We start from the raw sequence: 144,179 nt of genomic DNA on the forward strand, positions 1-144,179 counted from the left end.
CCTGCACAGGGTGGGGGGTAGAGGAGATTCAGCATCCCACCCCCTTTCTTGTTAAAGACCCCCATTCTATGTGACTAGGGCAGACGCATGAATGACGGCACTTTTGCTCTATTTTGGCACATGGAACTCATGACTTGGTCACATCCACAGCATATATTTGAAGCACATGGATTCCTACACCGTGATATGTCATATAGCATCTGTGCAAGTAATGAATATTCAGTAAACAGTGATGTTGTACGATCTGTGTGCAAATGAAAATGAGTGCTAAGTAGACAGGTTAAAGGAAAGATCCCAGAGTCGTTTACCCATCACAGAGCTACAATTTCCAGCACCCTTAATCAACTACAGTTCACAGGATTCTTTGGGGGAAGACATGAGGTTTAAATGCACTTTAAATGTGCGCTGTGGATGCGAGTGCACGCTGAAATTTGAAGTGCTGTAGTACAGTGTTTCCCAACCACTGTTCCGCGGCACACTAGTGTGCCGCGAGATGTTGCCTGGTGTGCCGCGGGAAAAATTAAAAAATTCGAAGATTTTTTTTTAAAGTCAAATTTTCGATTGGGGCGCCGTCACTAGATGACCCCTGGGGTTCCCTCCCTCCCTCCCGCTCTGCGCCTCCCTCCTCCTCCTGCTCCGGGGAGGCCCTTCCTGGCTCTTGGCCAAGGCTTGGCGGCTGCCACTCACTCACTCGCTTGCCCACCCGTCCCTCCATCCCTGCACCCGGCCTCTCCCCCTCCGTCCCCGGCGCGGGGGCTGCCGGGATCCGTAGTCCCCTCGCCCTTGGGCTCCGCGCCCGCGTGGGGTGCACGAACTACGTTTCCCAGCGTGGCCTGGCGGGCCGGGCGTTTTGTTTGAAGCGCTCTTCTCCCGGCCATGGAATGAGCGCAGCGGTGGCGGCCGGGCGGGCAGGGGCTCTTCCGCGCAGACCCCGCGCAGCCTGCCTGCGCCCCCGCGGAGATCGGGCGGCAGGATGGAGCCCGGGGATCCCCGCGAAGGCGGAGCGGCGGAGGCGGAGGCTGCCCCCCAGGTAGGGCTGCGTCGGGGTTTTTTTATTTTTGCAATGCTGCATCCACGCCGGAGGGGACGCATCGGACCGCGGGGAGACCCCTTGGCGGGCATGCAAGGCAATGCATGCGTGCAGGCGTTGCATGGAGTGCAGTGCAATGCAATGGCAACGCGGCGCCCTGCATGCATGCATGCAACTTCCACCGGCGCTCCGGACCTGGCAGGTGAGGGAGGTCCCCAGTGGGCGGCAGAGAGAGCCGGGAGGGTGAAGGGGAGCCGGGGGGGAGCAGCGCTGCTCCCCGAGCCAAGCCCGGGGGGAAACTTCGGCGTCGTTGCGCCAGGTGTTGGAAGCGGAGGCTGGCGGGGGCCCCTCACCTGCAAAACCTGGTCGCCTCTCATATATTTTGTGCATTGCATTCATCGCCCGCTTTCTCCTCCAAGGAGCTCCCAGGGGCGCGCGTGGTTCTCCCCGTGTTATCCTCGCAACAACAGCCCTGCGAGGTGGGTCAGGCGAGTGGCCCAAGGGAGCACCCAGGGATTGTCCTGGCCAGGTGGGGTGATTTGAACCCTGCTCTCTGCCCGGTCTTCGTCCTCATTTAGCCCCCACATGTGCATGACTGTGCATGACTGAGGTTTTTCCCCCTCGTCTTGGCTATGGTGTGAGTCTGTGCTGTTAATTAATGGGGTTCTGCCTTCGGAGAAGATGAGCCAGCCCTCAAGGAGGTGATTATGTAATTTGCTAACAATTCATGTCCCTCCTGGCGTGACGCTGCGCGCTGACGTCACGGGGCTGTAATGGTGGTGTGCCTCGAGATTTTTTTCATGAAACAAGTGTGCCTTTGCCCAAAAAAGGTTGGGAAACACTGCTGTAGTAATTGAGGAGTTAGACGTGAGAATTAGCACACAAGAAATATAAATTCACTTCTGAGCATCAAAGGCATTAAATGCACATTCTGGCTGAGAGGGGCACAGATGTTAGGGTGGGCGTTTCCAACCTGACATGGCACCAGGGCTGTTCGAGGGAAGGGAAGGAACTGGAGTTTGCCATGCACATAGAAATGGTTGCCAATAAACCACAGGACTTACTCCAGGTAGAAGAAGGGTGTCCGTTGCATAGGACCCTCTGGTGGCTACCCCACCACCACCATTGGTGGGCCTTGGCAGGCATATCTGGAGGTGTTAGCCATTGGCATCACGCACCTTCAACAACTTAGAGCCACCATTTTTATTTCCCACAAAACCCTCGATACAGTGGCTTTCAGGGGCACTGGGTGGAATGCAAATGGCAACCAGCTCCCAGTCCAGCTGCCTACAAACACATGAAGAAACCTGCTCAGATCAAATCAAAAACCTATCTAATTCAGCACACTGTTCTCACAATGGCCAACCAGCTGGCTGTGGGAATCTCAAAAGTAAGACCTGAGTACAAGAGCTCTCTCTCCACTAGGGATTCCCATGAACTGGTATTCAGATGCACACTGCCTTTGACAGTGCAGGCTGCCTGGTACTGCTCACCTGCCACATTAAGCATCATTGCAGCAGGGAGTCTTGACAGCTAAGAACACTGTGTGCCAGAATCAGGCCTGGTGGCATGGATACATGGTCAGGTGCTGCAAACAAACCATAGACGCACTGCAGACAGGTCCCAGCCATAGCTGCCAACTTACAGATTTGAAAATAAGGGACCAGCAGCCTCGAATGTAAGGGATCAGCAGCCAAAATAAGGGATTTTCCAAGCACAGGTAGGCTCAACTTCTGAGCCCCTCCAAGCCAAAGGCAGAAAGCCCAGCCAGCAGCCAAACAAAGCCTCAAGTGGTGGTTCCCACAGTGCAGCAACCCAGCAAAGGGGATGCAGCAAGGAAAGCCACCATTACCTCTCCGCTGGGAAGCACTGAGCAAAGGCAAGTCCCCAGGCAACCAGGCCAATTTGATCGGCCAAGGCATGCAAGCTCAACCCCCCAGTCATTCTTAGACTCCTTATTGGGTGAGCAACGCAGCCAAGCAACACAATTGGAGCCTCCCTCCTCCCTGGCCGGCAGGGAGGGAGGGAGAGGAGCTGCTTCCTTTGAAACCCGGGAAATTTAAGGGACATCATCAATAAGGGACAGCAGCAGGACACAGCGCTGGGATACGGGACTTTCCTGCCAAATAAGGGACAGTTGACAGCCATGCTCCCAGCTGAGCAGATATCTACGCGCAGTTCAGGCTTCCCAGCACTGTCTTGTCTAACCTTTAGTTTGTACCCCATCAGGGGAAGCGTCATGTTGCTGCTGCTTCACTCTCATACAGCACCTTGCGCATTCTGGACTTTAAATAAATGTGAGGAAGCTGTTCTGAAACGGGGAAGTTAGCGAGCGTAAAATACAGCTTCCGTGGAAAAAGTGAAGCAATACTTTGCCTTTGGGAGGCATTCATGCTCTCTCAAAGTGTCTTGTTTCCCCCAGCTCTCTTGTTTCCCAGCTGTCCCTCCCTAGCACAATTTCAGTTTTAAAGGCCATTATTTTCCCTGCAGGGTTTCCCCCACCTTCTGCAGTCAGGATGACAAACAGCAACCAGATACCACCTGACTATGAGGCCACGAAAAGGCAGGCTTCCATCACAGAAAGCACAAATGTTCAAAACCACCAACCAACTGCAAAATCCTGGCTGGGAAAGAGGAAACTGCTTCTGCCTTTAACTGTCCTTGGTTTTTAATGCTAGCTAATGAAAGGGTCCACTGAGTTTTCTTGGCAGGGATACTGGAGTGGCTTGCCGGTTCCTGCTCCAGGTGGATCACGTTTGGTCAAAACTCTCCACTATGACCTGTCCATCTTGGGTGGCCCTGCACGGCATAGCTCATAGCTTCTCTGAGTTATTCAAGCCCCTTCGCCATGGCAAGGCAGGGAGAGCTGGACCATAAAGAAGGCTGATCGCCAAAGAATTGATGCTTTTGAATTATGGTGCTGGAAGAGACTCTTGAGAGTCCCATGGACTGCAAGAAGATCAAACCTCTCCATTCTGAAGGAAATCAGCTCTGAGTGCTCACTGGAAGGACAGATCCTGAAGCTGAGGCTCCAATACTTTGGCCAGCTCATGAGAAGAGAAGACTCCCTGGAAAAGACCCTGATGTTGGGAAAGATGGAGGGCACAAGGAGAAGGGGATCACAGAGGACGAGATGGTTGGACAGTGTCCTCGAAGCTACGAACATGAGTCTGACCAAACTGCGGGAGGCAGTGGAAGACAGGAGTGCCTGGCACACTCTGGTCCATGGGGTCACGAAGAGTTGGAAACAACTAAACAACAACAATGAAAGAGTACTACTTAACCCTCAGCCCTACAGCTCTACACCAGGAATGCCAAATCTCAGGTGCGGGGCCACATGCAGCCCTCCATGCCTCTCTATGTGGCCCTTGAAATCCTCCCAGGCCATGACCCTTTCTGATCCTTCTTTCACACCTCAGGCATTTTGGCCTGCGGAACTCCCTCCTTGGGGAAATCCAGCTGGCTTCATCCTTTCTTGCCATCTTTAGATATTTGCTTATTCTCCAAGGCTTTCTATGAATAGAGCTTTAGGCTTCATCCATGCTTCCCTTTGTGCGGTGTTTCCAGGCACAGGTCCGAAATTTAAAGCTCCATGTTTTTCAAAAAGGGGAAAAGAGAGGACCCAAATAATTACCGCCCAGTCAGTCTGACATCAATACAGTGGTGCCCCGCAAGACGAATGCCTCGCAAGACGAAAAACCCGCTAGCCAAAATGTTTTCTGTTTTTCAATGCGCTTCGCAAGACGAATTTCCCTATGGGCTTGCTTCGCAAGACGAAAACGTCGTGCGAGTCTTGTGATTTTTTTTGCTCCCCCCCCTTTTCCTAAGCCGCTAAGCCACTAATAGCCTTTTAGCCGCTAATCCGCTAAGCCTTTAATAGCCGCTAAACCGCTAATAGCGCTAATCTGCTAATCCGCTAATAGGGTTACTTCGCAAGACGAAAAAACCGCTAGACGAAGAGAATCGCGGAACGGTTTATTATCGTCTTGCGAGGCACCACTGTACCAGGGAAGACTCTGGAGCAGATCATTAAGCAAACAGTCTGTGAGCACCTAGAAAGGAATGCTGTGATCACCAATAGTCAGCATGGATTTCTGAAAAATAAGTCATGTCAGACTAACCTGATCTCATTTTTTGACAGAATTACAAGCCTGGTAGATGAAGGGAACGCAGTGGATGTAGCCTACCTTGATTTCAGCAAGGCATTTGACAAGGTGCCCCATGATATTCTTGTAAAGAAGCTGGTAAAATGCGGTCTTGACTATGCTACCACTCAGTGGATTTGTAACTGGCTGACTGACCAAACCCAAAGGGTGCTCATCAATAGTTCCTCTTCATCCTGGAGAAGAGTGACTAGTGGGGTGCCACGGGGTTCTGTCTTGGGCCCGGTCTTATTCAACATCTTTATCAACGACTTGGATGATGGACTCAAGGGCATCCTGATCAAATTTGCAGATGACACCAAACTGGGAGGGGTGGCTAACACCCCAGAGGACAGGATCACACTTCAAAACGACCTTGACAGATTAGAGAACTGGGCAAAAACAAACAAGATGAACTTTAACAGGGAGAAATGTAAAGTATTGCACTTGGGCAAAAAAAATGAGAGGCACAAATACAAAATGGGTGACACCTGGCTTGAGAGCAGTACATGTGAAAAGGATCTAGGAGTCTTGGTTGACCACAAACTTGACATGAGCCAACAGTGTGACGCGGCAGCTAAAAAAGCCAATGCAATTCTGGGTTGCATCAATAGGAGTATAGCATCTAGATCAAGGGAAGTAACAGTGCCACTGTATTTTGCTCTGGTCAGACCTCACCTGGAGTACTGTGTCCAGTTCTGGGCACCACAGTTCAAGAAGGACACTGACAAACTGGAACGTGTCCAGAGGAGGGCAACCAAAATGGTCAAAGGCCTGGAAACGATGCCTTATGAGGAACGGCTAAGGGAGCTGGGCATGTTTAGCCTGGAGAAGAGGAGGTTAAGGGGTGATATGATAGCCATGTTCAAATCTATAAATGGATGTCACATAGAGGAGGGAGAAAGGTTGTTTTCTGCTGCTCCAGAGAAGCGGACACGGAGCAATGGATCCAAACTACAAGAAAGAAGATTCCACCTAAACATTAGGAAGAACTTCCTGACAGTAAGAGCTGTTCGACAGTGGAATTTGCTGCCAAGGAGTGTGGTGGAGTCTCCTTTTTTGGAGGTCTTTAAGCAGAGGCTTGACAACCATATATCAGGAGTGCTCTGATGGTGTTTCCTGCTTGGCAGGGGGTTGGACTCGATGGCCCTTGTGGTCTCTTCCAACTCTATGATTCTATGAGCGTTTTTGTTTGTCTGTTAGTTTTGGTTTGTTGTCCCAGTGCTTTCCCTGGGAGAACCTGGTTTTTACCACTGAATCAGAGCAACCAGCAACTGGGTTTTCTGCAGACTGAGGTTTGCTCCAAGTCAAAACACAGGTTTTCCAGGGGGAAGTGCTGAGACAAATAACAACATGCTCAGATGTGGAGCTTAAAAGCACAGACCTGTGCCTAGAAAATGCAGCACAAAAGGAAGTCTGGATGATGATGATATATTTATACCCTGCCCATCTGGCTGGGTTTCCCCAGCCACTCTGGGCGGCTCCCAACAGAATATTAAAAACACTATAAAAAATCAAACATTAAAAACTTCCCTAAACAGGGAATGAGCCCTTGCCATCTCTGCTCTGACTTGTGTATACTGTTTTAAAACCTTTCTCCTGATCTAAATATCTCTGGTGAGCCTTTAATTATTGTTATAGATAAGGGGGGGATCCCCCTAAACCATAGGAATGAATAAATATTAGGATTTTGATTAACTGGGATATGGATTAAAGTGCAGAACTGTGCCATACAGGGAATTCAGGAGGCTCCTGAGCTGGCTTATGTAAACCAGCCTGGCCAAGCTAGGGCCATTAAGGGAACAATTCCTGGGCCATTGAGGAGAGGAATCTTTTGGCCTGGGGGTTGAGATGTTACCAAGGTGATAGATGGAGCGCATGTTTGAGGGGACAGGAAAAGGCAGTTGGGAAGCAAGGGGTTTTCTGGGAAGAAGGGGTGAGACTCATCTTGGCCAGTGAGAGGGAATGTTGCCTGCAATGCCATGGGCCATGCTGTAAGCTCTGGTCATAAGTGTACCAACCAAGCATGTACATAGATCAGCACAGGAAGACCAACCTGGAACCATTTTTGATTCCCAAACTGTCCCAATGTTTTCTCTGCAAGGTCAAAGGAAAATGGAAAAGCCTCCCCATTGTCTTTTCCTTCACAAATCCTGTCTTAAGGGTATGTCTGTGTTTGAATAGGGTGAGCCTGTGACCTGACTCAGGAACTGAGTATTTATCATTACTAAGTATTTATCATTACAAAAGACTGGCCAGGCTCCCCAGGGTATACAATCAAGTAAGCAGGCAATCCAATCAAGTTACCCTTAAACAGGTAACCTGTCAGACGAGACAAACAAGTCACTCAGATCTCTGTTTTAGACCACCTTTTCTGTGATGTAGGTATGATGTATGGTGGTGGTGGTCTTGAGCTACACCCTTGAGCTCCAGGGCAGGGAATTTAAAATGTCTATATAAGGCCTTGCATGCCATTGTTCTGGGTTCCTCCTCCTTTCCTGCATGTGAGGGGAGCCCCCTGTTGCAACAGATCAATAAAGATCAGGCTTACTAGCTGCTTTGCTTCTCAGTATTCTCTGCTTGGCCTCTGTTATTTTCTCCTACCAATAGGGAACCTACATAAGGATTCTATATAGGCTCTTGGATACCCCATAAGGGGGAATAGGGCAGATTTTTGTTTACAACAACTCCCTCCATGCAGACTGAAAGTGTAAATAGGTGAATAAACCATATTTCTTAAAGCACGACAGTCTCCGCAGTGTACAGTATGTGCCTGGGACCCCATGGGCTGTTGCCACCGCTTGGCAGACAGAGGGACAGGCCCCTGGCTTTTGTAGCATTATTATTTCCTGTTGTTTTTACTCTCTTTTAAGCCAGCTTGGAAAGATACTAGCTTGAAAGGAGGGGTGTATATGAATAAAATACTAAATAATGCATATGTTTCTCAACAAGACAGATAGCACCACACACACACACACACTATAAATAGCATAAAAAATTACTCCATTTTGCCTAAGTCTTTCATAGGTGCTGTGTGTCCACATATACAACATTGCCACCCTACTCTGTTGGGTTTCCGACCCACCCACCCATGGCAGCCACCTCACAGTTGGCTTCTCGTCTGTATTCCATCTGGCTTTGAGAAATACAGCACCTCGTGGACCTGTCAGGATGGAGCCCTCTGCCAGCTCAGTCAGACGGGTGGCTTTGCCAAAGGAGCCGAAGAGAATCAATGAGATTTCCAGAGCCCGTGCAAGTCTGCCTTACGCACAGATTGGAACTCCCCATCCAGAGGGCAAAATGCCACGGTGTCTTGTGCCATTTCCCTGGAAAGGAAAACAGCTTGTCTAGCACGGCTGCTACGCAGCATCTGGGCGGGGGGGGGGAGGGCGGAATAGAGAGGGAGAGATGGTCTATGTCTGTGCTCTGTGTAGCTTGAGATGAAGCACAACCAGCAAAGCTGCTCCTTTTATATTGTCCAGGTCCGGAACACCCAAGTCCTCCAGCAAACACATGCATACGTTGTTTGCAGTTTTCCATTTTTAGCAGAAAGCTTGAGCTGTTAATTCTGGTCTGCATTGCTGTGCACCAGGAACAAACTGCATAGCGCAAGCCTTTCAAGAATAGCTGAGGCTGCCATTATTTGAGGCCAGGATGGTGTAGTGGTTGGAATGTCAGGCTGGGACCTGGGCATAGCTGTCAGCTTTTCCCTTTTCTTGCGAGGAATCCTATTTGGAATAAGGGAATTTCCCTTTAAAAAAGGGGAAACGTTGACAGCTATGGGAGCCCAGGGTGAGGAATCTCTGCTCAGACGTGAACATCATGGCTACCTTGCCACGTTGACAAGCCCCACCTGCCCCTCACTTCCTTCTTCTTTTTTGTAATTATTATTATTATTATTTTCTTAAAGTAATAATAATACAAATAAAAAAATGTGCACCCCATCCCCGAGACCATTATTCATCATAGTTAGCCAACTTTCCAAAAACGTAACACTTCTTGAGATGGTTTGACCCCTTTCTGTTTTATCAATACAAATTCCGCAAATATTTTCCCTATTTCCTCAGTCATTTCTCTTCCATATTCCCCTTCTTCCTTTAACACCACATGCCAATTTATCATTAATCGCTGTATCCCACACTTCTTTGTGCCATTCTTCTATTTGATATCCACCTTGCTCTCTCCATTTCCTAGCTATGAGGAAACTCTTGCTGCTGTCAACAAATTTGTGAGTTAAGTCCTTCCTAGTTCCTTCTCCAGAATGTGCAGTAAGAACCTGACCATTCAACCCCCTGTTGGTCTCATCTGCTCAATCCTCCACAGCCCGTCTTAGCAGGCAGCCTGTGCTTAACCACTGTAATAGATACATCTGGGTCTTATGTACCAGTAGTGGGAGAAACATAAGAAGTGTAGATCAGCAATCAGTTTATACAGCAAGAATATGTTACAGGTGTGTATGGGCTGTTGGCAGGCAGGCATCAGGCCTGAACATTACATACTAGAAAAACAGCAACAACTTGATTGTCACTTTGAAAACAGCTTTACATGCTTTAAATTTTCTGCCATACTCCTGACAATCAGTGCTTGACTGTTTCACTACGCATGTTGTGCCCTATTTTCTGTGAGGTATATGACACTCACCCAGATTTATAACGAATATGAATATTCATGGCAATGCAATCTGCCTTGCCACCTGTCAGACCATTGTTTTCTCATTCTGCTTTTCACTTGATGGCAATTTCACAGTTTCAGTGCGTATTTTCTCTCCAGTTTCTTTTTTCAGAACATTCAGAAATCAATTTATAATGTTGAGCTAGCAAGAAATTTGGAAGAAGTGTGACTGCGTGCCCCAGACCATTGACCCCACCTGCTTATTGCAAGTATTTATTTATTTATATTAATTTCATTTCTGTAACACTTTACATTTTTAAGAAAAATTCTCAAAGTAGTTTACAACACATTGAAACATAATATAAAACAATCCAGAATAAAACATTACTGAAGAGAGTCGACCATAAAGTATACATTCAAAGTAGCATAATTAACAGGAAACTAAAATATTATCTGAAAAGATTTCAAAACAAAGCATTATGAAGGAGATTGACTACAGAATGCGTATTTAATGAATTGACAAAAAAATCTTGAACATTTCAAAAGAAAACATTACTAAAGCAAGTCGAACCTAAAATTCACATTTAAAACAGTATTGCAATATATTTTATATATATATATATATATATATATATATATATATATATATATATATATGCAGGTTTTGGTGTCTTCGGGTGTCTTCCCGTGTAAGAGTTGGGGTGTCTAGGCGACGTTTCGACGAGGTCTCACTCGTCATCTTCAGGCTGGTGCTTTCGGCTTCTTGTTACTGGAACAGAGCAGGATCTCAGTGTTTGAGTTCCTATAAATACTGTTGAGGGGGTGTGGTGTATAGCCTCCAACGTTCTGGGCAGAGAGGAAGTTCCCAGGTTAGTGTGCCTTTTCTTCTTTTCAAAAGAAGAAAAGGCACACTAACCTGGGAACTTCCTCTCTGCCCAGAACGTTGGAGGCTATACACCACACCCCCTCAACAGTATTTATAGGAACTCAAACACTGAGATCCTGCTCTGTTCCAGTAACAAGAAGCCGAAAGCACCAGCCTGAAGATGACGAGTGAGACCTCGTTGAAACGTCGCCTAGACACCCCAACTCTTACACGGGAAGACACCCGAAGACACCAAAACCTGCATTCCTGTACCCGTGAAAATCTACGAAAGCAAATATATATATATATATATATATATATATATATATATATATATATATATATATATATAAATATATATAATTAAATATTAAATATTAAATGCTAGATGCCAGGGGAAAGGTAGGGGCAGGATTGTCAACTTGGTGCTAAATACTGACCATTAGACTTAAGTTATAAAACCATATTTTTATATAATCCTGTCAAATTCTTTCTGTAAGAGACCTGATCACACACCCTTGAGAACTGGAGAGTCAAGATAGGACATGTTCCACAGTGCAGAGCAATGAGCCTTACAAGAGGACTAGAGAGACAGGTGCTGTGCTCATGGCTGGCTTTCACTGAGCAATTGAAGCACCAAGTTGACAGGATGCCTTCCATACAGACTGAGAAGTGCTCTGGTCAGATTAATACGGCTGCTTTTCAGGTACAGGAGACCCTCCTTTAGTAAGAAAAATGTCATATATGTTTCTACATTATAATGTATATTTGAAGCTCACCATTTCTCATTGTCGGTTTCCTTGTGAAGAGAAAGCCAGAGATTTAAGATGATACTTAATGAAACTTTTTCTAGCACACAATTTGCTTGCAAAGGGACAGGGTGAGCAGAGGGGAAGCAAGCAAGGAGGCAGACAGACAGTCCCAGGACAACATCTATCCAGGACCCCAACATTCTGCCAAGCTGCAGCCACAAACATCCCAGAAGGGAGAAGGCTTGGGGTAGCCACTTGTCTTTTTAAAAAAAATACAATTGCATTATAGGAATTAAAGAGCCAACTCTACTGTCTCGAATACCTTTTGACCCAATCACTCAACCTTGGGGATGGCTGAGGTGTGACTGGCTGGGTGCTGGTTAATTTCCTCTCCCTTTCCCAGTTTAACTGCCCACCACAACCTCCTATTTACCTTATGGGACAAAACATACAGCTGGCAGTAAAATGCCTACATGTTTTGCCCAATGTGGGAAAATGGTAGTCTTGGGGAATGGGAGATGTTAATGGGAAAATAATTCAAGAAGGAAGGGTCACTCCCAGAACTACAATCTCCTTCTGAACTAGACACTCCACTGCTGCTATTTACTTTTTAAAATTTCGGAAAGATCCTACTCGTGCATCTTCCCACATCACCAGTACTTTGATATTTGGCAATAGCAATAGACCAGGGAATACGTGTGGGTGGGCAGGGGGCTTCCAGACTGCCAATATTTTCAGGTGGGAGTCAATCACATACTGGCAAATTTAGGTTTTGCAATTCAAGTTGATGTGGAGGTCTTGTGCAACAAACCCACCTTCCCAAAAGATCAAACTTTTTGTGATAAGGAAAGGGACAAGGAACTGCACTGGTAAGCTGCAAACCAATCACGATGCATGCTCAATAAACAAGACATTTGGAAGCAACTTGTGCATTTTCTAAAACGGACACTATTTGAAAAAACCAACAAGTTCATCGGGAGGGCGTTGAAGGCAAAACATCAGGGTATGTTATTTTCTTTCTCCCATTGTGACCTGCAGAACTATGTCAGCCAGGAACCAGAGTTGCTCATGGCATCTTCATAAACTCACAAAACACCATGTGTAAATAATTGTGCAACTTGGCAACCTGCTTATTTTTAAAATTTAAAATAATGAGCAACTGTTTAAAAATCCAAAAAGGCAATTCAGATCTCTCCTCTTGATGTTGAAGGAGAAGGCACAGAGCCCACCCATGTAGTGCAGAATGAGGAGGGGGGTGGGCTGAGTTAGGGAGAGTTTAGGGTGGGAAAGGAAAGGGAAAAAACTTACCATAGCCAATTCCTTCTCCCCTTTCCCACTCCAGTCCTCTCTCAATCCCATCAGAGATCACACTCACATATTTCTCTTTTGTGGAATGTATGCAGAAACTGGATCATGCCCCCCCCCCCTTTAAGGCTGAGGTCTGGGAAACATTTGAACTGAAGGACACAAGTCTTTTAAGACTCACAGCTCAGTGACAGAATCATAGAAACACAGAACTATAGAAGAAGAAGAAGAAGAAGAAGAAGAAGAAGAAGAAGAAGAAGAAGAAGAAGAAGAAGTTCCTCCGCCATAAAGACCCGTTTCCCACCACCACTAGAACCCCCCTCCCAAGGGTCAAAGGGAGCTACTGGACAATGTGCTGCAGTGGGAAGAACTGTCCACCCCTGCATGAGCAGTTTAAGATTCCTCTGCCTGTTATTTGATACAGGTAGAAGAAGAAGAGGAGTTTAGATTTGATATCCCGCTTTATCACTACCTGAAGGCGTTTCAAAGTGGCTAACATTCTCCTTTCCCTTCCTCCCCCACAACAAACGCTCTGTGAGGTGAGTGGGGCTGAGAGACTTCAGAAAAGTGTGACTGGCCCAAGGTCACCCAGCAGCTGCATGTGGAGGAGCGGGGAAGCGAACCCGGTTCACCAGATTACGAGACTACCGCTCTTAACCACTACACCACACTGGCTCTATAGAGTTGGAAAGGACCCCAAGGGCCATCCAGTCCAAACCCTGCAACCCAGGAATCTCAGCTAAAGCATCCTTGAGAGATGGCCATTCAACCTCTGCTTAGAAAAAGAGCACCTGCTATTCCTGCACAAGGTCAAGTCCATGGACACTAACGTTAACAGATCTCACAAAGAAAACAGAGAGAGACCTCCGACTGGGAATTCTGTAGCTAGGCACTGTCAACCAGCCTGCTCCAACCCGGTGCCATCCAGATGCAGTTCATAGAATCAGAACTGGAAGGGGTCGCAAGAGCCATCTACCCTAATTCCCTGCAGTGCAGGAACCTTTTGCCCAATATGGGGCTGGACCCCATAACCCTGAACTACAACTCCTGCCATAACTAACCATGCAGCCTGGGGCTAATGGAAGTTATGGATGAGGTTCAAAACATCTGGAGAACATATTAAGAGCCCTGCTGGGTCAGGCCAGTGGCCCATTGAGTCCAGAATCCTGTTCTCGCAGTGGCCAACTAGATACTTATGGGAAACCAGCAAGCAGGTCTTGAGCAGAAAAGCACTCTCCCCTCCTGTGGTTTCTGGCAACTTGCATTTCAAAGCCTTGTTGCCTCTGACCATGGAGGCTGAGCACAGCCATCATGTCTAGTAGCCATTGACAACGTTATCAGTGGTACCTGGTTGGCAAATATTTCGGCAGGCACCGTATTTTTCGCTCCATAAGACGCACCTGACCATAAGACAGATCTAGTTTTTAGAGGAGGAAAACAAGAAAAAAAAATTCTGAATGAAACAGTGGGTGTATGATTTTTGTGGTCCATGCTCTGGCCACAGACATGATATGTGATTTGACGGTAAGTTTGGGGTAGCTCAATGCAAAAATCCTGAGAATCCATGTGGATCCGTGCTTTGAAATCCTGGAGACAGTGGCATAGCGTGGGGGGTGCAGGGGGGGCCGGCCGCACCGGGCGCAACATCTGGGAGTTAGGGTTAGGTGGCGCAAATCCACGGGTTAGGTGGCGCAAATCCACGGGTTAGGGGGCGCAAATTACTTGCCTTGCCCCGGGTGCTGACAACCCACCCTACGCCACTGCCTGGAGAGCCTCTGCCAGCCAGTGTAGGCAACAGTGAGCCAGAGGGAGCAATGGTCTGACTCAGCTTAAGGCTGTTGCTTCCTGTATTCTTCCTATGCTTGACAAAGTCCTGGTTGCTATCACTCTAGCAGGACTCCAAGCATCAAAATGTGCAAGGCAAGCAGGAAGGGAAGAAGTCCCAGAGAACGGTTTGGCCACAAATTCGGGAGACAGAAGAAAACAGCTGCAAGTAATTCAGGAAGAGAAAAAGAAAGAGAGAGAGAGGGCGGCCCGTGCCAACCAAATTGCAAGCGCAGCTGAGGATGAGAAGCCTGTGTCCCAGGAGACGTCCTTATGACTCATGACAACCAACCAGGAACGGAGACGTGTAACTACACCAGCTTTGTGATTCCCAGCAGTACCCCATTTCCAAGCAAAACAAAACCTTGGCTTATTATAAACTAGTGAGGCACCTGTCCAGAAGAACACTGAGAATCTGAGGCTGGGGTGTGCACCCTGATAGTGTGAGAAAGCAGAGCTTTTGGGATCCTTCTCAATGGATGTCACCAAAACTCACCCAAAAAGCCCTGCAGGATTTTGGTTGAACAATGTTGTTTGGCAATCCTGCTCCGGAGGTTCTGCAAGGCATGTTCTTTTCTTTGGGGGAATTGATTTTGCTTTAAAGCTGAGCACTGCCTGTCCACCCCGCTCCTCCACCCCTTGCCTAGGAATGACACTACATCAGAGTCTTTCCCTGGGGCATTTTATCCCAGGAACATGGTGGAACAGCGAAGCTGCCACTTCAACTAGCAGTAAGACTTAAAAAACCCTAAAAATAAAAGGACCAGGCAGAGAAACCCAGGCACTTGAACAATTCTCCGGCCCTCAGAAAAGCCTCTGAATATATTTTCCACTTGCTTTGTGGGGGCTAAATGGTCCCGAGAAAGTCGTGTGTGGTATTCAGCCCAGTTTTAATACAAATACATTGAGAAATAAATGTATTTCGTGCTATGAAGCTTAACGTCTCATGAAGTGGCAGGGGAGGACTATTTGCATAACAAAATACCGTATTTTTCGCTCTATAAGATGCACCAGACCAAAAGACGCACCTAGTTTTTGGAGGAGGAAAACAAGGAATCTCAGAAGCCAGAACAGCAAGAGGGATCGCTGCACAGTAAAATCAGCAATCCCTCTTGCTGTTCTAGCTTCTGTGATAGCTGCGCAGCCTGCATTCACTCCATAAGACGCACACACATTTCCCCTTACTTTTTAGGAAGGAAAAAGTGAGTCTTATAGAGCAAAAAATATGGTACATTTCTGGCTCCACAGTACAGCTTGGAGCAGCCTTCTCCAACCACCAGATGTTGGATCAGGGCCCCCATCACCCCTGACTATTGGCCATGCTGTCTGGGGCTGAGGGAAATGGAGTGGGGAACATCTGGAAGTCACCTCCAGTTTGCCTGAAGGATAACTTCCTGTCAGGACTGCATCTGCATTTTAACAAGGACTTAAGTACCTGGCTGTACAATAAGTATACCTTATTTACATAACAGTCAAGATTATATCGTTAGAAACCTCATTAGTGACTTGTTATGCAACACATTCCAATGCTGACGGTTAATTGTGGGTATTTGCCAGTAATGATGTGTTCTCTTGTTTCCTTCCTTTCTCCTTTAACAGAAGCAGCAAGGTTTGTTTTCTAGACTCCCTCTTCCCCTTGCCATGAATGTCTTGTTTTTAATCAATGAAAACCTGATCACTAACCAGTTTAGTGGGAAAGTAGCACATCATTCAGCTCTCTGTAGCTACTCATTAGCTCAGAAATGGTTTGGGAAACAGAATTTCCTATGCGGATGTGTGGGAATTTATCATTCACTTGTTTATTTAAAGTATTGATCCATCTCTTTTCAGGCAAATCTTACATAAAAAAGGAAGAATTGAAATCTAATACAGGGGATGCTAACCCTTTTCAGTGGGAATGGAGGGCCACTGCGTGGGAAATGATGGCTTTAAAAAGCAGCAGAAGATTGAATAAAGCATGGAGGTAGAAACACTGAAGTGAAAAAGTGGCAGTTTAAAAAATGTCAGAGGTCTGAGTAGAGTGAGCAGGTGGTGATGTTGTGTGAGGGAAGTGGAAGTTTAAAACAAGGTTTGAGTACAGTGAGAAGCTGGTTTGGAAAGGCTCTGTTGTGTTAGCTTTTTGGTGTTTGTTGGTTTCTGTGCTGTCCCTATCTCTGCTATTTCTCCTTGTTAAACCTGGTTTGTCTCCTTAAAAAAAACAAAAACCCCTCAGTGCCTCTACACCTCTGCTTTACTCCAATTTTGTCATTGTTTTATCAGCCCCTATTTTCCTTTCAGTGTCCATTCCTTCCTGCTGTACTCAGACCTCTCCCTCTTCCATTACTCACCTTCCCAATGTGAGAAAGATAACAGACGTGAAATCCTCAAATATTCCATAGTACATACACACAATGTATTTCACTTCTGGTACCATGTGTTGTCTTCAGCATAAAGTTTCGGATTCAATTTAGTGATTTAGAAGCGATAATTTATTAGCAAGCAAACACCCAGGTATGTCCCCTAGCCAGCATCTGCAGTGAACATTCTCCAAATTAATAGGCTAGCTCTTAATATTCTATTCATCTTAAATATACTGTAACATGTATCTTCAATGGTGGGGGGGGGGAGTTGTGTAAAGGGGGGTGCAGAATAGGAGAGAGGGCAAGGCATGGAAATGGGGGTGGTCTGTGTGCAAGGAGAGCAGAAAAAAGGAGGAAGAAGGAGGTAGGAAAAGGGAGGTGAAGGTGATAACTCCAAATCATGGACTGAGTACCTGCCAGGAAGCATTTAATATTCTAAAGATGGGAGATTAATATACATGTGTTTGTGGACCAGCTCCAGTGGTTATTTCACAAATGATTGGGACTGATCGGTGCTGTGATTATTGAAAAATGCATGCCAGTCCTCAAAAATCCCTTGGCTTACATTTTCTGCCTTATATCAAGTCAGCAGGACTTGTTTCAGCAGGATGTGCTGGGGATTGGAATGCCCAGGTGTTTACATAATCACCTGCTGCCTTTGCTGTTCCTAAGGAGACAATCAGGAAGTTAATGGGCTAGGTAAGAAGAGACTTTCATGTGGCCTTTGGCCAAGGTTGAAAGATAAAGGTGGGAATTGTGTTGGAACTGCACAGTTAAATAAAAGAAAACAAGTTTATGAGTGCAGTTCTGCCGTAATCTGTCTAAGGCTACTGTTGGGGATGAAGAGCTTTGGGTTCCTGAAAGCATGCATATTCTGAGCCAGAATTCTGCAAAACTTGTGACCTTAATACTTAGGGCTGCCAAGTAAGTAGAAATAAACCAGTCTACCCAGCTCCTGTGAGTGAAATATAGTGAAATATAGAGATCAGCACAACACAGGGATAAGCATTCAGGGATTCAGATAACCTCCCCCACTCCAATAGAAGGGAGAAGGTTTGAGCAGGATTGTAAGACCACTGTGGGCACTGAGAGGGGACTGTATTTGGGACTGTATAATTTGGTGCCAAAGGCAAATTCTGCTGGGTTTGATTCAACTGGGGAGTTCCCAATTGGCATTCCCAAGTGGAGCTGATTCCAGACCCTCCAAGTGTCCCTAATTTCCAGAGACAGTCCAGGATTTACAGAAACCGTTCCAATTTCTGATTTGATCCCAGAAAGTCCTGCTTTTCCTTAGGACGTCCCTATTTTCATCAAAGAAATGTTGGCGGGTGTAGAATAGGACATCACTACTTTCATTGGGGGACACGGGTGGCGCTGTGGGTTAAACCACAGAGCCTAGGACTTGCCGATCAGAAGGTTGGTGGTTTGAATCCCCGCGGCGGGGTGAGCTCCCGTTGCTCAGTCCCTGCTCCTGCCAACCTAGCAGTTCGAAAGCACGTCAAAGTGCAAGTAGATAAATAGGTACCACTCTGGCAGGAAGGTAAACGGTGTTTCCATGCGCTGCTCTGGTTCGCCAGAAGCGGCTTAGTCATGCTGGCCACATGACCCGGAAGCTGTACACTGGCTTCCTTGGCCAATAAAGCAAGATGAGCGCCACAACCCCAGAGTCGGCCACGACTGGACCTAATGGTCAGGGGTCCCTTTACCTTTACCTTACTTTCATTGGATAAATGTTGGAGGTTATGCGATTCCTGCCCAAAAGCCAGGATTCAAGACAGTGCTTATCAGCTGAGTAATGATGGCTTCAGGCACTGCTGGGATCAACTAAACTCAGAGTTTCTGATCAGCTGATTGGCAGTAAATTCAAGATTGCTCAGACTGGTGGCACTTCAGAGTCCTGGTGGGAGAGAGATCCTGGAGAGACACTGCCTGTCAGTGTAGACAATATTCAGCTAGATGGACTAATGGACGGACTTTATACGTATCAGGCAACTTGCTATTTAGCTATTCCTTTTTTAAAAATCACATCTCAGTTTTGAAAAACACAACACAGCTAGCAAAACAAGATTAAGGCTAGGAGTAAAACCTTTTAGGTTCAATTAGCCTCCCTTCTGAGCAGACACACGTAGAATTGCACTTGGAGAGAATAACCAATTTCTACGAATGACAAACAAACTAACACAACAGCAGAACGAAGATAATAGCACACTTAAAACAGCCCATGCACATCACCATGCAGTAATAAATGAAAAGGGAATGGCCATTAGAGCTGGAAAGCAATGAATATAGAGGTCAGAAGATCCCCAAAGCTTTCTTGAAAGATCCCAGATTTTATCTGGCTGTTGAGGGCTCTCCGAGTTGGGAGCAGGCAGGCCTGCCTGGGGCACACTTTCCAAAGAGATGGTACCACTAGTAAATAGGCCCTGCTTCTAATGGAAACCCAATTAATTTAAGTTGCCTAAGGCACCTGCTGCATAAGCTCAGGTGTTTACCAGAATGCACAGGGCCCGGAGCACCCCTGCACTATATTGCTTCGTGTTTTGTGGCAACATTTCAGCCTCTGCTTTTACAACTTAGAAGGGAAAGAATTGCCAGCAAATGCACTTTGCTTTGCAGCCTGCACACTCTCCCACTCCAGTTCTTGGTATCTTCTGATTTTTGCCTGTAGGTTGCTGTGAGTAGAGTATTTATACTTTTTGTGAAATGTTCAGGTGTTGCATAAATCAATAATATATTTAAAGGTGTCAGTATGACGACATCCAAGTGACAATTTTCCTGAACTATGGGTTGAAGACAGTTCCGGTGCCAGGTTTTGTGGGGCCCATAGAAAGGGATATTTGGCCCACACTCTTTAACCTAGAAAAAGTAGTGCCTGCAAGCTTGGGAATCCCTTCTGATTTTCTTGGGCTGCTGTGCTGTTGCTGCTGGGACAGTGGGTTCCTCATTCTTCTTGAGTTCCCAATAAATTCATGATCTCATTCATCTCTGGAACAGGCCTTGATAGGAGAATCTGTAACTAAGTAAAGAAACAGGTAGTTCTGCATGCAGAAGGCACCAGATTTGACTCAATATTTCTACTCAAAATGGACCATGGGAAATGGATAGGAAAGACCTCTGCTAGTCAAAATTGCATTAGTGCATTAGTGACATGAGCCAGTAGTCTGAAGTGGAAGATTAATATTTTCCACTATGCTAAGGAGATAATGGACCTATAAGTTGTTGTTGTTTTCAAAATGCTTCATTTCTCCACTTCTCCACAACAGAAATAATGATTTATTGTTATTTTTTTACTAGCCAGGAAGCATTATTATTACAGTGTCTTTTGGTAAATTTAGGTCATTTGGATAACGAAGATTTCCATGGACATTTTAAGTTTAACTGTATCAGAATAGTGTTTCATGTTGAATTTTTTGTATTTGACAGTCAAAACACAGAGCTCTGTCCATTCCTTGCCACCTTGTTACTCACTCACTTCCCAAGGAAATGAGTTAAGTTAATATGCTTGATGGCTTTGAAGATGAAAGGGGCTATAGAAGTGTTTGGTGTCATTATGTAGCTGACACCCTGTTCTAAACAGTGATGGGTTGAACCACAGCTCCTTGGGGACTGATGAAGGATAAAGAATTGTTGATGGCACAGCAGGTTGGAGCGAAGCCATGACCATTATAAAGTGAAACAAGAATAAATAGTAGGCATGGTTTTAAAATTGAATGGTGTGTGTGTGATTTTACTGGCTGGTCCTAGCTTTCTATGTATCTTTTAAACATGCACCCACTCCAGAATTAAACTTTTAAAAGCTTGCTTTAACCAATAGTTAAGGCTGACTAGATTATATGTGCATCCTTTGATACTTGGCCCAGAATGCAGCAGCCTGCCTGTCGATGGGAGTAGGGCACTAGAGGCGCATTAACACTGGTTCTCATTTCCACTGGCTTTTTCAAGTCTCTCAGGGACAATTCAGTGCTCTGGTTTGAACATATAGCACTTTTAATGGGCTGGGTTTCACATTTTGCAGAATTTACCTGTTTCCCAGCTGTAGCATAGTTTACAGATCAGCAAGCTTTAATGTCTCTGGCTTTGATCTCACCTTAGCTAGGAAATCATTTGATGTTAGTATTAGGGCTGGGTGAGAAATTCGACTGATTTTGAAGATGAACCTGCCAAACCCACACTTTCTCACACAAGATGTGAGCTGAAACATAGCTTTGAAATTTGCCTGCCTCTGAATTTTGCAATGCAGTTCTGCTGCCAGGGAATGTGTACACAGAAGCGATGCAATATTTTCTGACCTGGCCAAATTCTGACCTTGATATTATAGGAGTGCATGGCTCATAACTTTCTCCTTGTCGGTTTCCTTTCCATGGAGAAGGTCCCAGTTTCAACCTCTGACGCTTCCAGGATCAAGTAGTCAGTGATGTGGAAGACCTTCGTAGGGAGATTTTGGAGGACAGCTGCAAGCCAGAATATGCAATATTGGGATGGATGGACTTATAGTCTGACCTGGTAAAGGCCAGTTTCCTATGCTTCAAGTTACCGTATTTTTCGCTCCATAAGACGCAGTTTTTCCCTCCTAAAAAGTAAGGGGAAATCTGTGTGCACGGTTATGGAGCGAATGCAGGGGGGAGGCAGGCAGGAAAAGCCCACAAGCTCTGTGCGGCTCTTGCTGGCTTTTCCCCAGGAGGGAGAAGGGACCGACTGGCCACGTCAGTCCCATCCCCACCTTGTAGAAAAGCCCGCAGGAGCCGTGGACCCTTTAAAGAGCTCGCCGCTCTTAGGGGCTTTTCCCTGAGGAGGGAGAAGGGACTGACCGGCCGTGTCAATCCCTTCTCCCTCCTCATAGAAAAGCACGCAAAAGCTGTGCGCTCTTTAAAGGGTGTGCAGCTTCTGTGGGCTTTTCTATGATATGGGGGAATTCCCCCACCTCGTAGAAAAGCCCGCAGGAACCGTGCACCCTTTAAAGAGCACGCCGCTCTTGGGGGCTTTTATGGGAGGTGGGGGAAGAGACAGAGGGCAGCCCCTCAGTCCCTTCCCCCACCTCCCGCAAGAGCCGCACTCCGTTTCACGAGCCGCATGGAGCATGTATGCTCTTGGGGACTTCTCCCTCCTGGGGAAAAGCCTGCAAGCGCCGCACACACGCTTGTGAAAGGGAGCGCTGAGCAGAGCCTGGGATGCATACAGGCTCTGCTCAGCGCAGTGGCGTAGTGTGGGGGGTGCAGGGTGGGGCGGCCGCACCGGGCGCAACATCTGGGGGTTAGGGGGCGCAAATCCACGGGTTAGGGGGCACAAATTGCTTGCCTTGCCCCGGGTGCTGACAACCCACGCTACGCCACTGGCTCAGCGCTCCCTTTAAAAATATTTTTTTGCTTGCATTCGCCTTCTAAAAACTAGGTGCGTCTAATGGTCAGGTGCGTCTTATGGAGTGAAAAATACGGTAAATAGTACAGAAACATGGAAAATAACACCAAACACACACACCAGAGATCTCTCTTTTACATGGCTTTATAAACTTCAATATATCATCATTTAGAAATTAGGCAATAATAGATGGGGAGCAGCTGTCAGCGCAGCAATGCTAACCCCTTAGCTAAATCACCATGGAACCTCTAGAGGCCATGACTAAAAACTAACTCCATAGAATTGCTGTTGACAAGTACTTGCATCCCACAGGAACCAGCCTCAATGTGTTCCCCAGGTTCCAGTCCACATCTGTCCTCCTTGTGATTAAGAACTATAAAAAGTATTTCCTAAGTGGCTAGACAGCCAAGCGAGTACAGAGGGTCCCTTCCCTTAATAAAACGATCACAAGTAACTTGCAGTAATTCAGTACACCATGCCGAAGACGGTCAAAAGGTAGCAGAGCTAGTAGCAACCAGAGCGTCATTGCCTTCCTGTGGACATCCTATAAATACCTAAGTTAAAAAGCACTTGGGGTTGCAAAAATCCAGCTAGCTTGCCACAGGACTAAAGCCTTTGCCTTAGAGTCCCAGCTACACTCCTGGTTTGAGGCCTCCCTTACATCATGCTTGCTTTGTGCAATGTGGGCTGGATGTTTATTTCATTTACAGATGGGAAACTGAAATTGACAGATAATTTGTCAGCAAAGCCCATTAAGTATGCCTGCTTGCCATGATGTGATTTGAAGTAAGCCTGGGCCCTTATCTCTTGGACCACACTGGATCTTTAACATTATGCTCCCGACATGAGCAAAAGCCGTAGGACTCCTGTGTGTTTTGTTAGTTGCCGCAGTAAAAGTAAACATTTGATGTGGAGGCTGGTAACTGTAACTGAAACTGTACATAAGCCAGGGACATCAGCAAAAGAGCTAAAGAAGGAACATTTGATAAGCTAAGGGAGAGTGGATTGCACCATTTTTGTTCTTTGTGATTGTATAAAATTATTTCTCAGAACACAAAGAGAAAATGCAGAAGAATGTACATCGGTATATGCTAATTTGCAGAAAAAGTAGCTTTGCAGAACTGAGGTACTGTATATGAAGCAAACTATTCTTCCTTACACTGTATGGGACTCTAGAATAAAAGAGAATAGTTTAAATTAAGGAACACGTGTCATTAATTCATAATGCTCATTTTTTCCTATGGCAGTAACTCAAGTTGTGCACCATCCAGTTCCCCTCTTGTGGCAAGGAAGCAGGTGGATCACACCCCATCTCTGGAGATCCTTTCAGCAGCTGCAGCATTTCAACCAACCAGCCTGGAAGTCTCCTTGCAAGAGCAATTGTGAAATTTTCAGTTTATCAAAAAACAAAAGTGTGATGTAACACATGTTTCTTTCCAGCAATCTTGGGTCACTGAGCCTGACACTGATGAAATTTTGTTTCCTGGGAATAAGTTCTAGTTGCAGAAGGGGGAAAAAAGGATAAGTTATTTTAAACAACTCAAGACTACACATTAAATATAAACATCACAGATAAGATCCAGAATGAAGACAGATGGTCTTAGTTTTTAATCAATGTTTATATTCCCCTTAGAAATTCCAAATACTTTATTGATGCTGTTTAGAAAAATGTTGCTTTTTTATGATTGAAACTCACAAGGATAGTTATCCAAACTGTTACAACGTTGGCTGGTATATTTATTGGCAGAAATACCAAGACTATTACAGCAAAACTGGGACTTGAGGGAAATGGACATTTTCTCCCTTCCTCTAATGAAATCTTAGGATTCTTGTATTTTGTTGGCACTAGAAGTGGTGCTTTTCCCGTCACTAACTGCAGCATGGGGTAGGTAATGTTCATTGGGATCACAGGTGGGCTGGGAAGGGTTAAATCCTCCCAACTAGGATTGCCATATGTCCTCTTTTTCCAGGACACACCCTCTTTTTCCTGATGAGAGTCATCATAGAGATCCATAGTCAAAAGTAGAAGTCAGCAAATGTGTCCTCTTTTTTGCTCATCAAAATATGGCAACCCTAATTGAGAACTGCACATATATTTAGTTTTTTTTAATCTCCTGACATGACTGCAAGTTACACACTTCATATAATGTGGGAATGGGCCCTACGTTACATTAAAAAAAATTAAGTGGAAGAAGTCCCATTGACTGTTATGGAAAATATTTACATATTTCTGCCACCAGTGCTTGTGCTATGCATATGTTATTGACAGTTTTGGGGATCTGATATACCACCAAAATGGAAGCAGCATTCAATAGGCAATCAATGCCAATTTTAAAAATATTCTGATATGGGAATTTTGTAATTCCAAATATGATAGCAGTAGAAGTTTCATAGTCTAAATATCTTCACTGAGATGGGCCTGTGGTGGATATTAGTAACCTATTAACATCTGATCCTATAACCCTTGTGTATCAGATTTTAAACTGAAGATTTGGCTTCTTCCAGTCTTATGGTACTTTTCAACAAATGCTGGAAAATATTAAGCTGGCTCCTGTGGTCCCAGCTTCAATAAACCATTTTTCAAACCTTTATGATTTGATAATGTGCAAATCAGCTAAGAGAGAATAGTCCACCAGGGTCTTAGAAAGCAAAAAAGGAATAAAAATTTCTATTGAAAAGGAAGGTTGATTACCAAAGGCAACTTTGGGCTTCTCTCAGTGCTAAATTCAAACAGTGCCAACATCTGAGAAATTGTTAATTATGTTTTTTATTATTATAACAATATTTTAACAACCGGGGTTTCACAACCTGCCTGGAGATCACACTTCCTGTCTGTATTTGGTAAGACTTTCCTGATCCAGCTTTGCAAGATTTTAATGTTAATTTCCGTGATACTGATCTATGGACCCATCTACCGGTAGATAAATCCTGACACAGAGAAACTAATTACAAGCTGCTATGTGATAAGGCCCCAGGGGAAGATGCGATTCCTGGAAAGGTACCATATAGCCTCCATTCTGATTATTCAATTCTCAGAAGACCATCACTTATGTAGCCAAAATGGCAACAGTCACAGGAGGGAAGTCTCTGAAAATCTCTCTCCCCCTGCACCAGTAACAGTCCAAAGAGTAGCTATGCAACACTGTTTACAACAGGGGTTGGGGAACTTTGGGTCCAGTGGCCTAACACTGGGGTCAGCAAACTTTTTCAGCAGGGGGCCGGTCCACTGTTCCTCAGACCTTGTGGGGGGCCAGGCTATATTTAAAATTAAAATTAAAAATGAATGAATTCTACTCTTGTAAAAAATACCAGGCAGGCCCCACAAATAACCCAGAGATGCATTTTAAATAAAAGGACACATTCTACTCATGTAAAAATGCGCTGACTCCCAGACCGTCCGCGGGCCGGATTTAGAAGGAGATTGGGCCGGATCCGGCCCCCGGGCCTTAGTTTGCCTACCCATGGCCTAACACGATGCTCCAGGCTTCTCCAGACTCTACCCATGCCACCATCCTTCACCTGCTCTTCTCCCCACTCACTCTTAACCCCCCAACAGCAAAACAGTGGCAGCGATCATCCTGATTCTCAGCCCAAAACTGCATCTGAGAAAGGACTTCAATGTAAAGTCCTTTCTCAAAAGTAGCATCCTGTCAGGTACACAGGGTCGGGGTGGGAAGAGACATGGCTGTTTCCACTGGTGCACTGCATGGCAGTGTGGTCAGTCATGCTTTCCTCTGTAATGCACCTGATAGGATGCTACACCATGCAGCTTTCCCCCCTTATTTTGCTCAAGGTCTGTTGGGTTGATGAGGGCTCTTCGCTTTCAAAGCCTTTGGCGTGGCATCAAATCCATCTTGGTTCCTAGTGCCGGTGGACCTGCTGGAATGGCAGAGATCTTGGGCAAGAAAGCTGGAGCCATCTCTCTAAAGCAGGGGTGTCTAAACTTTTCAGAGGGCCAGATTTTATGAAGTGAACATGTGTGAAGGCCAACCAAAGTTGTTGAGCTTTTTTTAGGGCCAGAGTTTGGACATGCCTGCTCTAAAGGATAACATGACAAGTTGTTGTTGTTGTTTAGTCATTTAGTAGTGTCCAACTCTTCGTTACCCCATAGACCAGAGCACGCCAGGCACTCCTGTCTTCCACTGCCTCCCGCAGTTTGGTCAAACTCATGCTGGTAGCTTCAAAAACACTGTCCAACCATCTCGTCCTCTGTCATCCCCTTCTCCTTGTGCCCTCAATCTTTCCTAACATCAGGGTCTTTTCCAGCTGGTCTTTTCTTCTCATGAGGTGGCCAAAGTATAGGAGTCTCAGCTTCAGGATCTGTCCTTCCAGTGAGCACTCAGGGCTGATTTCCTTAAGAATGGAGAGGTTTGATCTTCTTGCAGTCCATGGGACTCTCAAGAGTCACCTCCAACACCATAATTCAAAAGCATCAGTTCTTCAGCAATCAGCCTTCTTTATGGTCCAGCTCTCATACACGACATACAGATCGTTTAAATGTAACCAGGTTTAAGATTATACTGATTTGGCAGCTATTTCCCCCCTCTTGGGTAGGATTTGAGTATTACGGTTCCTGTTTTTAAAGAGGGGTGGGCAATAGGAAGCTACCTACCAATTACAGATTGATAATTTTGATTAACACAGCTGTAAAACTGTATGCAAAGTAATTGAGAGAACTTGAGAACTGGGCAATAAGAAATTGCATTTTTAATGAGGCTGCTGGAGTTAGAAGAGGCTTCTCCCCAGTGGATTAATGTTCTGTGCTCAACCACAACCTGCATAAATATTTTCATTAAGGAAGCCTTTGCCTTTGCTGCTTTAGTTGATGTATGGAGAAGATTTATTTTGTTTAGGCACAATATTTTGGTCAAATATAAGCTTTGCCATATTTATTACAACCTCCTTAATAGTGGTACTTTTAAAAAAAACACTTTAAAAACCTTAGGATTTCTTTTCAGGCTCTCTAAATCTACTTGTTACCTGGGGAATTGAAAGAGGGCTTGCTTCAACCACTCTTTAGCTTCTTTATTAATATTGTTCTGAAACCAGCAGTTAAACATTTTTCACTTTGTACCTGGGAATAGGAAATAGATTTTGGAACACTATAGACTTTTGCTTTTGTGTGTATGCATGTGTTTTGCACAGATCAGTCTTAGAGGATTATTACAAACTCTGGGAATATATTGCAAAAAGTACTTACAGATTTTTTTGGGGGGGGAGGTGGTGATATTTAGATGTAAATCCAACCTGCATATGCTGCATCTTATTTCCAAGGCAACTGAGTAGGTAAAGTGCCATTAGTTCCTTGAATTTCCAGAGCTGCCAAATGGAAAACTGAAGGCAGCTGCTAAAGCTCTGGCAAATAATTGAGGGTGTACAGTACATTCTTAGTTTATCAAAATCAAAGTTTCTTGGTTGTTGTTTTTTTAAAGTTTGAGGGACATATGGAACACCAGCTTTTAACTATTTTCAGAAAAAGTAAATGAGAACTATTAGGTATTCCTAAAGGCAAACCTAGATTTTTTTTTTTTAGGGGAAACTGACATTTTCCTGGATGGAACTAAGATCCAACTGTCAATTTTTAATTTCTGGCTTGATGCCAGAGAGCAGACTGCTTTTTAGAGCAGGTGCACACTAAAGAGTAAAGTCCATACTCTCTGCATCAGTAAGTAGTACAAATCTATTAGTATGATTTTGAAGAAATGCAGGGACATCTGCTGCCATGCAGTATTCAATACTAGATAAATGTTAAATATGTATTCCGTGGTTGACCTCCTTTGTAATGTTTTACTTTGAAATATTTTAAGATAATATTTCAGTTTTGTGTTATGTTGCTTTGACCATACAGTGGACCCTCCAGAGATATGAACTTAATTCGTTCCGGGGGTCCTTATGTACCACAAAAAGTCCGAAACATGAGGTGCCGCTTCTGCACACATGCGCAACGTGTTAAGAGTGCTTCTGAACATGTGTGCAGGGTGAAACCCAGAAGTATACACTTCCGGGTTTGCAGCTTTCGCAACCAGAAAGTTACGCTACCTGCAGGTAATGTAAACCAAGGGCCCACTGTATACTCTATAGTGGATGCTTGGGTTGCGAATGTGATCCGGGCAGGACACACGTTCAAAACCCGCAGTGTTTGCAACCCACAGCTGCATGTCTGCGCATGCACGGGTTGCGATTGGGCGCATCTGCGCATGTGCGACCGCCGAAACCTGAAAAAACGCAACCTGGAGCATCTGTAACCCGAGGTATGACTGTATTTGCCTTTCTTTAGATTATTTTATGTTTTATTAATTTAATATGCTGTAAACCGCTTTGAGATTTTTCTTAAAAATATAAAGTGAAGAGGAATAAATATAAATAAAATCAGCAACACCAGCGGCGCAGAAACTCCATTATAGCCCTTCCACCCCTACTCCCTCCCCCCACTTTAGCCTAACGGTCCTTTTCCAACCGCTCCATCCAACGATTTTGAACGTTCGCCTCGCAAGAGAAAAAAAAAACAAACCCCGGCGGCAGCAACAGCAGCACGTGAGCGCCCGCGCCCACCGAAGCAGAGATGGGCGGTGCCAGCCAAACCAAAGCGGTTCCCCCTCGAAGCTTCCCCCACCCCACCCCTCACAAGCACGTGCTACCCAGGCGTGGCAACCTCACTTCCGGCAGCACAGAGCGGCGTAGCGAGGAGGGCGGGGACTTGTTAAGAAGAGGAAGGGGGAAAAAAAGTAACGAGCCAGCCACGCGCGTGCGCAGACCTCCTTTTTTGGGAGGGGGGGCGAGGCTCGCCTTTCCCTCCCTTCCCTCAGGGCAATGATTCTTTCCCCCGCCCCCCCCCAACAACAACAACTCTGGCTTGCGCGAAGGGGTTAAAAAAAAAAGCAAGCAGGGAGACGTTGGAAGTATTTGACAGCAGCGCGAGAGGGCGAACTGAAATCCAGTTCGGGTTTTCCCTCTCGTCCTTCCCCTCGGCCGTGCGCGAAACGTTAAAGGGCGGCGTGTGCGCGCGCGCGCCTGCAACCTCGTTCGGGAGGGGGAGGGGTCTCTCCGTCCCTCACAGCGTCTCTTTTTTTTTCCTGTGAGGGAAGAAGCGCGAGAGCGCGCGCGTGTGAGAGAGAAGAGGAGAGATACGGCGCTGCAGGCGGGGGTGGCCGAGACTCGGCTCGCCTCACACACATAACACGCCGCTTTCCTTCCCGGAATGTGAGGCGCGGCGGAGCCGGAGGTTGTCAAGCGCAGGTTCCCACAGTAGCGGCGGCGGCCTGGGGCTCCCTAGTGCGGGGCCGGGCGCTGACTGACTGGCGCGAGCCTCCGCGGTCCCAGCCCCTGAGGGAAGAAGGGGCGGCTCCTTGGGCGGCGGCGGCGGCGGCTTCTTCTCCCCCTCGCCCCGCTCCTCCTCGGGTCTACTTCCCCGAGCTCCTCGCCCGCCATGAAGAAGTTTTCTCGCATGCCCAAGTCTGACGGCACCGGAGGCAGCACGAGTAGCGGAGGTGGAGGCGGCGGAGGGACGTCGGCGGCCGTGTCGGGCTTTGTGGCCGGAGGCGGGCCGGCCGTGGGCAGCAGCAGGGTCTTCGCCGTGGGGCGCTTCCAGGTCACGGTAGAGGAGCTGCTGGCGGAAGGTGAGCTGGGGAAGTAGGCCGGGCAAGGACCTCCAGGCGGGGTGGGCTCTCGGAGAGGCCTCGGAGGGCGCCCGGGGCTCCGCTGCGACCCCCCCCCTCGGTATCGGGTGCAAGGACTCCTTGGGGTGGGGTCTCGGCTGTTGCCATGACTTGCAAGACCAGCTGCGTTCAACGCCAGCTGTTGGTAAACCGATGGTGGGTGTGGGTGGGAATCTCCACGGAGTTGCTGAACCCGTAAGTTGCGATAAGTGCTGCAGACGTGTTCTCTCCCCCCCCCCCGTCTCTTTCTCTTTCCCTCTTCCCCTCCCTTGTGTTTTTCTGATGTAAGAACCCCGCATGCTACTCTGGGGGAAGAAGTGCTACTACTGCCAGATGCGGATGCCAGCAGCGCCTGGCCACACCTGCACACCTGGTAGCGTTGGCCGTAGCTGCCCCCTTGAGCAGGATCGGCTGCAAAGCCAGGAGGGCGCATGCACTGCTCTCAAAAGCGCACCTTTTGACACGCCCAAGACCGGTGCCCTCATCCCGGAGGTGTCGTGTGAAGTAGGGCGCAAATGTGACAACACTGTATATATGATAAGGATCTGTGCCGAAGCAGCTGCCTGTGGTGTAGTTTCCTCCAGCTGCGGGCCTCAGAGAGGCACTCTTCTTATCTTTGGGGAATAGGGAGGGGATCTGAGGCCCCCAAACTGAGTTAGACCCCGCCCACCTTTTTGTTTGGGTCTGTGAAAGCCACCACAACGTCCATTCTAATTGTCCCCCCCATGGGTCATTATTACCTGCGCTGATGTCCTTTAACAGTGGAGTTGTGTGTTCTTGATCGTCAGGGTCAGACTCCAGCTGCATGCACAAAAGTAAGAAAGTACTGTAAATCCTATGGAACACAGTTTTGGTAAACATCATTTAGATAAGGATGTGTTTTTTTCAGGGAGGGTGGAATCCTGTGGCAGGTGAAAAGCACTGTGAGGAATACACAGGAGTGTGTTGCCTTGGAGGACCCAGCCACACTAGGTTTTATAGAGGGAGAGGGGCTGTGTGTGTGCACTTTTGCCCTAGAATGTGAGGCAGAATTTCTTGCCATATTGTGGTGTTTACTCGTAAGAATTCACAGTTTAGTTACAGCTGTAAATAAAATAATGAAACAAAGGATTATCCTGAAAAACTGCTTACAGGAGTATCCCTTTAATAAAAATCAGGGAAGTAGCCCTGAATTTGTGTGTCCCCGTAATACACACACAACACAACACTTGTGTTGTTTATGGTACATGTAGTAGTTTTAAAATGTCCATATCTTTTGACAAAAAAGAGTTGCTGCTGCTGCATTTGAGACATAATGTTAATCAAGTAATGAATGTACAGTATTGTGTGTCTTCTTTCTTGAGGGGAAAATTATTATTTTTTTTAGGTTTGCAGGCAGTGCCATTCATCTTGGGGCATGGCTAACCCAAACAAAAACATGTGTCTTTTGGGGGGTTATTGTAGATACACCTGTCATTTGTGGGGATGATAGGATGCAGTAAAGTCCTATATTGTGCTATATTTCTGCTCTTTACCCCTAGAAAATGGACTATTTTATTGATGTTAAAAAAGAACTTTAGGATTGTGCTATTAGCACTCACTTGCCAGTCTATGCAAGCTTTAAAGCTTATGAGTTTCTTTTTCTAGAGATTTAGGAAATGCTGTTTATAAGCAATGATTGTAATAGAACTTGTAGTCCTCTTTCCCCATGGCTGGGGTATAGGTAAATTACAAGTGGCTTCCTTTAAAAGAAATATTTTTGTGTGTCTTATGTGTAAACCTATCTGTAAAATTAACTGCATTATAAAGTATCATTCTGAAAAACAGATTATTTGAAGTTACTTCCCTTAGATAGTAAAGATCCTGTTAAATACTCCTATCATTTTAGGTGCCTAAATGGTGCATTAAATAATATTTAATATTTGTTAGTCTTATAGTCCATACTGTGGGACAAAGGTACCATAATCCATGCCCATTTAAGAGCAGCTAGATGGCAGCTTCATTGGCACAGGTGAAACCTTGTCTCAAGTCTAACTTTTATCCTGAAATCTTAATTATCTTAATTGGTACCCACTTAATTGGGGAAGGTGCCTTTCCTCCAATATATTTTCTGTGGTCATTTAAATGCTTTCCTGTGTGAGGTATAAATGCCATTCACCAGGAGTTAGTATAGATGTCTTGTGGTTTTATTTAAGATATGCTGGGGGAAGTGTTCAAAGTAACAAACAAACAAACACACACCTGAGCATTCTTCAGTTCAAAAACATTTTGCAAATGATCCATTTGCACCATGGATAGCACCCATGCATGTTAGAACCTGATAGATTTAATAGAGCTCTGTTTCTTCCCATACCTATGTGCGTACTGGCAGTGCATGGGATGGTAGGAATGGGAAGCCTGTTCATGGTTCCTCTTCCTTTTTGCCTGTGGATTGAAGTTTGAGGTGCTCTTTACTTATCTGCTAGTATTCAGTTAAGTAGCTGGTTTATAATGAAGTTTGCCATTAGGTCTCCCCCATTCTCCAGTTTTTGTTAATAATCTGTAGTATCCAGAATCTCTGAAGTAGCCAAATAGCTCGTGTTGATTTTTTTTGTTTACGTATTTTAAATGAAATAGATTGAAGTCTTCAAGTGAATAACCTGTTACCTGCAAATACTTGTGTGTTAGCCCTATTCTGTGGTTGTGTTTGAAAGTAAGTCTCAAATTGCATAATATAAGAGTGTAATTTATTTAGTTGATTTAGAAAATAAATATTAGCAAAGCTGATAGTAGCAATTTGTTTTTTTTGATATGCTGCAGATAGTTACATTTGATAAAGTTACCACAGGCACGAACTAGCTAGAGTTAGGCATATGTCTCATTGACTTCAGTGAGCCAGAATTAAACTTCTTGTCTTTAAATAAATTGAACTTGAAGGTGCTTAACTTTATTGGATAGATGCCCTATTCTTATTACAGATTATCTTCAGCTTATTTTTTCCAAAATTGTGTTGGAAAAAAGTTTGCCAGAGTTGTGAATAATGGGTATTTCCCAACAGGCATGAATTTGATGCACAGTATTTCTGAGTAGTTTTCTGTCTTGCATGGCTGACAGTATTTGAATAATCATTGCAAAACAAACTGCATATGGTCAAATAAAAAATACTGGTTTGTTGTGTATTGCTGGGGTGCAAAATCTCTAACCTAAGGGCTAAATTTGGCCCACAAGGCCTCCCCATTTTGCCTGCAAGGCTGTTTCAGGCAACCCGTACCCATCTGTCCTATACCTGATGCCAAAATGACATGAGGCTGGACTGAAAGGGCTTTATAGGCACTGCTTGTTGGTTGTGTATGTAAAGCCCCTTGTGCAGCACTTCTGAAGTATCAGACAATCAGCTGATTGTCAGATACTGTGCAAATAACTTTGCAAGCCATGTGCTTGGAAACCACTTAGCACAGACCACAACACTTTCCAAATGCCCAACAACCAGCCGATTGGGGAAACGCTGCACAAGTCACTTTGCAAGCCTGTGTTCAACACTTACCAAAAACCTAGTGCAGGGCTTGCAAAGCTTATTCATCCTTGTGCGCAGCACTTCTCAAAAGTCTGACAATCATCTGATAGTCAGGTGTTTGGGAAATGCTGTGCACAGGACTGAGCAAGCCTCATTGACCTATCTCTCCCATCCTCATGGGCCAACTTTGACAGGTGTCAATCACCTGACATAATTATGATGTCTAATGATTGTGCACAAGAAAGGAATTTAAGCTGTAAACAGTTAAAGGTACAGAATAAATAGAAAAATAGTAAATAATGTTGTGCAAGGACTTGAACAAAAGAGGGCCGCTTCTGGATTTCAGTTCCTTTTTCTTAGGCAGTGTTCTTGTACTCCTAGGAAAACACCTTTGGATTCAGTTGTGGGTGAAGATTTGAGTGGCTGAATTAAGTGGTGCAGTCTCTTTTGTGAGAGGAGGGAAAGTAGTGAGTTTTGATGGAATTCAAATTCTCCCACAGGTCCCAGGATAGGAATACTTTGGTTGGGCAGCTCAGAAACTTGAAAGAGCAACCAGGAGGAAGGGAAGCCATGAGGCCCAATATACATGGATTTTTTAGTTGTGGCTTCGGCATTCATGGCAGCCATTGTGACCTAGCCAAACCAAAGGCAGTAATGATGGCCAAGAAGTAAGGGTGGTCAAAATGGTCTCAGCAGTGGGGCAGGGAGAGAATCAAGTACTGTACAGGGCCAAGCATAGAAATTATTGACTGTTACGCAGCCTTATTGTGGTTCCACCTGAATGCAGCTAGTCATCAGACAATCTGAAAACCTCTGCTCTAGTATCTTTTAATGCTTAAATATTCAGCTCTCTGAAGTTCAGATATGTTTGATGCCCTCAGCACTAGTATAGGGTACTAAAACCTTGAAATGTGGAAGATGCATTCTATTGGGGGGGGGCGCAGAGGAATGGACTTTTAAACTTTTCCTCTCCAGTTTCCTCCTGCCCACCTCTAGATGCCAGATAGGTGTTTATGGGTGGGGAGGGTTTCTTAAAGTGGGAAAACACTGGATTGGAGGAAGCAAGGAGAGGAGTAGAAAAACTGGGTGAAGTGGTTTTGTGTGTGAGAGAGGGAGAGAAAGAGAGAAAGGAAAAAAAATGCTTGGATGGGAGAGGAGAGGGATTGTATCTTGAGGAGAAATGTGTGTACAGAGAAAGTGCTAACACCTTAATCCATATTATCCCTCTCACAATTGTTTTGATTTAAAGAAATATTACAGGAGAAAGTATGACAGAATTAGCAAACAAAGTTTATTAAGGGAAATAGAAAACAGAATGAGTGCATAATTGACATTGTATTTATGATTCCGAAATAGTTTCTGTGTTCGTGTCATAATAAACATTGGTTTATTGAGATAGTAACAAGCTTAGGCAAGCCTTGAAAGATTGGAAAAGGGGGTGGGGTGGGTGCTTGCCATGGGGAGACTTCTGCGGGTGGGTAGACAAAATAGGTGCCTTTGACTTTTTCCATTTTCAAGAAACCTTGTGCTCATCAGCAGCAGAGGACTTGGGATCAGATCAGGAAGTTAGCCCTGCGTCTTAGTGTATATAGTGCAGTAAGGGGAAGTTTTCAGGAGTTCTTACGGTCTCTCCTAAAGGCCTCCCCTCAAGTTCTGAACACTGCTACCTGACTCTTGTTCCAGATTGACTGGAGCCGAAAACAGGAACAATTATGTTTAAGAGCTGGAGCTGTATTGCAGCATTTTGTTTGAGGTTCTTTATGTGTGACAGGGGTAGGTAGATTTTGTTTGGCCTCCCCCCCCCATTTCCCCATGGTTAGATCAACAACATTAATCTAAGTAAGATCAACTTGAATCTAAATATGGAGCTACATGCAGAGGTAAACTAGCTAGCTCTGCCTCCCCCCCATCAGCTTGAAGATCAAGAAGGTATAGAGACTAGACTCCCCCACCCCCATCTTGATCTGTCAGAGACAGAAGCTTGTCCCTTTCCACCACCCACCCTGACTTAAGCTTAGAGCTGGATAGAGGATCAGATTTTCCTCTGACCTTGTGCTGTGTTTGAGATATCTGTTTGCCCAATAGATTACCCTAACTTAGAGAGGGATATGGGGGTTTAGGATTTGGATACAGACTTGTTCAACTTAGACTTTAAAATCAGTGTGAAAAGTTGTCAGTCATTTCAGTTGGGTCTCATAGAGCCATTTGCCATACAAACAACTTCTATCACTTTTGGGAGCCGCTCACTATGAAGCCAGGAAGTTTCTTATTCACCATAGTTCATTGCTTTGCCCAAACTGGGAAACTGTAGTTACCAGTTTCGGAGCAAGCCAGAAGTATTAAACCATGGTTTGAAGTTGGTCCTAATAGTCTTGGCTTGTTCCTAATTTGATATCCATACTTTTCTGGTTTGGACAAAGGAGGGAAATGTCACGGCTTACAAATCTCATGGCTTAATTACAGCTTGAACAACAGGGCTGTGTATATCTTAATACAAGATATGATAATCTGAACCAGCACAGTGTGTCCTGAGATTTTGGCATAGCTGGATGTAATGCACACTGTATGGTAACCAGGCCAATACAGAGACACTTAAAGGAAAGCATTCCATGTTGCTTCCAGCAGGTTAGGAGCTGCTTGGAGGTCGTTGTGCCTTAACATATAAATAAAAGGCTCCTAATGTGGTAAGAGTTTGCAACATTCTATACATCTCCTTTCATGCTGGCTACAAAACTAGTGTTACTCTTAAATTCTATTTAAATTAGAAGTACTCTGTATTTATACAATCTGAATACAGGCAGTTTAAAAATACTGTAAGGTTTTCACTTAAATATCTTTTCTAGTGAGGTGGGCTGGGAAGCTTTCAATAATGAAAATATTCTGTTATATTTTTGTACATTGTTCCAGAAAATGAATAAGCAACAGAAATAGACACATTATCAGATTTTGCTGTTTCAAAGTTACTAACCATTGTAAATCATGTACAGCATGTGTGTGTGTGTGTATGTATATGTATGTACAGTGGTGTCTCGCAAGACGAAATTAATTCATTCCGCGAGTTTTGTTGTCTTGCGAAGCACGGTGTCGGGGAAGTTTTGGAAAAGCTTCCAAAATCACCAAAGTCTTTAAAAACCTCAAAAAAGGCTACCACACCGCGTTCTATGAGTTGCTCCTCGAAGTCAAGTCGCAACTGTATTAACGGTGTTAAGAAAAAGGAAACAAACTTGCAAGACGTTTCTGTCTTGCGAAGCAAGCCCATAGGGAAAATCGTCTTGCGAAACAACTCAAAAAACCGGAAACCCTTTCGTCTAGCGAGTTTTTTGTCTTGTGAGGCATTCGTCTTGCGAGGTACCACTGTATATATATATATAGTGTGTGTGTGTGTGTGTGTGTGTGTGTGTATGTATAAGGTTTCTATTTGTAAATGTGTAGGTGAATTAAAACCAAAAGTATGCATAATCCAAGTGTGCTGAATCAGTTTCAGGCTCCTATTCTCTTTCGGTGTGTTTTTGAGTACCCTTTAATTGCCATACGTTGCATATTGAAAGCAAAATCTTTGAAAACTTGTGGGAAGGATTTTTGAGAGAATGGCCATATTTTTTCATGCCACACTAAACAGGAGCATGCCGCCGGCTTACGTGCTCCCCTTTCAGCTCATCTTTCCTATGCAGGTGAGAAAAGGAGTTTGGGAGCATTTGTTCCTTTAGTTTAACTGCATTTTGTCATGTCATCCAAACCAGCAAGTGTGTGTTAATGGAGACTACATCCTCCCCTCCATCCAAAGCAAAGGATTGCCCCAATGCCCAACCAGACGATTGCTATGAGGTAGACAAAACCACCGGATGAGGTAGGCAAAACCACCCGGTGAGCAAATTCCTACCTGGCTGCTTAAAGAATGGCAACCACTGTAGTCACAGCATAGTCATTGACTATCAGCTTAAACCTAGGGTGGGCGGGCAGGGAAAACCCCTGGAAAGGAACAAACAGGTAGTGCCCCAGGTACAGGCTGCTTAAATGGGCAAGGGGTGGATTGAGGGAAGCCTACCTGCTTCGTTGGCTCCACCCCCTGGCACAGCCCAAGTCCCCAGCCTGCATCCCCATTTGTCAAAGCTGGGTGCCTGCTAGGATCCGTTCCTGATAGGCGGAGGGGGTTTAAGCCGCCTACCAGGAAGGGCTCTGCTGTTCAAGTTCCCTCATCAGGGCCCCAGTGAAGCCTCTGCCGTCCTGCAACCCTGTTGCACCAAGAGGGGTGAGCAGACTTGTCATGCCATCCATAACAGAAAGTGTGTGTGTTAACATTATTGGGGGGACTAGTCTGAGAGTTTGCTTAAAGCTATACTTGCTGGAGCTGACTCATTTAAACTTGCCATTGTTAAAATGAACAACAGTCAGGTGTGCCTGCAAAAGTTTATTTTGGGGGGTGGCGGCTTGTACACTATGTTGATTGGGCCTTCTGCCCCACTTGTATTTTTACTGGGTTTGCGTGTAGTAAACCAAACCATGGCTTAATACACATGAGCAAACGTTAAAGTTCTCAGATCCTCTTCTCCAGTCCTGCTGCTGCAGTACAGCGTGGGGCTGATGCATATCCAAATCTATGGTTGTGGTTTGTCTTCCTCCAGACAAATTATGAGGCAACCAAGATTTGTTCTCAGTTTACCTTTTTTGTTGTTGTTTCCACTTCTGCCATGCTTTCTAGGCACGGGTCTGAGTGTTTTTTTTGTTTTTCCCATCACTTTCCCCAGGAAAACCTGCTCTTTAGCACTGAATCAGAGCGAACATCAATTGGGTTTCCTTGCTCTGATTCATGAAAGCATGGGAGAAGTGGAAAACTTTTTGAAGCAGAAGTGTATGTGCAGGAATACAGGCTTGGATATGAAGAGTCATGTGTGTTCAACTAGTACTGCTTTTTTGTCTTAGTTGCTGAGAGTCTGGAAACTTGAAAACTAATATTGCATAAATGTTAAGTTGCTCTGCATACTACAACTTAAGTTCAGACAGTGCTCCTAAGTATTAAGGAACAACGTTGCATATCAGTGTTTGTCATGAATATGGGTTTGATGTCAAAATTTGTCTGAGAGTGTATTACTGTGAATGGAATTTGGAAATTTGGGAAGTGGCTTCATTCTTTGAAGATATTTGGACACAAGCGGAAAAAGCTTTGATATCTCAGTTTTTTCATAAACCTGAACTAGCTTTCCATGATTTATAGTAAGGAATGTATCGAGGATATTAAAGGGCCCACATTTCTCTAATAAATGTTTTTTGTTGTTGAAAAGTAGGTTGTTTATACTATGCAAGTTATATTCTACAGTCGTTAGAATATAGCAGGACACTCAACTCTACTTATAGTTATATAAGCTATACCTACATAGTGATATAAGCACTTTCTTGATTAGACTGATAGTTAAATAACGTGTAGCCTTTTTTGTTTACCTGTGAGCGACAATAAATTATCATTTTTCAGATCATCACGATTTATTGAATTGTGATGGAATTAAAACTGTATATGTTAGGCTATATTGCCACCTAATGGCATAGAAGTAATTGCTTGTACTTTCCTCTCAATATTTTCCATGTTGTGTGCCGTGGAACTTTGCAATTTCCCAGTGAGAAGGTGAAAACTGGAGGACAAACTTTCCTGAAAAACAGTTTGCCCACCATTACTGCTCTTGCCCTACAGTGCACAGCTGCAGGTGTGTGGTTCATGCAGGGCAAGGAGGAACTATGTGTGCCCATGAAATGTCCTTGGCACTGAACAGGGCCTCTTTGGCACCTTAAATCTAAAAATGATTGTAAGACGTAGGAAGCTTGAACTAATGTTGCAGTTGAAGAAGTGCAACGTGTCTTAAGCTTTTATCTGATTTGCTTTCAAAACAGTATCTTAGAGAATTTCAGGCACGTTCAAAATATATTTCTTAAATGCTTTGGCTTGTATCCAGTACTGTGGATCTGTTTGTGCAACAGAACTTCCTGTTCTCTTCTGTGCCCTCCAGTCCCCTGTTCATCCTTAAAATCAGTTTTGCAGGGTTGGGTTAGGATAGCCTGCCGAGAGACTATGGGAGTGCATGAGGGGGAGATAAAAGGAAACCGAAAATCCATTGGGTGAATGGAACTCCGCTAGTGCAGCATTGGATCCAACCTTTCCTTGCTAGCATGTCCTTATTATCTGATTATGCCCAGTAAAGTTTCTTTTCTCACTTTGCTTTATCTGTACAGTGGAACCTCAGGTTACGTACTGTCCTCCTTACGAATGCTTCCGGTAACAAGCTCCACTAACCTGGAAGTAGATGCTCCTGGTTGCGAACTTTGCCCCGGGATGCAAGCAGAATTCGCACGGCATGGCGGCTCCATTAGCGGCTCCATTAGCGAAACCGCACCTCATGCCAAGAACGGTTTCGGATTAAGAAGGGACCTCCGGAACTAATTAAGTTTGTAACCGGAGGCACCATGATATCACATTACATAAGTGGCAATGGCAGCATGTTTTGATCTTGGTTTTAGGGCAAAAGTAGACCATAATTTGACAGTTTAGATGAAATGACAAATTGGCTTTCTGCAAAGCAGGGAGGGGTGGGAATTTTTGCATGCAAAGGAGGAGGGAAATACAAGCAAGCCTGAGGATCTTTGGGGTTCATTCATATAGGGCCAACCACAGCTTAAATCTTGTTTCATGTGAAAAGTTACTGGATCTCTTGAGGTACATGGTCTCCGTAAGTGTTGTATATTAAGCTGTGCAAAAGCTGTTGAGATTAGGGAAATTGACTGATTTGGGACAGATAGGTGTATTTGCACGGTCAAATTTGCTTCCACACTAAAAGCTGACTGAAGGTAAACCATAGGGCATAATGCAGTGAAGAGTCTTGCTGTCTATAAATAGCAGAGACATGACCAGTTTCAGAAGTTAGGTATAATATGCTTTTTGCCTTTTGAGGCTTACTTTTCTGGCAATAGGACGGAAGTCCATGGGGGTAAGTTGGTACAGGGTAGATACTTGTTATGAGTTGTCAAATATAGCCCCAAAGTTATTTGGACAGTAATTCCAGAACCATGCCTGTGACATGAACTGAGCAGTGATAGTATGCATATCTAGTCTTTTAAAGTATGTGTTTAGTCTTTATGTGCTGCTGAACATCTTGTAAACAGATAAAAGCAAGTCATAAACACTATTATGTAGAATGGTTTTTTTCATACTGAAGATGGTAGGACATAAAAATACTTGAATGGTTTAAATATTATAGTCCAAAGAGATAAAAAGTAGTGCCTTGATAGATGCTAAAGATTTAAAATTTGTGGTTTGTATTCAAATCCACCTGCTGGAATGCATTTGAAATTTGCAGTGTTTGGATGTGAGGGTACAATGGCAGCTTGGATTTTCAATCTGTTTTTCCAGATAGTGTTAAGCTTAGCTGAATCCATATTAAATGTTTCCAGAACCATTGTAACAACATTTTCCTTCTTTTGTGTCCTGTTCAATCTTTGGAGCCATCATCGAAATCCAGCATTTCACATCCTTCACCCAACTCTGCTCCTGTTTTATTTGGACATTGGTGTAATTAAAAATGTCAACAAATATTGGTTTGCTTACTAGTCAGCTGTGACTTCTAGGTCCTCTGCCTCTTCTAGGTCCTCTCCATATGCACAGAGGAGGGATGAGGTCTTGTTTTGTTTAGTAGCAGGAGGCTGTCTGTCTGTCTGTAGGCATAGTAGAGATTTTCTCTGAGGACCCACTACCAATCTTCAGTTCATTCATACCGGGTGTGTGTGTGGGTGTGTGTACAATAATAGTCTCTTGTCCTTTATTTTGTCATTCATTTCAGATTCTCATTTATAACTCAAAAATAATATTTTAAAATCATTTGTTTATACTTAAGCATCTTAATATGTTTATAGACCTAGTAAACTTTAGTCTCTGTTCTTTCAGGTGGCTTTTCCACAGTGTTACTTGTGCATACACATGGTGGAGTCCGATGTGCATTGAAACGAATGTATGTTAATAATGTGCCTGACCTCAATATCTGCAAAAGAGAAATAACAATAATGGTAAGTAAAATAATACCTTATTGTCAACATATTTTTTTCGGTATATATTACTGATTTTCAAGAGAAAACAACAACAGCATAAAAACATGCAAGTTCCACCCACTTGCAGAAGAACAAGGAGTTGAAGGGCTTTTGAAGATATCCAAAGTGAAATAAATTGGACTCCAAATGGCAGAGGACAGAAGCCACTTCAGACAGTGTTCTGTGGTCTTGGGAAGGCAGACAAAAGATGAAGACCCTGTATATATATGTCCCATCACATATTCCATGAGTGAGCCTCAGGCAGCAAAAAAGTCAGGTTTTTGCCTTTCCTTTGGCCAATTCTATATTGAAAGACATTTTTTTCTGCATGCACAATACTGGCAACTCATTTTTTATACCAAGCATGCATTAATATAAAAAAGTTTGAATATGTTGGCTTCACTTGTACTACTTTCAAACAGACATAGGAACTTCTGTGGGCAAAAGCTTCAGAACCCCTGGCTGTGCTGGAAGAGAAGAGAGGGGGAATGTGTGAGCCTGGGAAAGGCTAGGCTTATTCATTTCTTTCTAAATAATAGTTGAATGTGGTCTAAACATAGTGTTAAAACTAATAGAGGTTAACATAACATTCATGGGCAATACACAATACAGATTACTCTTTGTAGTCATTTCACTAGGATAGTGTGAATGTAACAGAGGCCAGGTTTGACCATCACGTTAAAGCATAATTAAAATTAAATTGTGGTTTAATGTGGTTCAAAAGGTGTCACTGCACTCTTTCCCCCACTCCTTCCTTTGGTGCGCTGGGAAGGAAATGAACCAGAGGCTGACTTCATCATACCTACAAACCAGTACTCATTATTGTTTTTTCTCCTTGGCGTCTGCCCATTGTTTGCTTGTAGAGAAAAAAACTACAGGGGTAATGCAAAGCCAGTCTGTGGTCTGTTTTCTCCGCTGCGTGATGAAGGAAGCAGTGGTGGAGTGCAATGAGACCTTTTGACCAGCACAATTCTCATTCATGTAAAACCATAATTTAATTTTAACTATGGTCTAATGTGACTTCGGAACCAAGCCATAAATTCTATAGTTTCCCTCCTCTTCAAATCTGTAACCCACCCTTTTAAACCTAACCTGCAGTGTGGGACGCGTATCCCTCTTGTTCCGTTTTCTCACAACCTTTTCCTTCCCCTCTTTCTCAGGGACACTTGCAATCCAGACATACTGGTTTAACAGTCATTTTTTCTTCCTTGAGAACCCTGGGAATTGCAGTTTTGGTGGTGAGACAGAGATGTTGAACAGAACTTCATCACCTGTATCAAATAACAGGCAGAGGAATCTTAAACTGCTCATGCAGGGGTCCTTATTGTGGACAGTTCTTCCCACTGCAGCACATTGTCCAGTAGCTCCCTTTGACCCTTGGTCAAAGGGGGGTTCTGGTGGTGGTGGGAAAGGGGTCTTTATGGCGGAGGAACAAAAGAAATCAGTTGTACAAGCTGCCTTCTGCTTGCACAACATTGGATACGATCTTAAGCTATTTACTTAGTCTCTATAAATCGATTTGCCAAACTGTTTAGTCAAGATAATCATGAGAAGCAAATGTTTTAAAGTGCTGATAGACCTATAAAGCCATACATGGTTCAGGTCCAAGCTATCTGAGAGAACATATTCCCTCATACGAAACCACTTGTGTTTTGAGAACTTTGGGAGAGGCCTTCTCTCAGTTTTGCCACCCTCATAGGCATACAGGGCCCTCTCAGTGGCTGCTCCAGGACTTTGGAACTTACTACCTAGATAAGTTAGACTGGCTCCCTCCTTGTTCTTCTGCCGGCAGGTGAAAACTATTTTGTTTCAATAGGCTTGGGGGGAGTTGCTTTTAATGAAATGTATGGTGCCATGCTGCCTTTATTGTAATTATCAGCAGCTTTAATAGATTTTAAAATATATATAGTCCCTCCCCTTTTGTTAATTGCAAAGTGCCTTGAGTCCTGTGAGGGGAAAAAGAAGAGATATAAATAAATATATAATATTAATAGTGATATTTTAGATAGCTTTGACTATGGCATTTTAGGCTAATTGCAGTAATGCATGTATACTATTTTTTCCAGCCCTTAAAAAAGTTTATTTCTTTATTCCTAAACTATTATTTCTTTTTCAGAAAGAACTGTCTGGGCACAAGAACATTGTAGGGTATTTGGATTGTGCTGTTAATTCTGTTAGTGATAATGTTTGGGAAGTGCTCATCTTAATGGAATACTGTCGTGGTAAGCCTCTGTCACTTTAAATATAAAAAATTGTCTAACACACAATAGTTACTTTCATATGATAGTCCTTGCTATATTAAAAGTGCAATCTTACTCACTTTTTTATTCTGTGAACTGCCCTGAGATCTTTTGATGAAAGGTGTTATATAAAATTAATTAATTAATTAATTAATTAATTAATTAAATGTCTGTTCAGAAGTAAGTCCAACTGAATTCAGTGGCGCTTATACCCAGGCAAATGATAGTCTTAAGGTGGTACTTCAACTTTTTAAAAACAGCGCTCATAGTTGGTCAGAGATTTAAAATGTTTGCTTTTTGAATAAGTAGTGTTTTCACTGTGCTAACATCCTCTTTAATGTAGTATTGTAATATCTGCCTCCTTTTTGTAGCTGGGCAGGTAGTGAATCAGATGAACCAGAGGTTGCAGACAGGCTTTACTGAGCCAGAAGTGCTAAGAATATTTTGTGATGCCTGTGAAGCTGTTGCTAGGCTGCATCAATGCAAAACTCCCATTGTTCATAGAGATTTGAAGGTGAGAGGAACTGAGAGGAATTCTTCTGTTCTTGAAATAAAATCTCTGTATTTGACTCCTGTTTTATTGCATGTAACAACACTAAGTTTGAATTAGATTTAGGTACGTCTGTCCCTTTTCTTTTTAAAGCTATTCACCAATTTTGAAAATCCTTGAAATAGATGTTTATGCGGTGATACAGTAGGGATTTCTTGTTTTGAACAAGAGTCTCCAAAAGTTTAAGAACAACTTCATTGTTTTTGTACATTGTTTTTGAGTAACTTGAATGAAATAAGATATACTTTGGTATTACTGTAATAGCAAAATTGATGTGCATTGCTTAGGAGATCATGTGCAACATCCTTAGATTTCCTTTTCTTTGGATTAGGAATGGGGATAGGAATGAAATTTTGCTCAACCTGGGAAGAGCTCTTCACTCAAATATTTGAAGATCGCAAAGGTCCATGATTGTCCCACTTGCCTGAATCCAGCTGTATTGCCCTTTAAAGTTGAAAGAGGCAGTGCAGAGAGCCTTTTTGTGCTACTCAGCTAGGAAATGGCAACTTTGTGGGAGCTGTATTTCTGTACTTTTCATTCTGGCTTTAAAGGGCTAATGACCTTCAAGGCCAGGAGAAAGAGCTCTTCTGCTAGCCTTTTAAGTTCTGAGAATAGACTGCCCAAATTTTTGCAAGGGATGTGTGGGTATGGAAAAATAGCAGGAGGATGAGTGGATTATTACTTTTGGATAAGGTATGAGAAACCTGTAGCTTCCAGGTGGAGTTGGATTCCATCTCTCAGTCCCGCTTGGTATGTTCAATGTTCAGGGACAGTGGGAGTTGTTCAGCAACTTTTGGAGGACCATAAGTTATCTATCCCTGGTTTAGAGGGTATCAAACTTTGCTACACCATAGGAATAACCAGCAATAATGTGTTTGTAATTGAAGGTTAGCCATTGTTGAATAATGGCATCAATCTGAACAAAACATGGCAGTGTAACATGCTGTGCTTAGCTTCTTCATTTGGTTAACACGCTTTAACAATTGGATCTACAGCTTACATGCATTTGGCAATACTTTTTTTCCTTTAGAGCAATCTTGGGTCCCAAGATGTTGGACTACAACTCCCATCATTCCTGACTAATGGCCCTTCTCACTAGGGATGATGGGACTTGTAGTCCAACAATATATTGGGATCCAAAGTTGAGTAAGGCTGCTTTAGGGTATTTAAGCTTGGTCCTTCAGTATTGGTGCTGAAGTATGAACACTTTAAAGTGCCATTGACCCTGCCAGATTAAGACATTAAATGAAAGGTGACTGCTTGAAAATTAGGAATGCCTTCCATTTTATATGCGTGTGCTTTTTTCTTTCTTTCTAAGGTTGAGAACCTTTTGTTGAATGACAGTGGAAACTATGTCCTCTGTGACTTTGGCAGTGCCACTAATAAATTCCTTAATTCTCAGAAAGATGGAGTTAATGTAGTTGAAGAAGAAATTAAAAAGTAAGTTCAATTTCTTAGGGCAGCTTTTTAAAAATCAGTACTCTGACAATCCTAGAATTATCTGTCTAATAACAATAGGAACACATGCATGGCAACTTCAAAGTGTCGTTCTACATATGCATAGGTATTTTAGAAGGTAAACATCATAATGTGGCGAAAGATCCAGTTTACCACATGGATATATATCTACATCTGGATATGAGCTTGTATCAGTGTCTTTTAAAGCAGGATAAATACATTAATCTCTCTCTTGAGTGCTAGATGCATGATTTTCTGTTCCTTTCTCCCTTGTGTGTACTGTTATGGTAATCCTTTTCATGGTCTCTCTCCTTCCAAGGGTCAGTCCATGAATAGAGATTAGTTCAGTTCTTTGCTATTTGTATACGTTCTGTGATTATAGTGCCCTTTTTCGATGGTATGTTATAATTGTGGTTTGAATTCCCAGTTTCAAATTTACTGTTTAAAATCAGTACATTCAAAGAGCTATAATAACATAATTTTAAAAATTGCATTCAAGTGCCATTGGGCCTCTAAGATGCTTTTTTCCTTTTCCTTTTTGTTACTCTGTTGCAGCTTTCATTTTATTAAAAAAAGAGTGAGAAAGCACTTGCCCTCTAGGCTGCAGAGGTCAGTTTAAAAATCTGATTTCAAAATGGTAAAGGCATGAAAAAGGGGCAAGTAGAAAGAAAAAGCAACCCTATTGACTTTACAAGTTCATAATTTTGTTACATTTTGAGGATACTTTCAGGATAATAACAAAAGTGCTATCATCATATGGTGATACATAAAAGAATTGTTACTCTTTGATACGTTTAGGCTTTTGCCCATATTGCTGAATTGCATTGCCCCAATCTTAGTGCAGTAATGCACAGTCTGAAAATTCAAAACAAGTCTATATTTTATTGTTCACCTTTAATTATCCAATTATATGTTCATAGGTATACTACGTTATCATACAGAGCTCCTGAAATGATTAATCTTTATGGAGGTAAACCAATTACTACCAAGGCAGATATCTGGGTAAGAAAACTGAATAATTTTACTGTTGTTGAATAGTATAGAATTTGTTGCATTTCCCCCACAAAATGTTCCTTTATTAAGCATAGTATTTAAATAAAAGCTTTATGAATAACATCGAAATGGCTTGCATATCTGAATGTTTGTTCAGTCAAATATAGGGTAAAATACATAATCTCAATTAATAAATCATTATACTTGTTACTTGTTTCTTTGTGCTGAATCATGGGGGAAAAATAGGATTCAAATTCTTGTAAAGTGCTTTAAATGAAAGCACTCCATTAGCAAATCTACTGTATATTTTGAAGTGCAAAAGGTTGAGCAATTTACCATCTCTATGAAGCTTGACTGTGTGCCAGCAGCAGCAAGAGATGCTCTTAGCAAAGCTTTTTGTAATGAGTGTGCAACACTACCAAATTTCCGCTTAATAAATCTGTGTAAATCTGATGCTTGATGTGCAACAATGTCACAGTATATAAATACGTTTATAAATAAATAAACACAAGTGCTGAGATGACCAGATTAGCAAAAACATTTTAACAGTTTTGCTGTTCTTGCATTCATTTAGAAAACTGTGAAACACCTCTCATTAATTAGTTTGGAAGCTGTGATACTTCTATTATCACTGAAGTGTTAAGTTTTACACTTAAGTTGTTAATGGTCAAATGCTGCTTGAACAGTCTTGGTATTTGGTGATTTCCCCCAATAACTGTGTTTCACCTGCTGTTTCACTTCATAGGCTCTTGGTTGCTTGCTATATAAGCTTTGTTTCTTCACACTTCCCTTTGGTGAGAGTCAGGTTGCTATTTGTGATGGAAGCTTTACCATCCCAGACAATTCGCGTTACTCCCATGGTATACATTGTTTGATAAGTAAGTAACTGAGGCAACTTTCAAATTACATTGTCTGTGAAATGCTTTAATCTTTGATGGGGTGCTAAACCAAAAGTGAATTACCTTGCTGATTGAAGGTTTCATTGCATAGAACTTTGCTGAGTACATCTGTGGAAATAATGTATGTTTGCTTTCAAGTATATGATTATACCAATATTAAGATAAAAGGACAATCCTTCCCCAGGCCTTTTTGAGTGTTCGTTTCATTTTATTTTCTGCTCAGTGCTTTGACAGCAATATACATAATACATGTTGCATACATTATTGCATAACAAAATACATATTCTAAAACGATTCAATCCAAAAGTGTCTCAACAAACACTAATCAGTATATTGGGTCAGATCTAAATTTTGCCTTCTGCAAACAAAGGCCCTTTTCATCTACAGAAACTTTTTGTGTCGGCAGAGGGTTCTCCTGATGGACAGTGAGGAGCTGGCTTTGATTATATTGCTGTCCTTCTCCCAGCACCATCTCTCACATGGTTCTGGAAGGTTCTTTCCAGAAGAGGTTGAAGGGGAAATTGGTAGAAGCGTTTCTCCCTTTCCACCAGAGGCTTCTTCATGAGAAGAACTCTGTTTGGGATACTCCTGCTTATTGGAGTAATGCTAGGATCCAAGCCCCAGTGCCACAAAAACAAAATCTCAACCATAGCCTTAAAATGGAAAAATATAAATTGATGAGAAAAATTAAGAAGGGAAAATAGGTCCCCTCCAAATGTTAATGCATAAAATCTGTTTAAAAAACCTAAGGTTCTAATATAATCAAAGGGATTGCCAACCCGATTTACCAAGCCAGGCACATTTAGAAAAAGTGCCGTGGACACTAGTCAGAAATTGACTTTCATGGCGTAACACAACATGGCAGTTGTGGGATGTGTGGCATAACATTGAATTAGACACAGCCATTGCTCTTTTCTGGTGGTACGCAGGGGTAGGCATACTCCTAAAGATTTTGTGAATCTAAGTTTGGCCTTATTGAGGGGCAGTATTTCAGTATGAGTAGGAAAATGAGAGTACCCCAAACTTTTTTTTAGGGAAAAAAGCACTGGATACAGCACAGTTATTACTACTTTTCTTTGCCCATTCCAGCCTGGGACTAGCTCAGGTTTGCCATGCAGTCAGCAATGTCCTGTTGGTCTTGATTGTGGCGGTTACGCAGTAATGCAGTCTCTCTCTCTCTCTCTCTCTCTCTCTCTCTCTCTCTCTCACACACACACACACACACACACACAATAATAGTGTTGCTGTCCAATAACAGAGCATTTACCGGTACAGTGGTACCTCGGGTTACAGATGCTTCAGGTTACATATGCTTCAGGTTACAGACTCCGCTAACCCAGAAATATTACCTCGGGTTAAGAACTTTGCTTCAGGATAAGAACAGAAATTGGGCTCCTGCGGCGCAGCAGCAGCTGGAGGCCCCATTAGCTAAAGTGGTGCTTCAGGTTAAGAACAGTTTCAGGTTAAGAATGGACCTCCGGAATGAATTAAGTACTTAACCCGAGGTACCACGGTACTATGAAAAATATACAAGGTGGCCACACCACACTCACACTCCAGCACACACATACATACTTACTGTGCACTTACAGATCTTATACACGCATGCATCTCTTTCTCTCATACATACCCATTTCACATATACATCTCTCCTTCTCTGCCCAAGTGCACCTCTCTCTATGTTTCACATACCACATATTCATAATCTCTCTCCCCCTTTCACCTCCCCCCACCCCAAATGCATCTTCCAAGTGCACCCCTCTCTCTCACACATGAACTGCTATAGGATTTTTTCTGGGGGGCATGCGGGCAAATTAATACACTGAAAAGGGTGATACATGCTAATTTCTCACAAAAAATGAGAAGAATGGTGTCTGTATATTTTACTTTGTATAATGCAACATGATTGAGAAGGCATTTTTTTCTAGATTGCATGGTGCCCAATTAGTTTTAGGACCTGGCAGATGAAAATAAGAGGCTCGCTGGATCTTGTTTGTGTTCAGTTTCTGTTAATTGGTTCTCGTGGGAAACTTGCAGATTCTAGCTTCACCAATTAACTCAAGCTGGTGTCAATTTACTCTTGGCAGAAAGCCCAGGTCTGCTTGACCTAGAAACTACTCACTCTGATTGGTTAACGACCAGCACTCAACTCTGTTATCTAGGATTGCTAGCTCAGTTTGGTGTGAGGTGTGTTAGGAGTTAGAAGTGCTGTGTATGGTTATGAGAGAGAGAGAGAAAGAAAGAGAGGATTTATTTTGCTTTGATTTGTATGCAGAAACTCTGCTGGTTTTATTTTTCCTTTTTAATAAATCCTGTAAATAGTTATTCTGAGTCTAGCTGACTAGTCAATACTGCCGCAACTAGCTTCTTCGCTGTGCAGGAAAACTCTGCTACGTTTGGGCTAAAGCCAGTAGGGCTATGCCTGACACTTCAAAGTTCCATGAGGTTATGGGTATTGTGCTGCCAGCCTGAGTTGCGGTGGTGTCAGCATCAACGGCGTTGGTTCCAGTAGTTCCAGAAGTTGTTGTTCTCTGGCTGGTTCCTGACCGTGGTGAGCTGGTGACGCAGCGGACACAAGGACAACAGCTGCAGCGTGTGAGTGCTGGGTGCTGTGGTTCCTGTTTTCTCTCTCGGTGGTCGTGAGTAGCTGGTTCCGGGTTCCAGGGACATCGCTCTCAAGATGGCCTCACAACCAGTTCAGATGGCTTTTGAGCGTCTGAATGACTCCAATTACTTGCTGTGGTCGGAACGCATGCAGGCAGTGCTGCAGAGGGATCGTCTCTGGCAAGTGGTGAGTAAGTTTCCTACGAAGCCTGATGATGAAGACCTCGATAAAGACCAAAGAGCAAGGGCCACAATTGTCTTGGGGCTGGAAGATTCCCAGTTGCCGTATGTGAGGGGAATCAAGACAGCTAGAGGTGTGTGGCAAGCACTTAAAGAACTCCATGTGCGTGAGACAGCGGTTTCCAAGCTGTTCATTCGCAAGGCATTGTACAAGGCAATGTTACAGCCTGGGGTTACAATGCAGGAACACCTACACAGTTTACAGTTAAAGTTTTCTGCGCTACAGGAAAGAGACTGTGCCTTAGACCAGCAGGAGAAGGTGGCTATTATTTTGAGTTCTCTCCCGGAAAGCTGGGATAATTTAGTTTTGTCTCTAGAAGGCATACAGGAGCATGATTTATCAGTCAGTTACGTTACTGGGCGTTTGATTGAGGAATGGCAGAAGAGGCAAGAAAGGTCGTTGGCTGCAGAGGCTTCTACAGGCGGGCGGTTTGGAAGGAGTTCTCATGCCGTGCCAGAGGTGAAGCAAAAGCAGCGTACTGGTGAGGAGTCAGCGTTTGCTGTTAGGCATTGTTTCCGATGTGGGTCTTCAGCGCATCTAAAACGACAATGTCCGGAGTTGGTCAAGTCTCAGTTGCCGGTGCAGTTTTTGTTCCTTGTCTTCGTGAATGCCTGCAAAATGTACTTTGTGTGCCTTCATTAAGGAGCAATCTGATGTCTGTAGATTGTTTGCTAAAAGCTGGGTTTAAAGTGTATTTTGAAGGAGACAGTTGCATTATTAAGAAGGCTGGTGAGATTTTAGGCACTGCTAAGTCAGAGGGAGGCTTGTTTTGGCTTAAAGAAGGATCTCAAGTTGCAGCAGTAGTCAGTAAATCTCAGCCTGCAGTGAATAACAAAGCTATACATGACAACTGTGTGCACTTATTGCATAGGAAAATGGGGCATGCTTGCTGGAAAAGTGTACTAAAAATGTCTGAATTGGCTGATGGGGGTAATTTAAAGAGTTGTAACAAGTACCTTGATTGTAATGTTTGTAAAAAGGTTAAAACCCACAGAGTCTCTTACCCCAGAAGTGACAGAGTTAGTGAGTCACCGCTACAGCTAGTTCACATGGACGTAATTGGTCCATTTGCTGTAAGCAGGGGTGGAGCGCGCTTTTCACTAACAATTGTGGATGACGCCACGCGTTATTCTTGGGTTTTTCCCATGAAGAATAAGGGTGACGTGTTCACTAAGTTTAAAGGCTGGGTGGCATCTGTGGAAAGATTTCTGTCCATTAAGCTCAAAAGGATTCAGACGGACAGAGGTGGCGAATTTATGTCAAATGCCTTTAAAGATTGGTTACAAAAGCGTGGCATTGGGCATAGAAAAACGAACGTTTTTTCCCCAGAGGAGAATGGCGTTGCAGAACGAAAAAACAGATCTTTACAAGATATGATGTTTGCCATGCTTGAAGATGCTGATTTGCCCATGTCTTATTGGGGGGAGAGCATGCTCACCGCGTGTTATCTCCAAAATAGGCTCTTTCATCAAACAATAGGTACAACCCCGTACTTTAAATTGTTTCAGAAAAAACCTAAAATTGACCATTTGCATGTGTTTGGATCAAAAGCCTGGGTATTAATTCCGAAGCAAATGAGAAAGAAGGGAGATCCTAAGACCAAACAGTTAGTGTTTGTGGGTTACCAGGAGCTGGGAAAAGGTTTCCGCTTTGCTGAAGGGACAAATGGCATTGTGATCTCCAGGAATGCCAGTTTTTGTGAACATAGTGGCTGGGAGAGACTACATGCCAATACTGAGGTTTGGTTTGAACCTTCCCAGGAGCTTCATGACTCTGAAGGTAGACACAGGGAGTCAGAGTCTGAGGGGGAGGAAAGTTCAGATAAGAGCTCTCAAGGAAGTGGAGTTAGCCAAAGACCAGTTGCTAAGCAACAAAAGAGAGGTCGTAGTTCTGAGGAGGAAAGTGGGTCAGAAGAAAAATTTTCTCCCAGAAGATCTAAAAGACAAAACAAAGGAGTGCCTCCGGTGCGTTTTTCCCCAGATACTGCAAATGTGTTTAGTGTGATTGCAGAACCCAAGAGTTTTCAGGAGGTGTTAAAGTTACCAAAAGAGGAGGCAGAGCGCTGGAAACAGGCAATGGAGGAAGAGATGTCCTCTTTGAATGAGCACAAGGTTTTTACACCAGTAGCAGCGCCTGAGGGGGCAAAGATTGTAGGCTGCAGGTGGGTGTACAAACTTAAACCTCTGGTGACAGGAGAGTACAAATACAAAGCTCGTTTAGTGGCTCAAGGATATTCTCAGAGGCCTGGAAAAGATTATGACGAGACTTTTTCCCCTACTGCTAAGGGGGACAGTGTAAGGCTGATTCTAACACTTGGAGCAAAGAGAAAACTCCTGTTAAACCATTTTGATATCCAGACTGCATATTTACATGCATCAATATCAGAAGACCTGTATCTAGCTGAACCGCCTGGTTATGAGACAGGTTCCAATAGAGTGTTAAAATTAAACAAAGCTCTCTATGGTCTCAAACAGGCTGCAAGATCTTGGAACAAATGTTTCCATGAGGCTTTAGTGTCATTTGGTTTCAAGCAGAGTACAGCTGACAATTGTGTTTATGTACGTGGTACAGGCAGTGATCAAGAGTTTTGTCTGATTTATGTAGATGATGTATTGTATGCCTGCAAAACAGATAAACAAACTAAAAGGTTTGCCAAGCAATTGTCCAGTAAGTTCAAAGTGAAAGACTTAGGTCCGGTTAGGACATATCTAGGGTTGGAAGTGTGCTGGGCCCAAGATGGCAGCTGCCTAATTAGTCAGCAGAACAAAGTTAAACAACTACTGACTACATACAGGATGCAGGATTGCAAAGGGGCAGCGGTGCCTATGGATCCAGGTTTCATAAAAACACTTCATATAGATGAGAGTCCTGAATTTGAACATCCTGATGTATATCACTCTGTAATTGGAAGTTTATTGTATCTAGCACAGTGGTCCAGACCTGATATTAGCTACGCAGTAGGCATATTAAGTAGATTGGTCTCAAAACCCACACTAAATGCCTGGAAAGGGGTAAAACAAGTTCTGAGGTACCTCAAACAGACAATTGGCTATATGTTACAATTAAATTCTTCAGAGGATGAAATGTTGAGTTGCTACTGTGATAGTGACTGGGGAAATTTGCCAGATAGAAAATCTGTCACAGGACTAGTCATAATGGTCGGTGGAGCTTTAATCAGCTGGCGGTCACGCAAGCAAGACGTTGTAAGTGTGTCATCAACGGAATCAGAGTACGCCGCATTGAGTGAATTGTGCAACGAGGTGATTTATTTCAAGCATTTGTTAGCAGATTTAAATGTAAATTGTGGAGAACCAGTACGAGTTTACATTGATAATCAAGCTTGTATAACCTTAAGTAAAACAGAGGGTTTCAAATCGCGTTCCAAACATATCTCTGTAAAATACCAAAATGTACGTTGCTGTGTACAAGACAATGTAATCACCTGTACTTATGTGTCAAGTGAAGAAAATGTAGCAGATGTGTTAACTAAACCATTGGCAAAGATAAAGAACAAGCGAATGTGCAAGGGTTTAGGTTTGCTGGAAAAATAATCTCCTACATAGGTGTATTTGGTGTTAATTGTTCAGCAGAATCTGTGAGGGGGTGTTCAGTTTCTGTTAATTGGTTCTCGTGGGAAACTTGCAGATTCTAGCTTCACCAATTAACTCAAGCTGGTGTCAATTTACTCTTGGCAGAAAGCCCAGGTCTGCTTGACCTAGAAACTACTCACTCTGATTGGTTAACGACCAGCACTCAACTCTGTTATCTAGGATTGCTAGCTCAGTTTGGTGTGAGGTGTGTTAGGAGTTAGAAGTGCTGTGTATGGTTATGAGAGAGAGAGAGAAAGAAAGAGAGGATTTATTTTGCTTTGATTTGTATGCAGAAACTCTGCTGGTTTTATTTTTCCTTTTTAATAAATCCTGTAAATAGTTATTCTGAGTCTAGCTGACTAGTCAATACTGCCGCAACTAGCTTCTTCGCTGTGCAGGAAAACTCTGCTACGTTTGGGCTAAAGCCAGTAGGGCTATGCCTGACACTTCAAAGTTCCATGAGTTTGAGCATTCCGTTGCCCACAGTAGGCAATATATGCCTTCGGGAAGCCCACAAGCAGAATATGGACAACAGCAGCTGTTTCACGTTGTTTTACCCCCCTGCCTACCACAAAAAACTGGTTGTGCGGTACCTGTCTGTCCATAGAAGCAATGAAAGCTGCACTACAAAATCTATTTGATTCACTTTTATTCTACTTTGCTAAATCTAGGCTTCTTTCTTGCTGCTAATCTTTTAATCTGCTGTAATCTACAGGGTATATGCTTGAACCAGATCAAGAACAGAGACCTGATATCTTTCAAGTTTCTTACTTTGCCTTTAAACTTGCCAAAAAGGACTGTCCAATATCCAATATCAATGTAAGTAGATCTTACATAATGCTAATATTTTTAAGGTTAGCAAAAGGAATGGCACTAGCTTTTTGACTTTTTTAAAAAATGGGAACTCCTCCCCCCCTGTACAAAATGGCTCTAAATTTGGTAACTTCAGATAATTTTTTCGAAACATTGCCTTCATGGTAATTCAGAAAAACACACTGTGCCTGCTTTGAAAAGTAAAAGACATTAACCTATGGATTTTTTTTCATATCAAATGCAATATAAAATTGTTGGATGGTCTGGGCACTTTCTCTTTTTTGAGCTTTGCTCTTGGAGATGTCAGGAATTGTTAATTCAGTCAGTTAATGCAATTGGGTTGGTTCCCCCACAAAGTGTATTCAGAATTCAAGGACATAGTAAAGAAGAATGCTGCTATAGACACAATTTAGCCTACTGCATGATGAACTCTGCAGGTGCAGCAAAGCTTTTGAATTTGTTCTACTCATTCCCACAAAAAATCCCAGTATTCCTTTTGCTCCTAGGTGACATAGAAAGCTTCTAAAGGGAGTTGCAAAAGCCTTGGTCTTTAAGCTTAATTAAGATTCCAGACTATGGTTTGTATTTCTTGGCATACCAGTGTCAGCTTTTTACTAAGTAGATATCAAAAATATTATTTATTTACTTATTATTTAGTAAATTTATATACTTCCCTTCATCCAAAGATCACAGGGCAGTGTGCAACATAAAAACACAAAACCTGTAACATAATAATAAAATGTATCACCCTTCCAAAACATTTAAAATATCATATTCATCCATAATTAAGGAATTCATTATGAAACCACCTCTAAATTTTAAAATGGTGGCTGCAGGAAATGTAGCTTTCTCTCCCCGCCTCCACCCCCGGCGAAGCATTAATCACTCCCTGGACCCACCTCGGCATATCCCCCTGTAGGATATTCAATTCTGTCTCTCCCCATTGCATAGTTTACCGTTTTGCCTCTTCCCAACAGTAAGCCAGTATTTCAAGACCACTGAGCATTCTCAGTTCTCACACTGTTTTGGGGTACCCTCTTGGATTTTTTAAATGCTTTTTGTACTTCCACAAACCTTGGGGGTTTCTTCTTGTTCATGAATGGCAATTTTCTAGGTATAAAAGGACTGGCTGTCAGAGAATTGAGCTCGATATTGATAGGTATAATTATTTGCTACTGGTGCTACTTATTTTGGAACTTGCTACTTATTTTACTTTCAGAAGTCTAATAACGTGGTTAATTTATTTCCCCAAGAATTCTCCTCTCCCTTCAACTCTTCCTGAGCCCCTGACAGCTAGTGAGGCTGCTGCTAAGAAAAGCCAAATAAAAGCTCGGTGAGTATGGCAGTTTTATGCACTTTTTGCATTAAAACATTGCACCTTAAAATCTATTTTTCCTCACCTAACAAAAATTGTTTGAAAACATTTTTCCTTTTTCAGACATTGTTAAGCCTTGCTTGTTAGGTTGTCTTTTGTTCCTGTGCTGCTGTAGACTAGTACCAAAATATAAAGGATAACTGAATTCAGGAATAATCTCGAAGTATTTAAGACCAGCCGTGCACATGTATAGTCCCAAATAAAAAGAGATACCTAATGTTGACTAGCAAGTATTCTTATTATATTTAGAAGAGAATATAAATACAAGCCAAATACATAAACTCACAAGAATAGTAGTGGAAAAATACTGGCTAGACTGGTGTGATTGTTGAGGTTGAATGTCATCCACAAACTTCTCAAAATTACAGGTGTATGAGGGGATCATAATAGTGGGTGGGAGTCAACTAACTTTTACACATAGTAGACACATTGAACCTAATTTAGCTCTATTCTGTGAGTCTACTCAGGGTAAAATTTAGTTGAAAATCACCCAGTGTTTCTGCTTTTCCACTGTGCTCTGTCCTCCCCAAACAGCTTGGGATCAATCTTTGCTATGGGCCAGACAGGAGGAAAAGTTGATGATAATAATGGTGCTTCTGAAATGGGTCCCCCTAAACAACAACAACAACAAAAGATATGATTAAGTATTATCACCATCATCCATATGATGCCTGGGTTCCCACCCACAAAAAACATTTGAAACAATGCCTGCTGTAGGGCATGCAGCAAAGACAGGAAAGGATTTCCATATCCTCCCTCCTCCCCAAAATCAACTAAGGCCCCTCTCAAGCAGCTTCCCTGCTCCATGTGCATGTAGGCAATAAACTACAGCAGCAATGGGAAGATTTGCATGTTTCTTCCACACACCACATTTTCAAAAAGTGATTCAAGGAGGTACCTGCTCCACATGCTCAGCAGGCAACAAAACAAGTGACATACAGTTCCTTTGTTTCTTCCTTTACCCCACATTCTTTAAAAGCGTCTCAAATAGCTGGCCACATGACCCAGAAGCTGTACGCCGGCTCCCTCGGCCAATAAAGCAAGATGAGCGCCGCAACCCCAGAGTCAGCCACGACTGGACCTAATGGTCAGGGGTCCCTTTACTTTTATTTAAATAGCTAGTGGATCCATTGACCAGGAAATGGTTTCTGTACATGTTGCATCATAACTCTTTTTCTTGGAGGACTAGAGACATTTTTGAAACAGAAAAATGCATTTGTGGGCACTGATGCAAGTGGTGAATTGATTACTCCCACTACAAGAGAATGGAGATTGTGACAGTATGAGGTACACACACACACGCTCTTCTTAATCTACTTGAACAAAATGTGCTTGCACAGGTCTACAGTAGTAAAACGCACAAGTTTGATCACACATTGCACAAGAAGAGTGAGAAGTTGCACAAATTCATAATATTACTGTCTCTACATATAATGTGGAGTTTCAACAAAGAACTGCTTTCAATGACTCATTTACCTGTTCTGAGTGGAATATTGCTTTGCAGAAAGGAGAAAACTGAGATGGATCTTAAATTGCTCATCCGTTCTCATAAGGGAGGGAGCAGTTTCTGTCCACTTCAATCCACCTCCTCCCTACACAATGTACCGCAGCATTCGGAAGGGTCTCTCAACCCTCATTGCAAACGTGTGTGTGTATGTGCGCTTGCAAGGATCTGCAGAGGGAAGGGGAAATTAATGAAAGTGAATTCCGTTTCTAGGAGGAAAGTTAGGATTCAAGTCACTGGAGTGTAGTAATTCAGTTAACACTGGTTAAGAGCTGTTTTGAATCAGCTCTTAGCCAGTTTTAACCAAATTACTAAACCATGACTGACTGAACTCTGTGAAAACTTTAGTCCAATGATAGAGTTATTGCTGAAGAAACCTTATAAATTACTTTATGTAATGATTGCAGACTGATCCAGTTTCAGAGATCTGTGAGTGCAACAGAAGTCTTAAGTCAACACTGAGCTATTGACTACCTGAAATAAGTTTGGCACTCTAGATCCCTCATGTGTTAGTTATGTATTGCAGTCAAATAACTTGTGCTGGTTATGGGCTGGGTGTGCAAAGAGGAAGACAGGAGACATTAAAGAAAGTGGCAGATTGAGCAGAAGCAGAGACTGGAATGAAATGAGAGGGAAATTCATTAGAGCACTTGATTTTGTGGATAGCAGTATTTTCATACTTGAGTGTACACTTGTTAGTTAAATTTACTGAATACACACCATAAAGATGTGTTGAATGGCACATGGAAGAATGCTGAATCAAGCTGTTGCTTCCTGGAAAGGAAAATATTTTTCAAGACCCTTCTTGTGGTAATTGCGCACATTGAGAGAATATATGGAAAGTTATTCTTGTATAAATGACAGAGCAGAAGATATGCTTCTAATCTTAACTATACCCTTCTTTTTGAAGTTCAGAAATTTCTAGAATCTCTTTCATTCTAGAATAACAGATGCCATTGGACCAACAGAAACCTCAATAGCACCACGACAAAGACCAAAGGCCAATACAAGCACTGCCACTTCTAGTGTACTAACAATTCAGAGCTCAGCAACACCAGTCAAAGTGCCAGTCCCTAGTGATTTCAACAATGGACAAAAAGGTAACTCTTCAAACTAATGGAGTGGATTTGAGTGAAAAGCATTATTAAGTGTGGAGATCAGATAGCACCTTTTTGCAAAGCCTTTGTGAATCCTTTTGACAACTATTTTATTTTGATTCCTGTATATCTACAATTATGAGTTCCTCCTTTGCTTAATTGCCCAGTTGCATCATGGTATGAGAAGAGTTGCTGCACAAAGTTGTGGTGACATACTGCTATGGAAAACTCAGTGCATGGTCCTTTTGACAGGTTGCCTATTCATTCATGAAAATGAATGCTGGGATTGATGCACCTTTTTAAGGAGATATGTTAAATTGCAAATAGTTGTATTTGCATATTGTTGTGGTGCTGAAATTTCAGCTTAACAAGGCCAGAATCACTGGAGACTTAACTCCAGAGTTACAGCTGAGATTTGTCCCTATGAGACAGATTCATGGGCAGGGTGTGTGTGCCTTAAATGACTTAACTAAAGAAATACTTGCAAAGCATTCTGTAGAGGAATAAAGTACAAAGTTAATGGGTTTCTGTGGTGGTTTTATCTTGGAATAGAGAAGTTAAATGTGTAATTTACTAGGAAGCTTTCCGTGTTCAGACTTTAAAAATGCATTGAACAGATAATGTGCATTGAAAATATCCTAGGAGCCTCAAAATCTGGAAATAGCCAAGAGAGTATGTTGTCCCAGGGAACTAATCAGGCCCCACAGCAAAATAGAGTACTGCAACAACTACAGCAAGGTGACTGGAGGCTACAGCAGTTGCATCATCATCACCACCAGCAGCAGCAGCAACAACAATTGATTCAGGATGCATACATGCATCAGGTACCAATGTGTTTTGGCTGTAGTACAAACCAGTTTTCAGGTTTGCCTCTTCTGTTATCAGTACAACTTTATAAATATAACTTGCTAACATTCAGTTGATGGTTGTGCTCACTTTGCCTTTGGAGAAGAATTTCCTGCCCATGTCAGACTAGTTACTTTGGGCGTTCAACTTCATTTGAGAGCCAGTGTGGTGTAGTGGTTAAGAGCGGTAGTCTCGTAATCTGGGGAACCGGGTTCGCGTCTCCGCTCCTCCACATGCAGCTGCTGGGTGACCTTGGGCTAGTCACACTTCTCTGAAGTCTCTCAGCCCCACTTACCTCACAGAGTGTTTGTTGTTGGGGAGGAAGGGTAATGAGAATGCTAGCCGCTTTGAGACTCCTTAAAGGGAGTGAAAGGCGGGATATCAAATCCAAACTCTAGCTTGGTTAGATTACATTTCTGGAGCTATTTGTTCTGCAAGTACCCTTCTATTATACATTCTCTGCTTATGGCATGCTGATCTGATTTATATTGGACACTGGGTGGGAAGAGAGTGAGGATAAGAAGTTGGAACAGTATGGTCCAGCTCTTATTTTGGAACAAAAGTTGACTTGTCTGACTTTTTCCTCTTTTATGTAAAATTAAGCATTTACAGTAAAAATACTAAGTGCAGCATCTCAAAGTGCTGCACATGCCCCAAGGACAATTATTTGTGTAAAATCACTTGATCAGCTGGTATTCATGACTGATAAGAATTTGTCCCTTTCTAAAACAGTATCAACAAGCAATGCAACAGCACATGATTCAACAGCAGCTTTTGATGCGCTCTGCTTACCTGCAGCAACCTTCCCCATCCTATCCAGCCATGGTAAGTTAACCTTTGAATACAAAATTCTGTTTACTTTGATTACTGATAAATATTACTACACAGATAAAGAAGGGTAATAATTAGCCACTTAAAAATTGACTGCCTTAAATAGCATGACTCTGTTGATGGCATATTTTCTTAACTAAAGTCGCTGCTTTTTACAGAAACTGAAGGGAAAAGGAGGTATTTCTTACTCTACAACAGCAAAAACTAGCTCTCACTCCAGTGGTTCTTAACTTGTGCACTGGTACCATTCAGTCTCACTTATTGCCTCTGTACCATTGACTTACAAATAACTTGGTAATTGTGTGGTACAGACATGGTACAAACCAGGCACAGACATTGTAGGTAACAAGGGTATTGGTTTGTTTGTTTGTTTGTTTGTTACAAGATTATTAAATGGTACTGCATCTTTAAATGAGTATAGGATTTGTTAATATTACTGGTATTTTAAATACCAACAGTTTATATTCAACTAAGATAGCTTTCAAGAAATAGCTAGCCTGTTTAGCCAAATTGTCCTTTTATTCTTTTCACCCCAGTTAAACTCACCAATACTTTAATGGAGGACACCACTAGAAGTCTGTTTTTCTATCCCTTAGCTTTGTCTTTTTGTATTGTCCTGGAAATCTTCCCTCTAGTACTCCTACTAGTAACCAGAGTCCAGCTTTTTAGGCTGCTTCCCACTTCTTCCCTCAACACTGCAAACTGGCGTGGAATCTACACACATTTAAAAACCGTTCTGAAAATGCTTTTTAAAAAAGTGTTTTAAAAATACACGGAATTTTCCATAAGGCTCACCATTGCCATCTAGTGTCACATTGTATATTGCACTTAAAACATTTTATTTGCAGCTGTATAGCTGAGTCCAGGTTCTCCGTTCGTCTCTTCAGCCTAAGCCAGGTGATTTCAGCTATCTCTAGCAAGTCTTCAGCCACTAATCCACTCTACCTACCCTTTGGGTTCTCTTTCTTTCCCAGTCTTCTTCCTCTGCTGTCTTCTTCTGGCTGATTCCACAAACACCAACCACCAGCAACTACAACTAGCTGGCTTCTTTTAACTGCTGGCCAGCCCTCTAGCCATATATACCCTCTAGTCCAGCTCCAGCCCCAGCCAAGCACAACTGAAAATTCTGAATCTGCACCTACCCACCAATCAAAATTGCATACTACCTATCCTTCTTTTGCACGCTGAGAGTTCTAACCCACAGCTGTAAATTAAGATCAGTTCATCTTTGCACCTTAGATACACTACTGTATAAATGTCTGAACACATTACACAGTACTTGTTAAAACATAATTCAAAGTAACAGGTTTTCTTCACTGAAACATTGGTGCTTACTGCAGCAAAACAGTGAATGGTGTATAGTACAGATAACATATTTATTATTACTGGAGGATCTTCTGTGTTACATTTTATTTTTCCTGTATTTTTTTTGCTTATGAAACAACAGGCATCTATCAACAAAATGCATGCCTTATGAAATGTTTTAACTATGGAAGCAAGAGTTTCATTTCATGAAAAGTGAATAAATCAAAGATTTTGAAAATCTTGAGTAAAACACTCACATATTTATTTGAGTCCATTTCCTTGCATAAGACTGTACCTTGGAAATAATACCATTAATTTTAGTGCTTCCAAAATGGACTTGATAGCTATAGTATATAGTTACTTAAGTGAAGAACAAATTCCCCTTGTGTTGAATACTGGGATATAAGTATTCTTGCCCATATTCACAAACAAACAAAACCATTTTGGCCATGTTGCCGCAATCTCACGATGAATTGAAATATTTTACTGTGCTTACACCATGTGAAAGTAAAGTCATATTTCATGTTTAGCATAATATAAAATCAAATGGATGTCAAATGCTTGGTTAGTTATGTCACACTTGTCAACTGATCTCACTCTTCCAAGTAATTCATTTTAATTTAATCGAGGGACCTAGGGAGCAATCCTATGTTTCGTTGGAGAAGTGCTCTAGGCTGTTGTGGAGCTACCTCTTCAGTCATAGGAGTCTGTGGTTGAGGTCCACCATGATGGTCTGAGGCCCTCCCTGAGGGATGAGGTAGGCAGAAATGGAAGTGCTCTGAGGGGGTATCCAAAGCTCCCATCTCAGGAGGGTCTCCATGTCAGCCACACTGCCCGCACCTTCTGCTCTGGCTGCTGCAATCCTGGTGTGGTTTAGAAAGTGGCGGTTCCTCCACCACAGACTCCCCACCTCTAACCTCAGTAGAATGGCTCTATTGATCCCATTGTTTAGTATCAGTAATGGTAAGTACATCTGTGTTGTTGATTCAATTTAGCTTTGATCATGTAGTTAAAGGTTATGTTTCTGCACACAACGAAATATAATTGTTTGTTGAAGGTACCATGATTTTTCGGGAGGTTCACATTTTCTCCCTCTTTCTTTGAGGTGCAGCAGTACCAACAAGCTCTCCTACATCAACAAGCCCTTGTGAAGCAGTTGCAACCTCCGAAACATTCTCCTGAATTTCTTGCCTCTCCTCAGGAGTTCTCACCAGCCTTAATACCCCATTCTAAATCCTTTCCAACTCATGTTGGTGCAGCGTTGGACACACCTTATACTACAAACAGGCAAGCCCCCTCAGTTGATGTTTGTAATGAGTACTATGATAGCCCTCCCCAATCTAATTCTTAGAATGCTGCTCTGATTTCTGTGGGACACCGTAATTGTTCATTATAGAATAATCATTACAGAATAAAATACCTTTCCCTCACAATTACAAAAGTGATTCATTTGATGTATTTTAAATTCTATTATCACCACAAGTAATTCTCTCAAATCAATTTTTACAGGTCATCTGCCGCTGATGCTGAGTCTGTTTCCAGCTATCCAAAACAGAACATCAGCAACCCTCCTGATATGTCTGGCTGGAACCCGTTTGGAGAAGACAATTTTTCCAAGCTAACAGAGGAGGAGCTGTTGGACAGGGAATTTGACCTTCTGAGATCAAGTAAGGGACGCTTGAAGGCTTATTTCGCTTCACAGTAAATAAGAGCTCTTTAGGTTCAACCGGCAGTGCCAAAGACTGTTCTGTTCCAGGGTCACACAGTCTTGTTGTAGAAAACATTCTGAGCGTTTGAGGACAGAACTAGGCCCGCTGTGTGTCTTGTCCTTCTGTCACAAAAATGTGTGCAATAGAAATTAATTGTTTAGCATTTGTATTAATACAAAGAATGTTAAGGTCATCTCTTGAATACTTACTTTTCTTGAGTGTGAAATTCAAAAACGGAAAATAATGGGATGTACAACAATGCAGAACACCAGTCAGCTGCTTGCATTGCTTCACTTCGCAGTTGTTCCCTTGCACACTAGAACAGAAGATTTTTGTCAGTCTGGAATGCTTTTTGAAAATGACTGAAAGAGGAGAAATGACCTAGTACATTATGTTAATGTTTTGTAATGTCTTTTGAGTGGCTTAATGTAAGGGCTGCTTTATTGTTTGGACACAATAGTTGAATAAACTCTCTTAAAAGTCAAAAAGCTAACGTGTTTACTTGCAATCACTTGCACCTCTGCTTGTTTTCTTCATACATAATTTTCACAGAAATGAGTTATGGAGAAGGTATAAGGTACAGGGCAGGATAGAGATTCTGAATTTTGCAGAAAACAAATCACTCCACATGTAAATGACACTTACGGTATATGAAATCGGTGATGCATTCTGGTGTCCTAAGTTTGAAAGTAACACTAGTTTAAAAGACTTGTAATTCAGTCATAAAGTCATGGTTTATTCTGAGCACAAGCCTTGAGGATCCTTTGCAATTTATTAGGGAAGGGAATTATTTGGGCTGGGGAGGGGGACAAGGTTTTATATTTTGATTTTGTTCTGTGAACCACCCTGAGACCTCCAGGTATAGGGTGGTATATAAATTCAATAATAATAATAATAAGTAATAAAAATAATAAATAATAAGTCATTATGTAGCATGCAGACAAAGAAATGTTGGTTTTTCTGCTATGTTAGTATTTTCTAATGTTTTTTCACATAAAGGAAAGCATTAAAAAGTCAGAAAGGCATTTTCACATCATATTTGGAGCCAGAGGAAATGAAGTTTCCAGTCCTCAGTGCAACCATTCTGTGGGCAGTAGTTTTGAAAATCAGGCTTATTTTGGTAGGCATATTAAAAACATGATTGGGAATCTTTCACGTTTGCATTGAAAGTCTGCGGATAAGCTGAGTAGAGCTGATCCTTTCAATGTCTCAATAGTGAGTTTGAAGACTTGGCCATTCTCAACTGTCAGTTGCCTCATTTTGCCATATTGTGCTTGACATCCTGATTACGTTTTGACACCTGACGTTGCCATATATACTTTCTTACGTAACTAAAGTATACTAAAGAAGAAAGTATAGAAGACTTGACAGTCCTCAGCTTTGCAATAATGTTCTTTATTTAGCTGAACCGTTACTGGATCAAAAAAGAAGTGAACAAATCATATATTCACAGTGTTTTCTATTGCATGCTGAGAATTTTTGTCTTGTAGAACTGGAAGGCTGTATGAGTGAGAGGCTTTCAAGTGTCCTTTGGAGTTGTTAGATGACCAGCATGTCCCAACCCCGAGTATTAATGAAATTAACATTTACACTGTGGGAGAAAACTGCAACAAAAGTGTAGCACTGATTTGTATGTATCAGATAAAATGTCACAAGTTTCCTTGTTTCTGATGAACTGCCATTATATCTGGAATTGTAGTTTCCCCACTAAATTAATAGAAGATTCTAATTATTGTTTATGCCGTAATAACTTTTGTATGCTTCACTGTTAGTAGTTGTTTTGGATCCTGATCAATAAACAGAATGTTATTTAAAGTGGAGCTGCTAGAACTACTTCAGCATTTTTGCTGCACTGTATGTACTCAATAATACAGTCTAAATGAGCTAGGTAACGTGTGGAAGTGAGACAAATAAGGATCAGTGTTGGCAAATTGGAAAAAACCCCTCCAGTTTCTGTTTTGCCCCCTAGTTTTAGTGATCTGAGAGCAAGAAGGATACATTTTAATTGTGGTTTGACTAGTGTACACAATTATTTAACACTACAACAAATACTGTTCCTCATAGTGTGAAGAAGTCACGCATAATAGCCTTGAAATGTACATTACTTAAATATTTCTTCATGAACTTTCTGTGTTTAGTCTGTCCTTCCCACCCCTTTTTGGTGGTCACACTTGAATCAGGTCTAAGACAACACACCAATCTTCTACCGTGGCTTTTTTAGTGTTTGCATAGAACATGAACCTTTATAAAAGCCTCAGTTGGACAAATTACTTTTATATAATTAGCAACGCAGCATAATAAGCTGACTGAATGTTTCAATCAATCCTGTTTGTAAGTTGCGCTTATGTATTCCGAGAATGAGAATTAGTTATGCTCTTCAAAAAGCATTTTTATATGTATGTAGAAGAGAAACTGTCCTGTATCAAAAATCGGTTGGCTGTTGAGTTTCTTTCTCTTGTAAAAGAAGGAATATAAAACTTAAGGAAATTTAAGCACCTTTTTATTTTGCCAAAACATGGCTTTGCTGTCCACATATTTAAATAATTGCTTAAGGAATATTTTTCATTCACTGTGTTTTTTTAAAAAAGGTTGAACATACAACCTTACCTGTATTGTCCCTTACAATGTTACAATTCTAATTAAAAATATTTACATTTTGTTGTCTTTGTTCATCACCTTGGCTCTGTGAATACTCAACATCTATATTTCATTCAGCAAATAGTAAAGATTTCTAGACAATTGGGGCATGTACAAGGAAAAGTGCACTAGCTCTAAAGTTGCTTTTTCAATTTTTATACTGTTGTTTAATTATTTTAATGTGACAATTTTATGCGAGTAGCTGAAACTGTCTTTAATGACTATGGCTTGAACTCAGATTTGCTTGCATAGGTGGCAGTTTCCTTCTCTGTCCCCCATCATGTATTCTTCTGAAAAGTAGCCTCTGTGGGTTTGGGGGATCCTTCAGACTAACATGGGATGGGACCTGGCAGACTGCAGTGTGCAATTTGTCAAAATTGGGAAAAGGTGCTCAGAAGTGGCATGGGGGTGGGCCCTGGAGGTTGTGGTGTAGGGGAGGGAGCAGGAAATGCCACAGTGTGAACTACTCTACTTCTGCAAGTCTGGTTTCAAGCCAATATGATCTGAATCAGAATTGGAAACTTGTTTAGAATGCTAAGACGCTTTTTTTGAATTGCTAATTACGGATTTTTTTCAGAGGGATATTTGAAAAATACATGGGCTGGAATCTAAACACTGACTTGGGTATGCTCAAACACTTGCACGTTTCTCATAGTTTACGTTGAACAGCAGACTAGAACTAAGAGAAGAGCTGCAGCAACAAAATGGCAAATCCTCTGATTCAAGGAAAAGTACAGAATTTTAACCTCACAGACTTTTCAGCAATTTTGATTGTTCTTTTCTTTTCTTTTCTTTGCTAAATGTCTGTTCGTTCTCTGCGGGCTTCTCCATATTTGTGTGATGGAAAACTTGCTGGAAGTGGTGGTGCAACTTGCTATTTCACCTCACTAGCTCGGTTGCAGGAAGTTGATAAGGCTTGAATCAGTCACTGTTTTTATAAGACCTGTTGTTTTTTTAATAGTGTGGCCTACCATGAGTCTTTAGGTCAGGGCTACCCATATTACTATTTTAGGAATTTATGGACAAACCCCACTGAAACTATTGAAACATGGACGTGCATAATTCCCCTTCTATTTCTGTGGGGCTTTCAATAAGAATCTTGGGATGTTGTGCCCATGAATTTTTTCAAGAGCTGGTAATAAGATACATCTGTTTATTTTCAGCTGGCGTAAAAACTGCCATTTTTATTTTACTTTTTTGTTCTGTTTTCGTTTTTATCCTTGCAGATAGGCTCGTGGAGAGGAGAACTTCCTCAGATAAGAATGTGGAGCCACATTCTGTTCCACAGAACCATCCTCCAGAAGATCCCTTTGGTTCTGTACCTTTCATTTCTCACCCAGGCAAGTTACATAATGTAACATCACTGCTTTTCATTTAAATATACCTTGATAGTGCATTAGGTTCGTTCTTGAAATCAATACTTGCTTCAGTATCTTTCCTATTCCTGCTGCTTATCTAACCCAGAACATGCCTGATAACTAACACCAGATACTGAATTTTAGAAGACTTTCCCCGCTATTAAACTTACTGGAATGTTCATTGCAGTGTTAATCCTTGCAGTATTTCTGTATTTTCATATTTCTACTGCATATTTACGATATTCAACAGCTGATCAACTGCACAAGCTCTGGGCTGGTCACCTGCCTTACATAATTCAGAAATGTTTTTAAAGTGTCTCAGCATATTGGGAAGATCCTATTAAGTGATACACATGCCATTCACAATTAGTTGAAACTTGCTGGACTCTTGCCCTTATTTCGATACTTAATTGGAGTCCAGATATAAAGATTCATCAATGCCTACTGAACCCTAGGTGCAGAGACTTTCATGTATCCAAATAGATTTTTGGGGTTTTTAGGGAGGTGGCAAAATCACCCTTAGCTGTGCCAGTCTTCCTATCTAGGACGAACCTTTCTTTTCTGTGTTTTGCTAGAATTTAGTTGCATTTCACTTAAATTTAGTTTTATCTCTTAACTGGTTGAGGTTTGTTGGGTGACAACTGTTGGTCACACTCAGCTGAAAAGAACTTAAGTGGTTTTAAGTCCATTGAGTATGTCTTGGATGTCACCCTTTTGATTTGTTTCTGTATCACAAAATCTCAATTAAAATCAAACCAACATAACAAACTCAAAGTACATTGAGAAGTACCAAATGAGTCACCTGACACTGATGGGCCATCAATGCCTTGTTCCATTTTGTCCTGGTTCTTCCTGGATTCTTAAGCTGTTATATCACTATCCCACCAAACGCTAAAAACTTTCCTGAAGGGCTGTCTTCAGATGTCTTCTAAAAGTCATATAGTTGATTTATCTGTTTGACATATGATGTGAGGGCATTCCACAGGGTGGGTGCCATTACCGAGAAGGCCCTTTCCCTGGTTCCCAGTAACTTCACTTCTCACAGTGGGGGAACTGCCAGAAGGCCCTCAGAGCTGGACCTCAGTGTCCAGGCTGAAGGATGGGGGTGGAAACACTCCTTCAGGTGTACAGGGCCGAAGCCATATAGGGCTTTAAAGGTCAGCACCAACACTTTGAATTGTACTTCGAAACCTACTGGGAGCCAGTGTAGATCCTTTAGGACTGGTGGTATATGGTCCTAGTCGCCGCTCAAAGGTAGCCCCACATAGAATGCATTGCAGTAGTCCGAGCGGGAGATAACCAGAGCATGCACCACTCCGATGAGACAGTGTGCAGGCAGGCAAGTAGGGTTCCAGCTGGCATACTAGATGGAGCTGGTAGATAGCTGCCCTTGACACAGAATTAACCTGTGCCTCCGTGGACAGCTGTGAGTCCAAAATGAACCCTAGGCTGTGCTCCTGGTCATTCAGGGGCACAGTTACCCCATTCAGGACCAGGCAGTCCCCCACACCTGCCTGCCCCCTGTCCCCCAGAAACAATACTTCTGACTTGTCAGGATTCAACAAAAGACAATTATTGAGGCATGTGTTTAGAGCCACCCTCTAGCCTCAGTTTGTAAAATTTAAATTACAATAATGGAATCAAGACAAGAAAATTCTCACTGTTTCAGATGACTATAAATTCAGTTTGTCTTTTGCTAGTTCCTTATCACTGAAAGAAACAATTTTCTCAGTTTCTACTTGATCACTTTCATCATCAATGAATAGAATACAAGAGACTTCCATATTATAGACAAGTTTAAAGTCCAGCTGTGTATTTGACAAAGACATACAGAAACATACATAATTTCCAGGTTTCGTCTGTCCCTCAAAATAAAGCAGCTTCTAAATCCGTCCGTGTTTGTCATCTGCCTCTCTGCCTGTTGCCAAAAAACAGTGCAGATTTAGTTGATGTGTCTCAGTAATCCTTGGTGCTGACATGTGGCAAATTGTTGTGAAATGATGATGGCAGTATGTTACCAATTCAGAAGGAGATTTAAAATGGTTATGCCTCTGCTTTCTCCCAGTCCCTGAAATGATGAACTAGCAGAAGGCATGTAATTACTCCAGTTGTTACAAGCCATTCATCCTCTTATAATCGGATGTCTAGAAAAAGAACATCAGAACAGAAATATTCCTTGAAGATTGGGATCTTATGATTAGATGTTCTACCTGCATTGAATTTGAAGGAAGAACAATAGCCTTACACAAGAGGCAAACCTGATTAGAAGAGATGTAATCTGCACAATACATTACAAGCAGATGTTATGCCACAAAGTTCTTCAGCTCTTCATAAATTTAGATTTGAAATGTCCGCTGCAACAGTTTGGAGATTACTTCAAATCTTTTTCTACATGTTGATCTTAAAGCGCCTTATTACAACATTATCATGGCATTAATTTAAAAGTGAACTTGAGATTTTCCTCCTCTTGAGCATTTGCCCAAATGTAACAATGTTAAATGAAATATGGATTTGTTTGGTCTGAGCTGAATTGATTTTGAAATAGGTTAGTGCCTCTTGTGTGCGGAAACATTTTAAAAATAGCATTCTGTGAGAGAAGTAGTGCTGAATTACTTACTAGGACTCTGACTTGGGCCTAGGATAATTTTGAATGCGGTGCTCCTATAAAGATAAATTAGAAATCTGTGTTCATAGAATCATAGAATTGTAGAGTTGGAATGGACCATGAGGGTAATAAAGTCTAACCCCTGCAATGCAGGAACCTTTGCCCAACATGAGGCTCGAACCCACAACCCTGAGATTGAGAGTCTCATGCTTTACCGACTGAGCTATCCCAGCTTCAAAGAAAATAAGATGGGCCTTTTAAGGTATGCAGAAGAATAGAAGCACCTACAAAGCTCTACATGAGCTCTTGGTTCAGATCTCATATCAACAAAGAACTTACTACATCTTAAAAATTGTCTGCCCTAAGGGAGGAAGAAATAGTTTTCTGTTTTCCACATGTGAATAAAAGAATGCTCGTGCTGATAGCCATTTGAAAATTGGTATTCCAACAACAAGGTTGTGTTATACTCATGTGGAAAGATTAAGCTTTTTAATCTTACAAAATTACATCCATGTAAACAAGTACAGTATCCACGCAAATGTTGAAAATGGCGGGATTTAGATGGCATGGACATCTACATTTCTGTTATTACAGCTATTCCTTTGGGAAATCTACATCAAGAGATGAAATCTACATTTTAATTTGACTTAGAAGAACCTGACACTGGGAGTAAACCTGAAATAGCCTGAAGATCTAATCACCTGATCTTTCTACTCATTCCTATTTTTTCTTAAAATGCATGTGCAGATTTATTTTGAATTATTTTTATGAGACTAGAGAGCGAAGGTTCTTGAATATTGAGATCAGAGTGCAGGTTCTCCCCCCACCCCCCCAAAAATATCCCTTGGGTACTAAGCAGTTAAGAATAGAGTGCCCATGCTCTGCAAGTATAGGATAGTTTCCCAGGGCCATTAGATTTCCCACTATTGGAGGGATAACAACTAGCTATCATCTAATGGGCTGTTGCCTTGATTCAGAAGAGCAGGTATTTACTTAGGTATTTTTTGCATGTCCTAGGGTGGTTGAAATGGGGTCCTCTTCACATTACATAATACATATGCAAATCCCATAATGCAGCAAATGCTGTACAATGAAAAATAAAATTTTCTCATTTGCCTTCATTTATTGTGAAGTCTAGCACCACTATTAAAAAAGGAAATGTGGTCCATCTCAATGTGTAGTAGCAGTGTTAAACGTATACAGTATGTTTATCCGGAGTGTGGAAAATTAAGAAGAAATTGAAGTTCTCTTGCATATTCTTTCAGGTTCCCCAGGAAATGAAATTAATAACTCAGACAGCAGTCTAGAGAACAAGGTAGGGAGCCCAACCAAAAATGAGAGGTCAAGCCAGGCTATTGGGAACCGTGAAAATGTAAAGAAGGTGAGAGAAGGAAACACGAAAAAAGGAAATGATGAATCAGAGAGTGACTTTGAATCAGATCCTCCATCTCCTAAGAGCAGTGAGGAAGAGGAGCAAGAGGATGAAGTCTTGCAGGGCGAGCATGGAGATTTCATTGATGACAACGATACCGAACCAGAGAACTTTGGCCAGCATCCTCTTCTAATGGATTCTGATGAAGATGCAGAAGATGATGATAAACCAAGTTCTGACTCTGATTCTTGTCATGCTAGGCCTGTGGATGAGATGCCTTGCAGCAGATACAGAGAAGGGACTACCAGTGTTGAAAACAGGGAGCCTAATGTAACATTTCCCGTGTTGACTGAATTGCCAAATACAGTAACCAAGGTGAGCCCCAAACAAGAATTTGATGTCTTTGGAGCAGTTCCATTCCTTGCTCTTCATTCTCAAGAGCCCAAGCAAAATGATAGCAAAGGTTTCTCTCCCCAGGCTACGCTCCCAGGCTTAGACCAAGATCAGGATGATTTTGATGTCTTCACCAAAGCCCCGTTCAGCAGAAAAATATCTCAGCAAGATGACTTGATTTCAGGTTCTGAAAACCAACCTTCTCCCATATCGCCCAAAAGTGTGGATGCTTTTGGCTGTATCCCATTCCCTCATTCCATCCCAAAGAATGACGAGAGTAAAGAGGACCTGTTTGGGCTTATCCCGTTCGAGGAGATAGCAGGGAGCCAACAGCAGCAAAAAGTGAAGCAGCAACGCAATCTGCAGAAACTCTCCTCTCGCCAGAGACGCATGAAGCAGGAAGTATCAAAGAACAATGGGAAGCGCCACCATGGTACGCCAACTAGCACCAAGAAGACCTTGAAGCCCAGTTACCGCACACCAGAAAGAGCCCGCAGGCACAAAAAAGCTGGCCGTCGGGACTCCCAGAGTAGTAATGAGTTCTTGACAATCTCTGATTCCAAGGAAAATATAAGTATTGCCCTTTCAGATAGCAAGGACAGAGTCAACCCTCTACAAGCAGATGACGGTCTTCTGGATCCCTTTGGAGCCAAGCCTTTCCACCCTACGGAACTGGTGCTTCTTCCACAGCATCAAGGTTTGGGTGATCATTGTGGAGACTATAATGCAGTAGTTCCTGGTAGACCTAGACAGAGTTCACTACTTGGTACCATTCATTCTGGCGATGGGATAAAATTAACAGATGATTTTGGGGCAGTTCCTTTCACGGAATTTGTTGTGCAGACTGTGACATCTCAACAAAGCCAGCAGCAACAGACAGTAGAGTTGGATCCTTTTGGGGCTGCTCCATTTCCTTCCAAACAATAGATTGAACCAGGAGCACTGTTGCATTATTTAAGGATTTTCTGTACCACCATAAACTATCTGGTTCAACTGAGGAGAAACTTTTTTTCTTAGTACAATTGATTCATTTCTCAGTAGAGAACCTCATATTTTAAAATCTGCTATCTTAAGCATACAATATTGAGATGGCGAAGAGGTAAAAGAATTTCACTAAGACCTTCTGATCTCTTTTCAAAAGCTCCTATCTGTTGTTTCAGCTACTGCCTATTACTTTATCAACAAACAGCCATGGTGTCCTTTTTACCATGTACTCTTCACCAAAGAGGTCATTACAAGAAAGGTCTGATTTGAGGTGTGTTATAACTGGCCTGAGGGGAATGAGAAAATGCCTAAATATGTAAGAAGCTGGATTGATCTGGGACTGCTTCACTTGCCTGAACTTCTGAGGTTTCTGACTTGACATTAGATTCCTAAACATCACAAAAAACCCAAACCTTTGTAGCTGTGGTTCCCAGAACTCTGCTTCCCTCCCCCCAGTAAGTGCCATTAATGTCAAACAGGGATAGTTCTAACTCTTAAGATCTCAAGAACTTAGTGGAATACAATATTAGATAAAGTTGGGAATCAAGGAGGAAAATAAAAATACATAGCTGGATTCTGCAGCACTTCGAAGATTATACTGTTCCAGTTTGGTTTACCTGCATATACAACATTCGACAAGATAGAGAAGACAAAAGCCGGAAATTTGGTGGCAAGTTCTAACCTGTACAGCTCTATGATAAAGTAGGATTTTCACCTAATGTATTTTTCTAGGGTTTTGTACTCCGTGGTATACCCTAGAAATGTCTTTTGAATCACTCTCACTTAACTCGTCCCATTTAATATTTTTGAGTGCATTCTGTCTCACAATATTGTACTTATCTTGAGAGTTCATACAAAATACACGTAACTCTAAAGAAACTTTTAACTTGAATTTAGGCAGTTTCCAGCACTGGAGGTATAAAAGCTGAAGCCTTTAAAAAAAATGATGCTGATTTGAGTCTGCTACCAGTAAACTGCATAGTAAACCACCAATGCCTTACAGCCAGGACCATTGTCCTGTCATACTTTTACCTCTGAGCCATTTGGTGCCCTTGAGACACAGTTTAAAAACATGTAGAACTTAGAAGGTGAGTATTTGATGCATTTCTGAACTTTCCACGTGGACAAAGGTGTTCATAATGTCCTTGGCTGTCTGTGGCCCATTCTTGACTAGCTGCGGGAGCTCTGGCAGAATGTTTCACATTTCAGTTTCTTGGGCTACAATCTAGTCCAGCTTGGCTTTCTTTTAAACATGTAGGTAACACTGTAGGTTTAAACACTTTTAAACACTGCAGTAACCAGCTGCTCCTAAATCATACAGAAGTGAGTGGTCAGGATCCATGGAACACTGCAATGTAGTTCCAGTGCCTATGCAGAAGCAGCTGACCCCTTGCTCCCATGAAATATAGCAAACTATTTCTGAAACTGAAATGGTTCATATGTATTGGGTCAACTGTATAAAAGGAGTCAAAATCCTACTTCATGCATACAAGCCTGAAATGTTTCTGGATCCTGGGCTTTGCATAGCCATTCACATTGTAAATCTGACTTTACGCAAAAGGTACAAGAACTGGGCTCTTCAGGTATTGTTTACCTGACTTGAATATGAACTTGTGGGTGAATGACTTTCCGTAAATGCTTTCCCAGCAGTGGACTCTTGCTCTCCAGCTGCTGTGCACAGTGGTGTAGCGTGGGGGGTGCAGGGGGGGCCGGCCGCACCGGGTGCAACATCTGGGGGTTAGGGTTAGGGGGCGCAAATCCACGGGTTAGGGGGCGCAAATTACTTGCCCTTGCCCCGGGTGCTGACAACCCACGCTACGCCACTGCCTGTGCAGATGCAAAATATCAAAAGAAACTTTTTTTTGTGTGTAACATGATTCTAATACAGGATAAATTTGACAGAGGCAGAAGAACAAGATGCTTTAAAAAATGAGAACTTTAAGAAAATTTGATGGGTTTTTGGGCGATCAAAATATGATTGAAAGCTCTCTCCAGATATATGTTTCTAGTCCTGCAATGTACCACTCTTTTGTCATATCAAGCACAAATCCCAGGTCAGTTAGATGTCTTGTCATTCTAAATATTTCTGTAAAGCACATACGGCAAAAAAATGGCTAACTGTGCACATACCTCAGAATGCCTGCTCTTTTATTCTTGTGCCAAAGCCTCTTTGAGCTAAATACAGGTTTTGTAACAAAGGTTTATTAAAACTGTAACCGGACAGCTCTATTGAAGTGCTGCTTCAACTGTGACAAGATTTCCTACCCATGAAGAGATCAGCTGCATGTTCCCAGCAAATGAGCACACAAATAGATGCAGAGAGCAAACATGTATATGTCCCTCGTGGTTGTTTCTTCTGTGGAAAGGTTTTCTGTGGATCAAACGTACAATGTTTGAAGCAGGTTGGAGTTGCAGAGTTAATCCAGAGCTGTCCACAACTAGCCGATTCCAATGTAATAACTTCTACTTGTGCGCTTGTAAGGTCTTAAGTGCTTTCAGGTGGCACAAAATAGGCACAGCAGCTCTGGTAGTCAAGTTAACAGTCCCATTAAAAGTAGTTGACCATGTTGATTTTGACAAAAAAAATAAAATATGGCTCAGGAACAGTATCTAGTGTCTGATCTTAAGCTGGCATCCGGTTGGTAGCCAGCTTTTATATTCCAAGCTGTCTGAAAAATACTTTCCACAAGACTCCATGTGCTGTGAAATACGAACACTAGATTTAGAGCAACCTGGTCATTTAATTATTTGTAGTAACCTAAAACCATTGCCTGCATTTGTCAGAGGGGTTTTCCATATATCTGTACTACATGCCTAGTTATTGGCATATAATTCCATTCTGAACATTTTGTTATTGAGATATGGAATGCCTTTGACCCAAGATGAAAGTAAATCTTATCCTGCAATAATTCAAAGGCAGTGGGGAACGTAGAAGCAACACATTTGCATTGTTCTAACAGTTTCACTACTATTTATCCTAAGAGTTTGTTGGTATAGAAAATATACCCATTTTTCTCAGTCATCACTTCAGGTCCTGAGACACACTTTTCAGCAGTCTCTTGGAAGACACCTGCACTGCTTGGTTCATGCCATTAGCTTGGCAGTGTAGAGTTAATAATGGATGCAACTCTGCAGGACTGGGCCATAGGCAAAACGTCTGTAGCATTATCCTTTAAGGCCAAAATAAATGTGTGGCCATTGATATTGTTGCCAATATTCTTTGCTTTCTCATAGGGCCTTGCTTCACTTATTACTGATTGCATATGACTTTATTTTCATAGGTTTTTGTAAATAAGAACTTCTGTTGATTTTCCTTTGTGGTTGCCGGGGTATACTGGCAGACCCCACAGAATTAATTTCTCCCTATGTTTGTTTGTTGCTAAAGAGCTGCAGAAAGCAGGTTTAATAATTTCCTTCAGTTCTGGACTTCATTGAAAGAAGTGATTGGTAGTTTGGGAGAAATATTTTTGCTTGCATTGTGTACGTGTACATATATTTTAAATCCAGCCTACCACGGTCTTTCCTAGAACCATAGGAAGATTGTGAAGTATTAGTTCATATCAGTGGCCACCAGATGGAGGATTTTTCACTACTCCAATTGTTTGACCTTTCCAATTAGCATATAGCAGTTGGGTACATCTTCTAAAATCAGCTGCAGAATTAGTTCATCTTGAAGCAGTGTTGCGTGTTACTTCTGACATGATGGTCACCCTAAGGTGCTTTTATTGTACAGATTAATATAGCAGACATGCTCCTAAAGGTTTAAAAGCAACAGGATCTGGTTCAATGTTAGCCATCATTGGTAAAATCAGCTCATGGTTACTATACCATCACCCAAATTTGTGAGATTCAGTTCTTTGAAGGTACAGTTGTGGTTCTTGGTAAAAGAAACTGAATCCATACCCCTATCCAAATATCAGTGGGGGTGGGTGCTTACTACTTCCATAATTATTCTGTAGAAAAGGCCTATATCTTACAGCTTGATCCTGCATCTCTTGAACTAGGTTACATGTGTCTGGTAATTTTAGAGGGACAGGAGCAATGCCCAAGCTTCGGGAGGAGGGCTGCCTAAACGTCTGTCCTTTTCACCCAGAAATAACTACTGTGAGATTGAATGGCTGTAGCTACTACTGTGAGAATTGCAACTAGAGTCTATCTGAAGATTTTTTTTTATATGATAGGGTGTATTTTTATAGAGAGAAACATATATAAAACATACATGCACACATCACATCTCTTGGAGTTTGTGATCTAAAACAACATTGCAGTCACAATCATTGTCATGGCGTTGGAAAAATAAGTATAGCCAAAAGCTGCTAAGAGTAATAAGGAAATGCAAAGGACTGGCTGCCCAGTTATTTTTCTAAAGCACTTCACTGAAAAGAAATAAAAGTAATAGTGTCGATAGCCAAGTTTTGTTTCTGTGACTAAGAACATCACTCAAGAATAAAACAATGCTATATTTTAATTGCTGGCAAACAGCTTTAAGTGCACTTTTCAAATGACACTTCCATTTCTTGTCAAGACTCAAAATTTCTAAAGCTTTTTTTGTTGTGTGTGTACCACTAAAACAGAACTTTTGTGTGAAATTAATGTAGCTGAGAACAACTGTCAGTTGTTACTAAATAAATATACCAGATGCCATGATTCTGTAAACCTGTGTAATTTTTACAACAGAGCCGGGGTGTTCTAGATCTTGCCATGCAAAATGCTAATTGAGTTTCCTGTGTATGTTGCCTCATATGAAAAAAAACAACTTATTGCATTACTTATGCCTCCTGTTGTTTCTTTTGCTGCAGTCAATGCCAGTAATTAGCTCGTTTTGTGAACTTATTTAATGACAATCAACAAACCTATGAACAAGATGCCCTAAGCACCTTGTTTTGATACTTGTTCCAAGGACTTGGGCTACCATATTCTAAGCAACACCGGACATCGGTTTGGCTTTATATCACGTCAAGTTTTGTCGTACCATCTGACAGAACTTTGTGAGATTTAGTGTTTTGTGACAGCTCTGAGGCTGCCGATACCTTTAGTGCTTTTCAGAACTACAGCTTAAGAGTTTCTTTGAGGGAAGCAATGCCAGTGGTAGGACAGATGTACCGCAGAGTGTCATGGCCTGAGACAAGTTGGGTTGCAACATGAGCACTACCACAATGCAAAATATATGAGTAAAGATTAAGAAATGGGTTCCCAAATAGTTTTAAGTTGGCGCTGAGTCTGAAAAAAGTTGACAATACCTGGTATATAGAACCCTGTTTTCTTCCATCGGCCCCTGTTGAAGCATCTAGACACCATATATATGGAAGGTACAGAAATAATACTGAGAATATGAAGAATGGTTCTGCATAAAACGGCCTTCTCCCCATTGGTTCTTCTAATCCAGTCTTGATTAGCAGCCATTCTGCAAGATAATCTTCAGCTACATTAAAAGGAGAGGCCATTCCCCCCCTGTGCCGCTCAGGCCTCTATAGAGCCCAACACATTGCTTGTCTCTCTCACACAGAAGAGCAAGTACATTTGCCAACAAACAATTCTAATACAGGATAAATTTGACAGAGGCAGAAGAACAAGATGCTTTAAAAAATGAGGTTCTGGGGGACCAGTTCTCTAAAGCTTTCTAACTAAAGCCATAAAGTATACACTTTTAGAGTTCCTTAACTGTACAAGCAAATTACTTTTACATCCCACCTTGCCTCCGGAGGCACTGGTTTTCTGAAGAAGAAAACCCATAGGCCTGTTCCCTAGCTGTTGTTACTTTTTTCCAAATTTGCCATGCAAAAGGTAGGTTTACTTCTGTTACACCCTAGCAAAGTCTACAATTCAAGCTGTGATGTGTCAGCTGGAACTTCGAAACAAAGTGGCGACACTCCAACATCTGCCAATGGCTAGGCAAGGAGCAGCTGTTCTGTGTTTGTCAACAGATAAATGATATTCTCTTAAAACATCACTCAAGAGCAATTCTCCTTAGTGCCATCACTGCTAAAATGTTGATTTGTGCTTCATGTCAGTATAGTCATACCTTGGGTTACAGCCGCTTCAGGTTGCGTTTTCTCAGGTTACACACCCGCCAAAACCCGGAAGTACCGGAATGGGTTACTTCCGGGTTTCAGTGGTCGCACGTTCACAGAAGCACTAAATCACGCTTCGTGCATGCGACGAATCGCCGCCCGTGCATGCGCAGACGCACCGCTGCGAGTTGCGAACATCCATCGCACACGGATCATGTTCGCAACCCGAGCGTCCATTGTACTTGACAAAAAACCTTGGGCACTGAGACACATTTAATCAAGGGACCCCAAATTTCTGACTCACTGCTAAACCGCATTTTGAAGAGCACCCCAAAATTTACAATTACTGGGGCATCCCAACTTCTTTTCCAAAGATTAGTCTATGATATCACTGAGGAAAACAGCAGATACTGTTCTACAGAAAGGGAGGGGGGAATCAAGTAAAAATCCATGTTTAAATTATAACACATACATCAGTGAAAGGACACAGAACATGTTGCACATACAGTAGACATAATATATTTTCAACTTACAATGTTACATCTTGGAATGAGAATTTGTCACGGGAACCGCACATGCATACTGGGGGATGTTTCCTCAGCCTATCAGAAGAAATAGTTCCCTGGCAATTTCTGAAATTTGTTTATCAGTAGTTTGAACAAATTTGATTTGTTCTATTGTGGCCAACAACAAGAGTTCACCAAGCTATTCGGCTGCTGGTGACCTCTTCCATGGTCTTTGGCATGACTGCTAAACTTATTGCCTCTTAGCATGTGAAGGGAAAGAGAACAACAGCTTTGGGTGCTGCCTCTGAAATTGGCGTACAATGATAAGACTGAAATAAAATAAATAAATAAAATTAACCAATTTCAAAAGACTGCAAGTAATCTCATGATCAGCCTCCTGCAGCCAGTGAGGTAGTGGGGATGGTCAGCCTGTGCAGGGGTTTTTTTTTTGGGGGGGGGACAAAAGTAAATGGGTCTGTCAGTCACTGGGTTTCCTCATATTTGGTCTGGGAAGATGTACAAAATAGGATAAGGAGGATGAGGGGTCTACAATGTACCATAAATGGGTACTAGGCATAGGGTTTTCTCAGCGATGGTTCCCCATTTGTGGAACATCATTCCGAAGGGGAATATAATATAGTTGGGCTAATCAGTTCTGGCTTTTAAATGGGCCTTTTAGAAGATCGGCTGGTTTAAAACAATTTTAAAATGGCTTACATTTCATGGATTGCTCAGTTGGACTTTCCAATTGCTGCTTTAAGTGGTGACATTTTGGTAGCAAGTTTAGTTTTATATATTTATGTAAACGGCATTGGTGGGACTTTTTGCCGTGAACATAGACTGTAAACAAAACACGAGAGATCTCTTGGGAAGCAGTAAAAGAAAGTTGATGCCACCATCAGCAGCCGCTATTTCAGAAAAAAAAAGTGGAACAAGTTTTGTAGAATGCAGAGTCTTCAATATGTGCAATCAAATTGTGGAAAGTCCTTTCTTCCCAGCATGTGGTGAAATCAGAAGTGGCAGGGTTTAATCCTTCACAAAGGGGCCTCATAAATCATACAGAAAACCAGTATTTTCCTTGCCTGTTACGTTGAGCAGTAAAACTACTGCAATTTGAAAAGGTTAGGCATCAACACGGTCCTGGACACCAATGGGAAAATATATTTTTCAAGAAGGTTTTGGGGACTGGAACGCGCCTGTTGTATACTTCAAAATGCTCCCTGTTCCTCCACAGTGGTAGGCCACATTCCAGCACCATCCCTTCCACGGAATTAAAGTAGAGCTATTAAATAGCAACTTAAGGGGAGTCAATGCAAAATATTTGGGTCCCCATCACTTTCCTCAACAGGGGCCGTCTGACTTTAGGCCCACCTGTGAGCCTATATAGTGGAGTCCAAATTCAAAGAAGTGGATCCAGGGCTTCAGGTGCCATAGCACTGCCACATGATTTAACAGCTGTCCCGGTAAGAGAGGCTGTTGAGCCCAAATACAAGGAAGCTAGGAGAACACAGAATTAATACTGCAGGCATAAGGTCTCTAAGGAGGAACTGAAATGCTCATTAGTGGAGTATATGCTTTGCATGCAAATATATATATATACCCCAGCTTCAATCCCTGGCATCTCCTGCCAGTTAGGGTACAATACCAAGTTTAGGCAGACCAATGGTCTGACTCTGTATAAAGCAGCTTTCTATGAATCAGGAGCAGCAGAAGCACAAGTGAAAAGGGAAGCATGCAGTACTCTGTCTCCTTTCCAGCTGGTGACCTAAGAGCTCCAGGGCTTTTCTTACTGGCCAGTTTACCCCCCAAAAGGACTCCTCTTCCTGAATAGCCAGCTGGAGACCCTTTATGACTTCTGGGCAACCACTGTCTTTTTAACTGTAGCAACAAAAAGGCAAAACCCTTTCCCCGTCACAACCCAGTCCATCTTCATCTCCTCCTGCACAGGAAACCGCCATACCTTTGCGTGCTAATGTGCACTATGGTCAGGGCAAGGTTTGCTGTGTCTATACTGCATGATGTAGACGGTAGACTGATGCCACCAGTACAGCATCACTACTGCAAGGATGTGCCATACTTGGTGGCTCGAGCCGAGGTAGTTTAACTGCCCTGTTGGAAAAGAAAAACACACACATTAATTTAGCTAAAACATTCAGTAGCAGAAGCTCTGCAGGAGTATGTCTTCTATGCATTGAGACAGTGCTTTGATGCACCAGGGTAGGTTTATTCCAGTGTGAAACAAAGTGGTCTGGCTGAGATAAGTCTCCTTCCCAGTCAGAATGCGAGACAGATTCCCAGCATCATAATGTATTGCTGGGAAACGAAATAATACGTGACCTTCTCAGACAATTCTCTTTCCAACAGGGGTGGCATTCCTTTCAAGTTAGCTACCAAGCCACTTAGCTACCAAGCCACTTAGCAACAAGAGCACTGGGCAAGATGTACCTTTGGGTGTGTTCTGGGAGCTGAATTCTTAGGTAGGTATTAAAAAACTTGTGCATGGAGGCACATGGCATGCTCCTTTATTATACCATACAGCTGGGACCAGCAGCCATGGGGAAGAGATGTAGAGGGCAATAATTGCTCCCACAACCTTTAATTAATAGTGAATGGCCTGTGCCCTGGATAATTCAGCTACCAAAAAAATTCAGCCCTACCTGGGAAATATCTTTCTGGGACTTTAGAAATATAAAAGAGAAACGCTATGGCAGCGATCAAGTACATCACAACCACACGGGGAGCAAATTCCTGAAAGACAAAAGCAGCAGAAAGAGGTTAGCAAGATCCTCATCTATCTTTCTATCTATCTAATACCTGAGAGGCAAGACGGCAATCCTTTTCAACAGATTTCAAATGTTAAGTAGGTCCCTAAAATCAGGGTGCAACCCAGATCTACTAGCTTGATTTTCTTGTTTCTAAGCAAAAGGCACAAACAGAATTTATGCACCTTGAACATTCCTGAGCCACCGTCTCCCCATAGCTTTTCTCCAGAGTCAATTATGTTCCTAAAAAAAGAAGCCAAGGTGGATACACGCTTCTTTTACAGAAGAACTCTCCCACAACAAAGCTCTTCTCTCCACACCCTTCATTATGTCTTTGTAGCTATCAAGCTAACTACCGAGGATCAAGGCTAGTGATGTACACAACTGAAAAACAAACAATGCAATCTAAGTTTCCATTTCTACTGTTCTTTGCCATCGTGTTTGTTTATAGAAAATGTCCCTTTAAAAAAAGGGTAAAGTAAAAGGTGTCATTCCTAAACCAGCTGATCATGAAGTCTTAATAAAGTCAATGGAACTTACTGTATTTTTCCACGTATAAGACGACCCCTATTTTTTTGAATCCAAAGTTTAAGGAAACACAACCCTACAGCAGAAGTGGTGGGGGCAGAAAGTTGTTGAACTTTTGTTGGGCAGGTAAAGGTAAAGGTACCCCTGACCGTTAGGTCCAGTCGTGGACGACTCTGGCGTTGCAGCGCTCATCTTGCTTTACTGGCCGAGGGAGCCGGCATACAGCTTCCGGGTCATGTGGCCAGCATGCCTAAGCCGCTTCTGGCGAACCAGAGCAGCGCACGGAAACGCCGTTTATCTTCCCGCCCGAGCGGTACCTATTTATCTACTTGCACTTTGACGTGCTTTTGAACTGCTAGGTTGGCAGGAGCTGGGACCGAACAACGGGAGCTCACCCCGTCACAGGGATTCGAACCGCTGACCTTCTGAACAGCAAGCCCTAGGCTCTGTGGTTTAACCCACAGCGCCACTCATGTCCCTTTTGTTGGGCAAGATCACCCTCAAAGTTTCCAGCACCCAGTGGTGTGGAAACTGTTCCCCCTCAGTGGCGGCTGTTGCTGGATGCAAGCAATTGGTAAGAGGCTCCCAAGCAGAACACTGAGGCAGAGCACGGGGAAGGCAACTGGGGCAAACTGAGCTAAAGAAGGCAGGAGCAGGCCAGGGACAGGGGTTTGAGGACGAGAGGGAAAAAAAAGGAAAAGAGAGGTAGCTGAGGCAGCTGCTGCTCTTGCTCTGGCGGTCAAGTTGGCAGGGGCCGCAGGAGGCGAGCCAGTCACCAGCATGCAGCCAGCATGGGGAAGAGAGTGAGGGGACAGTGGCAGTAGGGACTGCCTCAGCCCGCTCAAGCCAAAATCCCAGACATTTGTTTAAAAATGAAAAAAAATCCTCCCCTGTATGCCCATGTTCCAAGACCCCCCATTTTTCAACGAAAATTTTAAAGCAAAAAACCTCATCTTATACATGGGAAAATATGGTACTTTGGAGCAAAACCCAGTTAGGTTTGGGGTGCAAACCTGGTGACTCCTTAGCTTACCTGCACAATAGACGCACCAACACCTCCGTTGAGCCAAACCCAGTGGATGGTAGGAATGATTCCGTAACCTGACACAGAGCAAAAGATGACTGAGCGCAGCCTGTGCCACTGCTGAGTGAGGTAACTGGGGTGGATCTGGGCAAAGAATACTGCCAAGATCATAGCAAGGACAGTGATCAAGTATACTTGACGCCAGTACTGGAAAAAGGAGGGAAACAAAGTAGGCAGCCACTAAGTGATAAGAATAAAATATTTGCATCAAAATAGAGCAAAATGAAATGGATTTTCCCCAAATTCTGGAATGTGCTCTTAAAGCAGCCTTTTCCTGATTGCAGCAGAGCTACTAAAGGCACAAAGGTAGCACTGTATTCTCTCTTGGCACATACAATAAAAGTGTGTTTTACATCTAAGCAGCAGAATTATTTCAACATGTTTCATTTGATGCCACGTCTTTTGAAGCCCCTCAAAACGGTTCTCCCTCAAAACGTGTAGTAGTGTTACAGGCAAGCTTCTTCATTCCTCAGACTGGAGTAACAACTGAGATTCCTGCATTACAGGGGATTGGACTAGATGACCCTCAGAGTCCCTTCCAAATCTATAATTCTAAAGCAGATTTCAATTTAGTCGTACCTCGGAAGTCGAACGGAAGCTCCTGCAGCCAATCAGAAGCCACAGAACCCGAATTGGAAGTTTGGGTTCCAAAGAACGTTTGCAAACCAGAACACTCACTTCTGGGTTTGTGGCATTTGGGAGCCAAAATGTTCAACTAGCAAGGCGTTCGACTTCTGAGGTACGACAGTATTATGAACATTAACACACTGTTTCAAATATATAGAAATACTGACAGCTTTTCATACTGAGCACCTGTTGGTCACTTAGTCACTTTTTCCTTGAGAAAATGCTACACATTCCAGGGTTTATACTGGTAGTTAAAATACCTTCCACAGGCAGGACTGATTTTATGCCGATGCTAGCAACTGCAACCAACTATTAGACGCACCTACAATTTTAAGCAATGAAGTGCATGGTTAACCAAGGCAATCAAATAATCTACTGCAGGATTCTTAAAGAACCGACAATTACTCTAGAGAACTGTCATTTAATATATAAAAACACTCCACACCCTCCTATCAGGAAAGATTGCCTTTAATATTTTCTTTTTCCTTGGAAAAGAAGTTGGAAATATAGTTGAGCTGCCATTATAGAACAGAATGATCTTAAAACATTTCATACCACACAGTATTGTGGAAGATCCACTTTAGGAGATACATGGCCATTTCTTCAGCTGCCTCTTGTTAAACCGGCTGAGAAAAGTGAGGCTGCCGAGTAGTCTGATTACTTGCATGCAACATACTGTCTCTCTTGGACTATGAAATATAGTACACTTGTTCAGGACAAAAATTCTGCATTTCAAGCTAGAACACTAACCTGACCTCAAAGTCTGTTTTTAAAAAAATTAAAATAGCACATGCATACTATATCTATATCATCTATATCTCTATCTATATACACTTATTTTAAAGCAAGACTAAAACTGCTGAATTTTTCAAAGGAAAGGAGATATACTTTTTATTTGATTTTTATCCATGGGAAAGCTACACTGACTGTTAAACTTACATTATTGCAATAAAATGCGTAAAAGACTCCAGATACATAACAGCCCAGGATACCAATGGAAATTCCTGCATAATCCAGTGCCATCCACCGTCGACCGGTCTTCTCTGAGCGATGACAACAGAAGAGGTGATACCCTACTGAGCAAAGCATACAGACCTATAAAAACATTCAAACAAATTGCATTAATTTCCTCAAAGTCTAATATCTTCAGAGTCAAGCAATAACAACTTTAAAAACAACTGGATTAACTTTAAGGATTTTGGATCTGCAAGAGGACGATTGGTCTGCTGCTAGAAAAGAAATCTGGTCTGATCTCTGTTACTTAATTGACTAAAAAGGTAGCCCTGATTAATCAGGCAGCAGATTTTTAAAGACTCATGTTTTAATACTTCTTCCTTTGGAACTATTGTTTTTACCCAAACACAGATATGCTGCATTGCTACTTTTACAACATGATCAAAATGATTTCTTTAGTCAAGTGACACCCCATATATCTTAAGAAGTCTGCTCTTCAAGATACCTCAACCAGAAGTGGCAGAGATCAAACCTTCAGCCTCACTGCAGGTCCCGCTTCAGTACAATCCTATGCATGCTTACTCTGATGCAAAGCCCATAGGCTTTACTCCCAGGTGAGCATGAAGAGCTTGTTTTGGCCCTAGTCTCCTGAAGCACCCCAGGCACCTTGGCCTCAACCAGTAAAGATGCCTGGCCCCACTGAATACTGCACAAAGCAATGGGGACATTTTTCATTTTGTTAGGAAATGTATATCCACTCTCTCAATGCATTTGCCTCAACCAGGATAACTTAAAACAGCCAACTACAGTGTGAAATGAAGACAGGCACAGCAGCTAAGTTTAAAAAATATTGTTGCATCACAAAAAGCCATCAGTCTGAAAAAATCCATATTGTACAGGGCAAGATGTTCCATAATCTAGTAACATTCCCCCCTTCCAATGTGCAGTGGAGTGAAACTTGTAGCTTATTCATGGGTTGTTTTGAGCAACTGCTTTTAAATGAGAACAAACAAAATGCTTACTTAAAAAAATACAACGTGGTGGCCTGAATGCAGGTTCTCCAACCACCAGTGTCAAGACACTGTAAGTGGGCTAGAGTTAGCAGGAAGACTCCACAAGCCTCAGCTTTTGAGAGAATGCAGACCTTTTTTCCTGTCTGTTGTCCCTGACACAAGCACAAAAAATGTTTGACTGCAATTTACCAAGGGACTTACTTGAAAGCAGAAGAGGCAAATAGAACAAATAACGAAATCTTCTCTAGAGGCACTCGCTGAAGGCAACACAGAAGTCATGTCATATATGCCCAAAGTGAAGAAGAGGAAGAAGCCCAGTAAGTGACTCCAGATGTTAACTGTTTCATTGGATAAAATGAATAGGCTGGGAAATGGAGAAAAAAACAGTAATGACTATGAGCAAGTCAAAGGAGCAATTTTTGTAACTGACACCCTGATCATGTGTTCCAGATTAGATACTTGCTGTATTCTCTATTGCTCTTATGCAAGCTAGTCAGTATTCATCCTGCTCTCTTGCGTGGCTCATTTCCACTAATGCTTGGCTGACACCATTTCCTTTGCATTCATAAAACTGCAGAGTTGGAAGGAACCTTGAGGGTCATCTAGTCCAACCCCGTGATGCAGGTGCCTTTATGGGGATTGAACCTGCAACCTTGGAGTTATCAGCACCACACTCTAACCAACTTAATTTATTGCACTGGCAAAAGTAGCAGGGCATCTGGCTCTACTCTTTGAAACAGGGTCAGCAGTTGGGTCAGCAGAGACAAAAGGCTGTATAAACTCTCACAAAGAAGCATATTCAATGAAATCTATGCCCTTACTTTGCTAGCTTCTTTGATTACAGAAAAGCAAGACATTTGGTGCAACAAATGACTTTCAAGTAAAAGTATTAAATCCATCAACCACTTAGGCCTGATGTTGTACTTCAAAGTTGAACCATTTGGATCAATTCCATACCTTTTCAAACATAGCCTGGAAGGTAGGTATGCTCTGTAGCCATCTGTGATGTATGGATTGTCCTTAAGGAACACTGGAATCTGCTCATAGGTGTACAAGCGAATTCCCCGAGGAACCAAAACTGGCCAGTACTGGTAACTTCCAAGCTCAATGTAATGAGCACTCTTCAGGAGCTTCTGATGCATTCCAGCAGTATTTCACTCACCAATTAAGGCAGGAGTAAAAAATACCTAATAGTACTGAAGGCCTCTGCTACAGTTTACCTGCAAACACATCAAGACATAGGATAACATCCAACTACACGTTTCACCTGTCTATCACAAAGCAGTTCTCTAAAGTTATACAGAGACCTTTCAGCGCCTTATCAGTTCAATATAGGGAGCTAACGAGCAGCAGCTCTTAGTATCTCTTTTACATTGTAAACCACTTTGAGGAGTTATATTTAAATCATCAGGTGGCTTATATATTTTTGGAAAGAATATAAAATAAGGTCATCTCCCCCCCCCCTACATACATCCAACTTGGAGAAGTTTAAAAGTTTCACACTATAGACAAGACTATGTGCCAAGGTATTTTTCTTTTCCTGGGAAGAACATTGAGACAAGAAGGCCTATTGTACAACCCAGAAGTTATAAAGCACAGGAGAAACTTTCACCAATAGAGGCTGCTGGATTGATAAATTGAACCCAAGGCAGCAATTGGATATACTTTTTTAAAAAGGCAAATAGGTTTGTTAACAATCCACTGTTTTAACTGCTGAATATCACCGCCATCTTAATTATGAAATACATAGGGAGTAAGTCCGGTTTGAACTCTGCAGGTAAACATTGTGGGAGGTCTCACAGCAGTAACACAACTGCCACAATTATAATACTTATATATTTATTTATACTCCACATTCCCCACCCCCCTGACAGGGACTCAAGGTGGCTTATAGATAAAAAATAAGAACAGGTAAAAACATAGAAACCCCCCCAATCAATTAAACATTGACAGAATTAAAACTCTCTATGTGGTTTATGTTTTGTTGGAAAACTTTAGTGGACAAGTGAAGTAAAAGAAATGAAAAAAAACAAAAAAGATCCTTGAAACTGTAATAGGATACAATAGATAGGTATATAAGCAGTGCTTTTTTTCTGGGGGTACGTATACCCCTACACATTTTGTGAATCTAAGTTTGGCCTCATTGAGGGGCAGTATTTCAATATGAGTAGGAAAATGAGAGTACCCCTAAACATTTTTCTAAAGGAAAAAAGCACTGTGTGTGTATATATATATATATATATATATATATATGCAGGTTTTGGTGTCTTCGGGTGTCTTCCCGTGTAAGAGTTGGGGTGTCTAGGCGACGTTTCGACGAGGTCTCACTCGTCATCTTCAGAAGAAGATGACGAGTGAGACCTCGTCGAAACGTCGCCTAGACACCCCAACTCTTACACGGGAAGACACCCGAAGACACCAAAACCTGCATTCCTGTACCCGTGAAAATCTACGAAAGCAAATATATATATATATATATATATAAAATATATATATAAAATCATGATAATGATGCTAATAATACCCCTGCCCATCTGACTAGGTTTCCCCAGCGAGTACACAATTGCTAACAAGCCATTGCATTTTTTATAAACGCATTCCAAGCATCCTTACATTCATGCATACACCATTTGCATCTATTAAAACCCTACCAGTGTGACATTTTAATGTATTTTTTAAAATCTTTGTTGGAAGCCGCCCAGAGTGGCTGGAGAAACCCGGCCAGATGGGCTGGGTACAAATAATAAATAATAAATTATTATTTAACAAATAATAAATTATTATTATTATTATTATTATTATTATTATTATTATTATTATTATTATTATTATTATCAGCAGTTAAATGAAGGCAGTTAAATAAGCACCAGCCCTTTCATTTGGGAACATGCAATCGCTCTACGACACAGACATGCACGCGCTTCCCTGGGAGTTAAGCCCCGCTGGAAGAAACCGATGCCGAGCAGAAGACGCGCCTCACGCGAGAAGAAAGGCAGGCGGGCCATTGGGAAGGCGGAGGAGTCGCCCCTAGCAACCCGGCCCGCCGCTCACCCCGGTCGCCGCCGCCGCCTCAGCAGCCCCAGCCCTTCCCGCATCGCGCCGGGCAAAGCGCCGCTCCTCGCCTCAGCGACGAAGAACGAACGCCGCACCGCGCTGCTCCCACTTCGCCGGCCGGGCCCGCTGCCCCGCCCCCCTCGGACTGCGCCGTCGTCGCGCGAAAGTCCCGTCACCCGCACGGCGGCAACCAATCAGGCGCCGAAGCCCCGCTTCGTCAGCGGCGCACGTGCCGCGCGCTCGCTCGCTCGCTCCGAACCAAACAAACCAAGGGGGCGAGCGGGCGCTTCGAGCCCTGACGTTGCGTAGCGACGGGAGAGAGAGAGAGGGAGGGGGAGAAGAGGGTTAAGGACGAGCGCATGCGTAGTCGAAAGGGAACCGCGGCGCCGGTTGCCACCCGGGGCTTGGGATTTTGAATCCTTTGGGAGACCGGGAGGCGTGGCTGGAAGGGAGCGGCCTGATTGGCTGGTGCTTCTCTCGCTTCTCATCAGTTCCTATTTCACCTGAAGAGAGATGAATGGATGTGGCTGTTAGGGCCGTTAATTTCATATATTTATTTTTAAATTCTTCTTCTTCTTCTTCTTCTTCTTCTTCTTCTTCTTCTTCTTCTTCTTCTTCTTCTTCTTCTTCCACCAGTCGGTTCCTATTCACCTGAAGAGAGGTGAATAGCCATGGTAAAGTTAGGGCCGTTAATTTCATATATTTATTTTTAATTTGTATTTGTTGTTGTTGTTATAATTATAATTGTTGTTTAGTCGTTTAGTCGTGTCCGACTCTTCGTGACCCCGTGGACCAGAGCACGCCAGGCACTCCTGTCTTCCACTGCCTCCCGCAGTTTGGTCAGACTCATGCTGGTAGCTTCAAGAACACTGTCCAACCATCTCGTCCTCTGTCGTCCCCTTCTCCTTGTGCCCTCCATCTTTCCCAACATCAGGGTCTTTTCCAGGGAGTCTTCTCTTCTCATGAGGTGGCCAATGTATTGGAGTCTCTGCTTCAGGATCTGTCCTTCCAGTGAGCACTCAGGGCTGATTTCCTTCAGAATGGAGAGGTTTGATCTTCTTGCAGTCCATGGGACTCTCAAGAGTCTCCTCCAGCACCAGAATTTAAAAGCATCAATTCTTCTTTATGGTCCAGCTCTCACTTCCATACATCACTCCTGGGAAAACCTTAGCTTTAACTATACGGACCTTTGTTGGCAAGGTGATGTCTCTGCTTTTTAGCAGAGGTATTATTATAATACCCCGCCTTTTTACTTGGCTGGGACTCAAACATTTTATTTTATACTATAAGTATTTCCTGTAATATTTTACTATAACCAAGCAGTGTGTAATGAAGTAAAATAAATGATTTCCATGAAAAGGCATGCAGCTGAGAGGCTCTGAGCCCTCCTTTCTCTTGTCCCCACCTTCTTTTACCCAGGCACTTTTGTCAAAGCTGAGCTCCAGTATTGGGGGTGAACCTCCAGGCCTCCACACAGAGCCATCTTTCCTATTGGGCTTACTGGTGTGTTGCGCCAGGGCTCCGGCCTCTCAGGGGCGCCCTAGCGAGTGGGGGAGCTGTGCGGCTTTGCCGACGGCCTCCCCTTTCCCTGCATGCCCGCCAGTTGTGCCCCATCAACCATATGGTTGGTGAGTGTGCAGCTTCCTTCCCAAGCCTCTGCAGGAGGAGAGTGATCCCTGCAGAGGCTTGGGAAAAGGTTGACAACTCTGGGAAACCGGTGTGTGTGTGTGTGTGTGCCTGAGGGATCTTTGCACCACGGTGCCGGATATGCTTAAGACTGCCATGCGTCCGCATGCCTTTTCATGTAAGAATTCCACATCAGCTCCTGTTTTATATGTGAATAGATAGATGGGACATGGAGTAAACAAATTTGGTGGCTGCTGTCGCATAAGTTCAGCTTTAGGATTCTAGCAATACTTTTAAAATAATGCCAACTAAAGGGACAGGACTGGACAGGAAATAATGATATAATAATGATAATATCTTAAACGGCTTAAGATGCACCCCTTGTTTCCAAGCAGAGATCTTCCCAGCACCCCGATGCCCTCTGGTTTTATCATGGAGGATAAAACTATTGATGGCTACAGATTATGATGATATTGTTATTATTTAGACATGTATACTGCCCTTCATGGGATGCAGGTGGCACTGTGGTCTAAACCACTGAGCCTAGGGCTTGCCGATCAGAAGGTCAGCGGTACAAATCCCCGTGACGGTGTGAGCTCCCGTTGCCCGGTCCCAGCTCCTGCCAACCTAGCAGTTCGAAAGCATGTCAAAGTGCTAGTAGATAAATAGGTACCACTCCGGCGGGAAGGTAAACAACATTTCTGTGCACTGCTCTGGTTTTGCCAAAAGTGGCTTAGTCATGCTGGCCACATGACCCGGAAGCTATACACCGGCACCCTCGGCCATTAAAGCAAGATGAGTGCCGCAACCCCAGCGTCGTCCGCGACTGGACTTAACGGTCAGGGGTCCCTTTACCTTTATACTGCCCTTCATCCAAAGATAGGGAAACTTCCAGAGTCAAAGGTAGTAGGCTGCTGAACAATAGGCAGTAGTAGGCAGCAACTGCTTTCATGCCTTTTTTGTATGTTTCCCAGAGGCATTTGGTGGCTTATAGTGGGGAAAAGGATATTGGACTGCTACATACATGACATATATTTAAAGTAACTGCATCAAAGAAGAACCCTAGGAGCTGTTAAGGCTGCTTGGAATTGTAGGGGTGAATGACAGTTCCTAGGATACTTGGGGAGAAGCAATGTGCTCAAAATGCTTGGTGTGTACCCAGCCTAAATTGGTCTGAACCCAGCTGGTATCTTTGTCTGTTTTGATCTGGGAGATTTTCTGAGCATAGAAGTTGCTTCTAAATATGGATCACTATAACAGCAATATAATTACCTGGGTACACAGGGACATCCTTCCCATGCTCTCTGTATTTCTCTCATTTGGCAGCAAAAGCGGTTTTCCCCCCATAAGACTCAACCCCAAATGTGAAAACACTTTCCCTACCCAATCCACACCCCCAGCCAGCATGGCACAGAAAACCTGGACTATGAAATAAAAAGATGGAAAGACAGCTGCCAAGGGCCAGATGTTGTGGCCTTATAAATTGCAATTAAATTATGCTGCCAGCTATGCTACATAACCCACCAGTTTTTATATTCTGCCATGCTGTATCATCTGATGTCACCATTCTGCCAGTTCCAGCCACATAATGACGACTTTCAGATATTTCCTGCAATCAATCACGCACTTACTTCCTCTCATCATTTGAGTGTTTTGAAAATGTCCTATTACGTTCCCCGCTCCCCGCTGATGATGACTTAAGAGTTTTTCCACATCACCATTTGCAACAGCATCTTCCTGCTCTGTTAGTTCATATACTATGTGAAATACACACCCTTCTACAGCATCTACTCAGTCTGTGCAGTTCCTGTTTGACACAGTGACTGGGGCTGGGCAATAGCTGTTTTTCAACATTGTGATACATCGTCAGCTAAACATTGCGATGAGGGACGTGGGTGGCGCGGTGGTCTAAACCACTGAGCCTCTTGGGCTTGCAGCTCAGAAGGTTGCTGGTTCGAATCCACGTGACGGGGTGAACTCCCATTTCTTTTTCCCAGCTCCTGCCAACCTAGCAGTTCGAAAGCATACCAGTGCAAGTAGATAAATAGGTACTGCTGCAGCGGGAAGGTAAACTGCATTTCTGTGTGCTCTGGCACTTGTTATGGTGTCCTGTTGCACCAGAAGCAGTTTAGTCATGCTAGCCACATGACTAGGAAAGCTGTCTGTGGGCAAACACTGGCTCCCTGGACCTGAAAAACGAGATGAGCACCTCGCCCCATAGTTGCCTTTGACTGGGCTTAACCATCCAGGGGTCCTTTACCTTTACCATTGCGATATACAGTGGTACCTCGGGTTAAGTACTTAATTCGTTCTGGAGGTCCTTTCTTAACCCAAAACTATTCTTAACCTGAAGCACCACTTTAGCTAATGGGGCCTCCCGCTGCCACCACGCCGCTGGAGCACGATTTCTGTTCTCATGCTTAAGCAAAGTTCTTAATCTGAGGTACTATTTCAGGGTTAGCGGAGTCTGTAACCTGAAGCCTATGTAACCTGAAGCGTATGTAACCTGAGGTACCACTGTACTGATATACAGTAGTACCTCAGGATGCGAACGGGATCCGTTCCGGAGCCCCGTTCGCATCCTGAACAGAATGTAGGACGCAATTGCACGTCTGCGTGTTTTGCCGCTTCTGCGCATGCGTGTGACATTTTGACCGTCTGCGCATGCACAAGCGGCGAAACCCGGAAGTAACAGTAAGAGCTGTTTGACAGTGGAGCAGTTTCCCTTGGGAGGCGGTGGAGTCTCCTTCCTTGGAGGTTTTTAAGCAAAGGTTGGGTGGCTATCTGTCATGGATGCTTTAGTTGAGACTTCTGCATTGTAGGGGGTTGGACTAGATGGTGTTAGGGTCCCTTCCAACTCTACAATTTGATGATTCCCCTGCTCCCCAAAACCACGTGAGCTGGAGGAGAGTCTGGATGAGATGACTCTGAGAAGCTGGGGTATAGTCGGAGTTGAACCTGGTGCCCACATTTATGGGTAAAGCTGAAAAAACTCTTGACAGGTCTTGGACAGAACCTGGAACTTACAGTTTTACCGGCCACTCAGAATCTACTTTGTAACCTTGTCTTAAACTTAACAATTCCCTTTACAGTACATTACCATTTGCCAAAACTTAGTTTTCCTCACGCTTTCCAGCAGATGTCACTATGTCTCTGCATAATTTCCATTGGAAGTAGTGCTTTCACTGATAGAGGAACAGAAGGGCTGCCCTGGTAGTCCCTGTTCTCGACAAAGGCCACAAAGAGAGTTTTGTTGTGGCTTTTTTAAAACTACCAGACTTATTGCGGCAGAAGCTATACAGTATATCAGGCATAGGCAAACTCGGCCCTCCAGATGTTTTGGGACTACAACTCCCATCATCCCAGCTAACAGGACCAGTGGTCAAGGATGATGGGAGTTGTAGTCCCAAAACATCTGGAGGGCCGAGTTTGCCTATGCCTGCTATATATCTATGCATGAGTCTAGATTAAAAAACAATGGAAGCAATGCGAAGGAAACTTGTAGAAATCAAGCTCCAAGCTCTCTTCCCCGCTGGTCTTCCAGGACCAGTAGAGGCATAATGTGTGAGGCGCAAAGGCAGACACACAGGCATTGGCTCAGATTCCTTGAGAAAAAACTGGGAGAGGAGGAGAAATAGGCAGCTGTGGGAAGGCAGGAACCTTCAGCCTCCGCAACTGCTTCATAGGGGCAAAACCTACCAAAGAAGAGTTGCTGTGCTCATTAGGCTTGACAGGAGATCCTGTTTTTCTAATAACTTCACCTACTCTGGGTGATCTACTGCTGGCTTGCTCCTGACATGCCACCAGGTCCATGTAGATCATACTGGAGTAAGGGGACCCAATGGTCTAACTTGGTATGTAGCAGCTTCTTCTCTTAAGTATAGTTCAACATAGGCTGTGCTCCTGCTCCACCCTGCTCACCCAACTTGTAGATCAGGAATGAAATGGATGTTGCCAAACAACTGTGGCATTGCTGATGCCAGTGAATTTATGAAGGGTGCTTCTCAAATTTCCCTTTGGTTGGGCAAGAAGCGAGCCTTGAAAGTGGTCCATTAAGGTGATGGGGCACTGCCCCACCAAACTCAGTGTGCCCCCAGGCAGCCCCCTATCCCTGTGTTGACATTTCCATTCCACCTTAAGGAACAGACATGGGATTGTTACGTGTCACATGTCTGTTTACATTCCAGCACAGTATGCTGGGAACTTCCGTTGTGTGTATTGCTTTTGCTTTTAGCTGTTCTCTCTGAGACAACATGAGAGAGAGAGACAACATGTTACTTTGTCCTGATTTATGATTAATAAATCTGTAGTTGTAGTATGCTTCCACAAGCCTCACGCCTATTCTGTGCGCGCAGTTCGATCTGCTGATAATGTGCCCTGGCTGTGAAGCCTGGGTTGCTGATTTACGTCGGAGCAGAGTTGATGGTCTTTGCCTGGGTCGGTGAATGGAAACGGCCGAGCTCGGGCTTGCCAGCTGGCCTCCAGGCCCTCTGCATGCCGACCACCTGCCTGTCTTACTGGCAGCCAGTCCAGGGGGTGTCATTACCTGCCAACTTCCTCCTCCTCCTCAGTCTCAGTGTTGGCCCTTGGAGGACTCAGCAGGGAAGTGGATAAGGATGAAACTAGAATTAGTTGCCTCTGCCTGCCATTGGATCTGGCACCACCGACTGTTGGGCTCCCTGCCTTTTGCCCCACCTGTCCCCATCAGCCCCCGCCGCCCCTGGAAAGGGGCATTCGTGATGCTTTTAATAACTGTGGACTGAGTTTGAATGCTACCTCTGTAGAATGATGGCTTTCCTTTCAGTTCTGCATGGATATCTTTTAACTCTACACATTATGGGGCTGTCTATAGCAAGCTGACATTTTCTCCTGATGCATCTCCCCAAGGAAGCTGAGGTCTGGGGGGGGGGGGGTGGAGAGCCCTTCAGATGCTCCTCTCTTGAACAGAGCTGAAATTTCAGAGGGCAGCTGGATTTGCTAATATTCTGTGTTTCGACACACTGAGTGTGAGTCGCAATTATGGGACATGAGGCAGAACAGCTTGCTCGATTGCCGTTGTATTAACTCCACAGAGCTGATGGTAGTTTTTAAAAAATGGGCTTGCTCGCAGACTAAGCCAATATATAGGGTCTGGAAGGTAAATCCAAGCCAACTGTAAATTGTGCCATAGTATCTTTCTAATTCATGGAGCCATGCCCTCTACCACAAAATGCTCTCTTGTTTTAAATCACTTTGGAATTATTACGTTGGGAAGAGGAGGCCATTTGTTTGTGCAGCATTAATAGAAATAACACCACCCACAGTTTGCAGTGAGGCTGTGTGCTGTCACCCCCATTGGCTGGCTCAGATTTATTTTGCTGGCCATTAGGCTTAATGACAATTGTCCTTTTATGTTAAAAGTGCGATCTAGTGCAAAAACAAGCACATTCGCAATGGTTTCTGGATAATTGTCTGGGAAACAGGGCTGGATTCAACATTTTATAGACGAAGGCGAATTCTTAAAGGAAAAGACAGTTATGCAGTGATGGTGATGAGTCAGTCAGCAACACTCAGCAGTGATGGGGTTGTGGTACAAGACATCTGGTGGGTACCAGGTTGGGAGAGGTGGCTGTAGCCTATAGACCCATCTCCTTAACCCCACCCCATAATGATTTGGGAGGGCACTGAGCTGGCTACCGCTGACTTGGAGTTTCTTGTGGTTTTCAAGTAGCGCAGGAAAGACACAATCTTTAGCATCTTCCATGCCTGTATGCCTCTTTCTGTAAGCATTCATGCAATGGCATAGCGTGCAGCCACAGGGGCAGTTGACCTGGGCGCAAAATTGTTAGGGGTACAAAATTCCAACTCCCAGTGCTGCCTCAATACAGCTGCATGTTTCCATTGCTGGGCTCCATTGAAAATGCTTCTCCATGCGAACCAGGAAGTGACCTCTCCAGGCAACAAAATGACTCTTATTTTCTTATCTCTGTGGCTATGATTTCCTGGGTGATGCAGACGCAGTTAGGCACTTGAATGCACATGGATACTCCATCCATTCCCTCTCTCCCACCCCTCTGCGCAGCCCTGGGTGCTGGCAGCCCATGCTACGACACTGAGCTCATGTGATATTGGGTATCTCAGCAGAAGCATGGGAGCTGAGAATCAAACGTTTCTGATTGACATCAACTCAAGGAATCCCCAGGACCTCTTTTCTGTCCTTCTAAGGCCTGTCCCGCTGCCCCCCTTCCTGCAGTAGGATGGGAAATAATGTTTATTTTTGTATGCTTCCATTTTACTTATATTTGAAACATTTTTCCTACTTTTTCTAATTGCAAAGTCTTTGATCACATCCTCAAAACTAATCTTATGTAATACATCTGCTTCTATGCTTAGTAGAGATAAGGCACCCAACAGTAGTTCTGTTGGGATTTTTAATACACACACACATTCTTTATTACGGTCCAAAGACCCGCAAAAACAATTTCAAAAGCAAAGTACAGCAGAAATGCAGAAGAGACAAAACTAGGCAGTCACTGTTTTATCCAAGACATGTTGATTTGTAATTCTTTCTACCTCTGTGAGATATTTTTGCCACGGCCAGGGTTGTATCATTTTCCTTATCTTCAAGGAGATACTTGCGATAAAAGATTACAGGGTTTCCAGGTAAATTGACCAATAAGGGCTTAATTAATTGGTTCCTGGCTTTTTTATACAGCCCACAGTATAGTAAAATATGTTTCATGCAATCAACAGCCTGAGAGCATAAACAGAGTCTATTCTGGTAAGGTGTACCAGTCAGTCTGCCGTTTAGGAGATTTTTAAAATATACTTCAACTGAGAAAATGAATGTTTAGCTGAGCAATTTGTGACCGTTAATGTTAAAAATCCAGCAATGGAAAATTTCTGTGGTGCACCTTTCCTATGATGTTCTAAGCACATGTTTATTTTGCTTTTTGGTTAATCCAGCCTTGCTTAGAACGTAAGGAAGGATAGAGCAAAAACCCAGCCAGTTCCTTTTCTCTCTTCCTCCTCTTTGGCTGTTTCCTGGGCTCCCAAGCTCTGACAGGGACCCCTTAAGGGTCCATCTCCTCTTCTCCCCATCCCAGACCCCCTGAGACACCCCCCCCAGCAATGCCCCAACTACCAGCTGCTGTGACCTGAAGAGATCCAAGACCCCGATCCTAACGCATGAGGCAACAGCAACAACAGTGGCATAATTCAGTGGGGGTTGTTTCTCCTCTCCTCTTTCTCCCCCCACCGCCTCTCAAAAGAACGGCAGCGTTATTATTCATCTGTACAACTTCAGACGCGAGGCGAAGATGAAGCAATTACTACCTTTTGGACTGTCAGGCCTCGTTGCAAGTTTTGAGTGACAGCGGAGAAGCCGCACGCCAATGCTCACCCCAAGTTTATGGACAGGCCTACTGGCTGAGAGGCTCCGGTGATTTAATTTCTGGGAGTTGAAATGTATTTATTGTTTGATGGCCTACTAAATTATGAGGCTGTGGGCTTGTCAAACACATTTGCCAGATTTTCCCGCGCATCATCCCAGGTGGAGAGCCTGATAAACAGCCTGGCATCACATCACATGGAATGACCGATGGATGCGTCATATATTTTTAATAGACATAATGTTTTAATAAACATCTACCCACACGTTACTAAAACACTGGCTTTAAAAAGAGGGAACCGAGCGGGGGGGACTTGCCTTGAGCCATGTAGCTACCCAGCTGTGAATTTTATAATGCAAGCATCTCTACATCATTAGATGTTATGATGGCTCTTCCAGCTACCCAACTAATAATTGTCTAGGCACACTTTAAAAAAACAACAACTGAAAAAGTTTCACACAATAGGACTGTGGCTTAATATCGCCCAGGGTTTGTCAGGAGTCAGCCCCATATTGTGCACTGTGCTCCAGCATTTCTTCAGAGCATGTGCAGAGTGTCGCTGAGAAACTGAAACATGCACTCACTTGTACCTGAGCATAGGGGCAGAAGGTTTGATTTCCAGGTAGGTGTGAGCCCACAGCACCCATTGTTTTAGCTAATTAAACACTACACAAAAATGAAGGAAAACCACTATGTTCTTACACATGCATGGAATTCTATCCAGAATTTAATGCTTGGCATAGAATTTGTGTTTCTGTGTATCTCAGTTTTTACTAAAACAGGCAAGGAAGAGTTCTTAGTCCTCAGTGATGTTTGGAAGGGATGTTTGAAAGCAAACACAAAAGCTGGGGTATTGAAACTGGAAAAGTAGTTTTATAAAAGTGAGGTTTTTTAAGGATTTGATTTAAAAGCAAAACCTGTAAGCCTATTTCCATGGAATCAAGCTGTGCTTGAGGCTGTAATCGTACACAGATTTGTTGGGAGTAATCCCCATATTCCAATAAATAATACACACAAGATCAGGCTGTATATTCCATCGACACACAATGTGCAATGCAATCTGATGCATAAGACCTACTGATTTCAATTGGAGTGCCTTCCTTGAGACTGAGACAAATTGGTTCCTTGCATTAGTTGTGACTTCCAGAAAAGGAAAAGGAAAACGCAAACTCTGATCATTATATTGTAGATAGCAAATCAAACACAATTTCTCCCAATATTTCTGTGCAGAAAAAATTCTGCTGTTTTCCCTGCCTAGCTTTGCAAGTTTGGGTCAATACTGTAGCACAGTATATTGAGGATTGTACTGTTAAATTGCCACTTGATCTTTCCATGGTTTCTTCAAGCCCCATTCCTCTCCTCCACCAGCCCCTGATTCCTAAGGGAATGTGGTTTCATTAACTAGCAAAGAAATATGTTTCTTCCCCGAAGAAAATATGAGCTGCATTTGCTGCTGCTTGTTTTTGGCTTTGATGGCTGTGTCTATTAGAGAGTGATTTCTAGTGCATCCCTCTTGTTTCTGTCACCGTTCATAAACTCCGCTGCCAGAGGCTCTGGAGAAACTTGATCTCTGTCTTCTTTTAAATTATGCTGTGGCTTCCTAGGTGGAAACGAGGGTTGCCACCTTGGGCAGTAGCCGAGGCGTGTCTACTCAGAAGTAAGCCCCACTCACTGCATTCAGAGAGATTTACTCCCATGCAGAGGATTGCAGCTTGGGATGGAGGAATATCTCAGTTTCAATTTCTATCCATTTTCTCATTTTTTAAGCCTTCAGTTCAGCTCTCCACATTCTTGCATATGTTTGGGATTTTTTTAAAAAAAGTCCTGATGAAAGTTTGTCAGTATTTTAGTATACATGTCTCCGAATGTACAGTTTATTTGGTATGCACTTTTGTCTTATGTTAATTTCATTAATCATAGAATTGTAGAGTTGGAAGGGACCACGAGGGTCATCTAGCCCAACCCAGAATCTTTTGCCCCACATGTGGCTCAAACCCACAACCCTGAGATTAAGAGTCTCCTACTGTACTGACTGAGCTATCTGCCCAACCCATGCATTTCTTCTGCATGTCGCTTTTGCTAACATATGCGATTTTATGCACACTTTCCACTGATATGCACATTTTTGGCACACATCACTTGGCTCTAGAAGCGCATCATGAAATATGAAGAAATGGGAATTTCAAAGTATAGCTGTGTTTCGGTTTTCACAATGTTTCAGGAAAGTGTGAATTAGGTCATTCAAAGTGAATGGAAATTATGGAAAGTCTAACTATCCATTATATGGTTAGTATCGCTATTCACCAGTGGAGCAAAACAAGGTGATTATTGCCACCCCCCAAAAAATATTATGGGATAGTAAGTAAAGAGAACTAGTGTGGTATAAGTGGCAGAAACCTCTCCCCTGGAACACTGAAAATCTTGTTCAGCCTCCCGATATTTCAGCATTCTCAAGCCAATCTTCACCTTCATAAGGACTAGGACCTTGAGGGAGTTGTGCTCCATCCAGACCCTCCAAGTGTCCCTATTTTCCAGGGTCAGCCCCAGCTTTACAGATGCCGTCCCGGTTTCTGATTGGATGCAGGAATGTCCCGATTTTCCTTGTTGTTGTTTAGTCGTGTCCGACTCTTCATGACCCCTGGACCAGAGCACGCCAGGCACTCCTGTCTTCCACTGCCTCCTGCAGTTTGGTCAAACTCATGTTTATAGCTTCGAGAACACTGTCCAACCATCTCATCCTCTGTCGTCCCCTTCTCCTTGTGCCCTCAATCTCCCCCAACATCAGGGTCTTTTCCAGGGAGTCCTCTCTTCTCATGAGGTGGCCATTGGAGCCTCAGCTTCAGGATCTGTCCTTCCAGTGAGCACTCAGGGCTGATTTCCTTCAGAATGGAGAGGTTTGATCTTCTTGCAGTCCATGGGACCCTCAAGAGTCTCCTCCAGCACCATAATTCAAAAGCTTCAATTCCTTAGCATGTCCCTATTTTCATTGGAGAAATGTTGGAGGGTATGGAGTTTTGCGACCCCCGAGCCAAAGAGATAAGTAACTATCCAATCTTTAGAAAACATCTGATGGTAACCCTGTATATGGAAGTTTTAAAAAATGTTTTATTATGTTTTTATATATGTTGGAAGCTGCCCAGAGTGGCTGGAGCAAGCCAGTCAGATGGGCAGGGTACAAATAATAAAGTTGTTGATGTTGTTGTTATATAGGGTGCCCCTATGTTCATTGGAGAAAATGTTGGAGGGTATGTGGTACATCTCCCATGAATTACACTTTGAAAGCCACTTTGGGCTTTTCCTGCCACCAAGCGGCATATGAACTTTATTAAATAAATAAAAAAATGTGAGCTTTTTTGTGTCAGGTTGCACACCAGGAATGCAATAAATGTCTGTTTTGCCACCTGCCTGGAACTGAAAACAAGGGCTTGTTGGCAGATCAGAGCCCTTGACTTTTGCATTGGTAGCCCTTGCCTGATCTCCTGATGGCCGAGTTGCTGCTGTTTGCAGGGAAGGAGTGAGAGAGAGAGCTGTGTGAGTGCACCAGCAGGATAACGTCATTGTGTGAACGCAGATTAAAAACACAGTTTTGGAAATGCCGTGAGTGTGTAGCAAGCAGGAGGTAGAACGCAGTGTAAATTAGCGTCTTCTCCAAAGAGAAAACAACATCTTCTGAAACCACCATTCCTCTCTGTTGTTTAACCTAATGCAAGGGCCCACTTTTATGGCAGGGCGGCTATAGTTTTTAAGCAAAACGAAACGCTGTCGAATTTCTCTGACCACCATGTTTACACATCGGGAGCGTGCTGTCAGGGCAAAGTCTCGAAAGTCTTTGTGGGTTATGACATTCCCTCTTAAATGTGCTGAGCTTTCTTTTTAACCTTTCATAAAACGTTGTGATCTTTATGGACTGTATCATATTGTGCCGTAATGTGCTTTATTGTCCACAGAATAAGCTTTTCTTAAAGATAATTGGAAAGCTGGAAATGGCTGCTATCGGATGGTGTGTTTTTTTTTTTATTAAAAAAAAATACATTATTTCTGAAATGGGGCTGGTGTGTAATAATGACCCTATCTGTTCAAGATTTAAGATTTGCCTTGGCAGAGAAAATTGATCCATTTCACCTTTGTCTAATGGAAATTTTTATCTTGGATTATCTGTTTATGTAAATGAATGTTCCTATGAAAAGAGAACTTGAGGGGCTGTAAATCTCACTGACACTTCGGTTTCATGGGGGGGAAATTGGAAAGGAGGCTAGTATTTATCTGTCTGAAATTGGTTATAAAAACAAAATTATCTGCGTGTACTTCAGCATCTGATGTTCTCTGGAATTTCATTATGCTTTTGAATAATGTGTGGCTACAATATGAACAGGAAGGATTCTTTCTCCCCCTTCCTTTTGACTAGGTTACAAGTTCCAGCCGCAACACGCATCCTTTACTAATACCAGCAATTTCATGCTTAACGCTCTCTGCAGTGCAGTCATAGTCAACATGGTGCCCTCCAGATGTGGTGGACTACACCTCCCATCATCTCTCACCATTGGCCATGCTGGCTGGAGCTGATGGGAATTGTAGTCCAAAAGAGCACCACATTCGCTATCCCTGCTGCAGTGTCCAGCTAGTAGAGCTTTAGTATGTTGTGACATTATGAAATTCCACCTCCCTCATGACAGCCAATCACACGTGGAGCCCTGCTAGTAGAACTTTAATATATTGTGACATCATGACATCCAGCCCGCCAGGGCTGGATTTGGGTTTGATGAGGCCCTAAGCTACTGAAGGTAATGGGGCCCTTTATATGTCCAGCTGTCCTTTGTCAACAACAAATTGTCGCTGTTTTTTGGTGTTGAGTATATGCTATATGGGAATTTATGGACCTAAGAGGTATCTAAAGCCATTTGCACATAACAAAACAGGTATTTTATCAAAGTAATTGTTGAACTGAAATACAGTTAAGAAGTATATTAATAGTGAAATAATTATTAAGCTCTAACTTAAAATGATTTTTTTATCCATAACAAACTTATTAATGCAAAGACATTGGCATTTGGCAATAACAAAAGTTCCTTTAGAAACACAGTTTACAAAGACTCATAATCTAGTCTCTAGAAACTTGCTATAACATGATATAATAATAGCATATCAGTGATATTTTAGGAAGCAGGTTAGCAGGCGGGGCCCATTAATTATATCATAGGAGCCTACACAACACAACACAACACAAAACAAAACAAAACAAAACAAAACAAAACACTGTTGCTGTATGTAGGTTTTATTTTATTTGTTTTTTATCTTATATTTTGGAAATGTACATCCAGGTATTTTTCCTTTAATTTTTTTTAGGGCCCCCAAGAGAGTGGGGCCCTAAGCTATAGCTTGTTTAGCTTTTAGGTAAATCTGGCACTGCTGTCTGCTCCCATGACAGTCAATCCTGTGTGGAACAAGGACAGGGAAACTTGGAAACTGTTTTACAGTCTGCACTGCTATTGAAGGTCTGAGAACTGCCTGTCACACTTTGCATTTGACCATCTTGTTTCCAGTGGCTTCCACACTTCTTTCTAGAGCTTTAGCACAGTGGGGTCTTTGGGGTTTTTGTTTAGCAGAGCATCTTGGACACTCCCAATTACACTTGGCTACCAGAGTTCAACTTTCCACATTTCCCCGCCAGGGAGCTGCAATGACACTCAGGCAATGTGGGCAGCATTAATTGTCACCTGAGCGCTTGGCAGGTGAGATTGAGATCGATGGAACGAGCAAAAAGCAGCGTTGAGATACAATTGGCGGCTTAACATTCCATTTGTGTACAACCAAAAAAAGAGGCTTGGAAAGGACAAAGGGGAGGGACAATTCCTGCAATTTTCTTGAGCTAGTAGGTTTGCCTGCCACAGGGACTCTGCAATGCTGCAAAGAGGGATGGCCAGTCTGCTGCTAGAGACTCTTCTGACTACAACACAGCTTCATATTAACTTGCCACCAGCTGACCCATTTGTTGTAAGCAACTTCCTCCAGGTACAGTTTTAATCTGGGCTCCTTAGCGTGTTAAGGAATGAGTTAATTCTCCATAAAAAGGTAAAGAGACCCCTGACCATTAGGTCCAGTCATGACCGACTCTGGGGTTGCGGTGCTCATCTCACTTTACTGGCCAAGGGAGCCGGCGTACAGCTTTCGGGTCATGTGGCCAGCATGACTAAGCCGCTTCTGGCGAACCAGAGCAGGGTACGGAAACGCTGTTTACCTTCCCGCTGGAGTGGTACCTATTTATCTACTTGCACTTTGACATGCTTTCAAACTGCTAGGTTGGCAGGAGCAGGGACCAAGGAACAGGTGCTCACCCCATGGTGGGGATTCGAACCGCCGACCTTCTGATCAGCAAGCCCTAGGCTCTGTGGTTTAACCCACAGCGCCACCCACGTCCCTAATTCTCCATAAGATGGTACAAAAGCTTCCCTCCCCGCCAGGATGCAGCTGCAGAGCATTCATGACTGTCATATCTCTGTTGCTGTGCAGATTTTCATGTAGTGTTGGCTCTTATCAGAAGCTCCACTTACAACATTCTGGTGAAGAATTGTGGAGAAGAGCTGGAAAGACTTGTGAAGAAGAAACAGAGGACTGAAGTTGCAGGACTTTGGCAACTTTGGAGCAAGGACTCTGAAAGGTTAAAACCCTCTCTGGGCTCAGAGAGAGGAGCCTTCTTGAAGCAACTAGGTACAGTGTACGTCTAGTGCAGGCATGCCCAAACTTGGCCCTCCAGATGTTTTGGGACTACAATTCCCATCATCCCTAACCACTGGTCCTGTTAGCTAGGGATGATGGGAGTTGTAGTCCGAAAACATCTAGAGGGCCAAATTTGGCCATGCCTGGTCTAGTGTGTTTTGCGTTTACTAAGTAAAACAGCCTCTGCTACACTTTGTCTGTTGTGGGATGTTGAATTGCAGATCAACACGTGAACCAAAACACTGCCATCCTTTATTAGGTGTGAAAATATTGGTGAAAATGGCATACAGAAATGCATTATATTTTTTGCAAAAATGTATATATTAGGCAGAACTGTATACAAATGTGTATATTATGAGAAATTTCTTTTAAAGTGTTGAATTGACATGAGGCCTTTTTTTAAAAAAAGCAAACTGATGTAGAAATTTGGAGAATTGAACTTAAGGCTAGAAAAACGGAAAACTGCTGAAATTGACAAATTTGCTCATTCCTACTTAACGGCTAAACCCTGGAATTTGTTTTCAGTGGTCTAATTCAGCCCTTGTTCATAATGAAAATAGTGCTCTTAAGCACACACAGAGGGCCTTTCTTTTACCACCTAATAACTACCATCATATAGCGTACATAAATATTTCTGTCTGGTTTTTGTTTTCTAAAATAGTGTTGATTTGATGTGCTCCAGACCTTAAATTCATTTTTTTAAACTGATGTTAGCTAGGAACGAGGGATGGAAATATCAAAATCAAACAAACAGTACCCAAGATTAGAGATCAAGGTTTTGGGTGGCGGTCAAGTAAGGTTTATACAAAGTAGACCCGTTGAAGTTAATGGACCTTAACTTGGCCATGTTCATTAATGTCAGTGGTCTACTCTGAGTAAACCTTAGTTGAATGCCTCTGAACATGTGCAGAATCTTTTCTTCTTAAGAAATGGCGAAGGGCTACCATAGCTCAATAGTAGAGCATCCATATTCCATGCAGAAGATCCTAGGATCATTCCCTGGTTGGCATCTCCAACGGGACTGGGAGGGACCCCTGCAAGAAACCCTGGTGAGTCACTGCCAATCAGTGTAAACGATACTGAACTAGATGGACCAATGGTCTGCCTCGATGTAAGGCAGCTTCCTATGGATAATTACAACCAGCTGACATTTTGTGGACAGGGGATTGGGTGCAAAAAGCCTGGTCCTTGCAAAAATAGGTACCGTTGTGTTCTAGGACATTTCTGCCAATGAGCTATTAAAAATGGAGCAGACATGCGGAGGTGGAGAGCTTTGGACGTGGAAGAGACTAAGCCTGGCTCCTTTCCATGGCTAAAGACTGGGAGAAAGAGGTCCATCATTTCTTTGAACTCATCTTGCATTCAGCCAGCTGCATATAAATTTCCTCCGAACTCATCAAGCCCTCACTGTTTGGCCTCCACTGACTGATACTGCCTCATCATACTTAATCTAGGGTGAAATTTCCTCGTCTGAGCTAAATTACTCGCAGCCATCAAGGGAAGCGATATTTATTTTTCGCGGGGCTAATGACCTGTCCCCCGGACCCACCCACTGATGGTTATTTACTAGGCCCCAGATGCTTGAACTCAAAATGAGTGCTAATGTCAGCAGGAACCATCCCTCATCCAGCCCTCTGATTGAATTGGAGCCTTCCCATTGACATTGACTCGGTGACTTTTAAGGCCATTAGCCTCGGTGAGAGATGAACCTCTCGTCATCGCTTTGACGCTGACAGCTGATTAGCAACAAATGACAAGCCGGGAAAGGGGGCTTTTCTTGGGCAGAGGGGCAGAGGGGCAGAGGGAGAAGAACGGGTGACCAGAGGCAGAGGCTGAGAAAGGCAAAGAAAAACCTGGGGGTGGAATAACACGTAGCCAAAATGCGTGTGTGTTTGAAGTGCATGTTTTGCAACAGCAGCCCTATAGGGTAGCCCCCATCTTGCAGGTGTCGGGGCTGAGAGATAGGCACTTATGTATTGTGTTCAGAACTGATGCAGAATTTGAACGAGGGGATTTCCCCTTTTATAGCTCAGGGGCAGAGTACCTGTAAATAGTGATAGAGCTGTTTGCTGAAACCCCAAGCTGCCATGATGCACATGCAAAAATGAGAGCTGGGGAATGGTTGTGTTCAAACGAGATGTGCCAGTAAATGTGTGATTGCATACAACACAGCAGCCATGGGGTTAATGGCCAATGGAGGCATCCCTCCTGGCCCAACACAAGGTGATTTGCAAATATAGCTTCACAAGTGGGATCTGAAATGAAAAGTCGAACCACACCTTATGTTAAATGTGCAACATGCACTCCCTTCCCTTTTAAAAAAAATGCAAATTGAGTGTGTGTGGAGGGGCAATGTGAGTTTTAACTCTCTCCTAGTGAGCCATTACCCCCTCAAAAAATGCTCTTGCATTATTTTCCTGGAAGATGTTTAGTAGGGCCAATTCTGGGGTGATTTCTAATACTTGCTTAGTTATTTTACATATTTCTCATATGGTTGTTGTCCAGAATAGTTGGATTTTGGGACACTCCCACCACATGTGGAGGTATGTGCCTGTGGAGGTGCACCCTCTTCAGCATTTTGGTGCGGTTCCTGGGCATATTAGCGCTGGTTTCCTTGGTTTAGGTACCACCTGTAGGTACTGTATTTTTTGCTCTATAAGACTCACTTTTTCCCTCCTAAAAAGTAAAGGGAAATGTGTGTGCGTCTTATGGAGCGAATGCAGGCTGTGCAGCTATCCCAGAAGCCAGAACAGCAAGAGGGATTGCTGCTTTCACTGCACAGCGATCCCTCTTGTTGTTCTGGCTTCTGAGATTCAGAATATTTTTTTTCTTATTTTCCTCCTCCAAAAACTAGGTGCGTCTTGTGGTCTGGTGCGTCTTATAGAGCGAAAAATACGGTAAGTTTCAAAGTGAGTTCTTTTCTTTTCGTTACAAATCAATATGGCGAACCTGATCCAAAACACCCACCCACCCCACTCACACATGAAGACAAAGATCACCACAGCCAATCACAAACAAACAACCACACCCTAGGCCAACCCCAACCTCTCTCACCACCAAAGAAACACAAGTGAATAGCAGAAAACCTGCACATGCAACGATGACACAAAACCCCACATATATTAAGTATAATAGAAACATCGCCACCTGCCCCTGCCCCCACTCACCTTCCCCCACCTCTTTCCCCCCTTTCTTCCTAATGTTTCAACAAATGAAACTGATCTGTCAAAAAATTGTTACTTGAAAAAAAGAGACATTGCACACACTTTTGTAAACCAAGAAAATCTTTAATAAAAATACATTTTTAAATAAAAGTTCTCTGTGGTGCCAATGTTGGCATTTTTCTAAGGCAAATTGTCACAGGGGGCTGTTTTCATGGGGGTGATGTGGTGGAGGAGGGGAGGATTAGACTTCCTCCATGGGCTGCGTTCCCAGTAGTAATTGCCCCTCCCCCACCACTCAATATCAATTAAAAAATAAATAAATCTGATGCTAGGCTGACACTGTGGCTGTGTGAAGTGCTCCTCTTCAGTGTTCCAGCCAGCCATGCCTTCCATCAGAATACTCCAATCCGTCCCCACCCCTGACACTTGGTATGTTCGCTCCTCATTGTGCAATCTTTTTTGGAGGGGCTCCCTCTCTGGAGTGCTGCTGCTTCCTTTTAACTTTTTTATCTACATAAATTTATCTACATAAATTTTTATCTACATAAATATCTACATAAATTAAATGTGAAGTATTGGTTGTGCTTAGAATAGATTTAGGAAAGATTTAGAAAACTTATTGATTAGAATATTTGTGTGAGATTGTATGGGAATAATACGGAATAACAGATACAATCTTGCACAAAATGTATATAGGAAGTGCAGTGTAAGCGATGGAAGTCAATCAATGAAATCTTGTTAATATTTTCATATTGAGATATTTGTAGAATAAATTTGGAAGAAATTCTTCCAACTTTTCTTTTTTCTCTTTATTTCTTCTTTTTTCTTTTCTTCTTTTTTCCTCTTTTGTTCTTTTTATATATGTGTGTGCTTATCTGAAATATGTATGTATTTGCAATATTTTGCTTATATTTTGTAATAATTATGTTAAATAAATTAATAAAATAATAATAATTTTTTTTTTACTTCTGCAAGAGGCGTGGCTTTATTTATTTATTACTTTTATACCACACCTAGGAGTTCAAGGGGATGTAAACGGCTCCCAAATCTGATCCTCACAACAGCCCTGTGAGGTAGGATAGGTGGAAAGGAATTAACTGACCCAAGCTCAGTTCTCTGGTGTTCATAGCTGAGTGACTCATTCAGGCCCCATGACTGTGTAGCTTCGCTTTCCCTCTTGCCAAGAGGATGGGGAGCTGTTCAGCAGGTCAGAAAACTGATTATTTTTTGCAAGAGCAAAGGAGCTGTCCAATTGTAGGCACAGTGAGCTGAGCTAGATAGAAATAAAAACGCTGATTTACAGGCCCTGTCTTCTTCTTCTTCTTGGCATCTGTCTGTCTCGACAGACAATGGAGTGCACCTTTGGGGTGAAGCCAAACCACTGGAGAAACGCAGAGCCTGCTGTGGCTGCAGAGACCGGTAACTCGTAACCACTGCCTTCTGTGTTCTTTTTGCTGCTTTAGCAGGGTTGTACGCGGGTGGCGCTGTGGGTTAAACCACAGAGCCTAGGACTTGCCGATCAGAAGGTCAGTGGTTCGAATCCCCGTGACGGGGTGAGCTCCTGTTGCTTGGTCCCTGCTCCTGCCAACCTAGCAGTTCGAAAGCACCTGAAACTGCAAGTAGATAAATAGGTACCGCTCCGGTGGGAAGGTGTTTAACTCACAGCGCCACCTGCGTCCCCTTCGCAGGATACTCAGGGCTATATGCCAGTGGTGGGTGGAGCCAGAGTTATAAGTAGGTGGAGCAAAGCATCTAATAGGCCATTTTCTTCACACACCCACATACCTCTGTCTTCCATCTAGGCAACCAAGACACATTATCTGAGTTCAAGGACACAGTCCAGACAGGTGAAAATGCTCAAGGAGAATGAGAAACTAGACCAGTGACCTTGGGAGAGACCTTGTGGCCTGTGGGGAGATTCAAAGGCCAGGTAGAGAGATCTGGAGGACTCCTGTGTCTGAGGATCCCCTCTCCTGGTATAGACCCCCTCCCAGAAATCATATGTAAAAATATATATATTTCAACGTTTTGCAAGCAGCAGGACTTGGGTTGAGTCCTACCAGCCGATCACCATTTTATCACCCCAGCTGCATTTCTGACCACATTTGGCTCACAACAAACTCTATGCAAATCAGTCCTAAAATAAGAGATCAGCAAAGAACGAGTGGCTGGACTTTGGCGGGGATTTTATGAACGGTGGAATGCACACATATTTTCAAAGGACGCGTAGCCAGCTTCCCACCATCCTATTGAGACAATCTGTTATGGGCTTCCTTGCGTGTGGCCATGCAAATCCTGGATGGGGTTTTTATTTCACTTTTCAGAGCGGTGGCAAACATATTTATGGGGCTCAGCACGTCAGTTTGTTTTCAAGGGCCAAATCGGATCATTTCAGATGGAAGGCATAGCCAGACTCAGCTGTGCTGAACTTGTACAGAACCAGCGAAGCCAGCCGATTGGTTAGTGGCTGCAACAAACTTATTTCAGCGCCCAGAGGTGCTCTTCCGAAGTTGGGATTTCTCAAGCTTTTTGTTATTTATTAAATTTATTTATTAAATTAACAATCCTAGGGCAGGTTACAGCAAAAAATATAGAACGATACAATCGCATTCAATGTAAATGACACCCATCATTAAAACCACCACAATATGCCTCCTAAGTTGTCATAAAAGTTCTCCCTTTATCTTCTGCCCACCTGCAGTGCCAGCGTCTGCTACCACTATGGGCCTATTGTGTTACGGCTGTGGCTTTGCACATTCTTGTGCAGAGAGTTGTATGTCAGGGGTACAGCAGAAAGTACCAGGTTCAATCCCCAGTATGTCCTGATAGGGCTGAGAGAGACTCCTGGCTGCGCCCCCGCCCCCTGCAACTCCCCCAAGGCTTGGAAGCACTGCTGGGCTTGCTTACTGGTCCCTGGAGCCTCATAAATCCCTCCTGCATTGAGTTCATTTTGAGCAGAGATCATTATTAGCCAGGACTTGCCCTCCACCCAAAAACAAATAGAATGTGAAGCCAACCTGATAAAAGTGAAACCAATACTATGTGACCGCGATTTCCAGCGTCTGCGTCTGTGCAGATGCAATTTCCGGCACCGTGGAAGCGAGTCTCTGTGCCAGTTTAGCGCAGCATGTGGGGACTTGCTGAGCAGGCAGCTCAGTTCAGGGGTGGCTTGTGGGCCAGTTAAATGACCCCCATGGGCCGCTTGTGGCCCATGGGCCTTAGGCTGCCTACCCCTGTCTTACAGTGTGGGCTTAGTCCCTTTTTATCTGGCCTTACCGTTCAATGCAAGGGACACGGGTGGCGCTGTGGGTTAAACCACAGAGCCTAGGACTTGCTGATCAGGAGGTCGGCGGTTCAAATCCCCGTGACGGGGTGAGCTCCCGTTGCTCGGTCCCTGCTCCTGCCAACCTAGCAGTTCAAAAGCATGTCAAAGTGCAAGTAGATAAATAGGTACTGCTCTGGCAGGAAGGTAAACGGCGTTTCCGTGCGCTGCTCTGGTTAGCCAGAAGCGGCTTAGTCATGCTGGCCACATGACCCAGAAGCTGTACGCTGGCTCCCTCGGCCAATAAAGCAAGTTGAGTGCCGCAACCCCAGAGTCGGCCACGACTGGACCTAATGGTCAGGGGTCCCTTTATCTTTACCATTCAATGCTAATGCTTATGGAAGATGTGAGTAGCTTTGTCTCACTGCAGCAGATGTTAGTGGCCTGTTTCTGAAGTTCCCCATTGCAGTCCTTTTTTTTTAATTGGAGGGGACTTCTGAAGGCAAAGCATATTGCGTGCTGCCATGGCCCTCCCACTGCCAGCCATTCAGCAGCACCGATGGCATTACATTGATAAATAATAGCCAGGTGTATTAATCCCTTGTGTTTGCGCGCGAGCTACTAGGCGAACAAAACAACAGGAGCCATCCCACTGATGGAGCGGGTGATGGTGATAAAGATGAATTAAGTGTCAGGCAGGCAGGTACGGCATGCAGTCAATCAGCTGGCGCTTACGAACTTTTCCTTGAATGAAAGTTGCCTTTCATCATCAAGGGAAATGGATTGGAGGCGCTGGGATCCCTCTAAATAAACATGGCGGGGTCGTGTACCCATTAATTAGAGGCCAGCCCGCTGCGTCTCAACATGTCGGGCAGTCACATGCTCAGGAAATTGCCTTCAACGCGGTGAACCAAACAGTAACATTTAAATCATGAGCAGAAGCATGATGGAGCTGATGGACTCCGCTTGCATTTTGCTCTATCTCTTGCCTGGTTAGGCTTGTTTATATCCCTCCTCTAGCGCAGCAGCAGCAGCAAAAAAAAGGGAGGCAGGTACGTATCAGATATAACAATCCTGAAGAATCAAATGCCCTGTTGACTCAGAAAGATATTGCTTGTGTGTTTCTCATATGGGCATCCGCTTGGCCACTGTGTAAGGCTGCCATACGTCCAGATTTTCCCTGGCATTAACGGGATTTCAAAGGTGGAATTGATGTCCAGGAGGAATTTCCGAAGGGTGGCACTTTGACCTGGATCTTAGGCAAGTCAGTTTTTAAAAAATCATGGGTTTTGGCAGTATTCATGACTGAGGATAACAAGTGTTCATTTCTCCCCCTTCTCCGCTTCTCTCCCCACCCCTCCAAAGCACCCCCCTTAGTGTAATTTGGAAGCTGTGTAACTTGCAGTGCAGCCTGAGGTAAATCATCACCATCATTGCCTTTTTTGGTGTTTTTCTAAAAAGAGCTCAAGCTCAACAACTTTGGGGTTTGTCTAAAAAACAACTTTTCAGGTTTTCCTAAAAGAAGATCAACAATTTTGGGGTCTTCCTAAAAAAGAAAGAAAAGAAAAGCCTAAAATATGCAAGAACAGGATGCTGGACTAGACAGGCCACTGGCCTGATCCAGTAGACTCTTCTTGTCTTATGTAAGGGGAGACGTGGTAGATGCCTTCAAATATCTGTAGGAAACTATCAGGTAGGATCTGAGCACAAGATCATTCTCCCCTCCTGTGTTTTCCAGCAACTGCTTTGCAGTAGCTTTACCTCCTCACTTACCTCGGAATGATAGCATAGCCATCATGGCTGTTAGCCATCAATAGCCTTCCAGAGACGAGAAACTCTTTTCAGGCCGAGGGCCACATTCTGTCATGGACTGGCTGGTGGAAAGTATCAGCTGGGGAACCCCTAAGGGAAGAAGGCTCAGAGCCAGGGGACTGGTGGTGGGACGACAATGAGTGGTTAGAGGGAGAAGACTAGGAAAAAGTGGTGTTGGAAGATGAGGAGGAAATCTGGCTTAGTGAGCAGGAAGAGGCTGCGGCAGAGAGAAGTCCAGAACAAAGACAGAAGCAGAGGCTGGAGAGGAGGGGAGTCCAAGAGGAAGAATGGAGGCAGGCTGCTAAGGAAGCCAGGCTGTCTCTCCCTCCTGCGACTGGCAGCTCCCATCCCCCCTGGTCTTCCAGAACCTGCAGAGGTATGAAAAGGGTGGAGCAAAGACAGGAAAGACGAAGGAGCCTCAGATTGGTTGGGAAGGAACCACGGGAGGAGGAGACTTAGGGAGCTGTGGGAAGGCGGGGACCTCCAGACTTCACCACTGCCTCAGTGGGACAACATCTACTGGGAAGAGTTGCTGTGCTCACTAGGCCTGGCTGTTTTGTCTATGTGAATAAAGAGAGTTCACTGGCACCATGTGGGTTATTTCTGACTTGCTCCAGACACCTGCCCTGACGATCCTCTTCTGGGAAGCTATCCAGAGGCCACATGTCATTGGTGGGCGGAGGAGGAAGTGAATGTGGGTGGAGCAACATATGCAAATTTTATCTTTGGACAGTAGTCTAGCTCAGTGTTTCCCAACCTTTTTTGGGCAAAGGCACACTTGTTTCATGAAAAAAATCTCGAGGCACACCACCATGCCAGATGGGGAAAGGTCACTTTTTACCTATGTAAAAAAAAATAAAAAAATAGTAACAGCATAGAAGGTAATGGTAAGCTATAGCTTGTTTAGCTTATACCTAAATCCGACACTGATTGGTCTCCCTTCCAAGGCACTTGAGGTCCCACATGAAAGCGAGCCCCCAGCAAGGCCTCGACGGCCTGCAAGGCGCTTCCCCTTGCGAGTGGGAAACGGACGGGCGGCGGCCTGAGCACGACCTGGCGCCCTCTCAGCTCAGCGAGCACGACCTGAAAGCTCTGGCCGCCTCCCTGCACGCCCTCCCGGACCTGGAGTACGGCGGCAGCAGCGCGCCTCCTTCGACGGGCCCCGACGGCAACCGCAAGCGGCCCCGTCGGCGGGCCTCGGCAGCGGACCTCCTGCAGGACAGCTCCGGCTTCGCGCCGGACTACGAGGGCTTCGAGTACCGGGGCGACCCTTACGAGGAGGTGGAGCCACTGCGGAACCTGCCCGCCTTCGAAGCGTGCTCGCCGGCCTCGTCCGAGTCCAGCATCGACATCTGCTTCCTGAGGCCCGTCCACTTCACCAACGAGCCCAGCAGGATGGAGCGCACGCTGCAGCTGCTGCCCAAGAGCGCGGCGCCGACGCCGCAAGCCAGAGGCACCTACAAGCGCGAGGTTTTCCGCAGCAAAGGCAAGCAGCTGAGCCGCTCGCTCAAGGAGTTCCCGCGCAGCAGCGGAGGCGGCGGCGGCTCCGAAGGCATCGTCAGCACCAGGCTGTACAGCACCCGCAGCAGCAGCGGCAGCCGCCTGCCGGCCCCGACGGAGAGGGGCTTCCTGGCCCATGGCGCCCCCTCCGCCGCCTCCCGGAGCTCCCAGCGGCACCACTTCCCGCCACCGAGAGGAGCGGGCGACCAGCCCAGCTTTCTGGAAGTAAGGAGAGCAAAAGGCAAGGGCAAAGGCGCTTCCTAGCCAGGGTCTAAGCGTGCCTATGTGGGGCACGTTACAGCCCCGTGACGTCTGCGCCACGCAGGCAGCCAGGCAGGCAGACGGCGAGAGCCCCGCGCTGGGCGGCCTCTCCTCGCCGCCGCCGCCCCGCCTCTCGCTGCCCGACTCGCCCGCCTCCCTCCCACGGCACACCAGGCAACGTCTCGCGGCACACTAGTGTGCCGCGGAACACCGGTTGGGAAACACTGGTCTAGCTTCTAGGCACACCCTTCCCTCTCCATCCAGATAAGCCAAGGGGTGTTTGAGGGCATTCCAGCCAGGCACAAACTTTTGGGGCATGAAACCGGGGCAGTGTGAGGTGTGGCCTGATGAGAAATTCAAGATCTGGACTTTCCCTGGCTGTCGACTTCCCGCTGCACTCAAGCACCACCGCTTCTGCATAAGCATGCACATATTAACTGCTTAAATAAAGCACCGTACATATAAATTCAGCAGCTGTTGTCCCTTATATTCAAAGCACAAAGGTAAAAATAGAGGATATAAATTTTGCCTGCACAAGCAACACAAGACAATATATTTTACAGAGGGCCCTTAGCAATGCACATACATCTTACCACCACCGTGAGCTCAACATTGAGTGATTCAAAGAATAAAGTATAGTAGCTAAGGAGAGCAAGAGTTGTGAAAACTCAGTCGCACACCTTTATTCTCTGTGCCGCTTGATGGTGATTAATGTAGACACCCAAATACCCAAGAAATGTTGGTGGGTTTGCTTGTTTTCTTCCTGTCGGAAAATGCCCTAATGCTATAGGTCACAAAGCATAACTTTAAACACATCTATAACTTTAAACACATAAAACTAAAATACCCAGCAGATGAAGTTAGACAACAGATCAACAGAGCCAGACTGATACCCAGAGAGAACTTGCTGCAAGACAGACCCAAAAAAGAAAACAACAGAACACCTCTAGTCATCACATACAGCTCCCAAGTTAAAACAGTACAACGCATCATCAGAGATCTACAACCTCTCCTGGACAATGAGAGTTCTCTTTCTCAAGCTCTGGGAGGAAGACCTTTCATTGCCTACAGACAGCCACCCAATCTTAAACAACTCCTAACCCTCAATAATACTACAACCAGACTTAACACGGACACTGGCACCAGAGCCTGCAATAAACCCAGATGCCAACTTTGCTGCCACATACACCCGGACAACACCATTACTGGCCCCAACAACATCACACATACCATCTCGGGACTATTTAATTGCTCATCGTCTAACATTGTGCATGCCATCAAATGCCAACAGTGTCCTTCAGCTCTCTATATTGGACAAACAGGCCAAACCCTACGCCAAAGAATAAACGGACATAAATCTGACATCAAGAATCACAAAACAGAGAAACCAGTAGGAGAACACTTCAATCTCCCAGGACATTCTATACAAGATCTCAAAGTAGCTGTTTTACTACAAAGGAATTTCAGAAATAGACTGGAAAGAGAAGCTGCTGAATTGCAACTCATTACCAAACTTAAAACCATGGAGAGACCTGGTCTGAACAAAGACATTGGATTCTTATCTCATTATACATGACTAAGCCATTTTTCACCTTCTCACCCCTTGCCTTTTCCTGTAAGACCTATTGCAGTCGTTAAGAGTCGTCAACAGGCTCTTCTCAGCTATCTGCCAATCTCCCATTCCCACTACCCTTCTGAGTAATACCCCTCCCCACCTTCTCACTATATAGAAGGATCTGGCAACTTCTGTTTCAGTGTATCTGAAGAAGTGTGCATGCACACGAAAGCTCATACCAAGAACTAACTTAGTTGGTCTTTAAGGTGCTACTGGAAGGAATTTTTTTTATTTTGACTATGGCAGACCAACACGGCTACCTATCTGTAACTTTAAACACATCTGATGCCCTACTGATTCCAACTTGTCTCCAGAAGAAGTTGAAGCAACTTTGGCTTCCTGTAGGTAAGAAAACTAGACGCTGCTGCCTTCATGTCGTGCTCTGAGGATTTCCAGAGATATCTGGAGGCTGCTCCTTTAGGGCAAATGGGGCACTCTGTCGTCCCACACAGGGAACGAGTTGTGTCTAGTGCCAAGCTGTGCCAAGCTCTTGGAATAGCTCAGTCGGTAGAGCATGAGACTCTTAATCTCAGGGTCTTGGCTTTGAGCCCCACTTTGGGCCAAAAAACCATGCAATGCAGAGGGTTGGACTAGATGACACTCAGGATCCCTTCCAACTCAGCAATCCTATGATAGTGCCCTTTTTCAATTGCAGTGGTCCACTGGGCAGTGCCACGATCTGTGGGGTAGCTTTAAACAACTTTATGAGGATGGAGTGTGTTTTTCCCCCCATGTACGCAGCCAAAGGTAATTCTTCTGTTGCCTTTTTTTGGTGTTTTGCACTTGACACCCTGGCTCAATCCTCCTTGAACACAAACAGAACTGGAATAAACACTGCTGTTTGTTGTTGTTTAGTCATTTAGTCGTGTCCGACTCTTCGTGACCCCATGGACCAGAGCACGCCAGGCACTCCTGTCTTCCACTGCCTCCCGCAGTTTGGTCAAACTCATGCTGGTAGCTTCGAGAGCACTGTCCAACCATCTTGTCCTCTGTCGTCCCCTTCTCCTTGTGCCCTCCATCTTTCCCAACATCAGGGTCTTTTCCAGGGAGAGTCTTCTCCTCTCATGAGGTGGCCAAAGTATTGGAGCCTCAGCTTCAGGATCTGTCCTTCCAGTGAGCAGTCAGGGCTGATTTCCTTCAGAATGGATAGGTTTGATCTTCTTGCAGTCCATGGGACTCTCAAGAGTCTCCTCCAGCACCATAATTCAAAAGCATCAATTCTTTGATGATCAGCCTTCTTTATGGTCCAGCTCTCACTTCCATACATCACTACAGTGGTACCTTGGGTTACATATGCTTTAGGTTATATACGCTTCAGGTTACAGACTCTGCTAACCCAGAAATAGTACCTCAGGTTAAGAACTTTGCTTCAGGATGAGAACAGAAATCGTGCTCTGGCAGCGCGGTGGCAGGAGGAGGCCCCATTAGCTAAAGTGGTGCCTCAGGTTAAGAACAGTTTCAGGTTAAGAATGGACCTCCGGAACGAATTAAGTTCTTAACCCGATGTACGACTGTACTGGGAAAAGCATAGCTTTAACTGTATGGACCTATGTGCACCTAAAAAACATCTGCACTTCTAACAGCATGCCCAGAATGCTCCTAGGAAAGAGCCCTTCATCTAGCACCCTGTTGCCCCTGAGAGCTGTCATTCTTACCTGTGCTCCTATTCAGCAGGTGGTGCTAATACATTTTGGGAGAGGAGGGGAAGCAGCAGCCCACTCACAGGCCAAGCAGAAAGATGCCCGAGGCAGCAAACGCATCCTGCAAAGTGGACTAAGCTGTCCTGGTTTGCCTCAGGCAGCAGAGGCCCTGCAGCTGAAGCTCCACACTGCATGTCTACAGTAGGGAGTGAAGCAGGTGGATGGATAGCCTGTGATAATATTCCAAGAAAGGAAGCGGAAGGTGGGTTCGGGGTGGGGTGGGGAGGAGGGAGGCAAAGAAGTAATGCAGAGAAAAGGTAGAATAGAGAGAAGAAGAAGAAGAAGAAGAAGGAAGGAGGCAAAGCCTATGCCACATGGCCAGATGTATAAGAATTTCAGAACATACCCTCCAACATTTCTCTGATGAAAATAGGGGCGTCCCATTCCATAATGATCATTTTGCTATTTATATCCTACACATCTTATTGGATTGCCCCAGCCACTCTGGGCAGCTTCCAACATACAGTGGAACTTTGGGATACGGCGGGGATCTGTTTCGGAGGCCCCGCTGCAACCCTAAAATGGCACACATTGAAGCGCCACGTCTGCGCATGCATGACGCGCGATTTAATGTGCATGTGCGAGCAGTGAACCTGGAAGTAACCCGTTCTGGTACTTCTGGGTTTGCCGCGGACATTCGCCGAAGCGGATGCAAGCGGAGGTGGACACAGAATGAGGTTTGACTGTATATGAAATCATAATTAAACATTAAAGAAACCTTCCCTACACAGGATTGCCTTCAGACGGCTCAGGGGTCAGATAACTCCTTACCCTCCAACATTTCTCCAATGAAAATAGGGACATCCTAAGGAAAAGTGGGGGGATGCGGGTGGCACTGTGGTTTAAACTACTGCACTGCTTGGCCTTGCCGATCAGAAGGTCGGCGGTTCAAGGCCCCGCGACGGGGTGAGCTCCCGTTGTTTGGACCCAGCTCCTGCCAACCTAGCAGTTTGAAAGCACACAGTGCAAGTAGATAAATAGGTACCACTGGAAGGTAAACGGTGTTCCATGCGCTGCTCTGGTTTTTCCAGAAGCGGCTTAGTCATTCCGGCCACATGACCAGGAAAAACTGCCTGCGGAAGCAGACAAACGCCGGCTCCCTCAGCCTGTAAAGCGAGATGAGCGCCGCAACCCCAGAGTCGTTCGCGACTGGACTTAACTGTCAGGGATACCTTTACTTTTTAAGGAAAAGTGGGACCTTCTGGGATCAAATCAGAAACCATGATGGCTTCTTTAAATCAGGGACATCTCTAGAAAATAGGGAGTTCCGAAGTTTATGTGCCACCACTTGAGATCTACGGATAAATGGCAGAAGAAGAAGAAGAAGAAGAAGAAGAAGAAGAAGAAGAAGAAGAAGAAGAAGAAGAAGAAGAAGAAGAAGAAGAGTCACTTTCAGAGAGGGATTTTCCCCGGCCACACCAGGAGATGCCAGCGATTAATCCTGGGATGTTTTGCATGCAAACAGCTTGTTTTTACCACTGAGCTCTGGCCTGGTAGAATTCTCTCTGCACAGTGATCTCGCTTCCTCTTGGTGCGGCTGGGATAAATTGTTAGTAGCCGGTGGCAGATTCTTCCTGTATGCCTGGTGAAGTACTGCACTTTTCAGCTGAACTGTGTCCTCCCTGGGAGAGGGGAGGGAAGGAGGGAGAGAGAAAAAAACCCCAATTGAGTGTGATGGGGGTTGGTGGGGAAGGGGAAAAAAGCAAGGAAAGAAATTGTCAGGTCAAACGATTGAGTACAATTTGGAATTACAGGGGGCTATTGATTTTTCATTAGTGTACCATGTAGCGCTATAAAGGTGGGAGGTGGGACAGAGTAATTCATTGATTTGAGCTGAGGGCCATGTTCCCTTATTGGCTTCCTGCCACTTCCCATTATTCCCAGGTCTAAATGCACAGAGAAGTCAGTTTATTCTAATCGCTGCCTCCTGTCACCGCAAATGTTTCTCAGTAACTATTAGTTTAATCATCCTTTCCTTACAGTGTTAATGAGTGGCAATTCCCAGCATTACAGAAGGCATTGTTTGTGAGAGGCCAGCATTCGGCAGCCTGGTGCCCTCAAGATGTTTGGGATCACAATTCCCATCAGCCCCCAGCCAGCACGATTGGCAAGGGCTGGTTATTGCAAATAATATTGTGCAGTTTGAAGTGACTGGGTGCGTAAAAACAGAGTCCTTTGGGAATAAAAAATTTGTCCGGGCCTATAAGTTTAATCCAAAAGTTTACTTGTGGAACTTTCTTCAAAACAGAACAGAAACATCAAATATACATCCCAAAATACTGCCTTTCTCCATATGAACCTACCTGGACCCTGAGATCATTTTCTGAGGCCCTCCTTCATGTACCTCCTTCTTGAGAGGTCCGGAGGGTGGCAACACGAGAACGGGGCCTTCTCTGCAGTAGCTCCCTGTCTGTGGAATGCTCTCCCCAGGGAAGTTCGCCTGGTGCCTTCATTATACACCTTTAGGCGCCAGGCAAAGATGTTCGTTTTTAACCAAGCCTTTGGTTGACCTGATCAACATCCCATACCCCTTTAAAATGTGGCTCTTTTGGGTGGGTGGGTGGGTGTGTATTATTGGGTTATTGCTTTTATTTTATATGCTGCGATCTATTTATGTGAACTGCCCTGAGACCTCTGGGTATAGGGCGGTATATAAATTCTATATATAATAATAATCTTCTTCTTTGGCGATCACTTGTAGCCGAGTAAGATTGTCTTCCATAAACATGGTTTTAACAGTGGGTCTGTAAGTGACTGTGGAGGCCACTTCTGGATCCACATGTCTTTCCACAGTGGGGACATTGGTTTCCGGGCAGGAGTTGATCGCGGTGTGGATTTGCCAAGCATGCCTTGCTCTTAGCACGTTTCTCCCTTGCGTTCTGAGTTTGAGTGTCTTCAAAGCCCATGACACCTTTGGTAAAGGCTGTTCTCCAACTGGACCACTCGCAGGCCAGTGTTTTCCAGTTGTCAGTGTTTATACTACATTTTTTTTTTTTTAGATTTGCCTTGAGACAGTCTTTAAACCTCTTTTGTTGACCACCAGCATTATGCTTTCCATTTTTAAGTTCGGAATAGTGTAGTTGCTTTGGAAGACGATCATCAGGCATCCGCACAACATGACCAGTCCAACAAAGTGGATGTTGAAGAATCATTGCTTCAACACTGGTGATCTTTGCTTCTTCCAGTACACTGGTATTAGTTTACCTGTCTTCCCAAGTGATGTGTAAAACTTTTCGGAAGTTTCTTTTATATATCTTAGAAATAGCTCCATGTGAGAGAGCTCATCTTGCTGTTCTTTAGCTACGATGGAATTCTCCAGTTAAACCCTTTCACCGACATACAACTTAGCTATTCCCATTTCAGTGTGAATTAAACCAGTTATACCCAACAAAGATCCGCAGTGTTGCATTGAGCAACACCCACCAGGAAGGGCCTCATAAATCTCACCATTACAGGAAGTCTCTATTTGGGAACTGGAATGGGAATAAATTTCTCCGAAATGTTCAGAACCATCTGGAATGGGGCAGACATTGAGTCACACGATCCGTATGAACAGTGCCTTGTGCTGGTGCTATTGGAAAGGGAAAATATTGTTATGGTCTGCTAAGGAAAGGAAAAGTGTTGCTGCCACTTATTGATGGGGCTGGTGAGCTCAGTGGGGTGGGACAGGAGCATTGGATTGGCTCTGACGCACTCCATGAGGCCCAGTGAATGTGCACATTGGCCAGGTATTATGCACATTAACTGCTCAACTTACATTCCTCTTAGTACATCGTCATCATCATAATAATAGAATCATGGAACTATGGAGTCAGAAGGGACCCTGAGGGTTCTCTAGTCCAACTCCCTGCAATATAGTAATAGTAGCAGCAGCAGCAGTAGTAATAATTTTGTTGTTGTTTTTATTATGCATTTTGTGATTTTACATTGTAACTGCCCTGGGATCTGTGGGTATAGGGTGGTATACAAATTAAACAAACAAACATTAAGTGAATTTATTCTAATATACACACATAATGTAATTTTTTTGTTTTTTGTTTTTTTTTGCAAAGCCCTCTCCTCCAATACAGTGGTGCCTCGCAAGACGAAATTAATCCGTTCCGCAAGTCTCTTCGTCTAGCGGTTTTTTTGTCTTGCGAAGCAACCCTATTAGCGGCTTAGCGGATTAGCACTATTAGCGGTTTAGCGGCTATTAAAGGCTTAGCGACTATTAAAGGGTTAGCGGATTAGTGGCTAAAAGGGTATTAGCGGCTTAGCGGCTTAGAAAAAGGGGGGGGAGCGGAAAAAAATCGGAACACTCGCAAGACGTTTTCATCTTGCAAAGCAAGCCCATAGGGAAAATCGTCTTGCGAAGCAGCTCAAAAACGGAAAACCCTTTCGTCTAATGGGTTTTCCATCTTGCGAGGCACCACTGTATAAAGCATTTTTGTACACTATTTTAACGATATATGCATCTTTAGGCACACTTTATCCCAGTATATACATTTTTGCACACATTACTTGGCCAGAGAACTGCATTGCAGAATTTGGAGAAGTTTGGCATTCCAAAGACGGCTGTATTTTGGTTCGCATACTGTTTCAGAAAATGCAAATTAGGTGGGCCTGTCCATCTCTAGTTACATGTACTTTGGGATTCACCAAAGTATTTGGGCAATTATGAATTCAGAGAAGCAAGGTGGCTCTTTACCATGGCCGACGAAGAATTCAGATGTTTTGCATAATGGAAGCCTATGTAAAAGGAAGTCTTCTACAGAATGGCAAATTATTTCAGGAATGAACTACATTTCAAAAAACTTCTCAATAAAATGCATTAACGAAAAACTTACCTGAGGAGACAAATGTATTTTATGAGAGTTCTCAACCATTTATAGTTCTGTTTAATGGATTAACTCATTTGCTTTTACTGCTATTTCTTGATCATTCTATTGGGGGGAAAAGATTTCCGTATCTCAATGCAGGCAATATTTCAAAGCTATTGAATAAAGGTAACTTTATGCTAGTTCAAGGGAGAGAACAGAGAATTAAAGCCTTCCCAATGGAATTGTGCCCACTGGTGCACCTTAAATAGTGTTCTATGAAAGAGGAACAGTCTGCAAGGTAAAAGCAAACATCTGAAATGCATAGTGCAGATATGAATTTTTGCAAAAATCCAAAGTATTTGTATTAATTAATTAATTAATTAATTAATTGGGGTACAGACATGTTGAGTCACATGTTGGGCATGTCTGTCAGTTGTCAGTGTTTCTTCTCTCTCTCTCTCTCTCTCTCTCTCTCTCTCTCTCTCATACCTCCTCCCCACACACATTTTAGGCAGACTGGCGACCTTAAAAAACATTTCAAGGGTCAAAGTGCTATTATGTTTTAACCCCTCTCCCTCTTTATTAAAACAAACAGCTGCAAAACTGGATCAGAGGAAGGAGTCTTGTTGACATGATGGATGCTAGCCAATTGGCGCTGTCCACAAATGGCATTTCGCTGCAATCATGCAGAACTGAGCTTTTCAGAGGTGGGCCTTGGAGAGGGAAGATACCATTGCCTTTGACCATGGTGAGGCCATTTCCAAGCTGACCCCACAGCTCTAGAAACATTACGCCATCCATCCTCATCTTAATCTAACAGCACATCCTTGCCTTCTATTTTATACCTTAGTTCCCCCCCTTACGTTTAACGACCACCCCCCTCCCCGTCCAGCCTGCTGTTTAGAGCTTTTACTGGGAGGAAAATAATAATTATAATTAAAGTCTTCTTCACATCTTTCAGCTGCCCACTCCCATCTGTGTCTGGGCTGTGTGGCTGGCCAGAGCTGTGCAGGCAAAGGTGTTTTTTTTTGGTGTGTGTTTGTGTGGAGAAGAATCGCTGCATCATGCTTGTGTGACGTTTTGTTTCCAGGAACAAGCTGGCTGACTGACCATCGCAACAAATGAAGACAGTGCAGCCAGTGGAGATGAAAAGCACCGACCAGCGTTACTTGTCCTGTCTACTCCTTCCATCCCCTTCCCACCACCCCCTTGCTTGATCTTCTGACACATTTTGGTGTCCTACCTATCCCTTTCCTCTACTCCATCTCTCTCTCTCTCCCCCACACACTTTCCCTCCCCTTAAGTAGAGCTGACACAGATCAATACCTTTGATGGAAAGTAATAATCAGGCCTATTAAGTGACAAAGGTTTACTCTGTAACAGCTGTGCTGGCGGGAGAGGAGAGCTTGTCTGCCTAATGAATCATGAAACAATCAGGCAACAGCCATTTGTGTTTAGATCTGTAAATATGGTGTGGTTCAAGTGCCAAACCATCTCCGGCATTCCAGCTGGGGGCACAGATGGTCCACATTCAAAGCCGCGCACAAGTGCAAAGAAAAGGAGCCCCCTCCCTTTCCCGGTTTCCCCTGCCTCTCCCTTTCTCCATCCCATATTGCGTCTCTCAGAGGAAGAGGCCAGCGTGGTCCAGGTTGAGAGGGATGCATTAGGAAATACGCAAGGGCTCAGCAATGTGCGAAAGGGAAAGAAAAATAAAAAATATATAAATGGCTATGGGTCGGGCGGTAGAGATTTAAGGAGTTAAAGAGAGAGTAAGAGGGAGAGAAAGAAAGGCAGAGGTGGAGAACAGCCACTGGTAGACTCCCGCACTTCCATTTTGTTAAAGCCATCAGTGTAATTCCTTTATGCCCCCCTGTTTTAATTTGCAGTTGAACAGATTGGCTTCCCTCCTGGTGGGACAGAGCAGCCCTTCGTGTGTAGCTCCTCAAGGACACTGAATGGCACATGAAAGAACGCAAACCCACCCCCAAACCGAAGCACGCAGAGGCAGAAATGGAGAGGTCTGCTCTTGTTCTCTCTTTCAACCTGTGTGTTTGCGAACATGGCTGGGTTTCGGCCAGGTAAGCCAGCGCCTCGTCAGAAGAGCCTCGCCATAGCAGACCAAAGGGCCACCCAGTCTTGCATTCAGTTTTGTAACCGATAACAACCAGGCAGTTACCTCTGGGAAGCCAGATTCTTCTACCATTGTTTTGCTTTTAAACATGGAAGCTTCAATGAGAGTGGCCAGATGCAAACCAGGACAGGCCTTCAGAACCGTTCACATTTGTGGTGGCGTTGTGGGCTAAACCACTCAGCCTAGGGCTTGCTGATCGGAAGGTCGGAGGTTCAAATCCCTGTGACGGGGTGAGCTCCTGTTGTTCGGTCCCAGCTCCTGCCCACCTAGCAGTTCGAAAGCACACCAGTTCAAGGAGATAAATAGGTACCGCTCTGGCAGGAAGGTAAACGGCGTTTTCATGTGCTGCTCTGGTTCGCCAGAAGTGACTTAGTTATGCTGGCCACATGACTCGGAAGCTGTTTGCAGACAACGCCGGCTCCCTTGGCCTATAGAGCGAGATGTGCGCCGCAACCCCAGAGTCGTCTGCGACTGGACCTAATGGTCAAAGGTACCTTTACCTTTACCTTTTATCCTGTCCTCTAAAGTTCACTGGCTGATATTCTACATGACAGTGAAAGGTTCTGGACTCCTCTTTTCGACTTGAGCACCCTAGATGTCTCCCCCTCCTGCAGCGACAAGCTCCTCTTCCCTACAGGTCTCCCAGAACCAGGAGAGGCATGAAGAGGGTGGAAAAATTCACGTCATGAAGGTACAGTCTCAGATTACTTGAGGAAAATGCTGGAGAGGAGGGGAAATAGGCAGCTGTGGGAAGGCAGTCTCCACAACTGCTTCATAGGGTCAAGACCTGCAGAAGAAGACTTGCTGTTCTCATTTGGTCAGACACTGCCGTGCAGATCCTGCTTCTTTCTAACAACAACAACAACAACAACAACAATTTATTTATACCCCACCCATCTGACTGGGTTTCCCCAGCCACTCTGGGCGGCTCCCACCAGAAGATTAAAAACACGATAAAACACCTGTCAGAGCTGCTTCCAGATCCTAGCTCACAGAGGATCACGCTAGCCAGCGATCATTAAGTAAAAGTCTTTATTGAGTTACAGTTTCCATTCTCAAGCTGCTGCGTGCAACTCTACGTCTTATGCGTTAGATCGGCGAAGCTCCGTCTGAGTCTCCGCCCCGTGTGCACCAACTTAATATCCTAGCCCTGCTCCACCTTTTCCGCCTGACTGTTCTCCTCTGGGTCCCTCTGCCCCCCGGGGTCTCTTCCTTCCGGGATTCTTCTGACGCCGACCCCCCGGACCCTCCTGTCTCCTTGCGCCGGGCTTTAGGACCTGGCTCCCTTTCCGGGCTGCCTACTGCGTCACTTTCCTGTGCATTTGAACTTGGCGCGCGCGCCCAACCTTCCACTTTCCGTCTGACCGTTTCTTCGCTCCCCGATGGAGGTGTGGCCACTCCTGACTCGTGCCCTCCCCCCTGTTGTGAGCTGCCAGCGCTTGATCCCTGGCGCCCTTCCTCTTCCCTGCTCTCTGGCGGTGACGCTGGTCCCGATTTCCAACTGCTCCCCTCTGAGTCCCCTCTGGCTCTATCTTCCTGGGGTGTCCCCCTAGGCTCCCCCCTTGCCCTGGCCACTGGTGCTCCTTTCTGTGAATCTTCTGATTCACTGGAAAGACTCGGAGATCTCGGGTCGTCGTCATCACTCATCTTTTCTTCTGCCTCCTCCCCCTCGCTCTCTGTTTCCTCCCTTGCCCTTGCCTCTGCTCCTGAACCCCTGACATCACCAAACATGAAAAACTTCCCTAAACAGGGCTGCCTTCAGATGTCTTCTAAAAGTTAGATAGTTGTTTATTTCCTTGACATCTGATGAGAGGGCATTCCACAGGGTGGGCCCTCTGCCTGGTTCCCTGTAACTTCACTTCTCACAGTGAGGGAACTGCCAGAAGGCCCTTGGAGCTGGACCTCAGTGTCTGGGCCGAATGATGGGAGTGGAGATGCTCCTTCAGGTATACTGGGCTGAGGACATTTCGGTCTTTAAAGGTCAGCACCAACACTTTGAATTGTGCTTGGAAATGTACTGGGAGCCAATGCAGGTCTTTCAGGACCAGTGTTATGTATATATATATCCATTATATATTATATATATTATTATATATCCATTGACTTCATGTGATTTACTGCCGGCTTGATCCTGCCAGATGCCCACAATAAGTGGAATGAGGGCCACCTATAGGCAGAGCCAACTAAATCGCTTTTGTCTCTAACATCCTCCCCAGTGAGTTCTACAAAAGCAATACTGGGGCTAAGGTGGAGGAAGCTGACAGCCGGTGCCACTCTTTGGACTGGTTGTAAGTAGAAAGGCAGGCAGGTGGGGCATAGCTGAGGAAGACCGAACTTTCATAGAATCATAGAGTTGGAAGAGACCACAAGGGCCATCGAGTCCAACCCCCTGCCAAGCAGGAAACACCATCAGAGCACTCCTGACATATGGTTGTCAAGCCTCTGCTTAAAGACCTCCAAAGAAAGAGACTCCACCACACTCCTTGGCAGCAAATTCCACTGTCAAACAGCTCTTATTGTCAGGAAGTTCTTCCTAATGTTTAGGTGGAATCTTCTTTCTTGTAGTTTGGATCCATTGCTCCATGTCCGTTTCTCTGGAGCAGCAGAAAACAACCTTTCTCCCTCCTCTATATTTGAACATGGCTATCATATCACCCCTTAACCTCCTCTTCTCCAGGCTAAACATGCCCAGCTCCCTTAGCCGTTCCTCATAAGGCATCGTTTCCAGGCCTTTGGCCATTTTGGTTGCCCTCCTCTGGACACGTTCCAGTTTGTCAACATTGGGCAGTGCTCCACTTGTCCTAATGGACCAGCTTCCAATGCATGGCAGGCTGGGATCCTGAGAAGGAGAGGGCCACACTGCAACATTTTGTTGCAGACCCCACACTTCTTCATTCTTTTTATTACTGTTCTGTCAACTGCCCTGAGCTTTCTACTGTAGGGTGGCACAAATGCACCTTCACTAAATAGGTACTAAGCTTGCTTTAGATTCAAAAGCATCCCCCCATCAATAGGTTTCAGGGCTCCCCACCCCCAGACAACTCGGGGCTTCCCATAGCCTACAAACTTGTCAGCGGGACAGAATTCCCCGTGCTGATAATATATGGAGGGCATAAAAGGCAGTTGTGAAAAACCTTCCAAAGCATTGATTGTATGGGAACAATAGTGAGAGTATCCCAGCCTGAAAACCCTCTGAAATACTGATTTTGAAGATTTTCACAATACAACTATTCTTTTCCTTAAAAAAAACACACAAAAAAACCATCGCATTACATCCCAGCTCATTTGAACTTCTGAATGGAATATCATGCAAGAAAGAAAGGGGTGGAGAGTTAGGGGGCAACAGAGGGGTGTGGGGGCGTCTCCATTTGGACATTATCTCCCTCCACCCCATCTCTCCAGCATGCATAGCAAGTAAGCAATAATTCTTACAATAATAAATCTCAAAAGTTATTGCATGTTACTTCGCTACCATCACCAGTTTGGGCTGTCTATTAAATTGTGCCTCCCCACCCTGAAGCCAGGAGTGTTTTCGATGTCACTGTCCCATTTTCTCCAATTAGATTATTTTCTTTCCTGCTGAGTTTCAGTTATTTAATAAGGTCATCTTATTTGCATTGTTTTATTCAACCTTGCTTAGTTTAAGCTGTTGAATTAGGTTAACTTATTTGTCTTACAAAATCTTGCATGGATTGTTTGTTTGGTGTGGTGTTTTTTTTTTTTTTTAGGTTATTAACACTATGATGCCCTTGTGAGTCACTTCGGACACAATCATAGAGGATGAGGTGGCCAATGGCTACCAGCCATGAGGGCTAAGTTCTGCCTGTACTGTCAGGGGCAGAGTTGGTCTGGATGACAGTTACTGAATATCACAAGTGCGGAGAGTGTGGTTGTGTCCAGGTACTTCTGTCCAATTTTGCGTCGACATCTGTTTGGCCTCTATGAGAACAGGATGTTGCGTCGCGAGTCCCCCCCCCCCAGTGGAAATAATGACACATGACACAATTATTAAGGTTAATGGGCTAAATAAGGCCACAACTTTATTGGTTACAGGTGATGAGCGGTATTGGCTTAGGCATTGGTCCTAACCAACTATATCTGACTTCAGCCCGTCCACTTGAAGTCTGGGAAGGGTTAACCACCACTGGGTGAGTCCTGCTGATGCACATCAACTAGGAACTCCCCCGGGGTCACCACTAGGGGGCATTCCTTAGGCCCTTACCTCCCCAGGCTTCAGACAGGGCCACGCCCCCTGGAATCCTTTACTGGACTACCCTTCAATATGAGGGGCAGGCGATGGTGCTACCTCCCCTCTTCCATCTACAGAACAATACCAATGCATAACCACCAATACCAAGAAAGTTGTGACGATTTGCCACGAGGTAGGTGAAAAGCAAGTGGCTGGTGCCAATTTGCCAAGTGGAAAAATTCCTACCAGACCTCTCAACGGTGACCAACCAAGGTCCATAGCAAGGTCAAAGAACGAAAACCTTAAAGGGTGGGAGGGTGGGAAAAGCAGGAACAGCTGGAAGGCGCAAAGAGGGAGATCCTCAGCCACATCCTGCTTTAAATAAGGCAGGCCACACCCCCAGAGCCAGCTGATTGGCTGGCCAGGAGGTGACACGGCCAGGAATCTCCCCAATCTTGCAGGGCCTGGGTTCCAGCCGCCGTGCGCGTGGTGGGGCCTGAAGCCCACAACTCCACCTCCTCCGAAGGGCGGAAGTGGCTCTGCCCTCGATAGGTCACTGGTTTGACCTGGTAGCTCTTCTTCATCTGGTTCTTCCTGCCTAAGTGCAGAACCTTACATTTCTCCCTATTGAAATTCATTTTGTTAGCTTGGGCCTAGTTCTCCAATCTGTTAAGGTCCTTTCTAATTCTGATTCTGTCTTCTGCATCATTAGCTACCCCTCCCACTTTGGTGTCGTCTGCAGATTTGATCAGCATCACCCTCAATTCCTTCATCCAGGTCATTTATGAAGACTTTAAACAACAACGGGTCCAGGACACATTTCCCCAAGATTACGAGAAACCAGTGACGAGTACTCCCAGGGTTTGGTCCGCCAACCACCTACTGATCCACCTAAAGTGGTATGAGACGGCTTTCAACGTGAGCCTTAGTTCCCACTAATAGCAATGGAGCATACATTGAATCATAGCGGGTTCATTTTCTATTGTTTTCAAACAAAAAGTGGTTATTTTCTTACTCCTTTTAATACAATTTCTAGCTGCTTTGAGGTATGTCTGTATGCCTTGCCATCCACTTAAACAACAACAACTTGTCCCATTGATTTCAAACGTTCAGCTAACATTATTTTAATTTTGCCACCTGCACCCCAGCGCTGATTTCTTTCTCCTGAGTAAATTCCTTTCCTTTTTGGCTGGGGAGGGTGGGATATAAATAAAATTTTACTATTTATTATTATTATTTCCCCCTTTAAAAAATGAGCTCAGTCGCCTCAACCTCCCAACACCACCCCTCTTTCCAAAGGCCTCCTCTCAGGGAAGAGACAGCAAGCTGGTTTCTGAAAAACAAAATAAAACAAAAAAAACTGCGGTGGAAACTTTCCCGCTGTTATCTAGACAACCTTCTTGTTATCAAAGTGGGCTGATATTAGGCTTGACCATAAACACTCATGGCGGGGAAGAGGCACAGGCTGGATCGAAGTGCGGAGCGAGCCGCTAACTACAATCCCCCCTGATGTAACAGCCATCAGAACTTCATATCCTCATACTGTGAACCTCCATTTTCCCCGGCCCTCTCACGGCTGCTCAGCGCTTTCCCTCCTCACTGCCCAAACCACGAGGGTCGTTGGCAGAACGTTCTGCAAGACTTCAAACTGCAGGCCCTGCTGTTAATCGCTTCAGGGCAGGATTTCTGCTTTGCTGGAGAGCGAGTGATTTAACTATTAAACTGAGCTGGGCCGCGTGGCTTTTGAACGGAATCGTCTGCGAGGTTGTGTCAGGTTCAAGGTTGATTAGAGCAAGCGTGCTTCTCTCTTTTTCTCCTCACGCTGTCTAAACAACAGACAAGTTTCCGATTTTCCAGGGATGGTCTCTGAATGACAAAAGCCACCTCGGCTTCTGATCTGATCCTGGAATGTCCCTATTTTCCCTTCCAGTGCGGCTGCCACTGGGCTCAGGGAGGAGGATGAGTGGGCGCTTGTCCCGAGCAACTGCGGCTGAGAGGGAGACCCTTTCGCTTCTTCATGGCCTCTTCATGGCTGCTCCTGCTGGCCTCCTCCCTTGGGTAGCTTGTGGCAGTGGGCGAGGAGAAGGAGGGACTGCCGTCACCAAAGGCCAGCCCTGTGTGACACACCGGCTCTGAGGGACAGGCAGAGGGGAGGGCCGCCCTGGGTGGGAAGAAAAGGGGAGCAGAACTCAAGTAGTCTTGAATTTTCAAATATAAAATGCTTTGTGCATCTGGATCTAATCTTGCCCCTTTCTAAAATTTGTTTATTTATTGGTGTGTGTTTTTCTTCTTGAAAATCCACCAAAGAATAAAATAAATAAAATCAGGATTTAGGAGTTTTCTAAGGACGTGGGTGGCGCTGTGGTCTAAACCAGTGAGCCTAGGGCTTGCCGATCAAAAGGTCGGTGGTTTGAATCCCCGCGATGGGGTGAGCTCCTGTTGCTCAGTCCCAACTGCTGCCAACCTAGCAGTTCAAAAGCATGTGAAAGTGCAAGTAGATAAATAGGTACCACTCCGGCGGGAAGGTAAACGGCATTTCCGTGCGCTGCTCTGGTTTGCCAGAAGTGGGTTAGTCATGCTGGCCACATGACCCGGAAGCTGTACGCCGGCTCCCTCGGCCAGTAAAGTGAGATGAGAGCTGCAACTCCAGAATCGTCCGCGACTGAACCTAATGATCAGGGGTCCCTTTACCTTTTTAAGGACGGCAGAGGGCATGTGTGCTGTGTCCCATTAAGGTAGTGGTGTTGGCCTTTGCTCTTCTTCTGATAGGAAATGCTCTGCGGGGTGGGGAGGGGACCGTATAAAAACAGGGGTTGAGGAGGATCAGTTTTTGGGGAGTGAGAAATGTCCCTATTTTCATCTGAGGAATGTTGGAGGGTAATGAAAGACAGAGGGCCTTCTCGGTATTGGCACCCGCCCTGTGGAATGCCTTTCCATCAGATGTCAAGGAAATAAACAACTATCTGACTTTTAGAAGACATCTGAAGGCAGCCCTGTTCAGGGAAGTTTTTTATGTTTGGTGTTTCATTGTGTTTTTAATCTTCTGTTGGGAGCCACCCAGAGTGGGCGGGGTATAAATAATATATTATTATTAGTCAACTTACATAACAGCTGCAAAACTGCTTGACGGTTTGATAGGCCACATTTTGGGCCAGAATGCGCAGCTTCCTCTTTGCAGGATATCACTCACAGAATGAGTTGCATGGCCACATCTGCATTATGCATTTAAAGCACTTTTACAGTCATGGCTTCCCCCAAAGAAACCTGTGAGCTGTACTTTGTTAAGGGGGCTGAGTGTTGTTAGGGAATCCCTATCTACATCGCAGGCGTGTTTGTGTAGGAAAATATACTCAGCAATGGGCAGGACTCACTGACAGAACAAATGGGCCTTGTTCCCCCTATACATCCCTAGGTTGTAGCCACATTTTTGAAGTTTCCCCTCAGGCCAAAATATCTTGAGGTATTATGGAAGGAAGCCAAAAAGGTTTCAGTAAGAGGAGCAGCGTTTCTTAGGGGAGTAGTGAGGGTGGCAGTATTTGCATAGTTGTTCATTTATTAAAATGTTTGTAGGCCTGCTCTTCAGCAATGCTCTCTGTGTGGCTGACGGCGAAATGGCAAAAACCACGACTTAAAAACAACGAATGAAGCAAAACGGCAGCAGCAATCAATGAGGGGAAAAAAAGATGTGAGCATAAAACCTCCAAACGTGTCAGATTTGGCAATGTAGCTCTCTATTCGAGTAAAATGTGCAAAAGTGCATATGCTGAGGTAAAGTGAGTACATTTGGTGACAATAGTGGAAAAACAAAGATGGTGCCTGGAGTACCTCTCAAGATGGAGAGTTCCAGAGATGGGCTGTTGCGGCCAAGAAGGACCTCTCTCCTAAGGACAGGTAAATCTGTCACATTTCAGTTTCTCCCCATTTCTCATTTTTCCAAACTAAAGTTTACTTCTCCATGTTTCCACATTGGTGTGTGTGTGTGTTTGTGTATAAGTCAGCATAAAATTTTTACCACAATTTTCTCCTAATAAGCATATTTTTTTCTAGGCATTTTTGCCGAGTTTTGCAAGCAGCTTCCCCTAATATAACCCACGTTTTCATGTTATTGTCACCAACCTATGCATTTTTTAAATAATGCTTTACCCTAGCAGTTGGAGAACTGCGTTGCAAAATTCGGAGACGTTTCAAATTGTGTTTCAGTTCCTGCATTATATCATTATATTATTATATCCTGCATTATATCAGAAAGTGCGGATTTAACCAGTTCGCCTTTAAATGTGGACGGAACCACAGTTCCACGCTGCCTAGCTCTGCTCGTGGCATCGCTAACCTCACCTGGTGATGGATGGGTCCTTTGGCGGCTGATCTTAAGACATGGGCAGGTTCAGAGCACAGTCTCACTCCAGAAGTGTTGTCAGGGAGCACATTCCGGATTTATATACCAAATATTAGATATTGTAACAGAAGGGGAGCCATTTCAGTCAGTGAGCGAGCACCAGCTTGTGTCGGGGGCATACCTGAGAAAAGACGTCAAGCTCATTCGAGCATTGCTCTCATCGCTGACAATATCAAGTCACCGTTTAAAATGTAAGTTGCAAGTTCCCAGGACCACGGGAGCTTGCCTCTTGTTTAACCCGCCTGCTGTCCTGGAAAAATTGAGGTCAGAGGGCACCAATTGGGTCTGTGCCTCTTTTGTCTTGCATATTGAAATGTAGTTTGATGAAAGGAGTAGTCGTGTTGCAGCCAGCGTCTACCTCCAAGCCATTCGATGGCCAAGGGTGAGTTATTATGGAGCGATCTTGAAGCTGGGTGGCCAGTTGGCACCGCAGAAAAGGCCCTCCTTTTTCCAAACATGGGCGCAAGGAGGGACGCTTAGGTTAGGTTAGCCAGGGCACTGAGGTTAGCACCCTTGATCTTCCTTTGTTGGAATCGGTGGGATTTTGTATCAGGCACAAAGCAGGGCTCTTTCGAGGCAGCAGAAGAAGCCAGCGCTCCTCTGAAGCCGAGATGCAAATGTGTGTGTGTGTGTGCCTGTCTGTTTCTCAGGGTGCCATTCATGTCAGAAAGAAGCAGGGGCTTTTGGCAGTGGAGCATACATCACGCGACTTTATGGACAGGAACAAGTAGAGCCTGGGGAGAGAGGGTTAAGAAGCCTCCAAGGTCTCTCTGCCATTGATCCTTGCATGCTGTGAGCCTTTCCTCTGCATCCGACCCGATTTGAAGCTTCATTTCCCCCCTCAAACTACAGTATCTGTCTGTCTATCCACCTGCCCTAGTTCCCAATACTGTCACACTGTAGGGGCTTTGGAGTACAATACATACCCTCCAACATTTCACCGATGAAAATAGGGACGTCCTGTTCCATGATGATGATGATGATGATGATGATGATGATTTTATTATGTATACCCTGCCCATCTGACTGGGTTGCCCCAGCTGGTCTGGGTGGCTTCCAACATATATAAAAACATAACAAAACATTAAATATTGGGGAAAAAACTTCCCTATACAGGGCTACCCACCAGATGTCTTCTAAAGGTTGTATAGTTACTTGTCTCTTTGGCTCAGGGGTCTCATAACTCCATACCCTCCAACATTTCTCCGATGAAAATAGGGATGTCCTAAGGAAAAGCAGGACATTGCAGGGTCAAACCAGAAACCACGATGGCTTCTGTAAATATGGGACCGTCCCTGGAAAATAGGGACACTTGGAGGGTCTGCTATAAGTGAGCAAGGGTTAAACTTCCTGGATGATCTGAAAATGCTCTGACCATTTCGGGGTGCCACCCATTTTGAGGGAGAGGCACAAAGATCGGGACCGCCTCTCCTGGTATGTCCCACGGAGGACCTTACGCTCTTAAAACAAAACCATCTTGGAGGTCCCGGGCCACAGGGAGGTTAGGCTGGCCTCAACCAGAGCCAGGGCTTTTTTCGGCTGTGGCCCCTATTTGGTGGAACGCTCTGTCACAAGAGACTAGGGCCCTGCGGGACTTGACATCTTTCCGCAGGGCCTGCAAGACAGAGCTGTTCCACCAGGCCTTTGGCCAAGGCACAGTCTGACCCCCTCCTTTGGTAATCCTCATAGAACTCTAACCCAATGGTTGCCATTAATTTGATTTTGAATTGATTTTAGAATGCTGTGTTACTTTTATTGTTGTTAGCCGCTCTGAGCCTGGCTTTGGCTGGGGAGGGCAGGATATAAATAAATTATTATTATTATTATTATTATTATTATTATTATTATTATTATTCATTTTCAAGAGTTAGCTCAGCAGGTTAGAGTGTGGTGCTGATAATGCAAAGGTTGCGGATTTTAACCCCTTATGGGCCACTAGCATTTTCTTACATTGCAGAGGGTTGGACTAGAACAGGGGTCTGCAACCTTTAAGACAAAAAGAGCCACTTGGACCCGTTTCCGAAGGAAAACAACAATTGGGAGCTGCAAAATCATTGCGACATTTAAAACAAATATATCTCCGGAGCCGAGATCTGACAGCGGGCAGGAAGGTGACGTCGGGAAGGTGACGTCGGGACTAACGCACGCACCGCCCCCATGCGACGTCACAGCCAGTACAGCGCCCGCCACAGTGGGGAGTGTCGGGGTGCACAATGCACCTCCTCCCCTCGCTAGTATCCGCCCCGGAGCCGCGGCAAAGGTGTAAAAGAGCCACATGCGGCTCCGGAGCCGCGGGTTGCAGACCCCTGGACTAGAAGATCCTCAGGTTCCCTTCAAGTCTACAATTCTATGATCAGGATACCTTGGGCTACACGTTCTATATCTTCCAGGTTTCTAGATCTTGTAGGGCTTTCTGACCGCTCTGTGAGCCAGTGAGGGTATGGGGGCAAAGCATCTGCATATATGTTTCGCCGGCATACTTGTGCACATTCAAAGCAGGTACCCACCTTGCCTTTTTCCAGCATCCCTCTGACCGGCACGTCATCGCCAGGTATACATCCTCATTAAAGGGGCTCATTTTCTTTGGCATGACTTTACCAGCAGTCATTTCTGAAGCTCAAGGATGTGAAAAAGATGGAGCGGTGCCAATGCTGAATGGACTCGATGCAACTGCTCAATGAAATGTCAGCTGCCCAACTAAATATAACCCCCAAAAGTAGAATTTATGCCTCGTGCAGCCCTTTCCGCTTTATTTATTTATTTATTTATTGGGATGATATGAGAGGACAAGGAGGGGGGGGACCCAACCAGGAAGTCAACGGGCTGTAAATGTAATAGGTAATTCCAGTCTCTGCTTACCTTTACAAAATCCCAGTTATGCAGGGGAGACAATACAGTGATCAAAGCAATGATGAGATTTTTTTAGCGGCATTAACCGTCATGACCTAGCAAAATGAAAGAAAATGGTTTAACAGAACTGTCAGATCCAATATAGCTAATAAAGGCATGGATAAATGTTTATTACATACCGGAGACAGATAATTTCTGTACAGAAATTGAGAATGACCTTTCCTGATAACTCTTATCTGCCTGATATCCTGAATATGAGGGGTGGGGTGGGGTGTGGGGAGAGAGAGGGAGGGAGGGAGGGAGGGAGGGAGGGAGATGTGGAACAAGGGAAGAGATGTAAGAGTGGAAGCGGGTTATACTTTTGGCGATGCTTATGAAAGATGGAAGGAATGCAGAGGGGAATTTCAATTCTGCATGTAGGCACTGATGCAAGATAAAAGGGTGGGGGGTTGTGGAGAAAGTAGAATGTCACCCACCCTGTTTTTGGCAAGACACTGTAAGGATTAATGGAGTGGGCTGGAGAACCAAATGAGAAATGGGAAACTGCCCAATGCTTTGGGCTTTCTATACATGTTTGTAGCCTCAAACCCATGAGGGCCGGAGAACTGTCTCCATTTAGTCTCTAGAAGCTCCTTGATGTTTTGGATTCTCCAAGGGCATGTAAGGTAAAGGTAAAGGGACCCCTGACCATTAGGTCCAGTCGTGGCTGACTCTGGGATTGCGACGCTCATCTCACTTTATTGGCTGAGGGAGCCGGCGTACAGCTTCCGGGTCATGTGCCCAGCCTGACTAAGCTGCTTCTGGCGAAGCAGAGCAGCACGCGGAAACGCTGTTTACCTTCTGGCTGGAGCGATACCTATTTATCTACTTGCACTTTGACGTGCTTTCGAACTGCTAGGTGGGCAGGAGCTGCGACCGAGCAATGGGAGCTCACCCCGTCGCGGGGATTCGAACCGCCGACCTTCTGATTGGCAAGTCCTAGGCTCTGTGGTTTAACCCACAGCACCACCCGCATCCCCCATAAGATGGTACAAAACCCTTTTTGTCCACCTGCTAGACCTGGATCCCACAATTCAAAGTGTTAGTGCTGACCTTTAACGTCCTAAATGTCCTCAGCCCAATATACCTGAAGGAGCATCTCCACCCTCATCATTCAGCCTGGACACTGAGGTCCAGCTCCTAGGGCCTTCTGGTGGTTCCCTTACTGCAAGAAGTTACAGGGAACCAGGCAGAGGGCCTTCTCGGTAGTAGCGCCCACTCTGTCGAATGCCCTATTGTCAGCTGTCAAACAGATAAACAACTATTTGACTTTTAGAAGACATCTGAAGGCAACCCTGTTCAGGGAAGTTTTTAATGTTTGTTGTTTTACTGTGTTTTAAATATTTTGTTGGGAGCTGCTCAGAGTGGCTGGAGCAAACCAGTCAGATGGGCAGCATAGAAATAATAAAATTAATTTATCATCATCATTATTCTGTGGCTGGAGATGACCAGTCGTACAATGGGTGGATTCCCACCCAACATCCCTCAGATCCCCAGATCAAACCCTCCTGTGGATCAAGTCATAGCGCCAGTAATACTGACCGTGCCATGTAGAGCCTTCCTTGCAGACAAAATGCTGAACAACTTTGGGAGGAAATGTATATGGTTTGTGCTTTTGTTTGAAATGTGTTTTGCCTTTAGGGGAGTTAGGCATTGGTCTCATGCAGGAACCATATTGATGCTGCAAAATGGCCACTCCCTTGATGACTCCTTACCCTCTTCCACACAAATTTCAATGTAGGATCTCAGCTGCACAGTCCGAGGGGCCCGGTACTCCATTTTACCAAAGATCTCGAACCTGAGACCACCCTCTTTTGACTTTCAAGAGGATTATTTAAAGTGCCAGGGAAATAAGCCGCGGGCTTCAAACCAGAATATTTTGTCAAAATCAAATTTATTTCAATGAGGGAGACTCACTCTAATGCCTGGAAAGAAATGCGAAGATTCAATGAGGTATGAATAGCTGGAAGATGGGACAATTACCACCTCCTGAAACAATATATTTGTAAAGTTAATTCCTCCTGAACGTGAACAATCTCCTTACACTTGACCCTTTTCTATTGCCTCTTCCATGGTTGAACTCTCCTTGAACTTTGAAGATCCGTCTTGAGAGCCTGAGATGGCCGTCTCTTTTGCATCTGGTTATTTTAGCTCCAATTTGCAGCCCTAAAACAGCAATTATAGTGATATACTGCCGAAGTCACCCGATGTGGATTAGTATCGGGATCAGCACATCTATGTACAGGAGTCATGAATGGAGGGACTAGGGCCATGATTTTAAATGACTTGATTAATTCTGAAACAACATTTCAGAGTCCATTAGGTCCGGCAGGTGTCCGGGTTCTTGTCTGCACAGCCCCCACCCCCCCGGCACCAAATGGCCATTTTACCCTCCCTTAAAGAGCTAGAAGTGCTTATATTTATTGCTCCCCTTCTCCTTAGGGCTTTTCCTTTGCTCCCTTCCATGAAAAGTTCAGTGGCCTTTGGGGTCAATGTGGACAATGCAGTCTTTTCCTAAATCACGTTGCTGGATTCATGTCACCCAATTGTAATTTGTCCCCTCAAATATCCAGGCGTGGTTAGTCCTGGAATTGGATCCTTGCTGAGAACAACTTCTTCATTCGCAAGATGCTTCCCTTCTCTACCCAAAAAGGAAGCAGGAAGCATAGGGTCCGTTTCACACATGCATGGACACCCTTGAATTCTCTGGGTTCATTTGCTGTACCCTTGGAATGTGCACCATTGTTTTTTGGGGGGATTGTAGGGAAAGACCTGCCAATAAAGTTGAAAAACATCTTCATGCATGTGACAACGGCCGTGAGAGTTCTGGTAGCACAAGGATGGAAGACTGAAGAAACCCCAACTAAAGAATCATGGCAAGAAAAAATGATGGAGTATGCAGAACTGGCAAAACTGACATATAAGCTATGGGACAAGGATAACTGTGACTTTAAGGGTGAATGGGAACCCTTTACAAAGTATTTGAAGACGCAACAAAGCGAACTGGACTCCTTGACAGGTTTTGAATAAACATTCACAAACTTTTTATTGATAATAATCAGCTAAATAGTTTCAGGATCCATACAACTTTGTAACATGCAGAAAACAGCAATTTAGAGAAATCAAAGACTGGAACTGAGGGAAGTCGGGGGGTGGGTGGGAGGGTGGGAGGGAGGAGAAATGGGGACGACGACAAGGATGATATGTTTTTGGATAATATGTCTTGTTATAATTTTGAATAATAATAAAAAAGGAATGTGCACCATTGGAAAGCATTATGTTTTGAGGTGATTTGAGGACACCTGAAAGGTCAGTCTGTGACATTATGTCCATGATATCCCATCCCCTCAAGTCATCATTCCAGGTTGAAGCCATTAACGTGTATGTGTGAACCAACTCACCAAGTCAAATCTTTTGGAACTCATGTGCATTCTTTCTCTATAAAATATCTTCAATATGATCAATGTAGTCACCTAACCTTACAGAATGGCTCTTGTTTTTTCCATAGTGGGAGATAAACCCTTACTTACAGGACTGACCTATTACTCAAGAGGTCAGTAGAACACTCAAGGTGATAAATGGTTGTTGTTCATTAATTTTTGGAACAAGAAGTACCAGGAAAACATCGCCGTCGTCATTATCGTTAATTTGTCTGCTGCCCTTTTATAGTTAAAACCATGCTCAACATGAAAAGGTTCACGTAATTACAAAAATATAAGTACTCATAAGCAGTAAATAAAAAACATGACAAAACGTACACAACAAAATTAAACAATCCCCACACAAGTAATTATAAGATCTGAAAACACACATCCAACTATATCCAATCATATCTCCCCCCTGCAATATTATAACTGAATATCTAAATTCATAATGATGCCAGCTTAGCTGATATCAAACAAAATAAGCATAATGCTCATAATCGGAGACCCTTCACTGTGCCCTCCCATCTCCATAGGAGAGAAAGATTGTAAGAAGAGATAGAACCTGTTCTTTACTTGTGCCATGCCAAAAAACAACCTCCCTAGCAACTACGTTACTATAGGCACCAAACTTTGTTTTATTTTCTCATGTGCCTTCATTTTGACCTTTGCTTAAAAGCTTGCTTTCATACAACCCTCTGTGACCCAGCTGCTGTTTTCATACTTCTGTGTTTGATTTCTTGATGCTGCTGCATCTGTCAGCGAGGTTATTATTTTGGGTTGTTTGGCAACTATTCACAATGCTTTGTTTGTAACCCGCTTTGAATGCCAAGAGAGCAAAATTTCAGAGCACATATATGAATGAATAAATGTTATTCGTTCATTTATTTAAAAATTTATAGCCTGCTTTCTCACTTGTGTCTCGAAGCGGCTTGCAAAGACAAAATAAAACATCCCCTCCTGTCCTTGTCTGACCCAGTCTCCCAAAGTACCCTTTTTTCTACCAAAGATGAGGGATTTTTAACAGCCAGCCAGATTCTCTGGAGACGTGGAATTCCTACAATATAGGCCCAGTCCATATATATAAGGCTTCTGCATCATAAAAGTGGGAGGCTTTCTCTCAAAGACCATCATAAGGCACAGGGCAAGCTGCCAAGTATCTCTGATGCAGCACAGATGCTCCAAGCGTCCCTATTTTCTAGGGACAGTCCTGGATTTTCAGAAGCCATCCTGGTTTCTGATTTGAAATGTCCCGCTTTTCCTTAGGATGTCCTATTTTCATTGGAGAAATGTTGGAGGGTATGGAGCTATGAGACCCCTGAACCAAGGAGATAAGTAATTATACAACCTTTAGTAAGCATCTGAAGCCAGTCCTGTATAAGGAAGGTTTTTTAATGTTTAATGGACTGGGTTTAAGTAATAAAATTATTGTTGTTGTTGTTGAATAGGACATCCCTATTTTCATCAGACAAATGTTGGAGGGTATGACAGTACTAGCCAGGCATTTGATACCACCAGGCAGCTCCATAACCAAAACCACAAAAGTGGAAAACTTTGGTGACTTCACCTTAAGACACTAAAAGTTGTCTATAAAGTGCTGTAGTGGTCCTGTAGTAGCAACATGCGGTCTTCCTTTTTTTTAAAAAAAATAATCTTTATTATTATTATACATTAATTAATATAAACTCAACAGATACTATACAATATATTACATACATTACATACCCTACATACCTTCATGACCGACATTGCACCACACGTGTTAGGCTTCCAACTATTCTTTTTATGCTTTGTTACCAATCTTAACTCTGTACGCATATCAGATTGAATCTTCTACTTTCCCCTTTTTCTTACTCTAAACATATTTTACTGTACCTTCCCTCTGTTTACAAGATTAAATCTGTATCTGCATTGTCCATATAATTTTTGAGATGTTCTTTGAAAATTGACCATTCTTTATTGACTTTTTGAATGCTATAATAATAATAATAATAATAATAATAATAATAATAATAATAATAATATAATGATAATAATTTATTATTTATACCCCGCCCATCTGGCTGAGTTTCCCCAGCCACTCTGGGCGGCTTCCAATCAAGTGTTAAAAACAATACAGCATTAAATATTAAAAACTTCCCTAAACAGGGCTGCCTTCAGATGTCTTTTAAAGAGATGATAGCTGCTTATTTCCTTCACATCTGAAGGGTGGGTGTTCCACAGGGTGGGTGCCACTACCGAGAAGGCCCTCTGTCTGGTTCCCTGTAACCTCACTTCTCGCAATGAGGGAACTGCCAGAAGGCCCTTGGTGCTGGATCTCAGTGTCTGGGCTGAACGATGGGGGTGGAGACGCTCCTTCAGGTATACAGGATCGAGGCCGTTTAGGGGTATTTCCTCTCATTCTCCTCTTATTCTCCCTGTTAATTTTGCAAGATGTAAGTATTCAATCATTTTTGCCAACCACAGCAACATGTGGTCTTCCATCCCCACCTAAATGTAACCAATGGCTAGCAATGATGAGGACTGCAGTCAAGCAACATCAGGAGGGGCAGAGGTTTTCCACCATTTCCATAACAGGAGAGCTCAGATGTCGCCCTCACATTGAGCTTTAATCTGGAGCTGTGGCTCTAGCTCACTAGCTAGTTCTGGTCTCCATGGGGGAGGCCTCTTCACTTAAAGGGTCCCAGCCTGTTTCTCCAGCCATTGATTCCACTAGGGTTTCTGAGCTGCAACCCTCAAAGTCAGAGCAGAGCAATATATTGTCCTCAGGAGCAACAGGTGACTTTTTTTCCAAATGTTTCTGGTTGGTTAGGTATATCTGGGACTAGCCTTGAGGACAATTCCCTCTCCTACTCCGATTCTTGGCCTCATCCCTTGAAGAATGGGAATCTGACTCCAGGGTCATGGCAGGGAGAAGAATGAACTGCTGCAACATCTTGGAAAAAAATCAGCACCTTAACTCTAAGATCAGTCTTGTATTAAAATTAATTACGTGATGTGCTTCCCTCCTGCAGCAAATGCTGTAAGGGTTTGAATAGTGCAATGTATCAAATAGGCACCCTAATTCATTACATTACTTTGCAGAGCCAATTAAGAGGCCTTATTTGTGAGGGGAAATAATAATAATAATAATAATAATAATAATAATAATAATAATAATAATACATTTTTATTTATACGCTGCCCTTCCCGGTTCAGAAAACCGGGCTCAGGGCGGCTAACAACAAATTTAAAACACTTAATTGATGCAACAAAAAACAGCAAAATACAGTATAAAACGTGAATAACAATAAATTCAGAATTCAAAAATCAATTTAGGGGGGAAATCCATCCAATAAACATTAGATGATCACCAGGACTAGCTGGCTAAGTTAGTCCTATTTGGGCCAGAGAGGAGACCAGGGGAGAATTAGCTGTGGGATCCCAGAGTGCGTAATCTTCATAGAATGGGGAGGGGGAGGGAAGGAAGGGGAATAAAAGATCAGGCTAAGTTCAAATTGAAAGCCAGGCGGAATAGTTCTGTCTTACAGGCCCTGCGGAAGGAAGTTAAATCCTGCAGGGCCCTGGTCTCATGGGACAGAGCAGTCCACCAGATAGCAGATATCTGCATAGTGTTCCCTCCCTCTGTTTCCAAATTTCCAGGTCCTTGTTGGTAGCCAATAGCTGTCTTCCTTCATGCCAACCAGCTGCAATGGCCATGACACTGCTTAATATTTTGCCCATAAAAGTGGCAGAGAAACTCTCAGAAGTCTACCATTGCTCTGAGAGCAGCCAGGATGCAAGCCAAGGCCTTTTAGCTGCTGAGTGTGCAGCCAAGCTGGATGGTGATGTCCTTCCCAGAGATAAAGGAAGACCAGCAGCCCCATAGTCACTTTGTGGAGTCTTGACAACCAAGTGCACCTCATCAATAGCTGGGAATGGAAGAGCACCATCCCTCTGTTGAATACCTGGCCAATCCCTTCCCAGAAAGTG

The 144,179-nt window shown here is 43.8% G+C and overlaps 2 protein-coding genes and 2 long non-coding RNA genes across 8 annotated transcripts; 2 read left to right on the forward strand and 2 right to left on the reverse strand.

The window, feature by feature from the left end:
- Positions 1-22,351: 22,351 nt before the first annotated feature.
- On the reverse strand, positions 22,352-28,667 carry LOC310686026. The gene is made up of 2 exons (XR_014515654.1): positions 27,204-28,667; positions 22,352-23,719 (listed from the first exon to the last, which is right to left on the reverse strand). It is a non-coding gene; the product is annotated as an uncharacterized lncRNA (long non-coding RNA).
- Positions 28,668-28,748: 81 nt separating this feature from the next.
- BMP2K (BMP2 inducible kinase) lies at positions 28,749-77,586 on the forward strand. Of its 5 annotated transcripts, none has more exons than XM_083458616.1 (17): positions 28,749-29,839; positions 41,275-41,393; positions 43,531-43,636; positions 44,026-44,168; positions 45,523-45,644; positions 46,583-46,664; positions 47,401-47,533; positions 54,705-54,808; positions 56,056-56,135; positions 58,624-58,781; positions 59,421-59,602; positions 60,357-60,449; positions 62,866-63,047; positions 63,270-63,427; positions 67,333-67,446; positions 71,335-74,498; positions 74,654-77,586. In XM_083458616.1, the coding sequence occupies exons 1-16, from the start codon at positions 29,650-29,652 to the stop codon at positions 72,759-72,761; spliced, it is 3,393 nt and encodes a 1,130-aa protein (XP_083314742.1). In that variant the 5' UTR covers positions 28,749-29,649; the 3' UTR covers positions 72,762-74,498; positions 74,654-77,586. The 5 variants fall into 5 exon arrangements, with proteins under 5 accessions (XP_083314742.1, XP_083314743.1, XP_083314744.1 ...); XM_083458617.1 differs by having other exon boundaries at positions 62,872-63,047; XM_083458618.1 differs by having other exon boundaries at positions 62,875-63,047.
- Positions 77,587-79,332: 1,746 nt separating this feature from the next.
- Positions 79,333-89,667, reverse strand: PAQR3 (progestin and adipoQ receptor family member 3). The gene is made up of 7 exons (XM_083459029.1): positions 89,355-89,667; positions 87,261-87,523; positions 86,505-86,667; positions 85,276-85,431; positions 83,659-83,856; positions 81,993-82,083; positions 79,333-81,444 (listed from the first exon to the last, which is right to left on the reverse strand). The coding sequence occupies exons 2-7, from the start codon at positions 87,443-87,445 to the stop codon at positions 81,305-81,307; spliced, it is 933 nt and encodes a 310-aa protein (XP_083315155.1). The 5' UTR covers positions 87,446-87,523; positions 89,355-89,667; the 3' UTR covers positions 79,333-81,304.
- Positions 89,668-103,077: 13,410 nt separating this feature from the next.
- Positions 103,078-108,221, forward strand: LOC310686052. The gene is made up of 4 exons (XR_014515683.1): positions 103,078-103,134; positions 104,861-105,058; positions 106,285-107,708; positions 107,970-108,221. It is a non-coding gene; the product is annotated as an uncharacterized lncRNA (long non-coding RNA).
- The last annotated feature ends 35,958 nt before the right edge of the window (positions 108,222-144,179 follow it).

This window comes from Podarcis liolepis (genome assembly GCF_965112155.1).
Source record: "Podarcis liolepis genome assembly, chromosome: 9".
NCBI classification, from domain to species: Eukaryota; Metazoa; Chordata; class Lepidosauria; order Squamata; family Lacertidae; genus Podarcis; species Podarcis liolepis.

Bases quoted from the DNA above. Each gene is read 5' to 3' on its own strand.
- PAQR3 (XM_083459029.1), bottom strand. From the start codon at position 87,445: ATGCATCAGAAGCTCCTGAAGAGTGCTCATTACATTGAGCTTGGAAGT. The intron at 85,432-86,504 runs GTAAGTCCCTTG...ATGTTTTTATAG, and splicing joins TTTGCCTCTTCTGCTTTCAA to GTCTGTATGCTTTGCTCAGT. The intron at 81,445-81,992 runs GTAGGGCTGAAT...CTTTTCCAACAG, and splicing joins CCCAGAAAGATATTTCCCAG to GGCAGTTAAACTACCTCGGC.
- BMP2K (XM_083458616.1), top strand. From the start codon at position 29,650: ATGAAGAAGTTTTCTCGCATGCCCAAGTCTGACGGCACCGGAGGCAGC. The intron at 56,136-58,623 runs GTGAGTATGGCA...CTTTCATTCTAG, and splicing joins AAAAGCCAAATAAAAGCTCG to AATAACAGATGCCATTGGAC. The intron at 58,782-59,420 runs GTAACTCTTCAA...AAAATATCCTAG, and splicing joins TTTCAACAATGGACAAAAAG to GAGCCTCAAAATCTGGAAAT.